This window comes from Ischnura elegans, chromosome 6 (assembly GCF_921293095.1).
Source record: "Ischnura elegans chromosome 6, ioIscEleg1.1, whole genome shotgun sequence".
NCBI classification, from domain to species: Eukaryota; Metazoa; Arthropoda; class Insecta; order Odonata; family Coenagrionidae; genus Ischnura; species Ischnura elegans.
The window spans coordinates 22718238-22862416 of NC_060251.1; the positions used below are offsets into that span (position 1 = coordinate 22718238).

At 39.5% G+C, this 144179-nt stretch overlaps 2 protein-coding genes across 3 annotated transcripts; one reads left to right on the forward strand and one right to left on the reverse strand.

Moving 5' to 3' along the window:
- Positions 1-16173: 16173 nt before the first annotated feature.
- On the forward strand, positions 16174-95705 carry LOC124160744 (T-box transcription factor T-A). Of its 2 annotated transcripts, none has more exons than XM_046536745.1 (7): positions 16174-17501; positions 81908-82003; positions 82596-82764; positions 83589-83726; positions 87593-87839; positions 89893-90186; positions 94209-95705. In XM_046536745.1, exons 1-7 carry the CDS (start codon positions 17296-17298, stop codon positions 94862-94864), a joined length of 1806 nt encoding a protein of 601 aa, XP_046392701.1. In that variant the 5' UTR covers positions 16174-17295; the 3' UTR covers positions 94865-95705. The 2 variants fall into 2 exon arrangements, with proteins under 2 accessions (XP_046392701.1, XP_046392700.1); XM_046536744.1 differs by having other exon boundaries at positions 16175-17501; positions 82596-82776.
- Positions 95706-101172: 5467 nt separating this feature from the next.
- On the reverse strand, positions 101173-107513 carry LOC124160510 (protein SEC13 homolog). The gene is made up of 4 exons (XM_046536369.1): positions 107060-107513; positions 106706-106894; positions 105855-106094; positions 101173-101714 (listed from the first exon to the last, which is right to left on the reverse strand). Exons 1-4 carry the CDS (start codon positions 107303-107305, stop codon positions 101439-101441), a joined length of 951 nt encoding a protein of 316 aa, XP_046392325.1. The 5' UTR covers positions 107306-107513; the 3' UTR covers positions 101173-101438.
- Positions 107514-144179: the final 36666 nt, after the last annotated feature.

Consider the following 144179-nt stretch of genomic DNA (forward strand, 5'->3'; position numbering starts at 1 on the left):
TTAGCGTCGTCGATTCCTACATAGGTTACCCGGGTCTGGGTTCACGGCAGTATAATTTGTAGTCTTCATTTTGATCATACGTCGACAAGTATTATATTAATTTTAATCGCAGCAAGCAAATGCATGAGAGAACTTTTTTATCGTCATAATGGAGTTTAGGTAGTTAAGTGGTGTCATTTCGAACGCGGAGATATGACGACTATACTAGCAAAGGTTGGTGTGCGTTAGAATTTTAATTTTTCTTATTGCTTATAGTGATCAGCTTCCAATTTAAAATGAAAACCACTTCTTGCGAGAAAATATGCCAGTAAGGCTCGCGGCGAGCAGCAATGTGCATGCATAAGCAACAAATAAAAACACAAAACGAATATAAATTACCATATCTCTCGAACACTTGTAATTCACATTACTCCAAAGGTAGTTTACTTAAAAAGTTTTCTGTTATTTTTTAAAAATTAAAATTCTTTGTTTGTTTGTCACCATGGCAATAAGCCCTTGTTACGCTTTGGGGACAATATCCGTCGCCACTTCCGATGTCTCACGCGCTCAGAGCATTCGCTTATTAGCATAGCAGCGCGACGACGTCACCAAAGGGTTACGCAGTAGTCGCGTCGGCGTCTGCGGACCCTTATCTAGCGCGCTTTCGCTATAAAAAAATGTGTTTATCGTTAAAATGCTTCGCAGTCGCTGAGCGAGTCGGGTAACTCAGTGTAAACAAACGAGGGGAAAACAGGTTTTTTAGGGCCATAGATTGCGGTTTGGATAATAATTTTTGGAAAGTTTGCGTGAGGGACAAAGGTCTTTAAAAAGAAGAAATTGCATCCACAAAAAAATAGCCTCATTTCGCTAAAGTGAAGGCGATTTCGCCGTGGTAAATCAAAACCACGATCGTGGAAGAAATGGTGAGCCTTTGTTATTAATATCGTGTATAACAGACTTCCGAGGGTCCTTTGTCTCCTGATCCAAGTTTTCCCGCAGCTCATGTTAGTAAGGAATCAAGGTTATAGAACCATGAAATATTTGAATTTGAATACATTTGCATAAACATATGAAAAAATCTGTGTTCTCAGGGCTGCTGGTCATACCATTAAGGAATCGTTGAGTGAGAGATAAAATAAATAGCTTAACTCACCGACAAAATTATCTGATACAAAATCTTGGTGATAGCTTAATAACATACTTAATTATCTTTCGTAGGGTAGATAATTTATTAATAGCTATTAGGTTTTTTCCCCTCATGGAAACAAAAGTTGGTGAAATTAGTGATAAATGGAAATTATAAATAAGCCATGAATATTCCTTGAAATTTTTGGCTTGATGGAGATTCATCTCAAGGAACGACGAGTATGATTCCTATATTTTCCCAGATCGCTCGTCGGTTAGTTTAGTTAGGCTAGTGTAATTTTCATGTGAAGTAGCACTATGTTTAAGATTTACTTATTTAGCCTTGAAACGCATCAATGGATTTGCAATAAGTATGAAAATACCAGTAATAACATACTCAGTTGCACTCTGAAAACTGTTATTTTCATGCTTATCGTAAATCCATTGATGCTTTTCAAGGCTCAATAAGTAAACCTTAAACATAGTGCTACTTCACATGAAAATTATACTTACTTCAAAGGATGATACCTTCCCACTCTAATGAGTGCAAAGGAAGGTAAAAGTAGATTTGACCAAATTTGAACCTTGGCATCAGCACTTCCTCTTAATGTCTACCTTTCATGTAGAACCGTTTGGTAATTTGTATTTGAATTCCCGTAGCTAACGTTGGCTCCGCCTCCGCCGAATATGCCAGTTGTAAGTTAACCTTAAGTTTTATTTTTCTGTATAAATGGGGTAAGAAAGTTGGCTGAAGCTTTATCTTTGTGCATATTCGGAAGTTATTACAATGACTTTGGCTATACTATGGAGGAACCGCTTAGCAATGGCGGCCATAGGAGTAAGGGACTCCCAGAACTGAAATGTTACTCTTTGCCCATCCAAAGAGCTCAAAGACCACACCTGTGTGTTACACATACATGTGCACATATTCTATGAAACCGTGACTTTTGATTAAAAATATTTTAGTCATTAAAAATGAAAAATCAATTATAAATAAATAGCAGGATGAGTCCAAGCAACATGTAAGTATATTTATTATAGGAAATGCACAGTTTTACGCTCTTGTAATAATTTTAGCCTCTTGTTACGATTGAGCCACCCTTGGAGTCACTATGATCTATGTAGCTTTCTGAGATGGAATCATTTTCGTGTTACGTTTATTCGTGTTTTTCCCCTATTTTATATGACGCATTTTCCTAGATGCTAGTGGAGGTAAAGAGGACACAGAAGGTGTGGATGCAGCTTGGAATAATGGGCCGTTATACCGAACTTAGGTACGATATTCGACGCGGGAGTAGTGCAAGGATAGGATAGTTAGGAGAGCTTATTACTATTTTGTAATGCTGTTTTCCATATAAAACCTCTTCAACCGCTAGGTAACTTATTTATATCTCTTAGATTTTTTGTAAAATCGATTTCCTTTCACTGACCTGCTCATTCGTGCTGGTAACAATCAAGTATCTCGTGCTCTGCGTTAGTGGTATTATTCCGAAGCGTGAGCTATTTCCTACCCTCACCCTATTTACCCCTTCCTATTGCCACCGCTGCGCGAGGGAGAGCGTCAACCCCGCACTCGCTAAATGGCCGCTCGCCTGCCGGTTCGCTCCAGAATGTGTCACCGACCCAAAGAAGAACAAAGTGGGCTCACATTTCTAGAGCTGGCCACGATAAGCTGCCCACGACCCCCTCACCACTCGAAACGTCCCTTCCAGGGGTTTCCACCTCATACCCCGTTTACACTACGATCGTATCGACGTTGATCCGTACGCGCGTTACCTCAAAACGTCGTGTAAACGCGTTGAGTTACCATTGTAGGCCTTAGTACCTAACATTGCCGAACTTACGATGGTTAGCGCTAGTGCGCCGAGAAAAAAGAGTTAAGAAATGAAGATCGATGCATATACAATTCTTTCGCGCCATTGCCATCTTGATATGATAATTGATGTTTCATAAATAACTCTAATATATCAAAGATATATGGCAACGATTGAAGACATTATTGAGCAGGTAATGGAAGGACGTAAGGGGAAAGTTTTTTTCTGATATTCTATACTACACCAGTTTTATGTATTATTTCTTTATTTACAGGTTAACCCATGGCCATGTATCCTTGTATTATACTTCACAGATGATGGAAAATAACAAACATAAACAAAATATTAACCAATTAATATCGTTGTATACAGGATTTCACTGACGCCATCATGATCATTTTCTAGTATTTCGCAAGCATCGCGAGGCATTGAAAATGAAAATATTCCTAAAGGTACCCTTTGATGTTGTTTTTGTGATAAAGTTTTGGGATTTGTATCTGCGACCATTTATTCAATTTTAATTAGGCCACTCTAACATTTTAATCGACGTTTTTCCCTTACACTGGCAGTCAATGCTGAGATTGGTTGGCTGCAGATTTAGTGATTGGCACTCCACCTTCCTCACGTCTCTCCGCCTTCCTTATCACATTCTCTCTGATCCTGCATCCGACGTCCCATATTATTTCAATAAATACTTTCTCTGGGCTATTCCGTTAACATATCCATTTAGGGTTGCCATTAGAAACCATCATATGTCATTGCATTCCCTATTATTTTGACCCATCTGTCAACGAATGATTTTCATAATTTATCCTCACCGTCATTAAAAAAATATTCTTTCATTTGATATTGTTTCTGTCCACTTAATATTTTCATGCGTCTTAAACTCCATAGGTCGAATCAGTGTAGCCTGATAGTATCCCCTTGCCCTGAGTCGATGTTTCGCAGACCATGTAATGCCACACTCCATATTTATGCTTTGAGAAACCTTTCCCTCTTGTCATTCAATTCAAAGACGTCATCTTAGGCATTTTCAATTTGCCATATTGCTTTGTTTTATTTATTATTTGGTGAAAACTTTTCGTTTTCTCCTTTTTGATATTTATCTCTTAGTACCATGTATTTTTCTTGTCATATCTATACATGTTATCTAAATTTTTCTGTCTACCTTTTCAAACGCGTATTCATAGCTTTTAGCGGAATTAATGCGAAAAGTTTGCCTAATTTCCTTTTTTTTTTGACTCTACAGTTTCGGTTATGACGTTTTTAACGTTTAGATTTTTGTATACGCTGCGTAAATTATCCTCTTTGATTTATTTGATGTCCTGATGTTTTGTGTTTGACCATGTTTTTATTTTCCGTCTGAATCAGATATCGCAGCGAAAGGTAAATTCATTGGGCGGTATTTTGACCTTTTTCGTGACTGTGCACCTGTTCCGCCGTGACTCTGTGGTTCAAAACAGCTAGCAATATTAAAATAAACGGAAATTTACGAAGCTTTCTTATCATCATCGGACATCCTAAGACTGGTCTGAAGCAGATCTCAATATCACCTTGCTATCAGATAATATACGTATTAATTCTTACGTATGTACTCTATTTTATATCCGTCGTCACCTGGTTTGTTCATCAATTACGAATATTTATTTAGCTGTTCTTCCCGTCTTTTTGTCTTTAGATGATTTTCTGTTTTTTTTCCAATCTACCATATAACCGTTGTCCTCGTCCTTTTTCTGCTATATGTTCCTATCCCTTTCTTTCCTTACCTGTGAATTTATTTGTATGTTTATGCATAAGGTGTCGTGTGAATGAATGAAGTAGTGAATCGGCCATATTAGCTTATTTCACTTGGCCTCAGCGTACCCCGAAACGCATGTTCCTGTCCCTTTCATGCTATCGTGTGAGTGCGTATCTTTCCTTTCATTCTTTTGTCCTTGTCCATTTCTTCTGTTGGTGAGTGGTGAGCTGCCCCAGTGCCATCTATTGGTTACTATCGTGGGTCAAGGCAAAGGAGTTTTCTGTGTATAAACCCCCGCCGGAATCATGGTAAATCTAATTGTAACCGTTATGGTAGCGCAAATTGGTAGAGCACCCGGCCGGCAACCGGGAGGTTCTCGGTTTGAATTCCAGTCTGGCCGCATTTTTACCCTATGATTTGCTCGCTTTTTTCCATCTACAAATGCATCGTTGTCCTCGTCTTTTTTCTTATGAGTATAACCAACTGGAAAATTGCACGTAGGTGCCTTTGCTCCAGGTTTTCCAACAACTGAAAATTCGCGATCGCAAACTCCCTGAAGGAAATATACCGCTGTCGGAATAGAACCCGCGATGTTTCTGAAGTGAAGACCTCACTTCGCCGCCACCGAAGCCGGCATAGTTGTTATTTTATTATGTAAAAGTTTATATTCAGTAAAATTTTCAGATTTCATAAAATATATACTATGATATCAATTTTTAAAAAGTCTTCAATTATGAATGTCAATCGATAACTTAGAATTAAATGTAATAGTTTTTCAGCCCCTCAAGAAGTAGACTGCAGTGGCATTTTCGTCTAACGTCTTCAGTGAAGTTTAGCATTCAGAACCAATGATTTCAGATACTCGATAAATGCCTTATCTTCCACCATATCGTTCATCTACCTGATCTACTTGACTTTCTCTTCGACATTTTATATCATCACTTCAAGTTTTTTTTAACATTCAACTTTGTAAGCAGCAGGAGTTATGAAAGCCCGGACTCCCTCCGAAAGAAGGGAACTTTGTTTTTTTCCCTGATTTTTTTAATTTTACATTTAATTCGAGGATAAAATATCGGAGGGAGGAGGGGAAGTTCTCCATTGAGTTGAAGAGAAAAATCCAGAGTTAATGTTAACATGCTTTTAATGTAAAACTTCGGTATGGACCACGGATTCACGTTTCGTCAATTGTACGATTTTTTTAATGAACTTCAACTGCCGTCAACCAATAGAAGGCCCGTTCTGGCGCTTAAAACCCTTCCCCAGCAATGCTTAGGACTGCAGTGGCCAACCAAAATGATCGTGCGGGCCACTTTGGAAATACGTCATAAATCTGCAGACCGCATATAAGATCATATATTATTGTCACTTTTTTTGATACAATTATGCACAAACAATGAATATTTAATGCAGCATACGTCACTACTTGTGGTGTTTGTGGTGTGCATGTGGGAGTTGTGCCATAATGGGCACTTTCTCAATTCCTCTGAGACTCAACCCCTCTGAGACTCGACCCCTCTGAGACTTGACCCCTCTGAGACTTGACCCCTCTGAGACTTGACCCCTCAGTCTCGCGAAGCTCCAGAGTACGTCGTGCCTGGCTGATCCACGCGGGCCGCTGATCCTCGCGTTCTGTGAACTGCTCACAATTTATAGTGAATTCACCAACGGTGTCGACCTCTTTACGGCATGTGTGAACTTCAATTACCCTCCGCCACCGTTTACCCAATTGTAAGGTGAATCGTCAGCCTGAAACCTGTTTCCCCTCCTCTGCCTACACCTCCCCTCTCACGCCTGCTTCGAGCGCCGCCGCGATCTTGCAAGCCGCCTGACTCGCTCTCTCTGCTACTAACCTCAGACAAGGAAGGAACTCGCTTTCGTGCCCGGCTTCTTCCCAACGGCAAGAGTACATTATCCTCAGGCAATTTAGTATTTTATGTATTGTGCTCCTAAAGCTTACTTCGGTCATTAAATGTATTATTACTGTTGGAAATCAACCATATTGTTTGTTAATTTTTTACTCCTAACCACCTATATTCTCGTCAATTCATTCTCGCGACGTGTGTGCGTTGCAGAGTCCAAATGCATGCTGCATGCTGGTGATTGATCACCCCCTGCCAAACACCCTAGAGGTGGCTCGCAGGGTATTATGTAGATGTAGATGTACTACTTCTGCCATTTTAAAGTTAATATATTTTATAGAAGTTTAAAGAAATGTTAAAGGTGGTTATGGTTGACCACGCGTGGCGCCATGCAAAAATTTAAGCGTTTCCCGCGCGGTACCGAAAGCCATAGTATCTCCTTCTACTGTATCCCCCTTCAAATTTTTACCTACCCCGTATGCACTCCCCAAAAGGTTTTAATTTATACGGTCCCGCTCTCTGTAACAGTAATCGAGCAAGGATCGGACAGCTTCAGTAAAATTTCCCCCATCGCCGGACTTTAACCCGGGGCCCTCGGGTTGGGAAGCCAGCATTAGCCCACACAAGTCCGGTTCCCCACCAACCTGCTACTTTTTCCTGCTGTTTTACCCTCTACTCCTTTATACCCCTTCATGCGCATTTCTCGAAGTCTTTCCTTCCCGGCAAGTACTGTCTCTTGTGACCACTGCATTATTCCGTTTCTTACATCCATCACTTACAATAAAACGGACTAGAGAATGGGACCACTACTTCTACTACAAAAGTATTTTTCACGAGACACTAGACAGATTTGCTTTCGGCGCCCTACCTTGCTGGCACGAGTAGTTGTAACGAGTTTTTTTTTACAATTTTTAGTGGTTCCCGCTGTTTTCTCCCTGAATTTCTCGTAAAAGTTAAGGAGTAAATATTTTGTACTTTCTGTCTATACAAGTACTTTCAAATTGTGCCAGCATTTATCTATGAGCTGAGTGAGTGTTTCTAATGCATGCTGATATAGGATTTTGAAAAATTAAATCTCTACCAAGAATATATTTGAGTTAATATATTAAGTTTTTCAGCCTATTTTATTTTGGAGACACCAACTTCAATAATTCTACCGCTTGTTAAGGCCGCACTAGCTGTTCTCTCAGTTGATTCTAGTATAGAAGGCAATTTATCTCTATCTTTCGCCCAATCTTAAATTAATGAGAGCTAAGGTGAGATAAACGGATGGAACGGGACTAATTACCTCAATCAAAAAACGTTGCTCGGATCAGACAGAGCAGACCCATTGACGGCGGCAAAGTATTTCACTACCCGACCCGTCAAGGCGACGACGCGACGCTGATGAGAATCTCGACTCCCTAATCGCGATTTGAGATAGCGGGGAAAGTGGTCTCCGCGATGCCCTAGTGTATTTAGTAGAGGGGGTAAGTAAGGCACTGTGGGCGTATGGAGTGTGTAACCACTGAGGGGATGAGGGAACATCGATAGTGCACTGGGGGAGAGGATGGGACATTCCTGATTGTCATGAAAGCATGAACTGAAAGTAGAGATTATCAGTGTCACGGATGCAATTGACGGCATTATTGAAGTAGCTTTTGTATAGCGAGATAATCACTCTAGATCAATTCATTTTATTGTAAGTTCTTTCGCTTGCGATGTATATTTTAAGTAAATTCAAGTAAAAATCCGTAATTTCCGTTGACTGCAATGATGACAATGCTAATAAAATCAACAATGCGGCTAAAAATTTATTGGAATATCGTTGAAAAAGGTTGATAGGTCGTGTTTCATGATATGAAATCCATGATAAGAAAATAAACCTAAGTGCCTCGTGGAAATAATTCATGAATTTATGACAAATTATGTCTTAAAGAAAAACTCAATGACAAAAGAGGGTAGTGGACGTGGATCTGATGCGCGATAAATTATTAATAGTGCCCATCCATTAAAATTCGCTTCCATCCCGGTTAACTAGAGGTGTATGGGGTAAAAAGCAGCTCAAGGAATTTATTAAGAAGATGAGCGGTAAAAGTTTTATTGTGATGAAGATACATTAATAGGAGGGAGGGATTATAATGTGAGTGTGTATGAGATAGAAATCACGAAAAAACTTGGAGAGGAGGTACATCTACGCGTTACCCCGCGAGCCACCTCTAGGTATGGTGAGTATTTTTCCCCAACAATCCCTCAGCTACATTGCAGCGGATTGATTTGGAGATGCGCACCAATATGGAATCGATACGTCACATTTGTTAGCATTGACTCAAATGATTGCCTGGTCATATAAGAAGAATGCAGCCACAAGATCTTCCTTCACAGAGTAGCACATTTTGAGTAATGCCAGTACATTAGACGTAAAATGCGGAATTTTTGTAATTAAGTTTCAGGCCCTATCTCACTACCCAGTGATCGACCACATTCTCTCTTAATTAATAGCTTTCATCATATTTCCACTTGTGCGGGCACCCTTTCATCACTGCGAAAGGATAGGTAAGACTTGATGAAAAGAATTGGAAAGACCTTATGAGAGAATTTTATGGCAAGAGCAAAAATAGGCAAGCGAATAGTCTGATCTGGTATGTAGCGCTTAGCGGTACAGAAACGTGGAAAGAGGTCGAGGAATTTCCTCAGGCACTCGACATGTGTGTAGGAGAATGGAGAAAGTGAAGTGGACGGAGAGGATATGGAGCGACTAAGTGCTGGATATGGTGGATGAGGAGAGGCAGCTTTTAAATGGGATACTGAAGATACAGAAGGTTTGGATGGAGCCTAAGCCGTCGATAAAATGGCCTTGGCTCCATCTGTGGTCTTGGGTGGAACGTTACTCAGTGAGAAAGGGATTAATAATGACTCTTTGTTTCTTCCACAAGCTTATAAATTTTTGTTATAATATTTTTTGAAAATGGAGTAATAGCCGAAACCGGTAATAAAATAGAAAAAAATATGAACTTGTGGAAGAAACGAAGTGTCTTTCATTATTAATATGGAGCTCTTACCCCACGTACGTGCTTCAAGTTTCAAGAAAGAGATATTAAAATATGTGTAAGATTGATAATGCTTGGTAAATGAGGGAGGGGTTGGAAGTGAATCGGATTTATTGAGAGAATGAAAGGATTTTGGCCTTATTGCGAATCTAAGAGGGTAGCTCTGTTTGGACGGTGTGATAGGCCAGGGTAATTTACAAAATGCTTCATTTAAACCTATCTTCACCGCTATAAAACTGCAATGTTGTAATGCCTCCATGGGCGTACCCAGCTAGGGGCAGGGAGGGCAGCTGCCCCCCCTTCCCAGAAGCAAAAATCGCAAAAGCCTTTAAGCAAAATCAACACTGAATTGAAACGAAAGTATTCGACAAATTTTCTTTAAAGCAACGAAAAATGATATGTATTTGTATAAGATATGTAACTAAAATAAAACAATTTTTTCAAGGAAATAATCTCATGAATCCCATGCCTTGCCCCCTCCCCCTAGACCATGGCTTGCCCCCCCCCCTAGTTGCCCCCCCCTGAGTACGCCCTTGGAACAAATTTCAAGTGACGAGCGCCGCACCATTATTTTTTCCAAATATGTACCTACTATATATTTTTATATTATATATTTATTATATATTACTTAGTATTTATTTATTATTATTATAAAATATTTTTATATTTTTTTTTTCAAAGAAATAATCTCATGAACTAATAAAGCGCTGTTATAATTTTCTTAAGAATGTTGGTTTCATTCATCTTTTCCATGCTAAAATGTCACCATTTGGCTTCCCCCCCCCCAAGACCATGGCATGCCCCCCCGAGACCATGTCTTGCCCCCCTTTAGTTATGATCCTGGGTACGCCCTTGCATGCTTCTACGATCATCCTATCACAATGTCCACGAAAAGACCCTTTGAGCTCACACAGAGCCTCCGTAAGCAGAAAATGGAGGAATGGAAGCTCCTTTGGAGGTGACGCGAGCCGTTGGAAGGGCAACCCGTGGACGGTTGGGGCAGGGCGCGGCCGAAGAAGAAGCGATCATATGCGAAACCAGGCAGCGCTCTCATCATTCACTCGCGTCTTTAAATAAACCCCATCCACCACACCACATTGCAACGCAAACATCTTTAACCTCACTCGCTAACCAATCGCCTCGGCCAAGAATTTCATATTTCTGCATCTTCTCCGCTATAGCGCCTCGGGCCGTGACGCGATACCTGCGGTGGGATGAGGGTGGCTTGCACTCGTAGCGACGGCGGCGTCTAATGGGAAACGCAAAGGGTTCTCTCAACGCGCGCATCGGCAGTCAAACATTCCCTCGTTCGCTCCGTGCGCTATTTGATCGCCTCGGCCGCGGGCGTGGTCGACGTCACCCAAGTATGCGTACAAGTGTACACAGATACACAAACTCGTCTCGTTCCGAGAAGTTAGATGCGAAGGTGGCGGGGGTGGTGAATCCCAATACTTGTCGACCACAGTAACAGCAGCTTCGCTGGTATTTAGTGATGAGCGCAAGAGCGTACCCTAGATCAAAACTAGGTAAGCCATGGTCGTTCAAGCTGTAATATTTTACATTTTAGCATGGAAAAGGTGACTGAAACCCACATTTTAAGACAATTATAACAGCGTAAGGTTCACTATTATTTAATTATGGGCACGACCCCGGTTTCGTAACTTGGTTACATCGTCAGGTGTAGACGAATGTAGCAGAAATAAAACTTTGTAAGGTTCACTATTATTTAATTATGGGCACGACGATTAATAACTTTAGTCTTTACTTTGTGAAACCTCTCCATATTGGAAATAAAGAAATAAAACTTTGTAAGGTTCACTATTATTTAATATTATGGGCACGACCCGGGTTTCGTAACTTGGTTACATCGTCAGGTCCACACCTGACGGATGTAACCGGTCATTTTCACGAAATTTTACAATACACTATTGTAATTTTTACTTCACAATCCCAAAATTAAGTTAAGGTTACTCAATCAAGTGTCAACATGAGTCGATAATTAGGGGATGGAAAATGTGTATAAAATTCTAGAAAAGTTCAGTCCAAGGAAAGAAGTGTATGTCATTTTCACGAAATTTTGAAAATATACTCTGGTAGATTTTACCTCACGTTCCTAAAATTAAGTTACCCCAATCAAGTTTTAACTTAAGGCGATTATTAGGGGATCTTTGATCGATGTACATAATTCTTGATAAAATTAGAACGAGGAACGGAAAGTATGTCAATTCCACGAAAATTGCTCCTGCTGCAATGTCTCCTTTAGATGCTGATAGTTCACAAATCATTCAATAGTCAATGTTGATTTTATTTTAGCGTGAACTATTTTCTTTAAATTATAAAAATTATACTCATATTACAAAAAATTCGTCAAATGATACATTAAAAAGGTGAAACCACGTATAATAAAGATTTCCTAAAGTTTTTGAATATATACCTACCTTTAGTTGTTTTTGTTGCCTAATTGTTTTCCTAACCTACTGCAAAATCAGCAAAATAACCTCGGCATTTTTAGCATAGCATCCAGAAAATCGGTTGGCCCTCAAAGGGTTAAGTTACACGAGGAAAAGGTCACATGTACTTTGCCATGGGCCGAGGGATCTGGACTTTGGCACAGGACCCTGCTGTCATGGCAATTACTGTGGCCTTTAATGCATATGACAACAACTTGTGTGATAAAAATGTATAAAATTCGCAATAAAATCAAGTATTTTGAGCCGTTGGGCTCATTCTCCGCGGTCCATTAGACTTTTGTCTCACGCAAATTATTTTGAGGCGAGCAAAAGAAAGAAGTCTCTTTGGGATTAAATTCTATTATTTTGACCTCGAGATAAAAAGGTTTTTTTTTAATGCCTTGAACTTACATTAGAATTTTTGTTTTATCGAATTGAATCAATTCTTTTTAAATTCAATATGAATGACAAAATTGACCATTTATCCTTGCGTTCGTTCATTTTTTTCAAGGTAAGAGCACCAAAATTACCAATTTTTCCTACGGGATATTAAACTGAACGTATGATAGGAATATGCTGAGGGGAATGACACCACAAAATCGAAATAAAGAAAATAAAACAAATGCTGTATTCTGAGACATTTAACGACCCGTAATATGTGCGCGAAATTATAAGGACCTTTATTGCCTCTTAACGATGCTGCAGCCAAAAATCATCATTTGATTGGCACGTATTAGCCGGCGGCTCTGTTTTCAGCCTGGTTCGCTTTCCATCCAAAATTGCCTCACCAATCAGATATGGAAGACCCGTTCGCTCTCCTGTCAGCTGTGCTGCGGAGTTCGTTCTTCGATTGCCCACTGCCCCCATTGGTCAAGAGATTTGGTCGGCTATCCGGTAGACATTTGGTCCGTTTTGCTCCCAGTTCATCGAAAGAGATTCATTCACGCGTAGAAGTGATAAGAATTAAGGGGGTGGGAAGCTATGGGGTACAAGTGATTTTATTTATAAACAAAGTTAGCTGTAGACATTCATAAAAGAAATATACAAAAACTTGGTGGCCAAGGATTACGAGTGGGTCTCTGTTCTGTGATGACATCGAGTGAAAAATCAAATGAACTTCTAAATATCCATGTCAACCCGTTTTTTTAACTTATCTAATTTTTAAAGCACTGCTGGAACAAGTGACTTTGTACGCAGCCACGCGCACGGGTGCAAACTTAAATTCATCAACGGATGAAGTTCGCAATGAAAAAATTTCATTGCGAACTTCATCACCTCATTACTTGACGCGCCGCAGGCGCGATGCAGCTGTACCGATGAACCATATTCACCCAGTTCACAATAGATTAATTATTTTGCGCCAATGAATGTGTTGTGTGTGTAGTGTCGGGTTTGTGTGAACGGACACATCCATGCCCTGGATAGGGACCACCTACCCAGGCAGGATTCGAACCCGCGACCTACGGTTTGGCAGGCGAGTACTTTACCCCGCCGCCACTGAGGCCGGCGAGGAAGGAAGTGCTCACGGGTCCTCAACCGGGTCGATAACTCAATGGTCTCCAACGTTCCAGCTCCTGACTCGGGCACCATCTTCAGGAAAATCGCTGTGTCCCTTGATTACGGGTCTTGAGTCTGGAGCCGAAGGATTGAAGAGCATTTAGTTTTTGACTCGACTAGGAATTTGAGAGCAGCCCCCGAAATTTTCATTTAATTATGAGCCTGATAGTCAACCGTTACGTTTAAAAGCTGTTCCTTAAAGAAAAGGGAAAAGCTCCAAAATTACCTGATAACTTTTGGGGGATATTTAACTGGACATATAAGAGGAGTATGACGGTGGATCGAGGGCGACTGTTGGCCATCAAAAGAATGAAATATTAAAACTTTCCGTTAACACGTCAAATTTGTTCTTCTCGTTATCATTTCTACCGTATTATGGCGCTGATTTAACGTAAACTGCCTGAAAAAATCCACTCAGAATTATATCTATACGTTCAACAATTAGCTAAATTTGGAAATCATCTGATTAGGAGGGTTTCATTATCTCTCTATATATTCCATCGCCCATTTACTAATTGTTGATCAAAATAACTCTAATTTACCATCGAATCTTTCATCGAACTTTCTGAACTAAAGGGCTCAGAAGTCAATATTTTCCGGATTGTTCAAACAACAGGTAGGTAAAGAATGAACCATGAAAACATGGTTAATTTTACTTATCAAACGTAAATTATATTTGATAGTATAATACAAAATCGCAGACCAGCCCAGTTCTTTCTCTTTTCCTTGTTATCATAGTACCTACTAAAATACCCTGAAAGCCGCCTCAAAGTTGTATTTTTACATTTTTTCTCAACACTTCGTTACTACTTTCCTATGAGCGGTGACCTCACATCAATAATTGGCTTTCAGTATCCATATGCTGCTACACGTTATCCTCATATGAAATCTGTATACATTTTTACATGCCTAATCTTCCTTAATTTATCCAATGACGATATTATTTGTGCCCAAAATTTGCTGGAGGCGACTTTAATTGTAAGTTTGTGCCGCGTGGATTCCAATTTATCGACTTTGCAGTTGATTTCCATGGATTTACGGTATAAGTATTATGCTCACGATTTAATAATCCGCGTTATGGTAGACTTTCCTATCATCTATCGTTTCCTGCCCTGCCATTGAAGTTACTTCTTGGTTCCTATGTAGCTATGTTGAACTGGAAGATTTCCATTCATTCCTGTTATTGTCTCAGAGCTAGAAATGCGACACCCAAAATATAAATACCATGCCCATACCACTTGTAACTATCCCTAAAATTTGGAAGCGAAACAAAGTAGGAGGTATGCAAGCGATAGGCGATTCTGCATAGATATCAAAAGTTCACCTTCATAGTATTCTACATCCAAGCAGTGGCGCAGCGAGGGGGGGTTTTGGGGGATGAACCCACCCCCCAGAGCTTAGAGAATTTTTTAAATTTAATACATTTCACTTGATTGGATTAATATTACTTAAAGAATAGTGTAAATATTAATAAAATATCCTTCAGAAGGCCGTAAAACTCACCATTTTGAACCATTTTTCAAAAACTTTTTCTAGGGGAGGGCCCCCGCACCATCCACTTACCCTGGCGGGTATTCTACACCCTCAGATAGCCCTGTGTTTTGCGCCTATAACCTCCCCTAGCCTTAATTCCTAAGTGCGCCCCTGCATCCAGGGGCCCAGAGGCGGCCTTTATTTTAGAAAGGGGTGGAATACATTACTTTCCGTCGCGCCGTGGTGGTATGTAATGCTGCTTCCCAGCGATAACGCTTCTAAGGCCTGATTTGGGTGGACAAATGGCCGTTAGATAATCATTGACGAGGTTAAAATTTTGTTTGTTTAGCTGTTGAAATAGAAACATCGATTGGAGAGACACCTTAAGGATAAATATTTTCATTTTTCCAGAAATTTCGGGCGGGCGTCGGTCCTCCCCCCGTAACCTGACCCTGAATGGACCGTTCATGTGGACTGCAGTGGCGCAGCGAGGGGGGGGGGAGTTTGGGGGATAAACCCCCCTCAGAGCTCAGAGAAATTTTTAAATTTAATCTGTTTTACTTAATTGCATTAATATTACTTGTAGAATAGTGTAAGGATTAATAAAATATCCCTCTGAAGGCAGTAGAACTCACCATTTATCTTAATTTTTTTGGAGAAGGGCCCCTGCACCTCCCGCTTACCCTGGCGGGTATGCAATACCTCTGGGCCCCCCAGAATTAGTTGCGCCTGGAATCCCCCCTAGTCTTAATTCCTAGCTGCGCCCCTGGTCGACTGATCGTCTATATTCTTTCCCTTGCGTGCAGCCAATGATCGATATTGCGATAGAATCGCTGCCCGCATTCGTTGGATTATGGGCCCACGAGAGTTTGAAATCAGTCGTCTTGACCACCGCCTAGATAGCATCCGGCATCGTTGGGGAGCATATCAGCCTTCTTGAGCTGACATTCAAATAGGCCACGCCCACTTTTCCCTCTTTCCCCGCCCCTTTTCGTCTTCCTGCCCCCCTCCCGGATCTCTCCTCCTCACAATCATTGGCCACGCCCACTTGGTGGAGCCTCGGCCGCACCGCTGGTATCTCCCGATCGTTGGGACGGTCTTAGTGCGTGAATAGGCGTGGCTTACAAGCAATGGGGCGTCACATTCTTTTTCCGGCCAGTGGAAGGCTTTGAAGATGCCGAACGGTAACGGCCTCCGAGCCAATTGCTGGCGAAAGGCGGGTCATGTTGGTCAGGAGGTGGGCGCACAGGTGAGCTGCACTGACCGTATCCCATGCCCCCCCCTTTCGGAAGGGGGTAAGGATATTATGCTGCGAGGGGGAGGGGCCTATGACTACCTCCAGCACCTTCCATCCCAAGGGGTCTCGCAGTTGTACTAGGTTGTTCGACAAGTACGGCTGTACGTGTGCATGACATCCGTGGACTTATTTCTTCTCGTGTCCTTCGCGTGGACGGAGGCGTCCGTAGTATTCATCCCAGAAGAACATAGTGTGTGAGCGAATCCTGACAGGACAAATGACACTGCATATCTACTAGACGACCCATCCGAAGCTGGAGCAGAAATTGCCTTTTCACGTATGGATTTGGATTTGGACCGGGTTTTTACTTGTTTAGTTTCTGTTGACTGGAACTCATCGGGAACTATCAGAATACATCTGCGAGGAATGGCTGGACCTTAAGGCAATTTAGGTACTCCTCCAAGTGGTTTTCTTTCGACTGCGGAGTTAGTTTCGAGGCGGACTTCCTTGTATTCCATCGCATAGTGCATATCATCCGCTGCTGGCTTCTTTGTGGTGGTCTCCTTGGCAAATTGCACCGTTTTGTGCACCTTTTCCATTGTTGAAGCTATGTATCGACGAATTTAAGGATTTAGTGTGCGATCGTAAGTAAAAGGACGTATTGCGCTGGGAAAGGCCCCATTAAAGTGTGGATTCCCATTAACTTCGCACTTTAATCTGTTAATCCTGGAGCAGGGCTGCAACGTGACTGTGTTTGACGCAACCCAGTGGTGGACTATCAAATGCACCCTCGTCAATGAGAGGACGTACATTGCTAAATAGATACTTTTCTGGTTGAAACCAACCTACCTAGCCTGTGGAGTGGGCTAGGAGATACGCGATTCCTTCCGTTCTGCCGGCAAGAGTTGAGCGGTTGGGCGCGGTGAGCGTTACCGGGCAACGCTTGGTCCGTCGGCCGGCGAAGGAACAGGAGGGACATCGCGGCCGCCACCATAGTGCGCAAGTGGTCGTTGTTTTCCTCGGCGGCGTCCGGGATGGCTCAGTCGCACATTCTGTCGGCGGTGGAGACGGAGCTGGGCGTCGGTGCCGGGGGCTTGAGGGGCGGCGGAGCGGGCCCCAAGGGGACTTCGGTCGCCGATGAAATCTCCGAGAGAGACCTGGAGGTGTCCTTAGACGACCGCGAGCTGTGGACCAAGTTCCAGACGCTCACCAATGAGATGATCGTCACCAAGAATGGGAGGTGAGTTCACGGACAATATCCATTTCTGCGTCGATAATTATTTTCAAATATATTGGGGGTTGCATTGGTCTGTGGACGGACATATCTGTTTTCAATATTATTTATATAATAATAATATATTTATATTGCCCTTTCGTGATATCCAAGGGGCTGGAAGACAAGCCTAATATTTGTGGGAGAGGGTGCCTTTCGGCTTGACCTATAAAGGCCGCTATACACGGTGAATGATCATGCTGAATGATCACGTGATCATTCACAGGATCATGCGAGCAAAATATAACATGTTCTAAAGGCCGTTTTACACGGTACACGGAAGGCACAATCAAAATTGCGTCATGTAAAGTGGTATATTGCTAGAACACATGCGAGAATGCGTGGATGCGAGACGGCAAAATAGCCCCTGTTCTAATTTCGTTCATGCATTCGCGTAATTCCACGCTATTTTAGAAATTAATGCAGCATCTAACCTACGCAATTCCGTGCCCCGTGTAAAACGGCCTTAATTTTCATTGAATGATCATGCGCATGAAGGTTTTCGCGAATTATTCCGTCGCACACGGTGAATGATCATGCGAATGAAATCATTCGCCTTAACAAAGGTGCCTTCTAATTAGGCTGAGCAACATGATACTGAAGGCTACTCCAGTCGAGAAAATCCATACTGATCGAGGTATCTTTTATATCTCGGATCTCCAATGGCGTCGAAAGGTTTTCGAATGAGCGACAGCTTGCATCAGTTTTTGTTATTGGCGTATGAGTAAGTGTTCGGGTAGGTAAATGTATCTAATATATAGCAATTTTATCTCTAATCTCTTAGCCGAATTCATGCATTAAATGGCAATTTAGGCTAAAGAATGAACGACCACATTTTGGGGTAGTTGAGAGGCGGTATTTTTCGTTATTATACTTCGTCATTTCTCTTTCAGAGCTATTATTTTCCGAAGCAAACGAGATATTTTTCCTACCCATGAATATTTCCCATATGCTTTTTATTTGGCCTCCCTGAATCCTTGGTTTTACGTTATTAATAAATAACTGGTTCTAGATTTTATGCAGCTAATAAGCTAATATGAATCGTGAAATACTTATTCTTTTCTTCATGCAAATGACTAGAATTATCTTAAGAATAAAAAACAATGGTAACATATTTCGAACATGTTGTTTGAGGATGCATTTTGGGCGTCAATGAAATTTTACCGTCAGTTTAAGCTGCGGTAAGGGTATCCGTTTGCAGTGGTGGCTTCAGGTAAATTAATGATCCAGCTGAAGCGTAGATATTTTTCACAGGAGAGGATAAAACTCTCTTTGCTTATTTACAGTATTGCTTTTACTCGTGTTCAGATGAAAGAAACATCTATGACCCGAAGGCTGTATCATTGTTTTTATGTAGTTATCTTGTGCAAAGATCTTTTCTTGAATTTGAGCTAGGAAGAAGTAATTTGCGCATCATATATAAATATATATGGTCAAATTCCGCTGAAAATAATTACGAAATATTTAGCCCCTTTTATTCGCCTGAATTAGAAACTAGTTTCACCGGCGGGCATCTGTTCAAGTAGTCTACCGCATACGGTAGGTTTATATGAAACATTTAGGGGATTAACGCGCCCTGTCTTTCCTCCCAATTCGATTTGCTCTCTTCAGTGTACAATTAGACCTACTCTTTATCATTCTGTCTACAAATTCTATTCTCTTTCTTCCCCTCCCTCGCTTGTCAAATATTCTTCCATCTATCACTGTTTTTTACCCTCCTTCCTCCCCAGGTTATTCGCTCCACCCAAAGCTTCTTTGTCTTCCATATCTAATCTATAAGTAGTAGCGTCCTCTCCTCACCCGTCGTCGTTTCTCTTCCTCTCCGTCCATTTCACCTTCTCCATTTACCCTTACACACATCTCGGACACCTCCGACCTTTTCTCGAAATTATTCCAAAGTCCCCACTGGTCGGAATGGGTTTCAAATTTTACATCGCTGAAATAGGCTTTGTGGGCGGTAACCTATCCGATGAATGGCCGCAGTACATGTTTCTTTAATTTCAATTGGGAAAGAATTCTTCTGGGATGCACTGTGTCGACATAACATGCAGTGGCGCAGCGAGGGAGGGGTTTTGGGGGATAAAACCCTCCCCCAGAGCTTAGAGTAATAAAAAAAATCCATTTCACTCAATTTGATTAATAGAATAGTGTAAGGATCAATAAAATATGCCTCAGAAAGCCGTAAAACTCACCATTTTGTGCCATGTATCTGAAGATTTTTCTAGGGGAGGGCCCCTACACCTCCCGCTTAACCTTACGGGTATTCCACACCTTCAGACCCCCCCGTGTTAGTCTTGACTAAACCCCACTAGCCTTGATTCGTGGCTGCGCCCTTGATAACATGCATCAAATTCGGAGCTAGTGGCGGTGTTTCAGTGCGTAGAACAGCTCCAACACCGAAATAGCGATGTGATGATATGCAGAAGTAATAGAAACAGCAACTTCTTACATTGAATATAGAATACGGCTAACGTATATTGACTTCAGTTTCTTCAATGGCTTGCTGACGTAATCGAAATTAGTTTTCTTCCTCAGTTTAAAGTATTTGGTGATTGGCCGAAGTTTTATTTTTTCATGGCTTTTGGGCAATAGGACACGCCAAGTTTCACTTTTCTCAAAATGGCATTTATTTTCTAGGTGTAATTTACATTTGGTATGCATGTAAAAAAGTACTGACTGAATAACCTATTTGAAAAAAGAGTAAAAAATGGATATTCAATGAATATAACTTATTAAGCCCAAGTTTTTGCAAGTAAAGTGGATTATATGTTTCAATTTTCGCGGAAATACTTTTATATTAGAACCTGCTGAAGGGACATGATTGTCGCCTTTGCAATCTTTTTGAATTTGCTTGCTGGGAGATGTCACTTCTAAAATTTCCGGTTTCTGATCTCCCGCATTTCTCTCCAATCACAACCCCTGCCTCAAAAACAAAATTATTGAGCCGTCCTCCTCATCTTTCACCATACATTATTATCCCTCACTGCGTCATAATTTCTACCGATTTTCACTTTTCTCTCCGTCGAAGTCTTCCCTAATGGCACAAATAGTTGTCGGTCCCCTCGTCCAAATTCCATACCATCCTATCATTGGCAAATCCAAGATAAGGACAGGGACGAGGGGTAGGGGTAACTTTCCAGCAGTAGTTCAAGTTTTATGAATTCCAAGGCGTTTAAGTACACTTTAAGGTTGTCTCATTCCTAATTTTCCAAAAAAAAAAATAGTTTTTAAAACAAACATTCATGTAAATTTTTAGTAATTTTACCTCACGACATGTTTCTATAATGCTCAATGTTTTTATTTCTCATTATAAAAAGGTCCAAAGCAGAAATGTTTTAATCAGCTTTCGCTAGTTTACAGAGGCCTACTTGGGGTTTTGGCTCTCCTGGCTTTTGGGTTGGACCCTCCTTCCCTGAATATACTTTCGACAACTGAAAAAAATTGCTATTTATCTATTGTAACTAGGATACCCCAAGGGGAGGGGTCTGTAGCCTCCCTACTCCCTCTCTGGATCCAACACTGCATCCAATGGCCGCAACCAAAATCTAGTCAGCCAGAAGATGCAGTCCATTGTGATGACTTCGACGGCCAAGTAATTAGAGTTTGTAATAGGGTTGTTTCCTATTATTTTTTATTGCCTAAATCAAAAGCTTATTACTCCTGGAATACGTATATCACGCTTTTAGATTTTTAAATGACGATATATGTATATTTTTCGCGATTAAATGAAAAGTGAAAATTTTTAAGCGCGCGAAAACGCGACGGCTAAGTATGAATGCCGGGAAATCTCCGTGTAACGTCGTTCTACTTCCCGCTGCCGCAAGTGAGGTGACCTTGGGACGAGGCTTCGAGCGCTGATACGACGCAGGATGCTAGCAGGTAGCCGAGTACCCTGCTAGCTGGTAGCGCTTGGCTCAAATAAGATTATTATTCCCCCATCAAACGAAGGAAACTTTCCGAACTTAGGTATTTTTAATGTGTGATTATTAAGAGATGTTTCCCTGAGCTCTGTGCCTCATGCATGTATTGGTAATCTCAGATGATGTAAAACTCCTATCTACTCGTATAGAAACTAGGTCCCTGTGACGTCACGGGGAGTGGCATCGCATGGGCGACAATCTAGCCTTTTTCAAATGCGGTTAAAATTTACCATTGCCGTTCGTCTAAACTGGGATTTCAAAAACCAAATAATTTGTATATTATGAATACACTAATTGTGGGTAGCGAATCGCAATCAATGCCTTTCGTTTTTTTTAATGAAGGAAACTACCCTATTGGAGGGGAAAGCTTCACTTACTTGCTGGCGCAGGACGAACGGTGCCCCAGACAGAAAGCCACAATATTGCAATTTACCGAATGGATGAGCCTTTTAATTTAAACGGTTCATGTGCTGGCGAAAGGCGCTGTGTAGACTTTCCCCGCTCCCTTCTACCCTTTATGGGTATTGTCTTAATTGATGCCATTAAAATGTAATTCCTTTAGAAGTGACTGCGGCGGGATTGTTATCGAATCCGGTTTTTTGTTGAAAAACGTCAAGGACTCTAATAAATACGCAGTAATTGACCAGAGGACAGGTTTTATGAAGGGAAGTGCACAGCAAACATTGGGCATTGACAATTAAATGCCTTCCGGCTTCAAATTTCGCAAGGTACGAGACGGAAGCCTAAGAGCGTCTGAAAAGGAATTCGATACCATGTTTCCGTGAACATTTTGTTTCGTTTATGTAGTGTTTACTTGGAGAGATAATGGAGTAGGAAGAAGTTCGTCGTGGCATTATGCGGATAAATTCTGTACTTGTTGAAATGTCTACACAGCGTTGATCATTAGAAGTAAACTGCCAAAATCAAACAGGAAATCAAAAAGAAAAATCAATAGAAATTACTAGTTTGGCATTTTTCAAATACCTTAAATAGCAAAAAAATAGTAAAAAATAAATTCTTTAATCTGTAATTCTATATATGCATCCAAATGTTTAATGCTCAATGTTAAAATTGTTAGAATTAAGTTTCCTCTTTCACACAAGCAGCCTTTTACACCGCCAAAGCAAAAACATGCGCCAAAAAATTTCACTGTATTTGTAATTTTGTATTATTAATATTATTGACAAATATTGAGAATATTTGTCAATGACATTAATGATGGCGCATTACAGAACAGTGAGTCCATTGAAAATTATTAGCAATACCGTAATAATACCTACAAACTTGCCTACATTTAATAGATAAAGGTATTCCACCGGATAATGCTGGTTTACATGGTACGTTTAGGTAGGTTGAGGCCTTTCTCCTTGCATTCATCGATCTTCATCACTAAATTCTTGACATTGCTTATACCCTTTCCATCTAGCCACGAATTTTCCTTCCCCTCGAACAAGATTTTCAGCGTGTCTTCCCGTAAGTTTGGGGTCCCTCGTCAGTACATAAATAGCTCACAGCAGTGCGATAGATATTTATTTTTTATTTTATTCATCTCAATTGCCACCGATAACAGCACAATGAGGCCTTTGCATCGGGAGGTTTAACAATCAACAACAGACGATCACACACACTCGTGTCCTGGAAGGGGCAACCTAAAATTCGCTAATTCTTGATTTACTTTGGGGCATTCCATTATAAGTTTTCCTGGATATCAGACAATTACTTATACGACTTATTTTTTATCAGAGCGCGAACCAGGTTTCAATGAATTATCATAATCTTCAGGCGCTAATTATGATTTGTTTATCTTATTGTTACCTAGTTTAAAATTCATCGAGTAACTAGGTAACAATAAGATAAACAAAGTATAATTAGCGCTTGAAGATGATGGTAATTCTTTGAAACCCGGGTCGCACTCAGATAAAAAATAAGTGGTATAAGTAATTGTCTGATATCCAGGAAAACATTTATGGGCAACCTATCCAGGCGGGACTCGAACCCGCGACCCTCGGTAACTAACTGGGTTTCAAAATGTCCACTCCTTTTCCAAGCCATTTATTTCAAGGTACGGTGTTCGGTTCGTTGTAAGTTTTTACCGGCAAGTAGGATTCAACTCGCTACTGGTTTATATCACGGTATAAAATGATGCATGACACGTGCACATGCGTAATGTGTGAGCTCACACCAAGCATACATCGTATGATGCAACGCGAGACTTCAATATAAATTCAATTGTAAAGAAAATTAAATATTCACAAAACATCACTGCTTAAAATACGTTTATTCATGCGGGATAAGCATAAAAAAATGAATGACGCGAAGAAAAAGAAGAAAAAAAAGAACGAAAATAATTTATTGGGAAGTGAAAAACATGCATTCTGCGTCCTATGTATTGCATTGATTAATTAGGTGCATCAATTTCGCAACTATTAGCATCCCTTCATTGTCGGAGATATTTACAGAATTGTATAGCCAGTTATTTATTTTTCTGGCTAATTTCTTTCTCTTTCTCATGAGTTACTCTATCATATTCTGTCACGAATTTGTAAGTCCAGCGTAATGTTATCTCTTTGCCTATAATCAATTTGCAGCTGGCAAATTTTTTATAGACCCTGAATAAAATGAGTATGCCCATAGTCGCTATACAGCCCAAGAATCCTCGCAACCTCTCGGGTGGTACAGCAGAGGGTCTTCAAAGTGTTCATGAAAACCGAGATGATCTCTGGAGGCGAAAATCGTACCTAGTCATTGCTTTTTCCGATGGACTGGCTCATCGATTATACGTGCAAACAAAGTCCTCATCTTGGAATCCCAAGCAACGTCATTAACATGTGACCTCTCTCGGCTCTGCTTGCGTGATCTCTTCCGCTATCTTCAGGCTCACCAAGTGCTGATGGGAAAAGACATTCACTAGTGTTATAGAGGCTCCATTATGCCTCATCTTCGGAGCTTGTTGCTGAAAAAACTATTAAACTAAACTAGACTATTCTAGTGAAAATGTGTGTATACAACCATCGCAGGATTGCTCAGTGTTTTTACTATTAGCTTTATCCTAAACATGTGCATGCAGATTTGTATATCATTTTGAAATTTACATTTCCCATAGTTAACTTAAATGTATTTTATTTTTTATTTACACTTTAATAAGATTTTTTTATGAACATCTCACACTCAATTCGATTTGAGTTAATTTTTGTCTCTTTTAAGAGCAAAATATTAAAATATGCACCTTTGCTGTTTTATGTGCTTTTTTTTAAACTGCTATGAGAAATTCTCAACTGACTCACTTCTCAACTGAAGTTTTTTGTCAATTTTGAAAACCAACAGAACTTTTTGATATTCTAATTGCCTGCAGTGCTTTACGAAATTAAAAAAAGCCTTTTACCCAAAGATTGCATCCTAAAAGCATGATGCTGGAGGTGGTTCACCAAAGCCGTGCGTGCTTGCATTTTTACGGCAGCCATAAGCTTACGATGCCATTTATTCCAACAATGAGTCCCACCTTAATTTGTCGCAACCCATACCCTAGCGGAGGCAAGTGATAATCTGGTCACGCACAGGGGTAGATGCCTACTTTTCGAAAGGCAGTTTTTCTTCTTCCTTGATTCTTGGGTGGTGCTATTCGTGACCACAAACGTCAACCACAGTTGAAGTTGGAGGTAAAGCGTTGTCCCTATCCTTAACTAATGAAATAAAAGTTCAGTCTTTGTTCAATCGTACCGGGCGAAATTTGGTGGAGCAGAATTTTTAACAATCATTACAACGACACGCGGTTAGTTTCCGTATAAAATCGTGGATAGCAAAATACTTCCACGTTTTACTAATTTTTGAGGCTTGCATGTTACCTTCGACATTTATTTCGTTTATGAGAGGTGCCTACGCTGATATACATCTGTCTAATGTCTGGAACTGATTTTGGAGGCCTAAATTTTTACGGACGCGATTATTCTTTTTTCAGCCCAGGGAAAGTTGAAACACACACAATTTTATTCTGTTATTATGCTGAGTTTGAATGGTGGAGTGGTAGACATTGGGAAAATATTGCCTCTAAAGCAATTCAATTCAGCGTAATGATTTCAAATGCTATCATATGAATCACTTCCAGGAAACGAGTGGGCTTCGAAGAGGTAAATTAGGGGTGCGAACGAATTTCGTGGCAGCAGCGCTTTCTTTGACTACGATCTCTTTTTCCCTGTAGTTAATTGACTGTAGTCGAAGGCTGGTCCATATTTAGATTAAAATCAAGTTAGATCATCAGATGAAAAGAAATACTTAGTTTAAGTTATTCATTATCAGTGCTTTATGAAAACTGCCTGGAATGGCACATCAAGTTATCTCATAAGTGATGTGATCCAAATTTCCCTTTGTCTGCACTTGGCAACATAAATAATAGATGGTATGCACAGTATACAAATACAGACTCCAAATTGGATTCTGTACAAAATTTTTCTTGTGAACAAAAAATACCAACTAAGATTTAACTTTGAAATTTAGGAACACATTTTAATAGATTAAGTATCTGATCTTGATAGTGAAAAAAGATGTTAACCGTGTTTCAGCAAAGCATCAACATTGGTGGCCTTATACGTGAAAATAACTTATTTGAATGTAGTATAGCTGTAGTACGAGTTAAATTTTCCATGAATATTGAGAGGATTGATTGCGTATCTTTAACACGTAAATGTCTGTTATAAATTTTAAAATGCGCTGTAATCTGTCCTTAGCATTATTAAACACATGTATCCAACAAATCTGCTAGTGCATTTAATCTGCATTGATTGATATTTATTCAGACCGAAGTGTTTCGTGCGGGATATTCTCATTGGGTAACGGTAATTTCGGAGTGAATCGTTGCCGCGTTTCACAGAGTCATTTCTGCCTTCAGAGCCGCATGCTTCTGGTTGCGGGGTGAGTCGACAACTCCGCTAGCATTATATACACTGCGGTAGGCAGGAATGGCAAGTGAAACGATACGAAAGTCAGAACCAATAAAATTTCAATATCTTCGTTTCCCTGGAGCGAAGTGTAGAAACGAAAAAGAATTAAACCCGGGGAGCTAAACTCAGGGTCGAAACGATATCGGAGTCAAAACCACTTCGGGCCGAAACTAAACTAAACCTCTACAACAAACCTTGTAGGACGAAACGAAACGCAGGTAATGCTTCGCATCGGAGGGATCACGTGCTTCACTTTCGAACGGTTTAGTTTCGGCACACACACCGAGTACGAAGTATGGTTGAATGAATTACAGGCTCGACCAACCGCCATTAGATGCATAGGGCACTCATATTTTTACCATTAACAGGAGAACGGTGAACACAAACTGGCCATTCGATTTTTAATCTCCATGATTTAACACCTCTACACGAATGTGAAACGTAATGGGTCGAAACTATTCCCTCCTGTCCCCCTCCACTCAGCTTCTGGGATCGAAACTTAACTATGAGCTGCGGTGTTTTGATTAATTTAGCTTCGTTCCTGGGAGTAAAGCTTCGTCCCGTTTCGAAACTAAACACTTTAGTGATTTTAATTTTGTGCGGGAAAGAAACTAAACCTATGCCTCGTATTTTCGTTACCCTCCGGGTCGAAACGAAATATTTTCGTTTCTTCTCATTTGCCATTCCTGGCGGTAGGTCTATGGGCTTCTACTTTCATTAATCTAAACCCACCAGTGCATGACGGAAATCTTGGTTCTGGTGATATCAACCGCATATGGAGGTTAAGTAGGGAAGTCGTTAAGACAGTCGAAGGTGCCAATTCTGGTGCCTCCGGAATATTTTTTTTTAATTTTAGAATTTTTTAAATCGAACAACAAAGTGCTGGACATGGTGGGTGAGGAGAGGCAACTTCTAGGTGAGATACGGAAGAGACAGAAGGCATTACTTGAGCGAGTACTGATCGGGAAGGAGATGCTGAAAATAATGTAAGAGGGTAGAATGTTGGGACGAAGGAGAGATTTTTAATTCGCATTAAAAGGTCTTGTGGAAAAGTGCTGCGATCTTTTATTTATTTAAATATACTTAAATAATAATCTTCTTCCTTATAGGATTAGGCTACTAAGCCTGTTCCGGCTCCACATTATCATCTTTTCTTGGTCTTCCAACACTTCTCTTGCGGATTGGTTGATATTCCGTTGATTGTTTTGGAATTCTTTCATTTGGCATTCGAAGTATATGTTCCTTCCATCTGTTGTGTTTTTATTTTTGTAATTTATCAGTAACTGTTTGGAAACCTTATTCATATCTAATTTGAGTATTTCTTAATTTATCCAATCTTGTGCCCTATTAATACCCTATCAAACGAAGGAAACTTTCCGACCATAGGAAATTATACTTAATAGGTGATTATTAAGAGATGTTTCCCTGAGCTCTTTGTTACATGCATGCATTAGTGATCTCAGACGATGTAAAACTCTAGTATTCTACAATTCGACTATTCGCATAGCATCTAAGTCCCTGTGACGTCACGTGGAGTGGTATCGCATGGGCGCCAATCTGGCCTTTTTCAAATGATGTTAAAATTGACCTTTAACATTCGTCTAAACGGGTATTTTTAAAACCAAATAATTTTAATATTATGAATACATTAAGGGTGAGTAACGAATTGCAATCAAGACCTTTCGTTTTCTTTGATGAAGGAAACTACCCTACTGCTGACTCGGTTCTTATCTGTGGAGATTAACGCCATGTAGGGATGTACAAATTCATTACACTATACTTCCTGGTTACGGATTTTTTTCCTTTACAAACACGTACATTACATACGTACGTACATAATTAATTATTGCCTCCTTTAAGTGATAGGTCTCATAACTCTGTTCGTCACATTTCTGTTTACATTAAGGAATGTCAGGGTGCTTTCAGGGAGTTCGGCGTTAGGACCAGCATGAATGAGCTATCCGTGTAGTTCCATCGTTAAACTGTTCGCTGGTGGTACTGTTTCCTATAAACTATGAATAGTAGGCTACTTTTATTGATTTTTACCATATGTGCGGTGAAATTAATGTCTGCAACATTAAATTATTTGATGCGCTCGTCCCTCAAGGCTGTCGTTAATTTAAATTTAAATACTCGTTGGTGGCAGCAGAAGAGAAGCATTTTAAAGGCATTGCTTTGGTCCAAGTTTTATGGCTATTCTTTCGCGCCAATCATGGATTCATGATTGGCGCGAAAGAATAGCTAATAAAATAGGATGGGACTTCCTCCTGCAGATGCTCAGGAATATCGTATTTATAATTTCAAATCCATATTCATACGCATATTTTGTCCAAGAATGTTGACTCTATCGATAGTGCAAAGCATTAATAGGTTCATTGTCGCGTTCGCCTTTGTTCCTCCTGAGTTACAATCACTTTGAACCAATGTAAGCACTCATTTTGGAATTATTTTGTTTTCACGACGTAACATTGAAAATTTCATTATACACACACGTTGCTAAGTTATAATTGGCCTATTTCCCGAAGAAAAGCAATGTCGCCCACGAAATATAAAGGCTTCGCTCCTTATTCCGATCCTCATGAAATTGATAATATTTGCATATTCACATCTTTATTGTTTTACTGTACCAGATGCGTACGCCGAAGGTAACAATTCAATGGCGCCGGCGTCAGGGCGTATGTACCTATAACGGCTTGCGGCGCTCAATGACGTCTAAACCTATGGTTTCTACGGAGTCAATTTATTCCGTAGCAAATAAATATTGAGCCCAGTAATTATTAACACTTTGAGTGCTGGCCGCTAATTTTAAAGCCCCACTGAAAAATCCAGCCATTTTTACTAAATTCGCAAATTTTATAAAAACATTAGCATCAAAAATATTTTCGTATCGATGTGTATTTCAATAAAAATGGACTTAGCTCTTTTTATTGACTGAGTTGAGTAAAATTTATTGTTGACTTTTAAATATATAATTTAACAATGAAAACCTACTTTTTTTGAAAAATAAAAAAGTTTCAACAAAGGATGTACAGCCATAAAATTCATATTAATTTTTTTATTACGCTCAATTTCAACTCTTTAAACCAAGGAAATCGTAAAAAAATCATTGTTGCAAGCAAATCATAATAAATCCTGGATGACAAAAAGGATCACTGCACCATCAACGAACGATTCTTTCCTCCAAAGAATTTTCTCACAAAGTAGGCTGAGATAAGGGTGCCGGTAGCTGCAGAGGACTTTTCGGCCTCAAGACATTAAAAGAACTCTTTTTCCATCGAGGAGTTGATTTTTAAAATAACAGAACCACTAAGCAGTAAACTGGAAAAGTACCACATTTAAAATAATTAAAAATATTAAATATCGAGTAAATATCCTACCTCTGAGTATGTTATCAGAGATGTACGATATTATTTTCAGCAGACTCTACGTCGGCGTTGCGGCGTGGAATAGTTTTCGGTTCTGGCTGCGAGCACCTCAGTAATGTATACTTTAGATTCAATGGAAATGTGAGGTGTTAACATTCTGTTTATCCTCTAGTCAATGTGCTGAGGACCAAAAGCTACACTTTCTAAGCTGTGATTCGAGTAGGATAGAATATATTAACAGTTTTCGGTATTTTTTTGTGACGGCTTTAGAAGATAAGATAATCAAAAAGACTTCCCGAATTATCCATCCGCACATGAACTCGCGGTCTTAATTTGAGTGCTGCTCAGCTATGGGGTTTGTTTTACTGTTAAAATGATTTTCGGTTTTGATGTCCACTTGAAGAGCATCAGCGGAGTAAAAATCGCCCAGAAGCTGATTGTGGGAGAAGACTAAGATTATGTTCGAAAAGAAAAAAATGAGCCTCTAAGCGAGTTAAACGGTTATCTAAATCTCTCAGAAGATCTTACGCGTTCATTTGGAAGCCCAAACACGCCCTCATAACATTTAACGGACAGAAGCTTATAAAAAAACTCAACCAGCGTAAATAGTCCGTATTTTTTTCCTCTTAGTCTCCCCGAGATAACAATATAATGTCGCCGCCCGTGAGACAAACCTGTATTCGGAGTGGTAAGTGTTAACCTTCTGCTACTGCTGCACAGACGAATGCTGGAACGGAATGTCTGTCTTGGCTTTTAAAATGTGGCGATGACGGGTGGGGGCATTTTACGCGCGGGGGAGTAAAATGGGGTAGATCAGTCCGAGTATTTGGGGTGAGACGGTGAGGGTCCCTCTCTTCGGAGGTGGAAAAATCTCCAGCAGTTCGCAGAGAGGTTCGGAGGAGCAGCAGGGCTTTAAAATGTATTTCTTCCGAGGCAGTAAACGTCAAAGGAGCCCGTTTCCTGTCCCGAGTGCACGCACTTTAAGGCTTGATTTAATTGCTACCCGAGACGAACTAATAAATTGTTATTTCCAAGCTGTAGGTACCTAACTACTGCGGTATTTCTTGCGAAGGTATTATTTTTTCCCGCACAAAACACATACTTGCGTCACGAGGGCGGCATTCTTGAATGAGTACAAATCAAATTTCTTGGTTTTCTACCCCCTCCTCAACAATCGATCCCAGTTTCTTCGTTCAAGACTGGCTCCTGATGTTGGGTGTAAAAAAAATCTGTCGGTCTTCTCAACCTTCTTTGTCTGGTCTGGCTCCTTCATGATAATTGTTTTTTTTTTTTACTTCGCAAGAGTGAAGTGCTCTGTGAGAAAAAAGGTGATCCAGATCTTGATTACTCCTCGATGCTCGAAATGGTACTCTAGCGGACTCCTCTGTCCCTAATCTCTACATCTGTGGAGAAAATTGTGTTCCAAATGTAGCACCATAACCTCCTGTTGAATCGAATCTCGGCTGAAATTGAATTACTTTCCCCTGATACCAACCATGGAAATGCTAATTAGGGGTTTTATTTTCCCAATTGTGGTTGGAATGCCTAGTTGCTGTGCTTGTTTGGATAGGAAATTTTCGTAGTACGAAGCAATAGTTTTACCATGGAAGGTATTGCTTCCACGCAGTCTTTGTTGTGATGTTTCTTTGGCCATAACATCTAGTTATTATAACGCATAATAATGATCGTGAAAATAATCAAACGAATGGAGGTATTTTCTTGCCTCATATATATGCTTAATAGGTGATTGTAATTTAAATCTAGCAAGAGTGACTGGACTGATGTAAGCTCGCTACTGTCTCCAAATATTGTTGTTCTTCCATCAATCGGACCATTTGATTATTGCCACAAGCACAAGGGCGTACCCAGGATCATAACTAGGGGCACAAGCCAAGTTGTGACATTTTAGCTTGGAAAAGGTGAATGAAACCAACGTAAAGAAAATTTTGACAGCACTTTATTTGTTAATGAGATTATTTCCTTGAAAAAATAGTTTTATTTTAGTTACACATCTTATACTAATACATATCATTTTTCGTGGGTTTAAAGAAAATTTGTTGAATAGTTTCGTTTCAATTTAGTACTGATATTGCCTAAAGACTTTTGCGATTTTTGCTTCTAGGGGGGTAGCTGCCCCCCCCCCTCCCTGTCCCTCGCTGGGTACGCCCATGCACAAGCGGAAGTAAGGGACGCGTGCCCTGCCCCCTTGCGGGGCCGCCAGTATTGCCAAATATTCCAGCACAGTTGTAATTTTTTTATATCATAAGATGGCATTTTCTTGTGTATGTTTACAATAATTTTAAATATAACTATTTTAAACTTTGCACGTGACTTGATTATTTCTTTATTAAGATAAAAGTAAAGGTAGCTCAAGATATATTTTGCGGCCCCCTTGAGTTTTTTCGGTATCCGCCACCTCTCCTACTACTCAATGAATGCTCAAAAATGCATTATTTCTCCACCAGAACATTGAAACCTATCGGAATGCAATATTATTCGGAAATAGAAATTCCGAAATATAAAGTACAAAACTATCAATTTCTAAAGTACAAAACTATCAATTTAATAATCTTAGAAATGAGTGGGCCATAATAGGGTATTTTACGATTTTTAACATATATTATAACGCAGTGGTGTTCTACCTACTGGAAATCATAAACCTTTTATTGTATAGCTTTAGCATTAGCAATTTTGTTAAGAATTATAGGCTTTGATTAGTAATTAGAATCTTTTATACGTGATCATCATAATGTCAAGGTGTTCCGCTAAATTACCTATCACTAAAAATGCAATTATTTTTGTGAAAGCTTAGTGCATTCTCTTATAGCTATTATGAGTGCAGTATTATGTGATCAAGATATTTCGCTAACGTTCAAGGAAGTGGCTATCAGCTTGGTTACGTGCAGGAGTTTCTTTTCATTTATTACTAAGTTGCGTCAAAATATAAAAAAAACCTAATCGGTAGCACTGGAGTCATAAAACAGGTTTTGTTTTGTTATTTCTTCTCGCGCATTGCCCGGCCGAAGACTGGTCGTTTTATTAAAGATGCATTATCAAATTGCACCATAAAACTGCATTTTTCCGCATGACATTTTTTCTCTCAGAATTCGAAGTTCACTAATTTGGTGCATTACATTTTATTTCTTTCAGTTTTCTATCGATGTCCTTATATTCTTGATTGTATACGCAAGGTAGAAAGTGCATTTACCCTCTAATTAACACAAATACCGACAAGGCCGAAGCGTTCATGGTGGTAGGGAGGTTCAAAAATCCCCCGAGAAGCTTGAAATCTCAAGTGTACCCCTCCACTGAACTCTCCACCCAATGAAATGTGCCCCTACCCTGGTGAACCTCCTCCAGAAACATATTTCTGGGTACGGCCTTGCGGAACGATATTTTATTCGACCCCCGCTATTCGTATGCGGGGGAAATTTCTGGAGGTATGGGGGGACTATTAATCCTAAGATCGAATACCGCATTTAACTGGTATGGTATGGTATTTAGAGGAGGCGACCGACAGCTGAGGTCATTTGCGCCATGAGGGAAGGGTAGGTAAGGAAAGGTGGAGAGAAACTCGGCGTCGGCATTAGCCTGCTCTTAACGAAAGGCGCCAATGGGACCACGGCTTAACGTCCCATCCGACGGACGGAGTGTTGCGCTTGAAATGTCCTCCACACAACATTCAAACAGGGATCGGGCAGTCTCTGAAAATTCTCTGCCACCGCCCGGATTTGAACCCGAGGCCGCCGGGTGGGAAGCCAACAATCTAGCCACCACACCAACCCGATCCCCCATATTTAACTGGACTCATTACAAATTTATTTCAATACAGTCTGAAAAAAATGTACATGATTTTATTTAATATTTCTTTTCTAATTCCTTAACCATGCGAATTCAGAAATGATTGCCCTGTTTACCATTTGACGAGTGCGACAGCCGCAAGAATTTACTCCTGAGGGATGAAAAATCAAGCCAGGTTTGGGAAAACGCTCACAGGTTGGATATGAACTCGCAGTCTCTATGTAAGTGGGCGAGGTCTAAAACCTGCCATCAACGAAGCCGTCTCGTAGTTCGTAATACTGAAGTTGTTATTTGAATGTGTGTATGATATCACATGTATCCTCTGTGACTATACAAAGATACGATAAAATTGTAGTTGCATAAAAATGCGATAGAATGCAGTTTTCGATGGGCTGGAATTCTATCTTAAAATTCACTAGACACCGCGAGATGATGGTCCTCCAGCAAAGCCGGTTTTCAGTACTCAGTTAATTTCCGCAACTGATAGAAGTTGCGTTTAGAATTATTTTTGCTTTGGGATTACGAGCGCTTGATAAGAGAACGAGAAGTTTTTTCATAAGGTTGGAATGAAAAATATGGAACAGAGTTTCCAAGATTTTCTCGCAAATTTTTTTCGTGCTTCTCGTTCGTAAACAGAGGAGCGGCGAAAGGCGTGTGTTTCGAGTCCAGGGGTGGGGGGCAGAAGATATGGTGTTTTTCACTCGTGAGGGCGGAATGGAAAAGAAGACAGTCGCTTTTACCAATTCTCTCTTGGGACGGACACACTCTGCCTCTGGCCTGCATGGATCCTATCCCGCGGAAATTATACTTTGTCCTCAGTGGAATTGTAGTCGACTTATTCACTTGAAGACTTTTAAAACGTGATAATTACACTTTTTGTACATTTTCAATCCTCATATATATACATGTACTTTTATAAATTCCCCATGTGGAATATTATAGGTACTTCACTTCCATTTCTACGTTTTCATAAATGGTAGATAGAATCGGTTTTAATAAACTTGGTACAATAACAATAATACTACTTGAATTTATCGTCACAGTTGAGAAACAAAAGGGCCTTTCGCTGGTATCAGATAAATTTCAGGAAATATCTATTCCGCAGTCTTCTTACGGAAATATTTGTGTCCATGGCATGACGCTTAGAGTGACTTGCTGCTGTAGTTTGTCATCGGCATTTCGCGACCAATCTTCCTTGCAGCAGTTTGAAGGGAATAGTCAGAATGAGTCGACTAGTCTAATGCTCGTTTGGCTTTGACAACTAAAGCCTTTGTTTTACCACCCACACTGTCTCTCATTCCTCACCGCACATAAAGATCGCATCGGAGTAAGGATATATTTGTTTGACTCGTGGTACTGCATGCTAATGCGATAAAATTTCATTGTGTCCTTAACAGAACGTTTATAGCCCAGATAGCATACATTATGTAGTATAGTCACCCTTTTCGGTTTATCATCTTCAAATTCTCCCTCGTTGTATATCCCGTAAGCTATGAAAACAAAATTCTTGCTTACAATCGACTTCTGTTTTGTAGCAACATCCCGCTGGGAACAATTGGAGTTTTTGTTCGTTGGCGTTGATAGTATGCAAGCACACATTGGTGCCTTTTGCCCCGCATATATTAAGTTTAAGCCTGTTCTAGCTTAATGATGTTAAATTCCCTTTTAACTGGTTTACTTTATTGCCAGGGGTTGGGAGACGGTAAAGAATTGGGTCAGGTGCATGAATAGGACCGAAGCGCCATCACTGATATTTAAAAAAACGGAGCTTTACTTTTTTACTGTACATCTAAAGCCATTATTTTCCCATGGCAAGGGGAGGTATCCGGTTCCTTCTACATAAAAGTTTACTCAAAAAGTGCTTCGCTGGATCGCTGCTTAGCGGCTCGGTTCTCTTTTGTTTACCACTTCAGGGCCGGCTTCGGAGTTTCTGTTGCCATATGGTGGGAAGTTCTCTATCATAATTCCGTCCCGTGATGGTGAAAAAACACAGGTCCAACCACATTGGACAAGGTGCAACTTCGTTTAAAATTTATTTGAGGAAAATTGGGAGAAATTTGGGATTGAGAAGTAATTTAAATGATCTTTATGAAATCATAGTGTTTTGGGGAATATGCCGTTATTAAGAGGGAGGAAAATGACAAGTAGATCCTCAATTATTTACCAGAAATATCTTTACTCTAAATTGAGAACTAAGTCAACTATATTGTTAGACATTTTACTTACGTACTTGATCAAATACTGTACTAATAACTTCGTAAGAAATTAATATTTGCAATATGCCCAAAATTATAATTCGAGACATGTACCTTTTTATTGCTGTTCATTGATATTTTCTGTGAGAAATTATTTGGATGGTAGTAATTGGATCAACATCAGTGGCGTAGCCACGGGGAAGGTCTAGGGGGTCCGGGACCCTCCCCCCGAAATATAAAAACACAATTACTTTGCTTCATAAAAGAGAACAAAATATTAAAAAATCTTGAATTTATAAAAGATTTCTTTGATAAATGAAGTTTCTTTTATTATGAAAAGTGTTAAAAATAGTTTAGAACCCTCTATTTACCCTATTTTTCAAATTTTCCCCCTGATTTCAAGCCCCCCTCAAACGAAATTCCTGGCTACTTCACTGATCAACATCGTTGGTTGGATCAATCATTTAGTCCATTCAAATCGCTTTCAATGGACGCCGCTCCAAGTTTCATTACTTGACTCACCTATTCAAGGAGTGAGTTCCAAGCAATTAGATTTTTTCTTTTCATTATTATCGTTTTTACAGTGTGAACACAGAGTTCGTTAAGTTGTTATAGATAGCTAGTGTGTCACCATTGTGATTAATTGCTCTATCTCACTTCCCCATACTAGTTGTAGTGTACGCCGTGAGACGGCCCTAATAACACCGCTTCCCTCGAAAATTAAATTTGGTTCGATTCCACTACAGCTATTTATGAAACTGACCCTGCTTCAAAAGCTTCACAACCGATATTAATGGTTGCTAACAACCTTGGAATGACTACGTAGCCGTTGTTACCTGGGCCGGTTTTTAAGTATTTTTTTGTGGTATCGTACAAATTTCATATTCTCATTGAAATGAGTATACCTAACCAATTTCTGCCTTTACTTTTTATAATCACCACCTACTTCCTCTGGTGATCAATCATTGGCTGAATTTATACCGAAGGAGGAGAAATTTACTTTGCTCGGAGAACTTTACTCGGAGACATTTTTATGGAGCTGAAGACCTCTATTTTTTCTATTCGTTTTCAAAGGAGAGGCAAGAAATAAAAAAAAACTCACAATAAGAGACGAAGAGCAATTGGTACGGGTATTACGCATCGGTTAATTTCTCTTCAACCCACCGGATGCTGGTGGTGCATGAATATTTGAATCCGTGGCAGGAAGGGCCTCCTCTTTTACCATATTTGATTCCGAGTCGAGGGGCGTACTTGGTACGAAGATTTCGGGGTGTGATAGGTATCCCAGTTCCTTCGTGATGCTAATTAACCTGGTAGGAGAAAGAACACGAGCACCGCTTGCTATCTCCACCAATCAAAAGGCTGCGCGGGCACATGAAAGCCCTTCCGTCTTTTATTTCATCTCGGCCAAGAAACTTAAAAGAGTGTGGTCGAGGTAGTTTTTCTAAATGCTTCCCGAGCGTTAATTGGTGAGTGTGGAATACGAGAATTATGTCGTGAATGGTTCGGAATTAGGTATTTTTTTAAGACTTAATGCTCACGGCTAGAACAGGGAAAGCAGTAAGTCTGCTTCGTGCATAATTACTAGCCTGTTTGCCTCCCTGCTCAATCAATTAAGGGCTTATTCCGTAAGGGTCATCACCATGGGCCAGGATAAGATCTGAGTCCTAGTAGGGCCTAAGAGACGACGTGCCTGTCTAATTAGTAATGGTTTGCCCTACCAAATTTGTGTACAACGAGCACCTTTGTGTTACAGTAAATTCAATTGAATTCGGCGGCACCTACTCTATGAAGCATGATTGATATTAATAAACTGATCATTCAATATTAATCTATTGGGACTTTACTAAAAATAAAGCTCCTTTGCGCCACGTTCAGATTACAAATTTACTTTCGTTCACACATGAAGATGTAACTCCGGAGGTCTATTTTCGTTTTGTTACTATCGATGTATCTTAAGGAAGCCTCAGTTACTTGTGAGTTGCGTTTTCTTTCTGTGAACATCAAATACATTAATTTGGCTACTGATTGAAATATTCTTGGTGATCAGAGTTCGCTCTTCGGACGGGATGTTGAAAGAAATTATTTGCGGATAAAATTTCAATATACTTTTGGAATGCTTACATCAATTTGTGCTCACAAAGTTGGTATAGATAAGTAGATTTTTTATGATCAAGTGGACCAATTTTGTGTTCTAGATAATTCCACCACCATAGATTCCATAGATATGGAGGGTCCTCTTTAGAACCTGATAATATTTTCAAATCCAAATTTAGGTTATTCACATTACTTTCCGAAAGCATCCTTTGAATGGTAAATTTATGTGAATTATCGAAGGAAAAGAGTAGTTTATTTTAACGACTGAGTCTTTATTTTCAACGATGAATAATTCTCCTTAAAATAATTTCAGTGCAGGTTTGTGTAACTCAATTTGAGTATAGTAAATATACTTTTTCGCTTTATTATGTTGAGGCTAGTCAGTTTCAAAAGAACCGCGTATAACCCCTTAGGTAAGGCACTAAACCAAAAAGTTTGTGGAACGCTTGCTCCCGAACCAAAAGTGTGGCAAAGAAGGGTTTGAATATTCAACAGCCGCGGGATCGTGTTTGTGTCTACTATGCGATCGCCGCTCCGTGTTCTTGCGCTCATCAAGGCATTCGACTGTGCGCAACGCATCGAGTTTCCCGTGTCGCACATGCTCTCGCCCGGAACGAGGCATCATTTCATTAAATTTCTAATCCCAACCATCTCGTTGTTCCAACCCCGATCAACCAATGTAATTACCGAGTTGTTTTTTCCTGCCAGGCAATGTATCGACAAGGGTTATGAATGTGTATATTATTTTCGTCAAATATGTGAGCAATAGATGCGTTCCTATCGCTTCCAGCATGGCACTATGAGTAACTCCAAATCGTTGAGAGTTTTTTTTTCAGACAAGCCGTATTACGTGCGCTTGTCACCTGGCATCGTCCTTAACCCATTATAACCCAATGTTGCTTCTAAGTAACATAAAAAATGTATAAGTTTTCTGCTCTATTTAGGAAATATCTAAACTACACATTATTTTGTGGTGTAAATTGTAATGACGAAATATTTAACCGCCACAATAATTATAATTGTGAGCAAAATTTTCAAGTTTTCAAAATGAAAAATCTTGAAATTTGATTTCTCCCAGAAGCATCTCTGGGTTAGAAAGGGTTAAAAAGTTGCATGAGCTTAAATACTTGCTATAAAGCCATGTTATACCTGGTAAATGAAGATCGAGCATTATAGAATGTTAACAAAAAGAAAGAAATGTCATTAAAGAAATATCTTCTTGATAAAAAACAGAAGTAGCTATTAAAATAAGATGATGGATGTTTATAGATAGCAACAGTGCGGATATATTTGCCTTTTGAAGCCGGCAGTCTCGATTGACGCTGATAACAATGCCTTATGGTGATTTTTTACTACACGATCTATGGATTTGTACAGGCTCTAATAGTCTTCCTCGGCTGGATTTACCCACTCTAGTGCCCACTGCCAAAAAACTAGGGATAATGCGAATAGTGGATCTCATTGTCCGCTTCCGAATTCGTCAGCTTTTAAATTCCCGAAGCGCCTTGCATTTCCTTTTTTTTTTTTTTTTGGCGGTCGTTCTCTTCGGACTTAAGGGCCACGAGCTAATCCCTGTTTTTTCGTCCCTCGAAATCCGGAGGAGAGAAGAAAGATGTGTAAGCGTTAAATTTTATTTTATTTTTAGAAGGGAGGTATCTCCCGTGGTAGTATTTTTATTGGGCCTCCAATTTGCTTTATTGCCTACGCAAGGCTAATCAAAAGTTTATTAGCTTCGAGGAATTTTTTCTCTCCTCTTCTCCTCTTACTATCGCTTCCCCTTCCTCCACTTCACCTCCCCTTTCCTCAGGTATTTTCCTCCACTGTTCGCTGACTGGATGATGTAGCGTCTTGGATCGGGATTCCTTAGTTTTTAGAAAATAGCACCTGGAAGTCAAGCGCTGTGCATAATTACCTTAATTTCGGCAACGAGACTTCAGCGTGTGTCTGAGAGGAATAGACCTCTCCAGGCAGGTGAAATACCATTTTGGTCTCCGTATTTAATTATTTTTCTTCTATTGGTTTTTGCAGGTAATTGGTTGTGGCGCAGCTGGACCTTAGGGCTCGATTTCAAATCAGCGTCCATCAAAAAGGCCCTAAAAAGTATTTAAAATCGTCTCCGCCCTAATCTGCATCAGCCTGGTAGTCTCCGTTGGGGCATAATGGCTCAAAAACATTTTCTTCTTACCATCGGCCTACCTTTGCGATATTTAAAATCATTGTTAAAAGAATAAGCATCGTCCTTCCACACAGGTTATGCCTCTCCATGTTAATACCCAGCGAGGGGCATGAGGGGGCACCTGCCCCCCAAAGCCTAGAAGCAAAAATCGCAAAAGTCTTTAAGGAGAATCAGGACTGGATTGAAATTGTATTCTTTAAACCCACGAAGAATGATATTAGTAAAATACATGTAACTAAAATATTTTTTCAATCAAATAATTTTAAAAACTAATAAACCGCTGTTATAGTTTAAAAAAACTGGTTTCGTTCACCTTTTCCATGCTTAATGTCACAACTTGAACAACTATAGCTTGCCCCCTAGTTTTGATCCTGGGTACCCCCTTGTGGCTCTCTCTTTCTTTTTAAGACGATAAAAAGTATTGGTACACCTCAGAGTAGATTTCTTACTCTAAATTATCTACCAATAGAGCACCTAAATCTTCCTCCCCATGCAGGTTAAATGTTTTCTTCCTTACCAATGATTCCAAATTTTGGAACTCATCACTCTCACGATTCGTCTCCCCTTTTATTGTCATTGGAATTCTACCGGTGAAAATAGCTTTTCATGGTACATCACGATGATGAGCCCGACCATGTCATGTTCCTTTCCTACCTAGAACATCCTTCATCAATTAGGCATGAAACACGTCATTCCATAAGCCGTACATGTCCTCTTCTACGAAAGCCTCGTAGAAGAGGACATGTTTAGCAGGTGTAAAATTGTTTTCCAAGTGTCTGAAAGTGAATTTGGAATATTTATTCTCATCGTTGAGGGGCTTACTACCGTGATATTCTTCCCGGCCTATTTTCATACGTTCATATACATCTATGTACATCTACATAATGCCCCGTAAGCCGCCTAGAAGGCGTGTGGCAGGGGGTGTTAGGACACCAGCCGTCTACTCATAGAAGATGAAGTGCTCTATGAAGTTGGGACTAGCATTTATTAAAGTCCTTTATGGTTCGGGGGGGAAACGAATTCCCATATCTATCCGTTCGGCAAAATGTCTCTCTTAATTTATCGCTTCTATCGGACCTGGAAATATAGTGTGGCTCTAATATTGTGTTCTCCGTGTCACTCTTGAAGACATCCATTCTCAATTGTTCAAGCAATCTAAGTGGTGGTTCACTCATCGTGTCGATGAGTGAACGACCGAGGCTGTGAGCTCGACCGTCCGCCGCCAAGTGGTGATTGAGGGCGAGGAGTCGTCGCGCGCCGTACATTCCACTGCCGAGTGCCTGTGGAGGGACGTCGCGTCGGAGAGCGGGTGTCGTCAGCGGATTGATGTCGGTCGATGCCACCCTCCTCCCCGGGAGAGCCGTATGAGCGATGGCGACTACGCTGCATGATCCGCAAACGCTATTTCTAAACGGGAAAGGGTGTTGCGGTCTTATCTCTTGGTATGCGGATGTGCGTGTGCCCAGAACGATTCTTGTCACAGTGAAGTGCTTCAATCGCCTCTACTTGGTCAAAAAATAATATTTAAAACGTATTGTTCGACAGAAATGCATCACGAGATGACACACTTTAACGAGAACTAGAACAAAAGGATATGAGGTATGCTGATTATTCAATTTTATTTTTTTATACATCTATACTTTTCAGAGTCTTATATGCATAGTCACAAAACTACTCAGGTACAGCATTCACGTGTTGATAACTCAATAAGTAGTTGACACCATACTTGGCTCCATAATGTTATTTATATCACATATTTTTACATAATGGAGCCAATTTTATCAGTTTTTTTATCAAAACGAGAGATGCAAAAATGTAAAAACTGTTATACTCGCTGATTAAGATACCGTAGAAATCCATATAATTTATCAAAGGTTGATGTAGGTATTACAGGATAGCAAGCTAGTCCATCTACAATGATGACGTGACATCATTTAACTATCAAATTTCTCCAAGGTTGCAACTTTCAGTTGCTCAATTACGCTGGAAGATATTTTGAGTCGCTCGTCTCTTGACCTTCCTTACCCTGCCATAACTAAACGACGGACTTACAGCGGCACTGTGTCCCTCTTATAATTTGCCCCCCTCGTCACATATGACTGCCGGCGATTTATAGGTGAAAGTGAAAGTTGTACGTCAACGGAAGTCACGGTAGTAATGGAAGAATCGGCTTTTACTTATTGATCAACTCATTGGTTCATATTAATGGAATTAAAGTTTCGCCAGCGCTGCAATCGGCTTCTCTAGGCCCGTGATGTGACTGACCTGAAGAAGCCACGACACTATCCTCCCACTCATATGTTCCAACGCGGAGACGAACGCGGAAGACCGTTATCTTCGCATTCACCCACGCCTCTCCTCCACAAGGAACTCTAGAAATTTAATGAAACTATCGTTGTGTATAGGAAAATATAATCATACTACTGAAATCAATCGATTCGGCTCTAACTTTGTGAAAATCCATGTAAAAATGAAAAATAAACAACCTCGGTAACTTTTCACTGGAAAGTTTTTTGGTACGACGCGTTTCAACGCTGAGGCGTCATTATAAAATACTTTGAAAATGTACTCATTATAATGTCATTGTACTACTGTTTGACTGAAAATGTACAATATTGTCCTCATACTACTGTTTTTCTCCTGTTTGTTTCACCTCTCCGAAACCGTAAATTTCGAAAAGTAAAAGCAGCAATAGGTTCTTTATCTTTGCATGAAAACAGCAAAATACTGCATTGATGAATATAAAGCTTTGGCATGGAACACACAGAAGCAAGTAAAGTAAAAGTAAAATATTCGAGTATTTTTCGCTAACACCGCGTCGTGAACACGCGAAAACTACTTATGGGGAAACGTAACTAATAGATGTAAAATATGATATTTTTGCTGAAAAAAGTGTTTCGAGAAGAGCTCTGTTCAATTTATTGATATTTATTAACATTAGTATCGCCTGAGACGAATTGTATGCTATCGTAATTCTATAAGCTACAACTTAAGATGCCACTTATCAATACAGTAATTGTTATTGCTATTTGGTTAATTAAAATACACCTCATATTTATTAGTATTTTGCATGATTGTACATTAACAATTTTTGATAGCAAGGTTTTATTAAAGTTTATCCCCTGGGGTAAAGTCCTCGCCTGCCAATCCGTAGGTCGTGGGTTAGAATCCCACCTGGATAGGTGGTCCCTATCCATATACATTGCTTTTCCATACTCACCTCGCGACCCTCTGAATGGAAGTCACTGCCTCATTGGAAACAAAATTCTCAAACGGAAATAGCAGCGATGAATCTTTTTAATAATAATTTGATGTTAACTTTTTTATACTTATAACTCAGTGAGTGCCAATTAAATTATTTAAACGTATGACGTTACCGTGTGAAGTATTCCTATCACTGACCCAAACATAACCTTGCATCTCAAGCAATTAAATTCAATAAATGAATCTAAAATGGAACGGATTCTAATGAGGTGCTCGTATGAGTAATTTTTTTCCGAAAAACCATAGCTCACCAAGCCACTTTATGGGACACCTCAACAGTTTGCAGCTGCCCGTTATTCTAGTCACCTTTCACTTCCAAAAAAACACTCACATTGATGGGAGTTATTTCTTTTTTCCGAAGTGACAATATTTCGTGTAGCGGCATCGAACACCGCTCGAGTCGCGGTCAGTGCGAAGGACTGACCCCCGTCGTCATGTTTCAGGCGAGAGATCTCCGTGCCGAGTAATTGCGACATTAAATCGCCCGAGAGAGTGGTCATGCGTCGTGCTTTTTATTGCACTCCGAGGCTCGCGGGCAAAGTTCAAGGGACAGCATGGCTTTCTCGAGGAGCCTCACCGACTTTGGGCGCATCCCAAAAAGCTGTAAAACTCCATCGCCGGGAAGGAGAGGTCGTGGAGTGGGAGGAGAGGGAGTGGGCCAGGGTGGAGAAAGAGGATGAAAGAGAGAAGAGAGCGAACAGGAAATATCTAGCTCTCCGTTTCCCGACTCGAATCCTCTTGCAATCGCCGGCTTCGGTGGCGGTGGGGTAAAGTCCTCGCCTGCCAATCCGTAGGTCGTGGGTTCGAATCCCACCTGGGTAGGTGGTCCCTATCCAGGGCATGGATGTTTGTGTTGTGTATTGTTTATCCTGCGTTGTAAAGGCCATAAAGTGCTGTTTACGGGGAATTTGGAAATAAATTATTAAATAAATTAATAAATTCGATTGTCTAAAGAATGACATTGCTTTTCCTTACCATCCTCTGAATGGACGTCACATTGGAAACAAAATTCTCAAATAGAAATAGCAGCGATGGATATTCTTAATAAGAAAATATCTATCTTCAGTTATCTATCTACAACTACATAATACCCTGCGAGCCACCTCTAAGGTGTTTGGTAGGGGGTGATCAATCACCAGCATGGGACATGCAATTGAACTCCCACATGCACACCACACGGGCCTAAAAAACTTCACGCATACTGAAAAATTATACTACCACATGCTATTAGGAATAATAATAAAATTACAAAACATGCATTAAGCTATACATAAGATAGTAGGCCACACCACGAGTCATTTAATCTATTTGTGAGTTCAATACTCTCTTATTGATCGTGGAAAAAAAGACATTCTTCTTCTGAATCTGTTTGTTTTACAGTCTAAGTATATCTCTTATTTTATTTATATTATCTGATCTTCCGTAGTACGTTGGCGTTCGTAAGATATGGCTAATTTCTTAAGAAAAGACACTGCTATATAATGTATCTCAAAGATTTAGTCTATTTTTCAATACACGGTCTGACAGAGACTTCCATCGGAGTTTATCTGAGAGGTCAGTTACACTAACAAGACTATCGTAGCGGCTTTTCACTCTTTCGCATCGTAACAACTTTTCACTTATAAAGCCAAACTCCGCTATAGCCAATTGGTCCCCTCCTGTCTTTTCCTCTACTAGCATACATCTCTAAAAGCATACATCAGTACCAATAAATTTTCAGTTGATTCGTTGGTTTCGAAGTTAGCAAAGATTTGCGTTGTTTACAACAAATCTATCAATTTTCGTGGTATATGCAAATTATTTTCTGCAAATTGTTAATAATAGATGCGGCCTTATCATAACAAAATTGAAAGTTACTGGAACGAAAATTACGGGAATACCAAACGCTCAAAGTTGGGCAACTTGATTTTACGCGCAAAAAACGGGTACTTTTCTTTTAGAAAAAAATAAATACAGGTAATAATAAAGCGTGGAAATTTTTTGAAGTAAATGATTCAACGTAATAAGAAATTCTCTTTCATGTGCTTTTTGTTGCATTGAAATTGATTGCCTAGTTTAGACGATTGAGCTCCTCAAACTCGGGTGTCTTGCTTTTTTTTTTACAGACAGCTAGTAGTCGCCACTCCACTATTCAATCAGTCTCCGTCATCTTCAGGAAAATATTTCAAGCCACGTTCTCTGCAGGGCACCCCATATTTATTCGCTCGATGTTTCGAACTAAATTATGATCAAGGAAGTGGTTTACTCGGTCATAATGCGTTGCTTCACTGAGGAAAATCCTGCAACTATTTGTAAACCTTATTGCAACACCAATATGTTCAATTTTCTTGGGAATTTCCATATGTTATCTTTGCGGAGAAGTTCTGCGCGATTTTTCAATTTATCAACTTGGTCATGGTATGCGTTTCAAAGAAAATTTCTCCTTTCCACAGTTATCTGTTTTTGTATGAGGTCGCATTGATTTGAGCATCTTTAATCCATGTATCAACATGAGAACCAAGTCTTTTTTGATATTTCTTGGCAGTTTTTCGGTTGTTGTAACTAACATCACTGCAGGCTACGGTTAAAAACGAATAAAATAATGTTGAAATCCCTCATGCTTTCTATGATGGCGTGTACTTGGTTTTAATCGTCAACTAGCGATAAAATTTACCATGAATGTAACCATTACCTTTTCTGCATATCTACTCATGCACCATGAAGAACTTGTTTGACTGGAGAGTGCTATTGGATGGAGATGTGAAACCGAAGGAGATATGTTTGTTGGCGGTTCTCTGTCGTTGAATGTTGCAAGCTCACCGCGGTAAGCGCTAATTGGTAAGAAAAGCAAAATCAAATGAAGGCTGCTCTGTCCGTTGTTGGTACTGGCATACTGAAACGGAAATCGTCATACGGACATATGGGAGTCCCCAAAAGATCATGGAAATACTCTCCCTTACCACTATTGCTTTTTGTCTTTGGAAATTCTCCCAAACAAATGACTTGGTGAATAATAACCATCCCAGTTATGCTATTTGGCAAAAATGGCTCTGATCACAGTAGAATGAACGGCTCTACATAATTCGGTTGGATAACGGAATTTAAAAAAACAGTGGGGAACATGCAGAATTTTTAAAAGTACTATAATAAGAAGACCCCTACCTTAAATGTACTCGCCGAAAATCTGGCATATGAATAATATTTTTTTAGCTCAGTCATGAGTCTTTAAAAAGTAATCTTCATCGGCTGCTTGAAAACACGACGTCATCGGAGCGTGACGACACGGTACGGTATCCACTGATGACAGACTGAGGAAGTATAAGATATAAAATCGGTCTATGCAGGGGCCCAAACGCAAATTTGGCGAAAATAATTGCTATTTTTACTTCGATATATTGCATTCAAGGCTCTACCGCTCCACTCTCTAAGCGAAGTGAATGGTGTACCGTCCGAAGACGTCGGAAGGCGTTTCATGTCACGTGACCTCAAGCGATATTCGAGCATTTTTAATGAAATTAATGACGTTTGTGGAATACTAGGAGAGATTTGGCTTCTATATTTGGACTCGTGAGAAAATTGTCTATTCAGTGAGATAACTAGCATGATGAAAAAATTTCATGCATATGCCCCATTGTTAGATTAAGGAAAATCGTGAAGTGGTCTCTACCTTATGGAATTTTGATCCTCATTTATTACTAAATTCAAAGAAATATTCCCATGATACAAAACTGTTAAGTGCTATCTTATTCAGGTCGAGTTATAATAATTAGTATCGTATCTTATCAACAATAATCATTTGTATTCGTGTAACATCAATATGGCAGTCGTCAAAATTACACCCTGCAAACCTTCACAGAGTGCTTCCTTCTTTAATATCTACTCTGATGTTATACTTGATCTCTGTGAGATCTCCATTGTCTGTGATTCGATGGAATTTCTTTCTTATCCGTATAAATGGCGCCCATTCTAGTGTTTTTGTGAAATATTTCATTGCATGCGTAAAAAAATGTTTGATTTGGAACACTTCATGCAAGCTTTTTATTATCTTTTAAGCTTTGAGATTTAATGAGCATGGTGGTATTTCTATGTACGGACTTTTAATTAAAGACGATTCGATAAGAGAAGAAGAGAGACATTAGTCATTAGGATGGAAATAAGTGTGGCTCCTCAATTTTGCATGGAATGCCGGCGAGGCGCACATGGCATTGTTACGACACATAGCTCACCACTTTATTATCCATTTCAAGTACCTCGGGGGATTGGAGGAAGGCCTATAAAGTGTAAATGGTGATGGAAGGGAATTCCATTCGACGCCTGACATTCTCAAGCTACGGTTGTGTCACTGACATTGAAAAATGCAGAAGCGAATTAGTTTTTACTTCGTAGATTTTGTAAGTTCAGCTCTTTTATGGGCGTTTCTCCTTTTTTCCTACTAATCATTTCAAAATATATTCATTAGGTATCCACTGAGGGAAATGCATTTAACTGAGATCGGAGAAATATCGTGAGGATATGTAAAGTTCTCTACTATTGAGGGTAAAAATCGTTTTGATATGGAATATTTTGAATTAAGAAAATCAATCTAGCCTGCGGATGAGCAGTTACTACCGTAAGTCAGCTTCTCTTCTATAAAGTGATGAATTGAAGTATAATATATAAAAATTGATTTAGTACTGCGGTAGTTAGCGGAATGAATGCTGTATGCTTGGTGAGAGCCGACCATTTCTACGTAATTTCAAAAGAAATTACGGTAGCCACTATATTCACGCCTTGCCATGCACCCTATAATTGACTCACAGGGTATAATGATATATCACGTAAATAGTGCCGTTACTATGGGGGGAATGAGAGGATAGATCCCCCCAAAGTATCTGAGATATAAAAAAATACTTAAAGCTATTGCCTATATTTGACGTATAATAACTGCATCTTATTAAGGTTAAATTTTGAAGGCCAAAATGGTGTGAAATGTTTATCCAGGCATGGCTTTTTCCAAAAAACTTCCCGGAAGCCTCGTTGCCTGTGGGGAGCTGTCCCCAAAGCCCCTCCGCCCCACAAAGCGTATTCCTAGCTACTAGGCTGGGAGCTGCATAAGGCTCGGAGGCTGCGCCCGAGGCTCAGATTTCTTGAGCAACTGAGAATACATATTTTTTTCAGAGCGACACGGAGAACATAATTTTAGAACTCCACTATACATCCAGATCCAACAGAAACGATTAATAGATAGGTATGGGAAATTCGTTTTCGCCCTAACAATAATGGAATTGAATAGATACTAGGCAGAACATTGTACAAGCATTTCCTTTTCATTTGCTGGTGCAGGGGTCTCCAATTTACTAGGCCACGAGGGCCGCATTCCAAGTTCCGAATCGCCCCGCGGGCCGGATAGAAAATTTGCCGATGACTGAATAATTCGATACCAACGTCTACTGAAGAATCCGGCGGTTTATTTCTTATTTATGAACAGTTGAAGGCGACTTTGACGTGCAGTACAGCGCTGCAATGCTCCTAGCGGCGTCTCACAGAGTTAAACGAGCGAGAATCGCGCGCTACTTGAAGCGAGTGCGCGGGCCGTATTTTGGAGACCGCTGGTGTCCAAACACCTCCCCCCACACGCCCATTAAGGCGGCTTGCGGTGCAGTATGTGGATGTAAGGCGTCCCTAGCAGTGGCTTCCGACCACTTTATGAACTCACTTTCTCGATATATGTATGGTTCGTGGGTTCACGCATAGGCCTCTGCGGCGAGAAGGTGACCTCCTTGCATGATAGTAGCGCCTAGTGAATCGCGCAGGTGCGCACCCCCGCGCTTTGCATCACGGGGTGGGCGGGGGCATTGGGGGGCGGCGTCCGGTCGATGACCCACCCCAGCCCCGCCCCCACCTGCGATCTGCCCCCACTGCGCATGCGCACCGCTGTAAAGGACTTACCTCTGTGGTTTACCGACTTGCGTTTGTACTCGGATCGTATTATGTACGGCGATTTTGCAGGGAAATATTTGGACCATCAATAGGGTAGTTTCCTTCATCAAAGAAATCGAAAGGCATTGATTACGATTCGTTACCCACCATTTGTGTATTCATAATATACAAATCATTTGGTTTTTGAAATCCCAGTTTAGACGAACGGCAATGGTGAATTTTAACCGCATTTGAAAAAGGCCAGATTGGCGCCCATGCGATGCCACTCCACGTGACGTCACAGGGACCTAGTTTCGATGACATTTGTTGTGAGTTTCTCTTCGAGACCTCTGGCAGAGAAAAATACTAGAAGGTTTGTGTTTCAACCTCTCCTCTCTCAACGTTTCCTCCGTGGTATCCGAAGACACAATTCCTCTGCTTGGATAACTGGGTTTCAATGACGACTTATTACTTTTCTAGAGTTTTGCCTCGAATTCAACAAAATTCTTATGGAAATAAAGAAATAAAAATTTCTAAGGTTCACTATTGTTTAAGGGTTTTCAGGTTTCAAAAAGTAAAGCCTGAAGTTATCAGTTATAAAATTCTTATGTTTTTTAATCCTTCGTTTTTACTATTTGTATCTCTATATGTCTATAACACTAGTATTGCCATTTGATATGTTGCTTAAAAATCTCTTAATGTTATTATGGTTAGTAGCTTGCACTTCGTTTTATAATTTAAAGATACATCTGCAGTATATTTAAGTCTAATAATCGTGTGCTTAATTCATCGTTCAAACATCGGTGCCACCTCATTTCGCTTTAAGGACATTATTTTAAACACAAATCATTTTACTGTAAGCTACTTTTGAATTTTGAATTTGAATGAAATGAATGAAAAACATTTGAATTACTAATACTCCATCATATATCATCTCTCTATCTCCCCAGAAATCCCAGTCATTCGATTTTTCCTCAAATGCTTTTAACGGTCCATGTGTTGCACTTAATGAAAATGAATGGACTCAGTGCTCTCAGCCGGGATATTTTGCCGTTGCGAAAGAGAAATTTCTGTTTCCGCGTCATCTTTCAAATACCCATGCTTGTTTACTCAGGCTTCCTCGTCCTCTTCCTGGAATGCCACCAGGCAGCCCATGGGATTGGGTATTCAATGAGAAATAATGGGTGCCTGCAGTTATTCATTCTTATTTGCATTTATCTTCCAATGGCTGGAGGTTGACGCCAAATACTGGGCTTTTCCTGATAGTGTTATGTCGCAACGATCGCAGAGAAGATTGGTAGTTGGCCCCAAATTATGATATTGTTTCGCTGACTAACGAAAGCTTCATCTTTCTGTGATAGGTCTTTTTTAAATGAACAAAAATTCAACGTCGGGAGTGAAATATTCTCTTGGAATTGAGAAAAATATTTTGCATCCTCAATCCTAGGAAGGTTTAGACTCACAATGAGCGTAGGACATTAGGATATCCACTTTTTTAAATAGTACAATATTAAAACCTTATGGTGACAATATTTTTATCCTTTTTTGTCAGCCTAACTGTTCTACTTGATGTAAGAAATTCTATTCTTCCATTAATCCTCAGCATAAGAGTCATAGCTTGCCCTCATGTGTTCCCATCACAAGTGATTAAATATAATTATTTTGAATAAGGTCATCCGATTCAGGCGTGATATAGTGACAGTTTGATATATAGAAATGAAAGGTAGTTGCACTTTTACACAAACATTCAATACTAACGGCGTATTAAATTGTTGTGGAAAACTGCTTCTACTTTCATTACAATACCAACATTTTTCAGTTGCCATTGTTCTCCTTTTTTATTGCTCTGCTCTGTATTTCCTTGATAATTTCCTTGATATTTTTAAGGCTGAACTTTTGGGTCGGTGTTGGCACAGGCGATAAGGTGGGTGATGTGGCATCCATGCACTTTTCACCAACTTCTTCCTTCGAGTGCGTTACTGAACGCGCTTTGCGGTGCCACTCACTTCCTCCTTGATTACATTGACCTCACGCGAAGAAGAGTTTACGGCGAACGTGTAGAACAAATATTAATTTATGGAGTATTTTTTTAAATCTTAGGATTAATATTCCGGCCAATGTATTTTTTGATTAAGCAGAAATTAATTTTGCACCTCTTGGTACGAATACGGTTTCAGTCTTCAACTCGTCATCATATCTTACACCTTGATGTTGGAGTAATAGGGAAATAGTTCCTTAACTATGGCCAACGGGACATGACTCGCGGCGACGCTAGTCTAAAGACTCTGGAGAGTCAAGCAGGAATATGGGTAGACATGTGGATGGCTTCAAACTTCCTCCCTTTCTCGTTTTCAGGCGAACAGGTTATTACTTGGGCCTTGGAATTTTCAAGCGACGAAGATAATGTGATTTAACGACCTTAAAAATTTCAAATGACATAAGCTCTCAATCCGCCAAAACCAAATCTTCTGGCTAAAACGAGCACATTTACGTCAAGTGCTTCATGATTACGGCCCAAAAATAGAAATGGCGATTTTTTGCTTCGGCCAGCAGTTTCGGGAGATTATATTCTTGTTTTGCAACTCGCCAAGTAACCATGGTATATCGCCAGGTTAAACAAGCGAGGATATCAACAAAACGTAACTCCCTGAATGTTACTGCGGAGATAACCTATCTGGCTCTCGATAAGAATAGGAGCGCAAGGGTCGAGCGTTGAAGTCTCCGCTTTCCTAGTGTTAACCATTGCGAACTCCTTCAAGAGCTGCAGTGAATGGAACTGCGGCTGATGGCAGGCCTATTTTTACATTAATCCACAATTCTGGTTAATCATACAAACAGCAAATCAACATTTGGCAAATATGTTCCGCACTTTTCGGCGATAAGGGTTATGAGATTTGGGAGAAGAATGGAAGTCGATGGTTGGGCGAAATGGAAGATAATTTTCATGCCGGATATTTCACATGATTAAGTGGAAACGACCCGGGAACTGAGGTTATTAAAGATGTAGAGAAATATCAATATGGTATCCAAGGCTTTTGAGAGTTGAAAATGGTAAGCCTATTACGTAAACCAGGGCCTCCTTAGGTCTGTTAGCATAGTAAGGCTAGAAATAGTAAAATGCTTAAAAATAGAGTGAGAATAACTTTTATTTGTTCATTATGCTGTAAAAAATACTAAGGAAAGAAGTTTACTAAGGCTATAATGAGATATTTGTCCTGATACTTTACCAATAAGTAAATTCATTCATCGTCTGTTTATATTTAATATATTTATGCAGGTAAATTACTTATGCTCCCTAGCGTCTTTTTATTCTTTTTCCTACATCTCAACTTAATTTCTCTTCAGTCCCTCGACGTGTACCTCTCCTCCATCCGTCGTCAAGGCTCTCATTGGATTCGAAGGTGACGTTTGTCTCCAGTGGGAGACGCAGCGTCTGCCGCCGCTGTTGCCGTGCGAAGAGGTCACGCGGTCGGTCGCATTCTTCAGCAGACATTGCACGAGAACTTTACGTGGTTAGCTCGTGTTTTGCGCTCGCGCCACGCTGCTCCACCCCCAAGGACACCCGACCGAAAATGGCAATGTGAGGAATTCACACTTTTGAATCCGTAAATTTCTTCGTGCCCTCATAGCGAATTTTCGCGAGGCGTAGAAAAAATATTTAGTTCACTTCTACAATGAAATTTATTTAGACTAAAAACGGATATTAAGTTTGTCATTGCATAGTAGTAGTAAAAATATGGCGTTTTCACTTCACCGCAGTACTTTTTAAATTATTAGTGGACTAACACTCGGCTGAAGTTAGAACTTCATTGAAAATGTTATACGGTAAATTCAAATTTCTGGAAAGGCACCGATTGAAACTTTCTGGTAGCTTGCGGTAAAGTTAAAAGTCCGCATTGATTTGTATGCTAATCATGATTATATAAATTGAAGGATGCCATTTTTGAGAGCATTGATTTTAAATCTATATTTGTATGATGCTGGAAGTATTTTAAAGGCGTGAATTGCTATGCGGTGGCGCAGTCTTCATAAGAGGGTGCATCATCCGCGATCGACGTCGAGTCCTGCATATTTTGTCATGATTTATGACAAATTACTTCGTAAAAACCTACACTAATACCTTGAAATTTTTAAGATACATAAAGGAGACCGTCATTGATCACCTTCCGTGTATATTAATGATTGCATGTGCCGTGCATGAAACTATTACGATATGAGAGGTGCTAAGATGTAATTTTCATATTGGTGATACAGATTCAGAGACGTTATTTAATTCACCTACTGCACATGCTATTGAATTTCAATGGCGAAATCGTATTCCTTCAAAAATAATCCGTAAAATAAAAATGCATGAAGAAGTAATCTGTCGTTTAGAGTGGGAGTGAGTATTCCTATAAGGATGCTTGCCTGTCTGCATGGAATGGGGAAGGACCCTGTCCACTTTGTCGCCTAAACTGATCGAAAGCGTTCGGCAACACTAGAGAGAGTTGCATGGAGGTGAAAGGAGTTTGTTTCATTATGATCTGCTGCGACAACGGGCTAGCGTTTGGGGTCGACAAATATTCGTGGAATGAGGATTTAGGTTAGGAAGGGGCACGAATAAAAAAATGATCGCTAACGCTACGAAAGTTGCCTCTTCATTTCGAAGGGCGTGAGCAAAGTTTATCTACCTTGGCGTGGCTGGGTCAGTTAGCATTGGTACCCCTCCTTGCGAAAACATAGAAAGTCATTCTTTCGTTCAGATGCTGATTTCATTGATTTAAAAGGATCTTCTCGCGAAATTGAACTCGACAAACTGTCTATCATCTGTAAAGCCTGGGAGATGTACTCGCAAAACTCTGAATTACCTTTTTTCTCTTGCGTGCAATCGCGCGTAGTATGCTTGGACAAAATTAGAAGACTGGCTATTATACTATCTCGCGTTCATGCGTTCTAGCAATTCACCGCTTTCCAGGACGCAATCTTAAATGCTCTCTCGCACATACTTAAGATTGTGCAAGTGCAAAACGGCTTAACATTTTCCTTGATACACTGTCTTACTCAGAATATAAAATCGTCAATTTTGGACTTATTGACGTTTTGAATGCCTAATGTAAAGTCCTTGCATGCCGTATATAGGGTCGCGGACTCATGTCTCGCTTGGGTAGGTTGCCCTGGGAATCCAGGGAATGGATGATCGTGTACGTTTAATTGTTAAGTTAAAAACCCAGGTGTGATGGCCAATGGTGCTCTTTTCGGTGGTACGGGAATAAAAAAAAATAATCTAAAGGCCGTTTCCGAAAACTCCAACAATTTTATCTTTACCTCGTACGCTGACTCTTAATTACTTCTGAATCTCTTCATCAATTCCAAATTCTCCTTTTTCCGATCACTACCGTGCCGATTGCTGAATATTTAAAGACAACAATTTTGCTGGCGCTCCTACCTGAGTCTTCAATTCGAAGATGAAACTGGTAATATGTATGTGTAAGCAATTTCAATGTTTATTTCTCTGAGTTACCATGTGCAATGTTGTTTGTTGATTTAAAAAAATATCAGTTTCAGTTTGTGAATCTTACGACAGAGAATATGTGTGCTTTTATGATTCAAGTTACTAATTAATTTCCATCCAGCTTGAAAACCAACCCTAAACAACATAAACTATGGAATGACCGAAAACTGGAGAATTTGGAATCAAAACTCCGCGGAAACTTTTGTTCTCACATCTCTTCATCAGCAGTAATTTCCGCAATATATTTTTCGGGACGTGGATTTGTCGGAATCTATATATTTTTTTACATGTGAAAATGATATGAATAGCCCTAATGGAGCCAATCTTTACAAGTAAATACATGACTGACCCTCGCCAGAATTAATTCTAAGTAGTTACAGTTCACGAATCGTTAACTTTTGACGTCACCTACGACATGAGCCGTTGCTCGTGAATATTCACGTATAAATATAATAAGGCTAATTGATTAGTTATTGGTAATAGTTGTTTAAAGCTGGAATTATTCCGGATTTTTTTATTTCCGCAAATAAAAGTATCAGTTGACGAAAAAATTAATCGGAAATATGTATAATAATTGTTAGCTTTCAAACAGCGACAGTACGTTTCCTCAAGAGTCCAGAGAAAATCATGGTAACTCTAAAATTAACGTTTCAAGACGCTTTTAGAAATTGACTAGCAAAAACTCTCCAGTGCAAAATCCTTCTCAACAGCTTTTACATTTTCCTTAAAACTTGAAAGCGCCTGCCATGCTTTCAGAACCGCTAGATATTATATAGGAAACATCCGCTTGGTGAACGGTACAATTACTGTCTGTGATACTGTGGACGAACTTTCGGAGCCTATTTAAAATGCACTGAATCTCTTCCTACAATTGGCTTCCCCAAGTTTGACATGGATCCTTCAGTTACGGTTATAAACCTATCACAATTTTTGGGTAAGTGGTACATACAATTGACAAATGCTTTCTATTCTGCGCAGTCTTTTATGCTTAAATTTATGGGTGTGTTTGGCGAGAGTGATTCTTCAGAAGGTTCTCTTCTCAGCAGGAATGTCAGTTTTTTTAATTAAGCCACCGAAACTTGCTTGCGTGTTTTTTTATCTCGTGGCTATTAACTTTGATGCGCTTGAGATAAGGATGACCAAGTTTGGCGCTCATCCAGTGATACTTTTTCTGTAGGCGGATGATGAGGGTCCTTGATTCATGATAAATGGGCGCTTGAGATGTAGACAGATTGCATGCTGATGGAGCCGGAGAAATGGGTTTCGTTTCGCCACTCCCGTTTTAAAAAAACGGCAATGAAACAGTTGAACGGCTTTCGACTCGATCTTTGTATGTGATGCTATAGCATACCAGTTATATAATAAGTATAACTCCATGCCACAGCGCCTTCGATTTTTCGAACAATCGATGTTTTAATCGAAATGAAAAGCTCGACTTTCAACAAAAATCGAAAGTCGAACCGAAAAATCGATTAATAGAAATGGCCGACGGTTTAAAAAAAAACATTTTGTACAAAAACATTTTTATTATGCATCCGAAAAACACTCAAAATACACATTTGAGATGCAGTTGTAATCCCAAAAAATCTTAGATTGTATGCTTCAATTTTCAGTTGGAAAATTTACAAATGCACGCACATTTTCGTTTTGGTATCACGGCGTGGAACCATTCGGCTTAACTAAAAATTTAAATAATGATCAACTGATCGAGAAGCTATCGTCATGGTCGAGGGCTTGCTATCCAATTTAACCGGCCATAGAGAGAAGTCTTTCACTCGGGAGAGATGATGTTGTCATAGGCTGGTAGTGATGCTGCTGAGATCGAAATGATCCAGTTCGATCTTTGACTGTGAAAACTCGATTTTCAATTTTAATCTAAATAGATTTTTTATCACTACTTGGGAACTACGGCGGAATATCTGCCAAATTTAGGCTAAAAAGGAAAAATTCTTTTGAAATAGTAAAGGAATTTTTAAAATAGCAAAAACGCATCCAAAAACTGTCTAAATCCAAAGAACAGATATATTAGACTGGAAAAATAATAATAATCTATACTTCGTTTTTATACCATCATTTGTTATAAAAACTTCCCCGTAAAATTTGAAATGTTATGGAAAGGATTTTAATTTTTCCCTGCCCTTAAATTAGTCAATTCTCTCTAGTAAAAATACTTCATCTGCGACTCATATTACGCCGTTATTTTAAACCATTTACAGTGCAATAAACATACCAAGTGATTTTTAACTGGTTTACTGTGGTGTTTATTCAAAATTATACTGATTTTAGAAACATTTTACCCTATTTTTCTGCTCATTTTTAAATGTGGTATATGTTGATTTTAAGTTTTAAATTCTTACACTAATGGTTTTCATTCTATCAACATTTTGTGTTCATTAATTGGTCTCATTTGCCAGTACCTATTTTCATTAGCTTTACCAATCAATTTTCACGTATTTAAGTCATCTTTAATTGTTTGGCTGTGTATAATTGGGTGGTAAATACGGGTGAATTTCAGTTGAGCGGATTAGTTGAAAATTATTTAAACGAGTTACCAAGGAAATATTTCTGCTAGTAATCTGGTTGACATTCGTAGAAGTCGAATGATGTTGCTCTCACGCAATGGTTCCACTCCCCTCATTCCCACTCCCATCAGCAGAACACCTTTCAGCAGTGCTGTAGTTGGGCCGGTACGGCGTACCCCCTAAAATCCAAACTTGTCATAAGCGTACCGGTTGAACTAACTTAAATGATTTTGTACTTGTTCAGAGTTATCTCGTGGCACAACTTTGAACTAATATAAGAGTTGTAGTTTGACATTTCAATCGCGGCCGTATGCATAATACATTTCGCTGATTCGCTGAAACGCGACGTACTTGAATAATAAATACTGTGGACATTCACAAAGTTTTTTCACTTTCATTTATAACTGCATAATACATGTTCAGCTGCTGGCAAATTCTGGTGAGTGTCGCCTAAATTTTTTTCCCAACTACAGCACTGCCTTCCAGACGAAAGCGCAGTCACGGGCGATGAGGGCGGCAAGCGATGATGGGAAGGCATTCCTGTGGAGCGAACCTGGAGAGTTAGGACGTAAAAAACCTCCTTGACCATATAACCCTCTCATCGCCCGCCTCCAGCGGCAATTGACCGCGAGGACCAGCCAGTCCACTTGACGGGGTCGCCACCCACCTTACCCGCGATTCGCTTCCACGGGAGGTGTTGGGTTTGATTCCGAGGGTCTTAATCATTATCGATGCCTCAAGGCCGTTTTACACGGGTGGTGAGGTTAGTTTCCCTCATAAAAGAAAACGAAAGGCATTGATTGCGATTCGACACCCACCATTAGTGTATTCATAATATACAAATTGTTTGGTTTTAGAAATCTCAGTTTAGACAAATGGCAATGGTCAATTTTAACCGCTCCTAGTTTCTATACGAGTAGATAGGAGTTTTACATCGTCTGAGATTACCAATGCATACATGAGGCACAGACTTCAGGGAAACATCTCTTAATAATTAGCTATTAAAACTGCCTATGGTCGGAAAGTTTCCTTCATTTGATAAGGTATTAATAATTCTTATTTAAGCCAAGCGCTACCAGCTAGCAGGGAACTCTGCTACCTGCTAGCAGCCTGCATCGCAGCGGCGCACAGATCCTCGCCCAAAGGTCACCTCACTCTCCGACAGTGGGAACCAGAATGACGTCACACGGGCTTTTCCCAGCAGTCGTACTTAGCCGTCGCGTTTTCGCGTGCTTGAAAATTTTCACGTTTCATTTAATCGCGAAAAATAGATATCGTCATTTAAAAATCTAAAAGCGTGAAATGCGTACCCCAGGAGTAATAATCTTGCAAGTTAGGCAATAAAAAAATAATAGGAAACCACCCTATTGCGCAGGTTAGAACCGCATTAATTTCTAAAATGGCGTGGAATATGCGCGAATGCATGAACGAAATCAGAACAGGGGCTCTTTTGCCATCTCACGCATCACTCTTCTCCACGCATTCTCGCATGTGTTCTAGCAATACAGCGATTTACACGACACTATTTTGACTGCGCCTTCGTACACGCGTCAGGTTTTGCGAGTACTTGCCCCGTGTAAAACGGCCTTTATACTTCGTCCACAGGACCGCGGGAAATTCAACAGAGTATTCTTCAGTCGGCCATTGCACTCGCCGTGCTAATAAATGAGTAAAAAAAATAAAATCAGAACTAAGCGTGTTGGAGTGGAATTTTTCCTTATTAAAAAAAAACATTGCAATTTTCTCGATGGTAAACTTTTTTCCGACCTAGGTTCCGATGTTGTTACATCATCTTCAAGGTACAAAATGGTCACATTTTACCTTGAAGATGATGTCGTAATATCGCAACCTAAGTCGGAAAAAAAGTTTATAAGCGTGGAAAATTACAAGTGTTTATTTCAATATGGTTTTTAAAAAAGTCGACACTCACAATGTTGGCCTCAGGGAGATACGAATTACAGGGGCGTTTGGCTTTTAAACGAATATTCATATTCAATACCGGGACGAACTCTAATTCGTTCCCACGAATTTGACCTGTATTTTGCTTCTATTCCAATAGATTCTCGGTTTAAATAAAAACTATTTGAGCATTAAAATGGATTTCAATTCTAATGCCTATGTTTTAAACCTTTTTGTTAAAAATACGGAAGTTATAAACATTGTGTGAAAATTCGGAGAGTAGATTGTAAACATTCATATTTATCACGGCCTATCCCATCTGTTCATAGCCCAACCAACGGATAAAATAGGAGAGGATACTAGCTAAGTATTTGTTTAGTTGAGAAGTAGAATGCAATAAATATAAATAAAGGTTTGCAATAAAGGTTTCCAGTACTTAAATCAATTATTTACGTAAATGTTGGGCAAATGCAACCAGCGGCTTGCCGTATTTCCTAACTAAGAGGAGAATACTCAAGTTAATTACTTAGGCTCTCATGTTGGAAATTTGACTAAATTATGTGGGTGCCTCTAACATCCAGCGGACCAAATAACCGGGACCTACTGAACATACCTACAAAAGGTAAATTACTTAAAAGTACTGCATATGACAAGTGACTATAGTCAATCAAGCACCCGGGTGTGAATTATCTTCAGGGGCGAAATTCGCCATGAGAAAAACCATTTGGCTTGGCCGGGAATCGAACCCGGATTGCCGGTCAGGTATGCTACCGGTTAAACCATAAAAACATCTTCATTCAAGAGGAATTGCAGACTGAACAAACTTTTTGTCCAGTCTGCAATCCCTCTTGAATCCACCATCTCACAAGACGAATTTCAGACTGGACAAACTTTTTGTCCAATCTGAAATTCGTCTTGTGAGATGGTGGTTTGCCCTGGTAGCCCACCTTATCGGCAGTCTGGGGATCCGGGATCGAAAACTGGCCAAGCCGAATGATTTTTCATTGCAAATTTCACCCCTGATGAAAAACTGATGGAAATCAACCGCTCGCGTGTAACGCCCTCTTTCAACACTGTTGCCGAATATCTCCAAGTCCTTGTAGCCCTGATTCTTCTACCTTCCCAAAGTCCTTCCTCAGTCTTTCTCTCGTCGGCTGTCGTAAACGCGGTCGTTCCTCGGCCAAGGCGGCGAGTGGCCTATGAGGTGGACCGGGAAAGATCTTTATCGCGCGCCAGAGAACGACCATCTGGATAACGCCGGGAGAGGGTGGTGTAAAAACGTGAGATCGCCCCTAACGCTTTAGCGGTACGTCATTTACGCTTCGCGACGAAGAGAACAGACCAGGTGCGGCCCTGGGTCATTTTAGTGACCCTTTAGAGGAGATACAATACAGCCCCTAAATACCGGTCACCCAATTCCAGCTCAGTAGTGTTGCCGGAAAACTCTACATATTTTCAGCGCCCTCCCACATCCACCAATAGTGTCCCGCATCCCTCTCAAACTCATCCCATGCTCCACTATGTCTATGTTTTTTTTACTATTTTTCAAATTAACATTCACACAAGTCGCCATAGGCGAATATACAATCATCATAACAGATAGAAATTGAAACAAAGAGACAGAAACATAAATACAGGACGATGACACAGTGTGGCATGGAGATGGAATGATGGCCGAAAACATATGGAAAAATTTCACATGAACTGTGAATCGAACCACGGACCTTCTAATATCCGGGCAGATGCTCAGACCACCAAGCTATCTTATATCCAGTGTTTACGGCGGGGGTTTATTCAACTAATTCCCCCAAGACCTAGCCCTATGAGTTGGCCATGAGATGGCTCTGGGCTTACGTCCCGCCACGAAGGAAGAAATCAACGCACACAGAAGAAGAAATGGAATAAAAGATGGTCTCAATCACGCAAACAGTACGATAAACATAGCACATGTGTTTCGGGGAACGCTGATCCCAGCAAGAAGAAACTAACCATTGAGGTTACAAATATTTCAAATTCACATTCACACAAGACGCCACAGGCATAATACAATCATAATAACACATAGAAATTGATAGATTCGTTTATGTTTCTGACTTTTTATTTCAAGTACTATCTGTAATTATGATTTTTCATTGCTTCACATTCAAGATGCATACTTCTATACTATCTTTTTAGTCTCCTACAATTGTAATTTTCTGTATAAATGCGATTAGAAAGATTGAAACGAATCGAATTAAACAAATTAGGATATTCGGAGCAACAGTTTCTGGAAAATATTTCATTTGAGCTAAATTTTAAATAATAATAATGATGCAAAAACGGCTGCGTTGGTTTAAGTGACGCAGCGGCTAGGAAATACTTGGTTTTTAATGCGATCTTCTTTCTCTGGCATTAAGATGCTGAATGAGCAGTATTCTTTTTCATTACTTCTTATACATTTCCATATAATAACTACTGGAGGGAGTAGGTAGTATAGAGAATGGCCATCTAAAGGACCATGGTTGAATGTAAATTTCAAATCCAGAGCTTTAGTTAAATGACAATCGCAGAGTAACCTAAATCTCATTTTTTTTCTCTTTTAGGAAAATTTTGGAAAAATGACATGCCCACAAATAAATTTTACATAATTTTAGCACTTATGACTTGGGTTTCATTCAAAGTTATCGTTGAAATTTACTATTTTACTTTTACGATTTTAAATTTACTACTAAGTCAAAATTAGACCATAGTTTTGAATATTATTTTTATTTCTCTGAGGCTTTGGGGGGGGAATCTATCCCCCTCACCCCCCCCCCCATAGTTACGCCCCTGGTCTAAGTTTGCTCGCAGATGGTGTCGCCGAATCAAGTGACTGCTTTCTATTGCGTTACGGAATCATTGTGGCAATGATTTACGTTGTGAGCTTGGTGTCAGTCCATCATGCTTAAAAATTTTTGGTGATGATTCAATTCATTGAATTTTAGGCTAAGTAATTTCGTAATAAATTGTAAGCCTGATCGTCAGTTTCAATTTTTTTTCAGTGCTTGAGGACTAAATAACACGTGTCTATTCATTCATATGTTTACAACCTTTCAAATATAACTGAAATTCATTTATTATACACCCTTTGCTTCGAAATGGGTAGTTGTATTTTCTTTCTGAAAGGGTATTTACGTCTTTGGAGTTTTTTTTGTGATATCTTTACGTGTCTACCTACTATTTTGAGTAGGTAGCCGTGAAATCTACTGTGTCTCAATGCACAGGAAGTAAGTGATTCATCGTGATGGAAGATAGTGAAAACCGATATCAGAAGACAGCGTTATTCAGAATAAAAATTGCAAGGTCAAAATTGCCGGCCTCAAATGTGATTTTCCACAATATTCACTTACGATTTGGCGATACGCTTCATCGTCATCAGTTTGGGGCTGATGATCGAGAGTATACACTGAAATGTATCTTTTATTTGCACAATGAAATAGGTACTATTAAATTTAATCGAGACTGTCATTAATGCTTGTAATTTTTATCATGTATTTCTATGGTTACAGAAAAGGAAAGTCAACTCGAGATGCAATAGCTGTACCTAATGAGGTCCCTGGTGTAGAGGAAGATTGAAGATAACCAGTGCGTGTATATATATTTCGTGGATTTTGAAAAAGCATTTGATAGAGTGGGCTTTATAAAGTTGATTAAAACCCTTATAAAATAGGCGTGCAATGGAGGGGAAGTTGTCTCATTTGTATCTGGCGCAGGCTGCGCAAGTGAGGGGACCGGACAGAGAATCTGGGTGGGCCAGAATTAGCCGAGGATTGAGGAAAGGCTGTCCAATATCGAGTTTAAAGAAAGGGTTAGTGAAGAGTCTGATGTGGAGCTAAGCGCTTTCCGGTGCGGAAACGTGGACTTTTAGGACGGAGGACGGTAGAAGACTGTAAACAATCGGGATGTGGGTGTGGAGAAGAATGGAGATGGAGAAGTGGACGCTGAGGAATGTCATATTGCTGAACATGTTGGGTGAGGACAGGTAGCTTCTGGTTGTGATACGCGGGAGATAGAAGGTATGCTTGGTGCGAGTGCTTATCGGGGCGAGAATGTCTAAAACAGTGTTGGAGGGTAGAATGTTGGGTGAAGGAGGGAGAGGGAGGAAGAGAATAGGAATTTTCGATAGAATGAAAGAGAGTAGGCCTGATTGTGATTTGAATGGGGAAGTCCGTAAAGGAAGAGAATTCTGCCAGTATGGTTCATAAAGACTCCATGCAAACCTACATTCATTGGTGGAATTATTTAATAATAACAGTTATTTTTTAATATTTCCACCTTAAACGTTAAATTTACAATTGCGTGAGGTGTATGGTCAATTTGTTGTCAAATAATACAAGTAGTATTAGCACTGGTTTTTTTTCATCTTCTCCATCTAAATTGGTCCCAATCATAGTAATTTTTTCCCTGATGGACTGAAGTATATCTATTCACCATAAGCGTTAGATGTTGTGACTTTAAAATTGTGAAATCAGCCCAATTATTTCTCTGTTGACTAGTAATCTTTAAAGCTATTGTTTCTGATAAACTACATCGATCGTTGTCTTTTTGCATCCCTGTATTCCTCTCCCGCTCATTATTTTTGCCACTCACATCTTTTGGAGCTCCTCCTTTCGGTTTTCTATTATGGGCAGCTGTAATGCATGACGGGAGGATTTCGAGTGTAGCCCAAGTCACGTAGGTCTGTTTTCTGCCTTTTAAAGGCTTTTTTTAAAGAATCCAAGTTACAGGATTGACAGTTTTTTTAAAATAATTTAACATTAAAATTTAAAGTTGATGGATGACGAGCGAGCCTATGGAACCATTCGAAAACAAATTTAAGACCTCCTGTCATTCAAAATTAAAATAAATTAATATGGGAGAAATGAAAGTCATTAAGTGATAAGCTGCAAAAGCGGTGTTTATTCCAACTTATATATTTTTAGCGAGATTTATTAATGCTCATAAATCTTAACTCGATTAATGCTCTTGAAACTTTGTTACGTCACCTAGAGGTCTCAGTTGTTGACTGAATACATTTTTTTCTGAGATAATTAGGTTTTTGTACGATAAAATGCTAATTATCACTGTGATAGCTGTTATATTTATTCAAATATCAGACTTTGCTTTTTGTGCTTATTCTGTTTTCGTAATATATATTTAAAGGAACTGCCTTTCAATATGGCATCCCGTTAAAAAAAAACACATAGAAGTCCGTTGATAACTTGGCAAGCATTTATTTCGGTGACCGATTAAATTTTCCGCGAAATTTCGCACCTCATAGTCTATTTAATCTGATGATGCATTAAGTGAGTAATCTCGTCTCTCTCTCTTCTTGCTAATGCACTGCTTGTTTCCTGGATCGTTTCGTGTAAAACGATTCGACGTTTTATTTTCGATTTGGATCGTTTTTATTCCGTGCTGTCGCTCTCCCGCCGCAGGACGATAATCTTTTAAATTACTTTCTCTCTCCCCTCCCACTTCCATCCTCCCAGACACCCCCTCGTTCTCCTACCTCACTCCTCCATCCCCAATCTGTGACCGCGAACGAGTACTGACCACCGTTGGTTACAGACAGAGGTGTTGTTAGAGGGCGACTCTCGCCTAATAGCCTCATAGCCTGAACCATAGAGTTTATTTAACCCTTAACCGGTGACGTGCGGTCTGAGAGACCGCACCGAGACCGATCTGAGAAATTATGAATATTTTCAAATTTGATATTACAAAATATCTATAATCCTCGTGATCGTCGTAATTTTGTATAATAAGGACGTAGCAATCTTAAAATTTAATGTTCTTATTATTTATTTCTGAAAATTTGCAACTGAATTTTAGTAGCGGTCTGTGAGACCTCAAGTCACTATATTGGAAGAACAAGAACCGAACCAAGCTAAACGTAAACCTGGTGGAAATAATTCAAAAAGTTGTTAAAAACAATTCCTAATGATTTTTCAAGAATAGTAATAATTAATAATATGTAAGGAAGCATATTTGTTGCATAACGTGGATAATTAAGTACTTTATTAAGAAAAGTACGATAATAATAACAATTCAAGTGTTTTTGATACCAGTTTATATTTCAATATAACAATTTTTACTGAAAAATTTTGTTCGTATTGGGAATGCATAATATTAAATATAAGTTTTATAACAGTAGAGAAGTCAAAGAAACATTAAACTAAACAATAAAAATGACTTTGCAACGTTTAAGAATTTTTGTTTTATTGCGGTCTCCCAGTCCGCACGTCACTGGTAGTGTAACAAGAATTGCACGTCACTGGTTAAGGGTTAAGTAAATAAAAGATCATAGCACTTTTCCACATTTTTTGTACTGCGTACATCGCGTTTCGACTCACTGAGCCATCATCTGGTACAAGACATACTCAATATAGGATTACAAAGAGGATGATGGCTCAGTGAGCCGAAACGCGTTGCACGCAGTGAAAAAAATGGTGAAAAGTGCTACGACCTTTTGTTTATTTAAATATCTCTAACTTCTACCAATTGAAGCCTGAATCTTTTGAACTTACTGAATGAGTTTATAGCCTGAACATTCAAGTTTCAAGGGTTTTTTGTTAAAATTAGTAATCGTATCTTGAGTATGTTCTTATGGAACTTTAAGTTTTGCAACCCTAGAAAAAGTTATTAGGACAGCTAATATTTGGTTTTAGCCGTTAATTTCCATTATTGTCATGATTATGAAGCAATTTCCGCAAAGTGTTTTATTTTGCGATTTTAGCGCTATTTATGCACTAAATACTCTAGTAAACCTGTCCAAAATTTTATGTTCAATTTATCTGGGTATATTTGAATTTAATTATCATTCAATAATTTTTATGATTATAAACCAATCATCACTAATAGTTCAGAAAGCGTGTTACTTTGCGATTTTAGCGAAATGTATGCGCAAAATGATCTTTTTCCAAAATTCGAATTTCATGTTCACTTTATCTGGTTATAGTTGCCTTAAATATAAATCAGTGCTCGAGTAATATGAAAACATTGGTATTTTTATTATTTTGGAAGGATCGGGAAGTACTCTTTGAAGTGTGTTTGACCAATTGGCTAAGGAATTGGCCTAATATACTTCATATTTTATTCTATTTATATGACCAAAATGCACATTTAAAAATACTTCTGCATTCCCTAATGCCAATTTAATTTAATCGAATGTGGAGTGACTTGCAATAGGCGTGTTTTACGCGAGTCTAATTATCTAGATTCATAAAAAACCGCCACGAGAGTGCCATAGGAAAGTTTATTGTGCAGTGCTTCGTGTTGCGCGTCTAAATTAAAACTGAGGCGTTAGTATTTCGGTCTGCCCATCTCAGATTATACGAGACGTTATTACACCGTGCCATTTGGCTCTCTAGTGTGCAGCTTCAAGCGGTGCTGCAAGTCCCAAGTGTCGGTACTCGCCGTGATTTTCCACCCGTGTATTTGGAGGAAGAAAGATGAAGTTGCTGTCGAGGAAATGGCTGCGACATGAATATCCCCTCTCCCCCCACCCACTCGTTGGCGCCGCAATCGTTCGAGAATCCATCAATCCACCTTCCATTTTTTTCCCGCCCCGAGGCATTATACCTTAATCCCATGTCTTGCATGCACACTCATCCGGCGATAGCAGTCCCGTTCTCCGCAGCTGCGCCGCCATCGGTATAAATAGGAATTATCCTTTATCATGGCTGCATGGTGCTGTATCTCATCATCTGGTCAGCCGCTCACGGAATTTATGTTTTATCGCTGTGTCGATACGGGAGTTTTATTTTATCGGGTAGGCTTTCATTCCGTTCTCCATGATCGCTCTTAACGTGCTCTACCCAGTATTGTCGCGGTCGCCTCACTGATGAGGCTGTTTCTCGGGAGAAGAAGAGCGATAAAATGGTACCGAACTGCAGCCATTTTCTTCAATGGAGATAATGAGTGGATAGAAATAGATCTTATCAACTTAACAGTGACTACGCCCCCTGGACCCTTCAATATTTATTGTTACAAAGTTTTTCAGTGAAGATATTTTTCCTGATTTTTTTTCAGAGATGAGAAGGACAGAATGTAATGAAGCGCATGAAAAAGATCGGATTGAATCAGCTTGGTCACGGGTGACTACGCTTATATTTATATTCAGGTCAATATCAAGAAAAGGTTTCGTCTTATTTCTTGGGGAAATCTACTAGAAATCTACTAGATATTCATTTCCCTCATAAATCGATTGAAGTGAATGTATAAGACTTGCAATAACATCTCGCATATTTAACGGGAACGTCTTAGAACCTACATATTCCTTCAGATCATTTCTTGATGTAAAAGAAAAGTTTGTAACTTATCAAGCAAGCAAAACCTTAATGATTATGTTTATGTTGGGATAATGTCAGTACCTATTGGATAAAAATACATACATTAAAGCATATGAACCTATGCGTCTTATATTTGACCGCGTAAACTTCCCAATAGAAGGAATAGCACATGTTTCATAAGAGCCAAGTATATCCAAATTATACATTCATTTAAAGTAGTAGTAGGACCTAAAACAGAGTAACATTTAACCTTCTGCATGTTGAGCATGGATTCTCCAACCAGACACCAGACAAAACGCTAGTAAGGTACCATATACATATGTTGGTGAAAATTTTGTATCATAGTCACACTACTGAACGACTCCATAAATTACGCGATGGGATCCGAGAACATTTTTGAAAATATTTTTGTCGTTGTAATAATAGTAATAATACCGTACCTAATTCGCATAATATCACTACAGCCTACACCAGCAAAATGGAAAAGTATGAAGAACTTAAAAATGAAATTAAGAGATTGTGGAAATCAGATAAAGCACACATAATACCAATCATTATCTCTGCCACAGGAGTAGTGCCTCATTCAATCCATCAAGGTCTTCAAACTATTGGACTGCCGAAAAACTTGTTTATTACAATACAAAAAGCAGTAATTTTAAATACTTGTCGGATTGTCAGAAAATTTTTCAACGCAGAGTAAAAAGACGAGAGTGCTTGGTGATACCCGTACCTCGCCTAAAACCAGCAAAAATGCTGTGAAAATATATTATAAATTATAATAATGGTAATAATAATATTCTTGCTCATCGCTGATCGGACAGCGTGAGAGAAAAGAGGGGAAGGAGGGAGTATTGATCAATGGAAAATTGCAGTCAAGGTTGAAATACGCGTGAGTCTTATGTGAAGGCCGACGTCTCTGCTGCAATTATACTCAGCTTCAAGGATTGATGGATTACCCATTTTGAATTTGAAGACCTTGGCGACGGGTTTAGCATTTTTAGACCTCTTTACCGGATGTTAGGTACATAAAATATAGTAAGTGCGCGCTTTGATTTCGTTTGGTGTGGACAACTCTGCCTCAAGTGGATGTATGAATCCCTATGTTAATAATAATAATAATAATAATAATAATAAACGTCTTTATTGGGTGAGATTGGGACTAGAAAGTCCCATCTTCCATCTAACCCTTCGTCAAACTTGAAAAATAAACAGTTAAATACATTGTCAAGTTGCTCATGAAATCACATGCAGAGAAATTACATAAAAAGAAATAGAAATTCCATTTTCAATCTACAAATAAAATTATAAGTTAACAAAGTTACCATTGACAAAGTGTAAGAAGATGTTGGTGAACGTGGGAAAAACCTAAGGATATTGATTATCGTCCTTATTGGAAAAAACCGACTGCAGGAACTACTTGTCTACCACTATGTTGTCATTTTTCGTGGTTTACTCATTGTAATCTTGAGATTTTCAGAGTACACTTAGAGAATTAATAGAGATATTGAGGTAGCCTAGTGAGGAGAGCGCTTGGTTGCTGCTAGAAGAGTCTCGAAGAGAATCCTCCGAAAAGTTTGATATCGTCTTGAAATTTTCAGGGTAAGCAGAGTAGACCCTGTTCAACACTTTCCTGTATCTCAAATATGAAAAATTTGCATATGAGGAAATAAATTTTAAACTTTGAGATACAGACAAATTTTAACTATTGTCCATTTCATATACCCTGAAAAACTTACGGTAAGTGTACCTAAGTTTTGAGCGTGTAATCCGTAACAAAAAGACCGATCGTGTAGGAGTCATGCGTCCTCTCAACTCGGAAACGCCTAGCATACGCCTACCCTCGTACCATCTGTTACCAGCTAGTTGTGCAAAACTTAATGTATCTTTATTGCTACTGATCGTAATTATTTGGCATTGCGAGTGTTTTAAATTGATAAACATGTTTTTAAATTCATGTTGCGGAAAATTTTCTTACTTATAGCAATTACGCAATTACAGCCGTTTAAAAATGGAGAATTTTCAAATAATATTATGGATTATAATGCGTTTTTTGGGAAAAAGGATAAATATTTAACGTTTTTGGCTTTACAATGTGAATTTCTAAAGCTTTATTAAATTTTGATTGTTTTACTCCTTAAACGCCTAACGATATCATATGGTGTCAGGCTGTATCACCGTAATTATTATTGCTAAAAGAATAAAATTTTCGCTTAATTACTCAGAAAGTCATTGATTGTTTAATGTAAGATTACCACAAAACTCATCAAATACTTTTATTCCAGTCGTAACCGGTTTGGTATAGCGTGTCAGTTTTCTTCTCCGGACTGTAGAAATCGAATTTTGCAACATCACTCGGTTGGGCGTTTATTTCCAACATACGCATCGTCGGAAGTTTCGATGGAACTAAGTTGCGACGTCCGTCGCGGTCTCTGATGCCTCCTCGCCCACACGTTCCAAATGAATCCATTCCCGCTATCCATCTCCGTTTTATTTCCGTTTTAGTGTTGCTCCGCCTGGAAGCGCTTAAAGGTGGCCCCGAGTCGTTCGGAATGGTCCCTCTCCTGAGGCTACTACCAGTGTTGACCGAAGAGGAATTTATTTGTGGGCGGGCAGTCAAAAAGTTAAAGAGAGAGAGGATATCCTTGAAACCGGTCTCCATATGCTCTGCGAAGAAAAAGGAGCCAGCGTCTTTTTACCTTCTCTTTTAACTTCTCGGAAGGCCAATGCAGGGTCCCTATCTACCTTTGGAATTGTTATTTCATCAATTTATTATTGGAAGCAGTGGCGCGGAAGGGCGGGGTTGGAGTAGGTATTTCGGAGAAGGTTCTGCCTATGCTAATAAAAAGGCATCGGGTTCCCCGTGCCATTCACCATGGTTTTACCGACGGAGTGCTCCTTTCACTGGGACTCACTGTTTTTCCTTCTTTCACTCCCGCAATAAAGGTATTTGGACATCGGTTCGGGCGAGATTTTTTATTTTTAATTTGAAAGTAGGACCTTACTGGAAGTCTCCTTGGATGTTTCGAAATAATCCTTGAATCTTTTAATTTCCCCGGTTGGATGCTGTCGAGCTCTCTCCCTCTCTCTAACAAAGTATTGATACCGCCGCAAAGTTTTACTAACATACAAATTCTTCTCTTAAAATTCCCTTAAGCGTGGTGTACGCAAATTTTTTAAATACAGATTGCTGATAAGAGCAGCCAAAAATTGGTGGGGCTAACTAATATTTTATGCAGTTATCACAAGGGATCATATTGAAGGAATAGGGTGGTTTCCTATTATTTTTTATTGCCTGAATCGAAAGATTATTACTCCTGTAGTACGCATTTCACGATCTTAGATTTTCGAATGAAGATATCTATTTTTCGCGATTAAACGAAAAGTGAAAATTTTCAAGCGCGCGAAAACGCGACGGCTAAGTATGAATGCTGGGAAAAGTCCGTGTGACGTATTTCTGGTTCCAGCTGTCGCCGTGTGAGGTGACCTTGGGGTGAGGCTTTGAGCGCTGATACGACGAAGGCTGCTAGCAGGTAGCAGAGAACCCTGCTTGCGCTTGGCTTAAATAAGTATTATTCCTCATGCATGCATTGGTAATCTCAGACAATGTACAGTAATACTCCTATCTACTCGTAGAGCACTAGGTCCCAGTGACGTCACGTGGAGTGGAATCGCATGGGCGCCAATCTGGCCTCTTTCAAATGAGGTTAAAATTGACCATTGCCATTCGTCTAAACTGGGATTTCTAAAACCAAATAATTTGTATATTATGAATACACTAATGGTGGGTAAGGAATCGCAATCAATGCATTCCGTTTTATTTGATGAAGGAAACTACCCAAATTGCTGGGTCCGGTGACTCGACTGACAGGTTCTCATGCCAAAAGTTCACGATTAAATAATTCCCGTGGTATTTTTATTTGAATTCGTGATACTGCCTTGGTGCAATATGGAGGGGATTTTACTTACAGTATCTTGTCGGATACTTTCACTTACATACGGATTTACTTGCAAAATATTAATGAATTTCACAGTTATGAATTTCATACTGTGGATGATTTTCGTTAAGAGCAGGCCGATGTCGTATTTTCTCATCCCTTGTTCTCCATCCCTCCGCGGCTAAAATGGTCTTATCTCGCGGTCGTCTGATAAAATATCTTGTAATAGTGGTCGAAGCAATGAAAATATTCTTCTGGTCGTCGTAAATTGAAATTAATTGAAAAAAATCAAATTTTAAGCACTATACAGGTAATTAATATTATCTGTTGACTGTTAATAAACATTAATATTTGATAACACATCGTAAATTCTTAAAAGTTAGAGTAAAAAATTACTAGGATTATCGTTCACATGAGCAAATAAAAAAATGTCTGTACCGGTGATGATTATATTTTGATAAAATAATTAGAGCCAACAATATGTGATCATTCCGTACGTTCAAATCTCCACCGAGAGGGGAGCAGGAGACTTCGACGCGTGGAATACGACGGTCAGTCAGAAATCATTACCTTCCCTGTTTTCTCTCTCGATAGTTAAGTGAATTATAAATTCTCACTTTGGTGTCATTCCGCAACTTTTTCTCTCAAATATGCTGCAATGGTAATTCCTGTGCCAAAATATAGCAGCCCGGTGTCCAGTTGTAAGATGCAGACATCGACGACATTATTTTTTAATTCTTGAATATGGAAGTTGAAGTGACCATTCGAATCCATGACAGATTGAAAAAAATGTGAATGGTAATTTAATTTTAGATGTCAACTCTGACTATAGCCCTTCGCTGCAATGAAGCTGAAGACATAACACCATGTCCTGGCGAAAAGCGAAACAGCAATCCGGCAGCTAGGATTTGAAGAGATTTTGAGAAACTCGATGGAGAGGCATGCCTCATCTCTCGTGCAGCTCTCTCCTAACACCATCAAGTTTTCATTTATTTGGGTAATTAAATGAAGCCGACGACGAATTTTTCATGTACATGTGGAGGCCATGAAAATGTCCATTCTTCAACGAGGCACCACTGTGCTTTGCACCGTACAGGGATGGGCCCTTCTTAAAAGGTAGACCGAATATAGAAATAGCTTTGGTTTTTTCTCAAAGATATAAAATGTTTCTTCAATATAATGGTGCTCACTGCTGTTACTTTCAATGACTCCTCGATTTTCGTTGATACGAGTTTTAGTTATTCAAGTGTTGATAACAGTTTTCTATTAAATAAATGACTGAAAATCACATTTATAAACAATGAAAAATTCTTGAATAAGTCACCGTCACTAACAGTCGAGTTTATGAATGTATTCTACAAATTAAAGTAGGTTTGCATGGAGTAATTAAGAAGTATTCTGTCAGTCTCTCCCCCTTAATGAACTGCCCTCTTTATTCTGAAATAAGGCCTACTCCCTTTCATTCCATTCAAAAATCCGATTCTTCTCCTTCTTCTCCCTCGTTCACCCAACATTTTTACCAACTCCCTCTAAGACTATTTTCAACATCCCATCCTATCTCAGCACTGGCTACATCCATGCCTTCTGTCTCCACCATATCTCATCAAGAAGCTGCCTCTCCTAAAACATCATTACTGGCACTTTGTTGTTCAAAAATCGAGTAGTAATAGCAAATACGTTAAACTGGCAACAAACGGCAGTCACTAAATTCAAGGAATACTATTAATTACATTGTAATTCACGAACAGATATACCCTCCCCGCCAAGTGCACGCTCCATCCATATATTCTACCTCCTCCGTATCGCATCTAGAAGCTGCCCCTCCTCACCCACCATTACTGACACTTTGTCGTTCAAAAATCGAGTAGTAACTGCAAGTAATTTTAACCCTAAGAGTGCCGGGGAGCGCTATCGCGCTCCTCCAATCTCTCGCGAAAAGTGCCAGGAGCGCGATAGCTCTCCTCCTGCAATGTCACTTTTAGATGCCGATAGTTTACTAATCATTCAATAGTCTGTATTCATTTTATTTTAATATTAACTATTTTATTTAAATTATCAAAATTAACGCATATTACCAAAAATTCGTCAAAGAATACATTAAAAAGGTGAAACCTTAAATCAGCAAAAATGCCTCGGCAATCTTAGCGTAGCACCTAGAAAATCGTTTGGCACTGAGAGGGTTAACGTGCAAAAATGACCTAAAATCAAGGAGTACTTGTAATTGCATTATAATTTCCTCACTGCTGAAAGGATCGTAAGAAGGAGAGTCAGGATTTTTTGACTGTCCCTCGTGATTGGCCTCTGTTTTCTCGCAATGTACGGCACTGTATATGGATCGTGCGGTGGGTGGGTATGTGGCAGTGCGGGGGAGTGTTGGGAGCAGGGCGCGTGATTATCGCCGAGCGGCGATGTCCTCACTGCGAGTTAGCGCCTTGGTTAGCGCGCCCGCGGCTGTTTAGAGGGCGTTCATTAAGGCGGCGTCACCGGGCAGACGGGGGCGGGGGGGCAACGCTACGTGCTCTGCGGAAAAGTCGCCGGATGAAGAGAGGCGAGCTGGCTCCTTGTTTGCCCAACCAATCACCTCCTTTCACCGTTCATTTCCTCTTCCCTATATCCCGGGATCACCCGCCGGGCGCCTCCAATCCGCTCCCGGTGCTGCGAACTGGACAGCACCGGCTAGCAACGCGTCATTCGGGAAAGCCACTGGTCCTGTAATTAAGATCTTTGGAGGTTAGACGGAGTTATACGATCTCCAAATTCTGGAGCCTTCCCAAAGAGTCCTGTAAATTTTATCGTCTACTATAATGCAGTCGGCTCTCCTTTAATGACGCAAATGCGTTCCTAAATCTTCAGGAATGACCCATGATTAACAAGCAGGCGAAATTTTCCACCCAAATTACAATAAAAATCCAGGTCTCATATTTAAATTGATGAAAAACAGGATTTTGTTTACTTAAATATTTTACCAGCTAAAATGTAAACACCTGTTTTATAGAGTTAACTTTTTAATCGCCCGGGCAGTAAGGATCTGACTTGCGCTTCGGTTGTGTTCGTTATTCTTTTTTATCACGCTTCATGATAACTTAACGTTACAATGAATTGTTGACGACGGTGAACGAATGAAATGACTAAGGGGCAATATAACTTTTGAAGAGCGAGATCATGAGAATGTGATGCAATGCTAACAAGACTTAGTTTTAATAATACCCCATCGTTTGAATAAAAACACGGTGACTTTAGTTGCTATTTTTCATAAATATTCATAATTATTTCATTCATTTATATAATCATTCATTCAACATTATAAAATGCATTTAGGTAAATGTCTATAATTATTGAAATCGTCCGAAAAATTTTGCGTCAGATTTTGTACGGCATTCAATAGAACGGTGATATAATATCGAGATTTTTTGGATTTTTACCTAACATTACTATTTTTCAAAATAGTATAATTGCTATTTTCCATAAATGTATGCATTAACACATGGAGGGAATGTAATAATGGCGTAACTTGTACTACAAAATGTAAAAAGTATGATACCACCTATTTTATTTTGGGGTGTGCATTTCTTATTCATAAATTTGGCCCTTTATATTTCAAAATTCTACGATAAATATATAATACGTAGTGTAAATTTAATGTTAAAATATATGCTCTCTTGCAAATATTATTGAGTGAATTGAGCGGCAATTTTCCTCATGCCTGACAGATCAAATGAACGAACACGACCTCTGCCGACATATCGAATGTGGCTCGACTCCGTGCGACATCTTTGTCAAATCCAATTAGCTCTGTTTGCTGTACCGTACCAAGCATCGACCGTGCTCCGACGCGTGTGTTTTCTATACAGACGGTGATTGAAATTCCCGATATGTAACCGCGTGAAGGTTTCTTTTCCATTGCCAAATCGTGACTCGTGCTAAGTTGAAGCATCACGACTCTTTTCCAGTTTTTCAGCCACCAAAACCGCGGTGCTAGTACTTTTCCGTTTCTACCTCGCGTTCTTCCTTCTAAAGCCATTGCCGTCCCACCATGCGAGAAGAAATGAGTCAATCGCCTTGCATTGCTTGCTTGTAAATAAGACTTTCCGAAGATTATTGTCAAATGTTTTGAGGGCTTAGATTCAGGTCTAATTTTTTAATGATAAAAGAGTCATTCGAAGAGCTTATGGCTGTTCACAGCAAACTAGGAGGGATTGGGGGTAACCTTCGTGCATTAAATTCTTAAGTCAATAAGATGATGGTGAAATTGTGAAAATTATAGGTAGGAAAATTGTTCCAGTTTCCCGAGCCTTGAATTTGAATGACATATTAATTAATTAGTGTTTATATTTGGTGGCAGGAAATCATCGATGCAAAAAGAGTTATAAATTCCAGAGTTGTTAAGAATAACACTCTAAACCAAACTGAACCATGATTTATGGAAGAATGGCAATTGTTTTTGCCTCTCATATTATATTTGAGTGGGTTGGAAGCCAAGGGGTACAGATGATTTCTTTTTTCTATTCACAGTTAGGCACAGAAATTAGCTATAGAAAGCAAACGAGATCGACTAGATATTTAGTAGTGTATTCGATTTTTCATTCGATGTCATCACAGAACAGAGACTCACTATTATCCCTTGGCAACCAATTTTTGTGTATTTCCTTTAGCGATTAACTTTACGTAACTCTGTTGAGAAAAAAATCACTTGTACTCCTTGGCTTCCAATCCATTCATTTAACTCCAGCAGTTAGTAACATTATGGATGATATGATTCTCAAGGTGAGCAGGGGAGTTGGAAGGATAAAAAGCTGGGATTATAAGGTTAGAAATTGGTCGGTTGCCATAAAGTGAGACCGTTTCATGAACTTGAACTAATTTTGCGCAAAATTTTTCTAAAGTAAATCCTTTTGAAAACGGGAGTAGAGATGCACTTACGAATTTAAAGCTACAGTAGGGACCAAAGTATCGCACATATTCAGTTTTTTTCACTCAGATTTCCACAATCTTAGTGGAAAAAAAGCATGGTATAATTTCTATAGTTTGTAAATGGCTTTGTTTTGTGCAAGTTTTTTGGGAAAAATAATTTCCAGAGTCATGTATTATTTTTTCCGCTCTCTTGGGAACCTATCAGCGCTAGATACTCTTCATTTCATCAAGTTCGCTGGCATATTTTCTTTTCTGCGTATTTTTCTGCGTGATGTGACTTAAGATGTGTATATCTTATGACTGTTCACAGCGAACTAGAAGGCATTGGGGGTGACCTTCGTGCATTGAATTCTTGAGTCAATAAGACAATGGTGAAATTGTGAAAATTATAGGTAGGAATGACTCTTTTATCATGAAAAAATTAGATCTTAATCTAAGCCCTCAAAATATTTGACAATAATCTACAGAAAGTTTTCGTTACTAGTATTCTGTGAAGCTTTTGCGATATGCCGCGTGTACATGATGAGACGAGAATTGATTCCGAGTGTGGCGTAATCATCCCCAATGCCCTTGATGCAGTCATCAGTGTGTGAGGCTCTGAGCCACTCGTTGAGATTCCTCCATGTTGCGATTCTTGGGGCGGCCCATGCCAGTAAATGAGTTAACCCTAAACCCTTTCTCAATCCCCCATTGCCATCAGTAAGATAAAGAGGGCACACTATCTCGTTGGAAAGCTTATTATTATTAAAGTATTCTACCTTCTGTCCGGCCGCCGAGAGTTGTACGTTGACAGCTAGGAGGGGTAGGGGGCAAGGTTGCTAGGTAAGAAACGGAAACACCCACATCACATGTAAACAAAAGGCTTCTGTGAAGAAAACAGCCAGAAGGGACGACGAGGGTGAAGGATCCAAAGGAAGAATCCTTTGTTTTGGTGATTCGCAGAAAGGGCTTGTTTTGATGGTTCAGGCTTGGTGATTATGCATATGATTTTAAGTTTACTGTTATCGATGTATTTTTTGGTACCAAGTGTAGAACCTACTGGGGAATGTCAGTTGAATTTGGAATTGCTTGGTAAAAATGGTACTGCCATTCATAATGTTTTTGATAGCTAATACCTGAAACTGGCTTAAATTCTCCCATCGTCTTATTTCATTTTCGTCTTCCTGATAGAAACTTCGTATGCAAGGAGGAGATGGTTGGGTTTTACGTTTATTCCAAAGGTGTACTTCACGGTTTTATATGGAAAGGGAATTTGCGATATGGAGGTAAATGTATTATTTAAAAGTAAAAGTATCATTTCTTGCTCCAAGAGAGCATACTTCGCCAGAAAATTACCTATCGTTGATGCATTGATTACCGTCACTTTGTTGATCGATGCATTTTCTGCAAGGGATAAAGAATCTGCTCGGTTGTGAAAGTTGCGAAAATAAAGTTTAATTCCATGTGTGGTTGCATTTTTATTTCTTGAGTATAATGCTGGAGGATCATACCAATGATTTTATGGAATGATTATGAAAATTAGAGTTTATTTGGAGAATCCGATCAAAGATTGCAACTTTCTTCTTTTGCTCTAGATGATTCCTTTACATTTAGCGTGGAGGTGCTTACTCGTTTTTTTTAGAGCATTTGTTTGGGAAATCAGGACAAAAGGTATTTAAGAGGCAATTTTTCATGTAATTGAATAAGTGTCGTTGACTCTCATTCTTGCATCTCCCTGTGCTTTTTGAGGAAGAGCCGACGAGATTTTTACATCCTTTTTTCTATTTTTGGGAGTTTCTGGTTAATGGAGACGTATAGGAAAACGACGGCGAGATAAAAAAATGGGAAAAAGGAATGTAGGAAGGCTGTGACTTCGAAACGAATGGTACTGGCGTTGGATTATAAACTCAAAAAGGCGTGATCGCGGTTATTTCGGCGAATACGGCGTTTAAGTGCTTGACTTGCGATTATCGATTTACGAAGAACAGTCAAAATTAAGTATTAAAATGCAGATAACTATTTCATTTAGGCATATGCTTTGAGAAAGAAAGTGTTAACTTAAATTGGCTTAAATCATTCATTTACTGATTGCAATTGAATTTTTATACTCGGTATAGCTTAGAACCCTTACGTTACAGTATGCGCAATCATAGATACCTACATATTATTTTGCAACCAAATTGATAATACCCTCTTTCAGAGTTTTTGTCTCTTTTTTGACTCGTTAACAAAATAATTAAATCTTTATTTATTTTTTCGACGATAGCTGCAGTACTCATTGCGTGAAAACGTATCAAATTGTCTTTTTGACACATTATACTAGTTGTACATCTATTTCAAATAATAAATAATATTTGTTCTTTTCGGTGATAACTCTACTAAGGCAGTTTTTCTAAGCGATGACATAGACGCCCGGGCAAAAATTGCCGGTTTAAGCTTAAAAAAAATACTATAATGTGGCTAATCCTGAAATCTGATAAAGCATGAAAACTAATGAAAAATGGAAAGCCAGCTGTTTATCTCGTAACTAACTCATATCAAATCTATTTGTCTAATTGTTACTATTTAATACCAGAATTTCAACGGCAATGATAATAGAAAAAACCTTCCTCAGAATATTTACTGCAGATATAAAGTCGATTGTGTGTTGCGGTGAACGATGAAGCTCTAGGAGGACCCCTCAAAATACATCAAATTGATTAAAAACAGACGTATGACATTATATTGAGGTTTCCATGGCAGCATTTTTGTAATTGATATCTCTTTATCCAAATATGAATTCTAACAGGCCGAAAAAATAACTTATAATTTTTTGCCCTACTTTTGAAAATTCGTGACAAAATTCTGGCAGAAGATGTTGATTGAGTGTCAATAAAATTAGAAGAAAAGAGGTAATTTTGATACGGATCAGAAAGATATTTTTCTGGGCGTACGCTTCAAGAAAATGTGGTGAAGCGAAACACTCTAGTAAGTTCCATCCCTGGGCGCCTTGCTCGTACTATGTAGACCTTGCTGATTTCCCTCTTCAATATGGTAGTTTCCTTCACGAAAGAAAACGAAAGGCTAAGATTGCGATTCGTTATCCACCATTAGTGTATTCATAATGAACAAATTATTTTGTTTGAGAAATCCCAGTTTAGACGCATGTGAATGGCCAATTTTAACCTCATTTGAAAAAGGCCAGATTGGCGCCCATGCGATGCCACTCTACGTGACGTCACAGGGACCTAGTTTCTATACGAGTAGATAGGAGTTTTACATCGCCTGGGATTACCAATGCATGCATGACGTACAAAGCTCAGGGAAACATATCATAATAATCACTTATTAAAATTGCCTAAGGTCGGAAAGTTTCCTTCGATTGATAGGGTATTAATAATCCTTATGCAAGCCAAGCGCTACCTGATAGCAGGGTACTCTGCTACCTGCTAGCCGCCTGAATCGTAGCGGCGCTCATAGCCTCGTACGTAGCCATAACTCATAGCCTAAAGAAAACGAAAGGCTTCGATTGCGATTCGTTACCCACTATTTGTGTATTCATAATGTACAAATCATTTTGTTTGAGAAATCCCAGTTTAGGCGAATGTTAATGGCCAATTTTAACTACTAGTAGGGTACTCTGCTACCTGCTAGCCGCCTGCATCGTAGCGGCGCTCATAGTCTAGTACCAAGATGGCCTCACACAGCGACAGCTGGAACGAGAATGCCTTCACATGGGCTTTTCCCAGCATCATACTTAGCCGTCGCGTTTTTGCGCGCTTGAAAATTTTCACTTCTCATTTAATCACGAAAAATAGATATCGTAATTTAAATATCTTAAAGCGTGAAATACGCACTCCAGGAGTCTTATTATCTTTCGATTTAGGCAATAAAAAAGGAATAGGAAAGCACCCTATTGTTCTGAGGCCAAGGGGTCGGGCCTCGACTCCTCTGTCTTGTCGCCTGATGCGCGGGAGCACGTTCGCGGGATGACTGAAATAAAGTGAGGAATGTCGCTATGTTGACGTCGCCTCTTATGACTCAGTCGCTACGGAGCGCCACTTCCAGTTCTAATTCCAAAGTGGATGCTGAAAAATTATGAGCATAGTGCTGAAAGTGGTGTTGAGGGATGAATTTTCGGCCGCACGCGCTCTTTCTCACTTCATCTGTTTGTTAACGCCGCGCCCTTTCCGTCACTCAACTCCCGCGTGGCGGGAATCTCATCCTGGCTCTATTTTGTGTAAATATGCTTTGTTATATGCCTATTATTCATTTTCTGTGCCTAGTAGTTACAATTTAACGGACTTGAACGCTCAAGTTTTTTTCCAGCAAGTGTACTTATTTGTTCACGGTTTTGCCACATATTTATAGGTATCTAATGGAGCGAGAAAAATGGGAGGGTTTTGGGGGATAAACCCCTCCCCAGAGCTCAGAGAAATTTTTAAGTTTAATCCTTTTTACTTAATTGGATTAATATTACTTATAGAATAATGTAAAAAATAATAAAATATCCCTTCGAAAGCCGTAAAACTCACCATTTTGAACCATTTATCTTAAAAAAAAATTCTGGGGGAGGGCCCCCGCCCCTGCCGCTTCCCCTGGAGAGTATTCCATACCCCCAAACTCATCAGTATTAGATGCCCCTAAATTCCCCCCTAGACTTAATTCCTAGCTGCGCCCCTGCTGCGCACTACCCAGCGATGAGAATTTACGAAGTCACCCACAAGTGCACTCGAAGTGAGGAAATTTTACAGAGGAAAAATCATTCGCAGTGACTCAGACTCGATTCAGGATTTTCCAGATGAGGAGAGGACGCTGGTAGTGAAATCGAGGATCCTGATTTTAGTAACAGTCGAAGGAAATGCAATGATAAGTAAAATGCAGAATTTTGCACTACGGTAGTAATTTCATTGAATTTGAAATGCACAAAAGATGCGTATTTAGTCTTGGCTTCTTCCTTAAAATAATGTACTGTTTTACGTATATTTTTTGTAAAATATATTTTGGGTAACATTCATTTAATTTTTATCATTTTCAGAGTAACTTTAAAGTAACTTTTTTACAGATATTTTTCGAAAAAATATATTTTGTGTGAAATTCATTTAATACTCATCATTTTCAAAGGAACTTGCGTGAAATACGCATTTTTTGTAACATTCATGTTCTTCTGGGTAAACTTCAACGTTTATACTATTTCAAATGTTTTTTTAATTGTTTCATATATATAGTAAGTTTTCCCTCACGATTATAATTCATACAAATGATGATTTAGCCGTTATTGTAATAAATTGGGTTTCGGTTCTACGATCAAGGTCCACCCAGGCAGTTGATTTGAATACCCTTTATCCCTGAGAAAATAAAAAAAATGGTAATCAGGAACCTGGTCTCCAAAAGTTTTCATTTCACCGGCTCATCTCTGAGGGGTTCGATTTCCATTATTTTACCATGGAAGATCCCTAATAATCCAGCTTCTATGACAAGCGTGTTGCATACCACCAAGGCGCACTGAGGATTAGCGGGAGAGGGGGGAAGACTCCCCAAATTAAGCACCGCTATCCTCCGTAATGCAACCAGGGGGGGACCTGAAGAAATGTTTTGTCAGGGTTTTGTTCTCCCAATCTAAGCCCAAGCTATAAGAATTGTAGTGCCATTTTTATTTCTTTTTAAACATAGTAATAATTTATAAATTAAATTTTGCTAAATGGCATAGTAAATTGCATTTCATCATTTTTTGTTCCAGACGAATGTTTCCAGTGGTGAAAGTTAGTGTGTCAGGGCTGGACCCTACTGCTATGTACACGGTTCTGCTCGAATTTGTCCAGATAGACAGTCATAGGTGAGTTTAATCCATAATTATGTCTATATAGAATGAATACAATTTGTACCACTCTGAAATGATTTCCCTATTAAGATATTTGCATATGTGTATCTCATAATTTTTATCAATCATACCTGACAGTTGTTCATATTAATAGAAGGAAAATATTTTAACTTGAAATACAAACAGCTGAAAAAACTTTAAATTTACAGGATTAGGAGGCTTCCCTTCAATTTGATGTCCAAAAAAGTCTTTTATAGTTTGAAGCAATTGTTACTCAATGTTTCCAGAGATAATCATATAAAGTGAATACATTGTGACAGAAACTTTATTTGTTATAACTCATGCTATTCTTAGTGTATTCTAGCGTTATGAAGTAGTTAAAAAAAATACTTTTTATAACCGCTTGTCTTTAGTGGCAACAACTGTACATATTAGCAGAGGCTGTATTAATATTGTAATTTTAACCATTTTATTCCCATACAGCAAATATATCAACCACTGGGTCAGCTACCTTATATTTTTGGGTACAAGTATTTATAAATACCTTGTCACCTACATTTAGTGCCTTGTTGAATCTAATTCCATAAAAAAAAATTGTGAATTTCAGGTGGAAATATGTGAATGGTGAGTGGGTGGCTGGTGGCAAGGCAGAGGTTGCGCCTCCTAATCCCATCTACATCCATCCAGAGTCACCGAATTTTGGAGCTCACTGGATGAAAGAACCTGTTTCATTTGCCAAGGTCAAACTCACCAACAAATCCAATGGAAATGGACAGGTCAGAGAACATGTGGGTGAGACTTTTTCATCTTAATGACATACATATACAACATTATTACTCATTAGCATTAATAATATTGCATGATTATTGTTTAGCTGAAGATCCTAACTTGAAGCAGTATTTGGGTAAGACCACTCAGTTAACCTTAAAATGACTAGCGTGCTGGTGCAGACACGGGAAAGAGCTCCTCCCTGTGCCTGGCATGCTACTTCAGACATGCAAATTGAAAGGGGTTGAATTTGGATGTGAAGGGCAACCATTGAGAATGTTAATCTGGGAACTAAAAGGTTAATTTAAGGCTGTCAAAGTTAAATAAATACTATTTCAAGTCCATTTGCATCAGCATAGGTGTAATTTGATTTGGAAGGGGAAATGCTGCTGGCTTATTGCAGTGCCTAACGAAGGGTGTTCACACCAACATTTTGGTTGAAATTGGCTGTTAAAAAACCATTTGGCATAGCCAGGATTCAAACCCAGATTTCCCAGTTTCTAGTAAGGTTAAGATGGCTATCATTCGCATTACTAAACCATCATCATGCACGGCAAATTTCAGGCTAGGTTTCCTGAGTATAAAATTCTAATGTCTAAATGTGCGTGCACATTAAGTATTCGACCATAATCGGCAAACTATGTGAAAAAATATAGTGGCATACTTTTATCTTGAAAACCTATCATTGAATTTGTACATGCTTTGGGTGTGTATGATACGGATGGTATTCTGGGAACAAATCTATGAAATGGATTTGCAAAATTAGCAACAATAGAAGAAGGTAACTAAATGGGCATCATTCATGCTATTATTTTGTTTCCATTTTTTCCAGATCATGCTAAATTCTTTGCATAAGTATGAACCCAGAGTACATGTGGTGAGAGTAGGAACTGAGCCCCAGCGACGAATCTTAACATATCCGTTTCCAGAGACGCAATTCATAGCTGTGACTGCATACCAAAATGAGGAGGTGAGACCTTAAATGTGTACTGATTTCAATCATTTAGTGACATTTTTTTGTGTACCCCCCCCACCCAGAATTTCCTCCAAAATCCTCCAAACATCCTCCAAACTTATCTGCAGAACTTCTCCCTCTAAGGACTTTTCGTGCTAAGGTTTTTCGGGCAAAGGATTTTTGCACAAAAGCCCTTCGACTCAAAGGCTCAGAGACTCTAAGTCTCGGAACTCTTTTCTCCGAACTCTGCCCTCTGAACCAGCCCACCTGGAGATCAAAACTTATGTAGGAAGTACGGCGGAGGAATACCTGCACCTGGCAATTGAGGGGAAGTGGGTGCTGAGGCGTAAGAATGCAGTTCAGAGTGAGAAATACTCCACTTTGTCCTATCATTACTCTCTCTCCCTCCAAGACCTCATCCTACCATGTCATTCACCTCCTTGACTTCCAATGGCTTGCCTGAACATCACATCACACCTCTTGGCTGTCTCATGCCCAGAAGATGGAGGAGAGGAAACCCGGCAGTACGCTGTTCTCCCCCAACCCATGGTTGAACGACGAGAAGTGTTCCTGAGGTTCCAGTGAACACTGGCACGTCCCAGGAAATTTGGACTGATGCAGCTGACTTGGACATTGCAGTAATAGCACTCCTTTTCTCAATTCCACCACTCCACTCTGCCACTCTTCCCAGTTCCGGCAGCTCTCTTGCTCATGGGCCTTCGTTGCGGTGACATTGGTTGACTTGAGAGAGTGATTCTCAACTCATTTTTGGTGCTGACAGGCAAAACAGCTTTGAACTTAGTTTTTCAAATTATTGGTAATGTTCATTTTTGAGATTATTAGTTATCATCCTTGATTATTATAATACCTTTGATTTGGAATTTTTCTACTTGGAATACAATTCGATTGAATATGACTTGTAATGTAGTCAAGATTGTTTCTCTGACTGCTGTTTATTCTTGTTTTGTGGAGTCTTTCCCTCATCCAGTTAGTGACAGACGATTGGAGTTCCCTGTGTCTGAGCTTATTTTACAAATCTCCAAGATTTAGACACATAATGCCACAATTGATTCAAAATAAGAAGATTTTTTTCATGAAATTACATGGAAAGTAGACAATTGGATTAACTTTTTGTTCAATCATTGGGGTTGGGTGAATCAGGCTTTATTGTTCAGTGGACTGGTTTAGATGGATTAATTTTGGCAACCTACTCTTGTCTTTTGTTAATTGTATTCTTTATATGTATTGTTATTTTTTCTGATCTCTTTCTCTCATCTCCCTGAAGATACTTTCGCACCAATTGGTTCTTTTACTTTTTGTTCATATTGAATAGCACAGCACCTCTAATACTCTTTGACCTAAATTGCATCTGTTATGACTGGAAATGAAAAGTATGTTGAAATTGGATTGGTGATAAAACTAGCTTCTTCTAAAATTTTTTGAGTAAAGTGACACATATGTATAGTATGGCTTTTTTTGAATATACATTTCCTAAAATGGTTTATTTCAAGCTATCATTGAAAGTCAAAAGGTAAAAGGGCTATGTAGCCTTTTAAGTTTTTTAAAATTTAAATCTGTTATGCATGCACTAGGAATACAGGTGCTGGTCCAAGTTATATGGACCTTCACCTTTACAATAAACGGCCTGCTGAGCTCAAGGCTAATAAAAGTATAACTGCGTTTAAGAATATCCTGCTAAGATATTTGATGTAACTAATAACTTCAGGCTTTACTTTGTGAAACCTCTCCATATTGGAAGTAAGGAAATAAAACTTTGTAAGGTTCACCGTTATTTATCAACACCCCAAAAAATTGGTGCAGTATTCCCTTCCTAGGGAAAATTTCTCATTCCGTTACCTCTTGCTTCCCGAAAGAAAAATACAGAATCTCCTATTACACCCCCTCAACTCTCAAAACATTGCTGCCCAACTGCAAAGATCGTTTCCCACCAGAAAGAAGAAGTGGAATTTACAGCCTTAAGTGCGACGATTGTGGCATGAAATACATCGGCAGAACGGAGAGAAGTGTTAATATCAGAGTGAGTGAGCATCGCAACTGCTTCAAAAAGAAGAAAGATCAATCCAACTTCGCCAATCATTTAATAGATGGCAAACACAATAGTGATTTTAAGCCGGATATCCTACACTCAGAAGGGAACAGGAGGAGACTCGATGCCCTGGAAACGTTGGAGATTATACAACATGTAAAGAACAACACCCCCCTTGCCAACGAACAAGTGCTCTCCTCCCACTCCCCTCTCTTTTCCATCCCCATCAATGAACTCCTACAGTGACAACCTTTAAATTTTCAAGTGCCTATCCACCTGTGTGCCGTTAAACTTTCCAAGAACGAATAGTAAGCAGTGCCTTTACCAAAATTCCCCCAGTGATCCATGTCCTTCGGGGAAATCATTAACCCATACCAGCACCTTCCACAGCCGGACTCAACGACCTTCCATAGACTATTGTGATTTAGAAAACTCAATGTACCCCGCTAATCCTCTCTTTCTTCCCCAAAACTGCCACCTTCTTTAGCTCTCGTCTCCTCACCCACTTTAACCCCGCCCTCCCCTGGCTGGTCAGATACCTATCCTCACAGTAAAAACCCTCGTCCCAAATCAAGGCTGCCCCTTTCCCCCACCCCCTCTCCCTATTTCAGTCCGTATTTAACCCTCACCCTCGCTCTTTCAACCAGTCCTTATCCTTTCCGATAGATGTCCTCACAGTCACTTGTGTACTTTGTGTATAAAAGTATGATGCATGCAAGATCAGTCACCTGATGATGTAACCAAGTTACAAAACCCGGGTCGTGCCCATAATTAAATAACAGTGAACCTTACAAAGTTTTATTTCCTTACTTCCTAAGATATTTGAAATTAAAATGTTCAATTGATGAGTTTTTTTAGAAATGTTTAACAAGTGACTTGCATGTTATTGACCACCAGGTGCGCAGCTAGGAATTAAGGCTGGGGGGGGGGGTTTCGGAGTAATTAATACTGGGGGATATGGATTACAGAGGTGTGAGGGCCCTCCCCCAGAAAATTTTTAAGATATCTATAGCCCAAAATGATGAGTTTTATGGCTTTCTGAGGGATATTTTATTAATCCTTACACTATTCTGTAAGTAATATTTATTCCATTAAGTAAAATAGATTAAATTTTAAAATTTCTTTGATTCGAGGAGGCTTACCCCTCAAAACCTCCAAAAGAAAAAAATAAGTTTAACCTGATGTGTCCTATATCGGTGTAATAATCGTATCCTGATCTCTGGACAATTAAAGCATTGCCATTATTATTATTATCATCATTATCATATGGGTCCTTGCTTCCAAAGTGCTCTGTGTCATTTGATAGGTACTATTTTGGCAATCAAATTTTTTTACCTTGTTGCAACATCAGCAATATGGAAGAGCTCCAGTAGGGAATCCTGCAAAAACCACTTAGGGAATCCAAAGGAAGCGACGTGTCAATTTCTTTAATAACTTGCATTTAATCTCCTTGAGAGGAAAGTTCCTTAAGGAAAAGGATCAGGAGAGGAAGTATTGGGAGTCAGTGACCTTTTATGTGCTCACTTTTACTCCATTTCATACTCAGTACAAAGCAAACTAGGTCACTTTGGGGTAAACCTGAAATTTTCCCAAGACAAGACCCTGCTGGTTGGGCCAATTGCATGATCTTCAATAAATCAACACAATGATTAGCTGGTTTATCATCTAGTGGGATATAAATGCATGGGTTGGCACTAGCCAGGGCTCAAGCCTCCATCAGTGCCTCAGCAATCGACTTTTAAGAGGGCTGAGTTGCAATCAATTCCAGTAGATTCTCCTTGATGCTGGGGGCAGGTGAAAGATTAATATCCAATATTTTCTCCCTTTGTTCCAGGTGACGTCCCTGAAGATCAAGTACAATCCGTTTGCCAAGGCATTCCTTGATGCCAAAGACAGGCCGGATGGGAATGGAGGAGGTGGGGGCAGTGGTCCACTAATGAACAGCTCATCTGGCAGCAGTTTCTTCCACCCACACCACATTCCTCAGAGACCTGACCTTCTGCCAGCAACTAACTACTCGCCCACATCCCAAGCTGCTCAGCCTTCTGCAATGACACAGCAAACACAAGCCTTTACCCAGTGTGAGTTCCATTAATTCTTTCAAATTTTAATGCTGGTCAATAGAAACCATTGTCTTTACCTCTTCTTTGGTCAAGGTATGAATTGCAATGAAGCAGTGGCAGCTTGCCCATAAGGACTCTCGGACGCCGCCCCTCCCAAAGATTTGAAAAAGGAAAAAAAATAAACACCCATTCAATTATAATTATGTATACATCATACAAACCAAAGTGTTTTTGTCAATCGCATACATCGAAAATGTGGGAAAAACACGTAAAAATAGTGCAAGAAGTTTGTATTTGTAACTGCGGGGCGCTGGTCAGAACGTCCCAATCCATCACCATGCAGTTATATGGAGAGTGGTAGTGGTGGGGGCTGCTGGTGCTATGACATGTCTAAGCTTGTGCCGTATGGAAGTCTTGGCATGTCCTTGGAAGTCCGAGCATGCGCAGAATGACATATCTATTGAGTTGGCATCGTCGCGCCGTCCGGCGGCCGTATAATCTTGGTGTTGCAGAATACCTTGTTTTGGTGACCAGTTGACTTATTATGTGTAAATTGTTTTGTATGTAATGTAAATAGGCCTAGTTATTGTCGAGTTAATCGAGTTAGTGATTATTAATGTTTTAGTGTTAGTGATTGCTTTGTGTAATAGTGAGTCATAATGGTCTCTAGATCGCCTTAAAAACTCACTAAAATACACAAAATATTAAAACATTTTTACCCCCCCAGTAGAGTGTGCCCCTCCCAGCATATAACTCACCACCACTGCAATGAAGTGGTTTTAACTTACCATTAGAGGCCTGCTTCCAAATGCAAAAAGGTTGCATTCTGCATGGGTAAAAACATGAGAGAGATAGAAAGAGATTAAGTGCCCCTTCATACCACTTTTGCTGTAAGCAAAGCATAAAAGGTGCAAAATGCTGTGGAGGTGTTCGCTCAACACTCTTTCCTTGAGTTTATGCAGGCCTCTTTTGGGAGGATATCCTTCCATCACAGTGTCAATATGCAAGGCTGGAACCTGAATGACCTGGGTGGTCCGTCACTGATCATAGTCTATGTCACATTGACAGGCATATGAACATAGGCTTGGGCAATAATCTGAGCTGATGGGAAAGCAACTGGGTTTCTGTCTGCCTGCAGACTGCTAGTTACCATATAATTTAACTCTAAGTAGCAGTGGCAAGAATCATAAAGGCAAGATAGCAATACATGGCTCACAATTTTTGGAAATATGTACTTGTAAAGAGATCCTCGTTGTGACAAATTGCATATTTTTGAACAAGATTTTATTTCTGTTTTCATTGAGCTAATCTACCTGGTAGAAATTCAGCAGTTCATTTATGGCTCATAATTTATTAACCCTTTCGCTGCTGTTCAATCGCCGAAAACCTCCTCACATGCGGCAAAAAGGTTAAAATGGGTTTTGTGGGCCCATGGAGCAGGTACTTTAATAATGGGCATGGTACACCCACCAAAGAGTCTCTAATCCGGGACCCTATCCTCGACGAGCTCACCCATGCAGGACCGTATCATCGACCCTACCAGCCTAAAAACGTGGCTGCGGACCATTGGAAAATGGCCATTTTAGCAAAGTTAACAAAATCGTTATTTTTCATTGCAGAAACACGGTTCAAAGACATACTTGATTGCTTGATTGGCAGGAGTGTGATATAGACAATCATTTTTTGATGATTGGATTGATATATTGATTTTCAAATTGCAGTCAGAGCGGTCACTTTTCGGGAGTGAGGCCTGGTAGGGTCTATGAGACGGTCCTGCAGGGATGAGCTCGTCTAGGAAAGGGTCCTGGATTAGGGACCCTTGGAAGTGCTTTTGCAAAAGTGCATGGCAGGAAGGAAGAAAAAGTATGTTCACAGCAGTCTACCATGCGAACATACTAAGTACATTCACAGCAGTGAAAGGGTTAAATTTAGACTACGAAAAATCATTTCACTGTGGATTTGGGGAGTGGATAGGAAGTTTTCCTCCTTTCCCTTTGATGGATTCCCTACTGTACTCCATTGCCCACATTGTGTTGAATTCTGTGACTGATGGTGGTTCTCTCTATTGCAGACGGCAGTTGGTTCCTTCCACACCAAGGCGTGTACTCCCCGCACCATTCTCCCTCCCCCCACCACACCCACCACCACCACCCGCACCACTCCCTGGGCCCCCCTCCCCCACCGCCCCTCTCCATGGCCACCACACCCAACTGCAGCGCCAGCCCAGGAGACCGATACTCTCCCGTCATGAGGAACAGCGTCAGTCAAGTGCACAACTCATCCCAGCTGAGGCCAGCGCCATACTCCATACACCACCACCACCAAATGCACCACCAGCAGAGGTTGAAGCAGTCGCCACCAATGAGTAAGTATGCACCAACCCCATGGTCTTTATTTATGGATACAATCTGATTTTTATTTATACTTACTGCACTGCTTATTTTGCAAATGCCTTGGCCATCCTACTGGAATTTTTTATGTGTTGTGTGAGCCAATAAGAGTGTAGTAAATATCACTGTAGTTTTATGTATGGTAAAAACTATTTAATATGGATATACCATTAAAAAGAGATGTGTTCTCTGAGATAGTACTTTTAATGTATTCAGAAATGACCATGTCCAGCAGAAATTGCAACAAAAGGGCTGCTTTAGCCATGAACCACATCTGGAGCAGGATTTTGTGTAAACATGGGAATCAGCCTGCATCATTTGGAAAGTGTTGAATATTTCTAAAAATTATATTGAAACTTCCCTTTTGGTGGGTAAACATTTCTCAGGATTCCCACCAGGTTAATTCTTTCATAATGGCTAACATTTCAAGCTCAGTCTCGGCACTTGAAACGTTGGCCGTTATGAAAGAATTAACCCGGTGGGAATCCTAAGAACTGTTTACCCACATAATTCACCGGGAAAGCACCAAATCTTATTCCCTTTTGGTGGTTATACTCCACAAAGATATGTATTGTATTGTGTGACTCAGAATTTGAATAATCATTCGATTCAATGTTTTTGTACATGATTTTTTACCAAATTCCTCATAGACCTCTGAGGTAAATCATGCCAAAGTGAAGCATCATTCCATGTTTGACCATCAAGGTATTGATTTGGAAACCTCGCTAACGGAAAGTTTTACTCCAAGAAGCTATTTTCAGGGAAGTTTCAATGAATAGCACTCATATTTACGCATATTTTCTTGGTGCCAAGAATAATCTTTTAGGTAATCCAGAGACAGTGCTAGACCACCAATAAGGCACAGCAGGCAGTTGCCTAAAGACCCCCTATGACTCTTGGGGTTCCAGAGGCACCCTAAGAGTTTTTTTTTATTTTTTAAATGGTATTTGCTTGAAAACATCAAAGATTAACAAAAGTGCTTAATTTACAGTGGCCTAATAACAAAGAAAAACTATTGAGCAATGATATAAAGCAAATACACTAAATATATCAAAGAGAATTGAAATAATCGGTTGAAAAATGTATGTGAAGTGATGCGCATCATATATAAGAGAGATGAGTTAGAGCCAAGTTTGAAAATCCATTTGGGGATGGAAAAAAGATTCAATGTGCTCAGAAAGGGGGGAAGAAGTGAGGGGAAGGCAGAAGAAAAGTGAGTGTTGAATTAGTGATTGTCTGGGAACTGGTATGTGGAACAGGGCGTGAGTGCATGTAGGGATAGAGGGTGATTGGATAGAAAAGAAGGGAGTTCAGCACAGGCAGTGATGGAGTTGATGATGTTGTAGATTTGTTTAAGGTTAGGCACTATTAAGACAGTAGATTGTGAATGGAGAGAGAAGTCAGAATGGTGATAGTGGGCATATTGTGCATATGAGGGGCTATCTAACTTTCCTTCAAAAGAAGTGGGTAATAGATTTAAAGGCAGCAAGATTAGATGGAACTGATAACACCCAAATGGGAGAGTAATGCATTATCATGGGAAGAACAATGTTATAAAAATGGTGATGAAGCACTTGCAGATATTTAATGATTAAGTATTGGCATGGTAGGCCTTAGAGGGCCATGTCTTTGGATTTAACCATTTGGATGTGCCCGGGGAAATTTATTTTACTATCCATTACTACGCAAAGATCCTTCACTGATGACTGGATGTATAGGGGTATTGCATTTAAGATTTAAATGCAATAAAATGAGACTTTTTTTAGAAAACAGACTTGGTATCGCTCTTATGTTCTGGTAGATTTAGTTCCCAGGTGAAGCACCAATGAGATGTATGTCTAAATCATTCTGCAATTTATGGGAATCTGAGCTAGGGAGTGGATGGTTTTGAATATTTTGCAGTCATCAGCATATAACAGCATGTAGGTTTGCGAGGTGGGAATTAAAGTCATCTATGAATAAAATATAGAGATGTGGTTGTAGAACACTGTCTTAGGCAACTCCTGCTGTTAAAGGAGACCAACAGAATGAGGTGCCATAAAGAATCATGTGTTGGGTTCTATCACTAAGGAAGGTACACAATATTCCATGGATATTAAATCTTTCACTGACTCTATGAAAGAGGAGGCTAAGGAGATGAGATTGAGGGAATCAAAGGAATATGAGAAGTTAAGAATTATTGGATTAATTTGTGTTTTCTTGGATATCGAGTCAACAGAGTGGTGATGGAAAATTGAAAAAAATGGTTAGGCATCACCACCCTGGGAGGAAGCTCTATTGATTGGTAGAAAAAAAGAGGATGTGAAATAATAACATGTGTTCAGAATGATTCTCTCTCAAACTGATGAGTGAATTGGGAGAAGAGAGATGGTAATTGGAGACAACTTAAGTTAAAAAAAATTTTTGATGCTGTTTTGTAAAACAAATATGACATTAATAAATGTAAACTGTGGAGAATAATGAGGAGAAATCTAACAAAGATTAAACTAAGACAAAAGAGTAAAATTCCCAGAATCAGTTTGATTTCACTATGTTACCCTAGGTGAGAGGATGGCCAGGCATTGAAGATTCCCTGATAATTGACAAATTAAAATCACCACATGGATAATTTGACTGAGATCAACAACCCTTAACCCAGAGTCAGGACAGTTATTGAGCAATTCAATATCACTCGTAGTGGTAAATAAAAATAACCTCCTAATGATTTACATAGTTAATTTTGCTCGTTTAACAGTGTGTAAAAAACACAATTTAAAAAAATCAAATATAATTGCATGAAAATCTATAACATAGGTGAATGCATCAAATTTATTAGAATTAGCTTTAAAATTAAATTAGTACAAAAGGATGAAAGTAAAATGTTACATAAAAAACGTGATTGAAGGAAAAACATGATGCTTTAAGAATGAATTAAATTGATTGAAATGTAACTTTCAGTTTAAAAATCATTACTTCACTTGCTAGGCATCGTGTAATGACTCTCAGTGGCGCAGCGAGGAGGGGGTTTTGGCGGATAAAACCCCCCCAGAGCTCAGAGAAATTTTTAAAGTTTAATCTATTTTACTTAATTGGATTAATTGTACTTAAAGTATAGTGTAAATATTAATAAAATATCCCTCCGAAAGCCGTAAAACTCACAATTTTGAACCATTTATCTGAAAAATTTTCTAAGGGAGGGCCGCCGCACCTCCCGCTTACCCTGGTGGGTATTTCACACCCTCAGACACCCCAGTGTTTTACACCCAAAACCCCCCCTAGCCTTAATTGGATGGTATTAACACAAAAGCAACAGATGAAGTGAAGTACCTGGGAGTTACGATAACCTCGATCCTCATGCGGGGAACACATACAGAATATTTGCGGCATAGTCCTGAAGAAATCAGGATTCGTCAAGCGTATTGTGGGAAGATTTTCGGATGAGAAAGTAAAAGAATAAAGGTGCTATTTCGCTCTCGTCCGACCGCACCTTAAATATGCAGCGAGGGTATGGGATCGGTGCAGAAAGACTCAATCCGTAAACTGAATAAAATACAAAGGATGGCTGCGAGTTTCGTCAAAAACTGCTACGGGCATACAGACAGTGTAACCCAGATGTTAAGCGAATTAGGCTGGGAACCGTTGGAGACTCGGAGGCTGCACGCTAGGCTTACATTGCTTGAACAATTGAGAATGGATATCTTTAAGAGTGACACAGAGAACATACTATTAGAGCCACACTATATTTCCAGGTCCGATAGAGGCGATAAATTAAGAGAGATGTTTTGCCGAACGGATAGATATGGGAACTTGTTTTTCCCCCGAACCATAAAGGACTTTAATAAACGCTAGTCCCAACCTCGTTAGAGCACTTCATTTTTTTTTAGTTGTAAACGGCTGGTGTCCTAACACCCCCTGCCACACGCCTTTTAGGAGGCTTGCGGGGTACTATGTAGATGTAGATGAATTCCTAGCTGTGCCCCTGATGGCTCTAACCATATTGATTTTTCCTCTATTACAGCATCATATGTTGACCACACCCATCAAGAAGCCTCCTATGCTTCATCGGGGCATTCGGCCTACACCCTTGGTGGTGGGGCGTGGTCCCCCTCCCCCTCTGCACCCTCGACAATCAGTTGGGTGCCTGCCTCCTCTTCCTCCTCATCCACTTCCCCCCCAGCACCATCACCCTCCTCCGCCCCCTCCCTGCACCCTGCGGCACTCTCCGCACCATCGAGTCCTTCACCACCGAGGGGAGGAGGTCCAAATCACCATGAAGGGAGTGCTGAGAGCTACCTGTGTTGGTCGTCAACAGCCGCCGCAGTCTCTGTCATCAATCCCGACACGGGAGCCGCCACCGCCTCTCCCGGCCACCATCCTGGCAGTCCGGGAACTGCCCTGCCACACCTATACCATCACTCTGTTCACCACTACCACCCACACCAAACCACGGCAGAAGAGTACGAGCATGCCCTCGCAGCTGTGCACCACCACCATCATCACCATGGTGATTCCTCGTCCCCTCCAGTGACGCAGAGGTCTCCCCTCCCGTCGACCCCACCGTACGATGCCCTCGAGAAGGCCGGTGAGGAATATGGAGAGGGTAGCGGAGGTGGGACTGAGGGAACATCACCAAATCATTCCTGGAGCCCACTGACACCACCCACAGGCATATGACGCTAGGCCAATCTGGGTCCTGGGTAGAGAGGTCTGATCTAGTTCTGAATGTACCCAAATTAAACTCTTATAGGGTGATAAAAGAAAGTATCATGGCCTATATGGTGGAATACATTGTTCCACTATGCGATTGATAAATGAAATTGCAACTTTCCTCTGCTATTTTGGTTTAATGGTGACCTTTTTTGATATACAGTATGGAAATTAGTCAACAATAAACCTACATATAGTATAGAGGAACATACCAGTTTCATCAAGCAATATTATCTCACAGGACGTATTTGGACTTTTCATAACTTATTACCCTAATGGGAAACATTTTCCTTGCCCAGATGTGCTATGTGAACTGTTGGATGAGGCCCGATCAAACTCTCAAACTGCATGCCTCATACTTGGCACGTCCCAGGGATTAATGTCGATAGAAATACAACTTCAATTTTATGGTGAAAAAAAGATTTGTATATACAAATATATGATGATTGGCTGCTAGATCTTGGTAAAGATGGTGCTACGATTGTGAATAACAATTGCATTGTCCATTGACTTATCCACTGTGCAGCTGAAGGAGTCAGTAGGTAGTGAAGTTACTAGAATAGAAGCCAAAGATGAAGGCAAATTAAGAAACATTGTATACTTGATGTCTGTTATTCTTCTTAAAATGAATATTTATGAACCTTAAACAAAGAATTTGTGCAAAGCACAGCACTGATTGTGAGTACCTAGATAATAGAAAAGTCATTGAAGTGAAGGATTTAATATGAAAAAACTTTGAAACCAACCATTTGTAACAATGTGATGATGGCACCACTCTATATGTAAATAAAAATCTTGGAAGGTAAAATTTAGAAGGTTTGATACTCTGATGGGAAACTATGTCATCACTGCTGGATTGTGACTCTACATTTATGGAATACATATGATTTCCTGGCGTGTAATGTGCATTAACCCTTTCACTGCTGTTCAATCTCCGAAAACCTTCTCCTCACATGCGGCGAAAAGGTTTAAATGTGTTTCATAGGGCCATGGAGCAGGTACTTCCAGGATGGGCATGGTATACTCTCGTAGTGTCGCAAATCCGTGACCCTTTCCTCGATGAGCTCACCCTCGCTGGCCCGTCTCTTGGACCCTCCGAAGTGACCGCTCTGACTGCAATTTGAAAATCAACCAATCAATCCGATCATCAAAAAATGAGATTGTTTGCATCACCCTCCTGCCAATCAAGCAATCAAGTACGTCTTTGAACCGTGTTTCTGCGATGAAAAATAACAATTTTATTGACTTTGCTAAAAAGAGGCTGCGGACCACTGGAAATTGGCCATTTTACCAAAGTTAACAAAATCGTTATTTCTCATCGCAGAAACACGGTTCAAAGACGCACTTGATTGCTTGATTGGCAGGAGTGCGATGCAAACAATCATTTTTTGATGATCGCATTGATTGATAGATTTTCAAAATGCAGTCACAGCGGTCACTTTTGGGGTAGTTGGGGCTCGGAGGGTCGAAGACAGGGGCCAGCGAGTGTGAGCTCGTCGACGAAAGTGTCCAGGATTAGGGACCCTTTGAAGTGCTTCGGTGAAAGTGCATGGCAGGGAGGAAGAAAAAGTATGTTCACAGAAGCCTGCTGTACGAAAGTACCAGGCTTATGTGAACGTTCACAGCAATGAAAGGGTTAAATCCTTATGGATTTCCTGCTATTTCAAATGCTCAGCCAGTGAAATATTAACCCCATCTGAGCATTTCGCATGTTGGAAAAGCAAGGAAAACTTTACCCCCATGCATTACTCCATTCTCAAATTGTTGCTTGTCCTGGCATACAAAAGATTCCGATTATGTACTTCAGTAAGCTAGGAGGTTGCTTATCTCCTTTTTCATAAAATGTGTTACTGAAGGGGTTTTGAGAATGTTCTGTGATTAACCTCTCTTCAATAATATAGATGGAAATAATTTTGACCAAGTTTATTCCTGTGGCAAACCATAGGCTGGGAGCTGCTGGAGACTCGGAGGCTGCTCGCTAGGCTTAGATTGCTTGAACGATTGAGAATGGATATCCTAAAGAGCGACACAGAGAGTATAATATTAGAGCCATAATATATTCCCAGGTCCAATAGAAGCGATTAATTTAGAGAGATGTTTTGCCGAATGGAGAGATATGGGAATTCGTTTTTCCCCTGAACCATAAAGGACTTTAATAAATGCTAGTCCTAACTTCATCAGAGCACTTCATTTTTATGTATAAACAGCCGGTGTCCTAACACCCCCTTCCACATGCCTTTTAGGCAGCTTGCGGGGCAGGGGCGGATCCAGGATTTTTTTCTGGGAGGGGCACAAGCAAGGCCGTATCCAGGATTTTGTTCTGGGTGGGGCACAAGGAGACCTCGTAATACAATACAAATGCAATGATAATGGGACCGTATTAAAAATCTTGCATATTTTTGAGGGTCTGGGGGGGGCACGTGCCCCCCCTTGGATCCGCCTATGTTGCGGGGTATTATGTAATGTAGATGTACAGATGTGTACTATTGTCTCTTGCACGTGGAAGTCCTTCTCCGTTGCCTTTCTGTGAACATCTGATTCTTGCGGTACCTTCCTGGTGCTAGCCTCCGCATACCCTGGTGGCATCGGCAGGGACCTCAGGGTCCCAAAGCAATAACCTCAGCCATGTGGCTGTCCTTTGTGGTGGATCTCGAAACCAAGACCTCCACCTCACTCACTTTGAAGGCTTCACCATGACTGTTATTTACTCCAAAAACCGAATTATTAACCTTGGATTGCTAATTCACCAGGGTCCTCCAAGGGTTGGAGAGAGCAAATCTCATTGCACAAAACCACTTTTTAGGTGGCCCTCAAATATTTTCCCTCTATTAACCCTTAACCAGTGATGTGCAAATCTTGTTACACTACCAGTGACGTGCGGTCTGGGAGACCGCAATAAATCAAAAATTCATAAAATATTGCTACCCCATTTTTATTGTTTTGTTTAATTTTTCTTTGAATGCTTAACTATTTTAAAACTTATAATAAAATTTTTACACTCCCAATACGAACCAATTTGTCATAAAAAATTGTGATTTGAAGCAGGATCAAAAAACTGATGCCAAAAACACTTGAGTTATAATTATTATATTTATATATCAATATTTTGCCAGATTCAAAAAAGGCCTTAAATGTTAAAGTTGGAAGGCTAAGTAGTAAGTAGCCATGAAATTTATCTTGCTTATTCCTTTTCTTGATGCATTCTTAGTAAGTGACGTGCGGTCTCACAGACCGCTAATCGAGTTCAATTGCAAATTTACAGAAATTAATAAAAGGAACGTTAAATTTTAAGAGTGGGATGTCCTTGTTATGCAAAAATATGAAGCTAACGAGAATTATAGATAGTACATATTTTGAAATCTTAATTTTGAAAATATTCATCATTTTAGGAACGCAGCAGTCTCTCAGACCGCACGTCACCGGTTAAGGGTTAATAAAGGTGGTGAGGATTGGGTGATCATTGTGGCAGTGCTGGCTTCTTACCTCCAGAGTCTAGGTTCAAATTTTGGCGGTGGCAGTGATTTTTCAGAGAATGCCCAATCTCTGCACAAGCGCTGAGGGAGGGCACTTCAACTACAACACTCTGTCTGTCATAGGACATACCTTTCATTATGATCAAGATAACCCTGATGCTGGGTTTCTCTCCAACCTTCCTTCTCTCCCCTTCCCTCATAGCTCACATGACCTTAGCTGTTAGTTGCCTTTCCCAATTCCATGAATTAAAGGTGGAGGTACCTATTGGTGAAGGAAAGAGCTCCCTAAAAAACATATTCCGAGGTTTCCTTATATATTAGCGAATTAAATGTTAAGAGAAGTTTTCCACAGTTACCTCACGACTGGTATATTTGCATATATGTAGTATAATCTCCAGGTGACATCTTCTCAAAGCATTTTAACCCTCTTAGTGATATCCTTCTTCCTGGGGTACTAGTGAGAAATGGGGAGGGTATTTTAATTAAACATGTAGCGACCATGAAAAAAAAACAATACAAAGCTATTGTATTACATATCTGTATGCATTTTTTTTTAATTGATGAGGATTAACTGGTTAATATTGACAAAATATTTTTACCTTTACTGAAATAAGTTATAGCAATATGATAAGTTTTCGCAAATTAAATAATGGACTACGTAAGAGCTGTTGTATCGGCCTGCTGCACTAAAAGCATTATATACCTTGTATAAAAAACAAGTAGGGGAGAGACTGAGCGAGAAGAGGAGGGAGGAAGATGGATATATTCATTTATGTCTCTGAGCGGATTTCCATTACACTTTTTCCCAACTGTTCCATGGTTTCAGTATCTCATTGAGCATTTCCTTTGGAGCATAGCTCTTGCATAAGAAGCTGGCTCATTCCTGAGCAATAAAGAGGTAATCCTGAGGATTAACATACATGCGACAACAATGCATAGGAATGCAACGATGTAGGTAGTAACGGGAGATAGTGATTGGCCAAATCTATCACCCTATCTTCTATCATGAGACAACTCTGAATGGCTTGACTGAACTTTCTGGCTAAAAGTTTTGAGGGAGAGCTTCATTTTATCTGATTGTGTGAGGCAAAACAAAACCGGAAGGTAGGTTGTGCTGAATCCACCTCTTTTTCAAAGTACGAGAGCTATCAGCAGTTAGAATGGGTTTCTAATTGACTCTTTGCTCCAAACAACCTTGCTGTCTTACTCAGCAGTATTTTGGAAAGTTCTTCAATATCATCCATTGTACTACATATAACTAGCACTACTAGGCATCTTATGTGAGAGACAAAAGTTATGTATGTTACAAAAGAAAACTTCGAAATGTACGACTTAGAAATAAAATCCGAATGGATAATGACTTCTGCATTGCTACATCTGCAGAACAAGTTGAACTGGGAAGCTGTGCACCTGAATGTATAGGTGTGGTCTTTTGCCAGCTGTGGAACATGTCGATTACTGTAAATCTGAAAATGTAAGTTTAAGGGTATTCAAATAATAGTAGGAATAGTGCAGAGGTTTGACACATAAGTAGAAATCTACCGGTCAGCACACTCGGGGTAGGCCAAATAAACAACCAATCCTTCCCATATCTTTCTGTTGCATTAAAAAAACCAGGTCAATTGATTTAGTACTCTCTTCCAATGAGTTTTTACTTTCCCCATTTGATATATCCCTGTAATAGTTGGATGAAAGTATACATGAGGTAGCTTTAGTTTTACATGAAAAACTGGGAAAGAGAGTAAAATGCAGGCATCAGGTAAATAGGTATGTATAAGGATTTTAGCGGTGGAAATTGAACCATATCCCTCTAAACGTATGATGTGATGGCTACTTCTCCACTAGAGATTTTACGAAGGAGAAATTAAATATGGCACATGAATGGAAATATGAAATAAGCACGGAAATCCAAGGTAATTGAGTATCCACACAGGACTGTAACACCCCAGTAAGAGAAGGGATTGATGGAAATAAACTTGGTACACTTGGAAAATTAATGAGAAATGAATGGGGTGGGAAAAAAGAAGAATTCTGGAGAAGGTAAAGGCTACTTATGATAAGCACACATGGTTCAAACATCATTATGGGTTGAAGTGTTCATGCAAGAGGATATCAGATAGATTGCATTATCATACATTTAGGAACACAGTGAAAAATCACACAGGTCTGGTTCTCAGTGGCAGATGTGACCTCAAGCAACAACTGAGCTATAAGGTTAGTTTTAAAAAGCTTATAAAGGCAGCATTATAGTAAATGGGCAGATGAAGATGGTAGCAAATGAATTGTGAAGAAAATAATTTTCAATTTAGGAAGGAAAAGTCATCCTGCATAGTGATAGCTATGATATGGACCCTATTAAGGAGGATTCCTGAACATGTACACGAGAAGAATTCTTGCTTAGTGATTTTTAAGTAAAACCTTTTGATGGAGAATACTGGAGTCAGCTAATGAGCATTCCTGAGAACATGAGTGTAAGATAGAACTGGTGACTCATTCATTATCTCCATATAGCTCAGAATTCACAAGTGAGAGTAGGCAATGAAAAACAAAGGTAGACACGAATGGATGGGGTGCTACAAAAGTCTGTCGACCCTGTCATCTTTGTTGCATAAATTGTTTCAAAAGAAAATTGTGAGAGACACATGGAAAGAGTAAAATGTAAGCGATACAATGAAAGAGTGGGATTGATCGTGATGCAAGTAGATTATGGGATGATCCTTGCAGGTCGATTAAAGTCTAAGTCCTAGAAGGGAGATTCAGCTCTGCAAAAAATGTTTTTAATGAATTGGATTACAAGTAACATATTTTTTCCAAGAATTTATTGTAACGATATGTCATTAAGTAATTGAACAAACAAAATCACACGATGGGAATGTGGAGGTGAAATGCATATCTACAAATCTCCAACAAGAAAACACCCGAATATGAATAATTAGGTATTAAGAATTAAAACATCACAAAACATGCATCAAAATCATTTTTACAACCATAACACACTGGTAATTGCAGTTTTTTCATTTACGGCCACACCGTCATGACCTCTCGGGATATTCCTTAGGGTAATCACATCACGTCACAATCTCTTCACTATTTGTCAACTTATTTGATGAACTAACGGTAGTTAGTTTTCCATTGTGGTTTGTAATGTCACTCAAGCACTTCCACTTTCCTTCCAAGTCTCTCTTCCAAATCATAACCTTTCCATCGCCAGCAGAAGCTGCCAACACCAAGCCTATCTGGGACCAACTTACATCCCACACAGGTTCTTGAAATTCATGCACCACAGTTGACGTCCAAGATGAGAGGGACAAACCATTGCTTGTCCACACCATTACCTGCTTGTCCTATCAGAAAGAGAGGGATGAGAATTATTAACCAACAAATACTTTGGAAAATTCACAGTTGTAACAAGATTCCAGAATTTCAAATAGGTACTTTTCAAACCTGCAAAAATCTATGTTTCCTCCAATTATAATGAGACCATTGACTTTTGAATTAATACCACTATTAATAATGTGAAAGATAAATTGTAGTGTCTGTATCTTGCAAAAAAAGATTGCTGTTGATGATTTTCTACGACCAGGAGTATTTAAAAAATTGAAAAGAGATAGGTTAAACACAGAACTCAAGAGGATTTGAAAGCTATGAAAATTGGAGATACACATCATAAATTATTCAATAAATCAATAGGTTTCACACAGCCCCCGGCGTCCGCGGCTCCACATACGTTCCCTTACTGTCCGATTAGTTCCCATACCGGCCGTCAAGCGCTAGCAGTACACTCGTCCGGTCGTTCCGGGCGTATTACATGGGTTGATATGGCTGTGAGGTAACTTGATGGACTATATTTATAAAATTTTGTAAGCCGTGCTTCGGGCATGTACTCACTCTTACGCGCTTCAGTTTTAAAGAATATAAAATCGCTTTATTCGTAAAAACTGGTGCAGTAGCTTCCGTAAACGGTCATGCAATAGTCTACGAAATTGGGTGTTCGAATGCTTAATCCCACGGGGATAAATAATATAGGTGTGTTTTTTGTAGATCCCATTTCCGCGAGCCATTTAAGACAAATAGGACGATGGTGTGAAGATAATATACCCACCTGAAAAGGACATCGGTCGAAATTACCTTGCAATGGAAGCAAAACTGCGAAGTGTTAACGGAGAATATCGGTAAGGTACTCAATAGCATGGACAGAAGTATTAGGCTGAAAACTTAGTAAATGAAGCGGCAATAAAGAAGCAATGGCAATCTCCCTTAACTATTCCTAGATAGTCGAGGAGAAACGAGTGCCGACCTAGCCAAAAAGCTTTCGTGTAACTTTGCCGCTACAGCTTTCACATTGATTATTTGTAACAAGCGTAACTGCTAAGTAAGTCCTCTCAACAGTAAAACTTAAGACCGAATATTTACCTCTCGAGTTCCATAGCTCAGGCCAATTAATTTTCTTTTCCAATACCCACCGAAAATCATCTTTTTTTCTACTTTTCATTAATTTTTTTCCTATCTATCTCCTCACGCCTCCCCCATTGTTTCGCCACTGCTGTATTAGCTGCTCCATTCCTTGGATAGATACCAATATGAATTCCTATAAACTGAAAATATTAATCCTTATGATAACTGTAATTGTAGATTCAGCATCTGGAAAGCAACACACGGCATACTGATACTTACAAGCACTACAAGCAAAGGAATGGTTAAACAATATAATGGTGTGAACGATCAAAAAAGATATTTCTACAAGGCTAAAATGAATAGCATTTATTTTTTCAAAAACTTTAAGTTTCTCCTTCTGGAGGCATACTCTCAGCCAACTTCGGCATTCTCCACCCGTGCAGCTTGCCTCATCCTTAAATTCAAAAACTGGAAAATGATGGCAGCAAGCATCATTTCTCGATGCTCACTGCACGGGAAGGAAAGGTCGTTCCTTTCGAGGATATCACTAAGAATAAGTTCGCTGGCATTCCAGCATTTGCCATATTTTTTAAATCGCACTTGAAGCGGAATTGCACTTGGTTGGACAAAATTGTTGATTTTCCTGATATTGCATTTCGCAACCTTCAAAGCACCTCAGGTTCGTATTTTCCTTGTATTCTAATGGTGATAAGGGGTCCCCTGGGATATTGTCCTAGTAGTCTTATTTTTTAATTGGTACCTACGAATTTAAAAAGAGAATGGGCCTTTTAGTTGATATGCCGAAGCCAAAATATGGTACATCCAGTGATGAAAACTCAGCTTGGGGCTTTTTCAAAAATTCTCGCCTATCGGCTGAGCCTACTGGCGAGGGTCAATATTTTTGAATGCTTTCTTTTCATTGTTGCAATATAACATCTTTTTATTATTGCTTTATGCAGTATTTTTCACATGATATAACATAGTTAATTAATTTTCAGGAGTAGAGGAAGAGTTAATCTTTCACTTCTCAACAATTTTAAGGTCTTTGTCTTGCGGATTTTTGATTGATTCAGTAAAATTTAAAAAGTTCTGTATGGATACAGCGGAAAATTTTGTGAGACATTATGGTTGGTTTTACATGCCACCCACTGTGCACAAAGTGGTGCAGATGACATCGAGTCGGCTCTTCTTCGTATTGGAGAACTGTCGGAGGAGGCCCAGGAATCTCGCAATAAAGACATTAGAATATATCGCGAGCATCACGCGATAAAAATATCTCGACTTCAAGCTAATGAGGATATTTTCCGGAGACTGATCCTAATATCGGATCCTTTTATTAGCACATTAGGCACTGAACTAAACAAATGCCGGGGCCTTAAATATCTTCCGCAGGAGGTTCGTGATCTCTTGGTCTTGCAAGAGTCTCAAAATTCTTCGAGTGAATGAGAAGAGGAGGATGGGTGGGATTCAGAAGAATCTGATGCTGAACAATTATAATACATAATTGTAAATTTATGAGGAATTAACCATGCTTTTATGAGAATAAAAGAGTCACTTAAATACTATTTTGACACTAATTTATTAATTACTTTTTAGTCCATACAGAAGAATCTCTCGAAATCTGGAAATCGTACCTCTTTAACGTAAGTCAATGCACCAAAAAACCCTACTTTTAGCCGTTTTTTTGTTTATTGACTAATTTGAAAGAATATTAACTCATTCTATACAACTAATTATCATTTATTTTCATATTTTATCATGATTACCGTTTATCTATGCAGTCAGCGTTACAATTAGCCAGTTAATAAGTTAAAGTTCCACGATATCGCATGAAATAATAGTTTTTTCGTAAAAATAACTGCAGAAATGAAAATAGCTCGCCAAATAACATGTAGAGAGCAATTTTTCAAGACATCCAACGAAAATCTGATTTTTGTCTGACTTTTTCGCGATCCGGACCACTGTGCGACGTTTCCCTCGTTGTCCGTGATAATCTTCTCACGAAGAATATCGGATTCAATAAAGTGTTTTTCACAAACAACTTGCGGATACTTGACGATAAAATTATCACGAGGAATGCACCTCTGCCACTCAGCTCGTAGTCTTTCTTCCCTTGACACCAAAAAGATATGCACCTTTTCTAAGTTAGAGTCATACCCAGAGGTACATACAACCTGGCACGATACATCTTTTGCCCACCATTTTCCTTTTAAACCGAAATAGAGAGTTTTTCCAACTCCTAAACACTCGATCAACGATATACCATAAGTAAAACTGGCCTCCGTTGCAGGAAAAGACTGTAAAAAAACGTGGTTTATCGCAATGAATCACCAAGACGCATTACTTCCCATGCAATCGCAAGGCTGACGTCGGACGATTGCACAAGTAGCGCCAGCGGTGAAAATGACGAACTAATCGGACAGTAAGGGTCGCATGAGCCAGCAGGGGAGAGGTAGGGAGAAGCCGGGGGCTGGTTTCACACAAATGACAAAGATTAAAAAGCCACAAGTACCCTAAGAAAAATCTATGCATATTCATTCACAAAACCTAAACCAGTGCCTACAAGACATGTTTCAACACTATTAAAACTTTAGAAGGATTTGAAATGTTACATAGTCATTTTTTAGTGCATAGAATGATTTTTTGAGAGGAACCTGCAAAACCTCTTTCATTTATAAATCATTTTCACTTGATTATTTATCATGAATTCTATCTTTTCTTCAGCAGGACAATGAACTACTTTTTCAGGTTTCAGATCTTAACAATCAAAATTGCTTTACATATATCAGTCACAAGAATCACATTTGGTAATAAATCAATAAATGGAAAGTAACAAAAAAAAAAATTAAAAATTTTTTGTAACATCATCTCCACCAAGCAGTGGGATGAGCACAGCTCAGACTCCCTTGCAACTCCCATGAATTAGAGAATTAGAAGTGATAAGAAAATGGGTCATGAAAAGGAGTCACAAATTTTAAAAATTACCTACTAACAAAAACAAAGTATGATTGAGCAGAACGTTGATGCTGCCTACTTCATGGTAATACTTTCTATAACTTTGTGAGAACGAAGTTTGAACAATAATTTACCTGTGAGCACGATGCTATGCGATGAACTTTGTCACCTGAGATTGGAGCCCAAGCAACACCCTGTATCCAATCAGCATGACCCTCCAAGCTGGCCATGAGGATCCATCCACCCCCCTGATTAATATCAGCTTCCTTCCATACCTTGACAAAATGGTCACAACCTCCACTAACAAGGCATTTTTCAGGACCTTCAGGACACCAGCTGACAGAATTACAGCCAACACTATGAGCATTGTGGATCTGCAAAATACAAGAGCATATAATAATTTCATTTACAAGATCTTGAAGACAGCTGAAATTAACTATACAAAACTTCTTTCTCTCGTGGAATTTTGCAACTGCCAGCATCTCTAATGAAAAGCACTCATGAAACAATTTCAGTGGTGCATTCAACCTACACTCACAGAAAGGTTTACACTAATATTTCTAACAAATCTTTAAAACCCATGAGTCAAGATCTTTAAGATTCCTCAAGACAGAAAGTAGTCTCTAAAAAAAAAATTCTAGCACTAAGTATTTTTCATTGAGTAGTGACTAAATCCTTCTTGAATTGATTGTTTCAATTATGGGCATTCCTAACTCTACATGGATGATACTAAAACGCGAAAATATCACAACAGGAAAATCCCACCACAACAACGTATATGTGATGTAATTTGTTATTCAGCAAACGTCACAAAATAGCATCACGAATTAATGACGGTAGTATTTAGCTGGAGTTGTATAACTCTAGCCCCGGCCGCAAGTTGATATGAGTTATTAATTTCCCAAAACTACAGAAAAGAAACTTACAATAATCAAAGGATACCGAACGCTGGAATTTTTATGGCTGTTCTGCAGGATTATTTTACCTTTCGCGCTTCCCAGCCACCTCCTTCAGTATATGAAACAACCGAAATGGTTCCGTCAGAACTTCCACAGGCAAAGGCTAGCCCGCATTCCGGTGGAGCCCAGTCAACTGAATTAACAGACGACGAGTGGTTGGCATATTCATAATGTTTAATCCATTCGCCAGGTTGCGTTTCTTGCCACACAATCACCTGTAATATTTAAATAGACTTATAATACACAACATGGTATCTATTAATACATAACAAGGACTCAACAACATTGCTTGAACACAATGAAATAAACTTCCGATGAAATTGATTTTACCTTGAGAAATTTGCCCGAAAACTAAGAGAGGTTTTCTTAAATAAAATTACCTTTCTGTCGTAAGAGCATGATGCCAAAAGGTTTCCAAATTTTGGATTTGCCCAAGATACCTCCCATACAGCAGCTTCGTGGCCGATTAATTTTGCGATCGGAATCTGCCTTCCATTTTCCACGTGAAATAAACGGACGGATTTGTCTGAAGAAGCTGTGGCCATTCTAGTTCCGTAGTAATCCAATTTAGCATCGTGTATCATGTCCTCATGATAGGTATCCACAGTATTCAACAACGACACCATATTGACAGTCAAAATCTAGCACCACACTAACAACTAAAATTATTTAAATATGGTATAATCAGTAGCATACACTTTTAGCCTAGCTTCACCATTCAGCACAAGTTAGATAAAAAAACATCAAATGGGCAAACGAAATCCTCTGACACCTCCCAGCCCTAAACACTATTTTCAAAATCCAGACTTCCTCCTTTTTTTCTTCCTCCAGTAGCGCGCAACGTAACTCAATTTGTTCCAACCAGCTCCAACGGATCGAAATAAATATGTAGAGCGAGAAATGAGTACTGACCGATAACTTTTGTGATAAAATAAATATTTTTTTAATAAAATCATAACATGTGTTTTTGTATCGTGTATTGATATATTTTTTTCTTCTAAAGATAGACTTTGACTCAAAATGAACCGGATGTTGTTAGCAGGTGAAGACAAAGCATTGGAGGGAACTTCGAATTAAAGTAAATGTTGTTGTGTGGTGCCTTGTTTCAACTTTACATTTGCGCTTGGGAAGTTATACCTCAGGTAAATTTAGTCCTGAATACGAATTATGCAAAAATAATAGTGAGAATTTCTCACTTTAGTTGGCGGGTGCGATGGATTTATTTCTAGCTAGCAGTCAATAGAAATTTATTTTATATGCTTAAAATATGCTTAAGTCTATGCTCTTGTATCAATTTTCCTCTACTCTGCATAAAGTTTCTCCTTGCTTCATGGATTTTTATAAAGTATCAGATAGCGTGGACTGTGTAAAATAAAGGGCATTATAAAGAATATAGACTGGAGGGATAGGGGACTCATCAGTTACCTTTACATGTCTCAGCTCAGTTTAGGGTAGCGAATGTAGAGCCAGGGTGGGCAAAGATTAGCTGAGATGCAAGACAGGGATGTCCGCTTTTCCCTTCGCTTTTCTATTCATACGCAGAAGAATTATAGTGTAGGAGGCATAGAGTAAGTTAGAAATAGTTAATGACAGGAGTTAAAATGGGGGATAAGATGTTTATATCCGGGCAGATAATGGATGACCAGCCATTGATTACCCAGTCGGAAAAAGGGTTGCAGGATCTGGTGGATGTGTTTGACAAGTATTGGAAGACATATAGAATGAAGATAAATCACAAGAAAGCCAAAGTTATTGGGTTTGTGAAGCATTACAAGTAATGTTTGTGAAGTTCAAGATAAAAGTAGACTGTCATAAACTTGAGCAGGTAGATCATTCCATTTTCTTCACTATTCCCTCCTTGATACTTACTATTTCCATTTTTATCGTCTCCCACCTCTCCTGTACAGTCTGCACATCACCCCTCTTCCAAATACTATTATCCACTAGTTCCAGGTATTCCCTCTTCTCAGCTCCATTAAGAGCTTATCTACTTTCCATTTCCACATTATCTTGTGTTGCATCTCATTGGCACTAGTTTGAGGTCTGAATCTACATCCCCTTCTGGGAAGCTGCACAAGTTTTTGTGTGAGTGACGAACTATTCATAAACGTCTGCAGGACCATAATGTGATCTTTCTGTGTTCCCTGAACTCTTCAATGTGTACTTCCAACGATAAACGTGCTTACATCGTGTGTTTGTGATGAGATAACTTATGATGGAATAACTTGTTCCTACTGCAAAATTCTACTGCTTTCTCTCCACGGTCATTACACATTCCCAGTCCAAATTCTCCTATTTCATTTCCGTCCCTCCCTTCCCTGACAGAAGCATTCCAGTCCCCCATCATTAGTTCTTACTCTTATTTTCTCAAGCTGTTTGTGCAATGCATCAACTTCCTCTTAATGGGCATACCCAGTGGGGGGCAGGAGGGGTCAGCTGCCTCCCCCCCCTAGAAGCAAAAATAATTTTAGTCCAAATGAAAGTTTTGATGAAAAATGATGTATGTTTAAGACAGGGATATAAAATAAAAATCATTATTTATCCAAGCGAATGATAATGAAAACTAATAATTTGCTTTCATTAACCTTTCCTTTGTAAATTGTTACAACTTGAACGATCACGGCTTGCTCCCCCCCCCCTCCCTAGTTTTGATCCTGGGTACACCCTTGTTCCTCTTCATTATGGTTGCCAGTGGGGATGTAAACTTGAACCATGCCAAGGTTTGTGGGTCGTCCATCAAGTTTTATTACCAGAATCTTATCGCTTACTTGCTCCATTGTTACTTCCCACTACAATCTAGTACTAGCTTCCTTTTTTATACCAAAGGTACCCTTCGCTGCAGTGACATGTCATGACTTTTCCCCTTGCCACTGCATAAACATACCCCTAAAACTCTATTAGTCCCCTCCATCCAGGTGCGGATCCAGGATTTCTTCCTGAGGGGGCACAAGCAAGGCTGTATCCAGGATTTTGTTCTGGGAGGGTACAAGGATACCTCGTAATACAAAACGAATGCAGTGATAATGGGACCGTATCAAAAACCTTGCATATTTTTTAAGGGTCTGGGGGGGGGGGGGGGGGGCACGTGCCCCCTTGCCCTCCCGCTAGATCCACCTATGCCTTCATCCATCCATTACACCTCACTCAGGGTCAAAATATAATTATATCATCCCTTTTTTCATTTCTATTTTGGCATTTCCAAGCTTACCCATCCTCATTATTGTTCTAATATTCCATGTCCCTGCATTCATTACTTCCTTCAAACCTATATATTTTTATCTTCTTTTATGAATGATGTTGATATGTTCTTGGAAAGATTTTATGTGATAGAGACCATGCAGTTGAAATATATTTCAATAGATAAGGTTAGCAATTCATTCGGAGATAAGAATTGTGAAAGTTGATTATAGCTGATAAGTTATTTAAATTTGGACACTTTCGATGAGTGATTCTGACAGCGCCAATGAGGATCCTTGTGAAGGATCGGGAGGCCCTTACCTAAAATATAGTCCAGTCCGTCTGATTTTGTACGAAGCTCTTAATAGGCTGAAAAATCAAGCCCGTTTGGAGTCCTCATTGCCTTTGGGTCTCGGTGCAGCAGCTACTAGATAAGGAAAAAATGCTAGATCGAGGCATTTAGATTTTTTAACAGATTCCAAGAGTATTTGAATTTTTTCTGCTATTCAATTTGCGAGAAGAAATCAGGATTAAAGTCTACAACAATAACAAAATACTTGAGTTTTCAAGGCTGCTTTTGTAATTGTGGGAGAATGCTCAAGGCTGGCCTAATCTAGTGTCAACTTGACCCCTTTCGGTTCAGGTGAAGTGGATATATAAAGCATTGCATTTCGTCTGTTAATCGGTTCAGTTGCATAGACCTTTCACACACATGTTCTCTACCTTTAAACTTTATTTATGTTTAATTTCCATCTGAGGCATCATGTCTTTACTCTGATTTTCATTCCTTTATGGGAAACACAATTTGGTGGGATCCATTGCAGCAATATAAAAGGAGTTTTTTTTGGCGTGGCATCAGTCTAGTTCCAGTTCTAGTTCGAGAGGAAGTTTTAAATCTACTGGTAGGATCAAATAGGATGATTGCTGGCTTACTCATTATTTATAAAATTAGCTAAAGAGTAATCATAAGTGATATCACTTTAGTGTCAGACTGTCTCTAGCTTACTGTCTTAACCACGCATCTCTGTCTACATCTCATGTCCAGTTTTCAGGTGTCCGATTTTCCATAAAAAAAAACTTTATATAAAACTTTGGCACTATGTATTAATAATAATAACAATGCCTTACCCAGGGAATATGTCAACCATCTTTTAAGGCTATGTAAAATAATTACAGTAATAATGTAATATTTCTAATCCTGCCGCGTGAACGGCGGTGAAATATACAAGAATTGCCATAAGGAAACATTCCACTGGACCGGGAATCGAACCACGGGCCTTTGGCTTTCCGGGCCACTGCGCAGACCCTATAGTACCATGAACCTCGGTATAACTGCCAAGAGAAGAAATTGGAATGAGTAGTGATCTGCGTAGTGGCCCGGAAAGCTGTCAATGGTTCGATTCCCGGTCCTGGGGAATTTTTTCTCCTGACAATAGTAATAATATTTAGAAATCATGTCTAGCACCAGAAGAAAATGAAAAGTCATAAAATAATGCATAAATATTCATAGTTCCTATCACTTGAGCGATTTGAAATTCAATAGCGAGGCAATCATGAAGTTTCATGAACCTCGACAGGTAGCAGCACTTTCAGCAAACGATGTCGAAGACCACGGCTAGTCCTCAGGAAATTCAATAGGTGGCTCGGCGATAGCCAGACTGCCATCTTGACAGATGTAGTATCTTTATCAAGTGTGTGATAGTGAATTCATGTGGTTAAGTGATAATTATTACTCAACATAGTTATTGTTTTTCTTCTGAAATGGGGTAAACGGTGAGTGGAGCGTTTCATGTTGTTCATTGCCATTCTATCTGTTGCTGATATTGCTTCAATGTGCGAAATACCTGCCTTACTGGAGCGTTTACCTTTCGAATGTTTTGAATAGATTTTTTATTTACTCCTGAAGAGGTGATGTAATTCTTGTAATTTTAACTGATAGAAGTATTGAAATAAGCGTAGGATATGCACTACTTTCAAATTTTCTCATCTCCAAGAATTTATAACCGCTGTCGAGTTGAAATTAAAATACTGTCATCGTCTGCTTGATGAACTGTGTTATTGTTTTATTAGGGCTTTTTTATTGAGTTTTTCAGGAATTGGCGTTGATATTACCGAATAATGAATTTATTGAAGTGTAATTTCTGTTAAATTTTGGCGATAAGTATTTGAGTTAACGAGCCTTCTTAGAGAATTCCATTGTGTTGACTCTTTGGTTTTGTGTTGAATAATTGTCATTTTACTAAAGCGGATGATATTTATGGCATTCAATTTTAATTGAAATTAAATTAGATTGCACCGACGTATGTGTGGGTTAGTGATTTCCATGCTATAACTGCTTTAATCACGTAAACATGACGAAGTTGCACGATTTGGCATTACATTTTGCCGGTGCTTTTTCTTCCTTTATCGCATTATGATGTCTATATTGATCGGGATTAAGGCTAAAAAGAAACATACTGCTTTATTTAAACCGACTGGCAGTTATGGATGTCTGGAAATATATTCAATCAATCGCGGTATTGCAGTTGGTGAAGTGGTTAATGTGATTATTGATATCCCAATGATGAGTTATTGAGCGCATGTGGTGCATGTGCATGTATAAATTCAAAATTTTGTGAATTGTGCGTTAAAGGATCCATAGGTTTTGTTCGAGGTAGCATTTTTAGGGATATTTATTGATTTTGTGAATTGGCAAGGATGTGTGTGTTTTTAATAGCCACAAAGTTATTTTTCCACGTTGGGAATTTATTTTTTTAAACCTGTTTTATTTCTATTAGGGTTCCCTTTTATTTTTCCATGTGAATATTTTATTGTTGACGCATATGTTCTCCCATAGATTTCGGAATCTATCGCGATATTTATTAGGAGTTGGAGCATCCGAGCAACGCCCAACGTTAATCATTTGTTTTCACCGGGGCATTCGTGAAAGCGGTCGATTCAAGTGGTGGGCACTAAAGATACCCTATACGCAGGTGCTGTTTTACTCACTGCAACATCACAAGAACCAAGAGATATATATGTATAACTTTAAGGAAAGTTAATAGCACACTTCAGTTGTTATTCGAAAAAATATTTTGCGTTTTTTTGCGTCGACGAATTTTTATTTTCTTTCATTATTATGGCCAAATATTTCAGTCCATGATCTTTGTGTAATAACGTAAATTAACCTGTTGGTAAAGTTTAAGTCTATGAGGTTTGCAAATGATCTGGTGTTGATTAGCTGGTCAACCTAAGGCTCGGAGGTACTGGTTGATGACTTCGTAATCAGCGCGAGCAATACGAGAAAAAGATCATTCATTAAAAAACTAAAGCCAGGCGTTTTCTCTAAACTCTCGAGAATAAAGGCCTGGTTACAAGTACATTGACACGTTCGAGTCAATGTCTGATAGTATGAATGATTTTATTGGACCGGATCCATCATTACGAATGCATGAACCAAATTAGAACATGTTTTCTGAATATGCGTTTGCACAAGTTGGGTGGTTACACGGTGGATTTCGGCGTTCATTTTCGCGTTCATACCATTAGATGTTAACTCGCACGTGTTAATGTACCGAGTATTCAAGTCTTAAGTCGATGGCGAAAAATTGAGCGGATTTTGACTTTTTGAGCAGCTCATTGGAAAGAAACGGAATCAGCGCGTTAATAGGATGGTTTCCTATTTTTTAATTGCTTAAATTGAAAGATTATTACTCCTGGAGTACGTATTTCACATTTTTATATTTTTAAATGACAATATCTATTTTTCGAAATTAAATGAAAAGTGAAAATTTTCTTTTTTTTTCGCGCGAAAACGCGACGGCTAAGTATGAATGCTGGAAAAAGTGTGTCGTCATTATGTTTCCCGCTGTCGCCGTGTGAGGCCACCTTGGTGCGGGGCTATCAGCGCTGCTACGATGCAGGGTGCTAGCAGGTAGCAGAGTACCCTGCTAGCAGGTAGCGCTTGGCTTGTATAAGGATTATTAATTCCTTATCAAACGAAGGAAACTTTCCGACTATAAGTAATATTAATAGGTGCTGTGCCTCCTTGGTAATCTCTGACGATGTAAAACTCCTGACTACTCGTATAGAATCTAGGTCTCTGTAACGTTAACGTGGAGTGGCATCGCATGAGCGCCTGTCTGGCCTTTCATATGAGGTTAAAATTGACCGTTAACATTCGTCTGAACTGGGATTTCCAAAACCAAATAATTTGTACATTATGAATACACTAATGTTGGGTAACGAATCGCGATCAATACCTTTCGTTTTATTTGATGAAGGAAACTACCCTATTGTGTTGACAAAGGAAATTAAATGTTTGGGAAAGTTAATGATTAGGAATGGAATCATAAGTTTAAAGAGAGGACTGGCGAAGAGTCTCACATGGCATTATACGAGGCAGAAAATTGAACACTGACGATGGAGGATGTGATTGAGGTGGAAGCGTTCGAGAAGTGGAGTATGTGGGCGATTGCAGTGGCGCAGCGAGGGGTTTTTTTTTGGGGGTTAAGCCCCCCCCCCCAGAGCTCAGAGAAATGCTTAAGTTTAATCCATTTTACTTAATTAGATTGATATTACTAATAGAATAGTGTAAGGATCAATAATATATTCCTCAGAAAGCCGTAAAACTCACCATTTTGAACCATTTATTTTAAAATTCCGCTCAAAATATCAATCTCGCTCCTACCGCTTATTCTGGTGGGTATTCCACACCCCCAAACACCCCGATATTAGTTGCACCTAACCCCCCCTAGCCTTAATTCCTGGCTGCGCCCCTGGGCAATTGAAGGTGGGATGGATGGGATGGAAAAGGAGTGAGTTGATTATTTGAATGGTAGATGATAGGAAAAAAATGGTTGAGGAGATATGAGGGGGTGAGAAGCCAAGGGGTACAAGTGATTTTTTTTCTCAACGGAGTTCATTGTTGGTGAAGTTCATTGTTAGAAGAAATACACAAAAAATGGTTATCAAGGGATGCGAGTGATTCTATGCTGACATCGAGTGAAAAATAAATCCACTACTAAATATATAGTCGATCTCGTTTGTTTTCAATACCTAATTTCTGTACCTAACTCTGCATAGAAAAAAATATATCACTTGTACCCCTTGGCTTCCAACCCACTCATATGAAATCGTCAGGGGTATGAATGGAACATGCGGCAAAAGGCGAATAGTACGCTGCTAATCGTGATTTTGGGAAAACGGGTGTCGGGGAGAAAGAGAATAGGTTTCCTAGATAAATGTTAGGGTCACTATTCATATTATTATTAAAGTATTCTACCAATTAACGTATGTATCCATGGAGTACTTAAAAAGTATGCTGCTAGCCTCCCCTTCATTCAAGTACATTCAATTCACAGTAAGGCCTATTCCCTATAATTTTATCTAATAATCCTATTATCTTCCTTCCTCTTCTTCGTTTGCCTAGCATTCTACCTCCTAACCCTGTTTTCAACATTCCCTCCCCGCTCAGCACCCGGTCCATCCATACCTTATGTCCCTTTCGTATCTCATCTAAAAGCTGTTTAGCCTCACCCTCCATGTCCAGAACTTCGTCGTTCCTCCTTTCCGCCCTCTTCACCTTCTCCATTCTTCGCCACACCCACATCTCAAATGCCTACAGTCTTCTCTCGTCCTTCATTCTTAGTGCCCACGTTTCCTCGCCATAAAGCGATACACTCCAGATCAGAAACTCACTAACTTTCTTGAAACTCTTACATAAAACTGGGCGTATACGAAACGAAAGATTACATTTTTACTTATTATAAAATTTTTGAATATTTCATCCATTATATTTATATGAAATATTTTGCGAAACCTAGGCTTTAATTGCATCTCCTAAACGTTGGGTTGAATTTGATTGGAATATCGATTGTGCATTGTTTGTGTAATAACTGAGTACCTTATTAAGTGTTGGGTGTATAAAGACGCTGAAATGAGGTCTGGTGGAATGTATCCAATATACTTGTCAATGAAATTCAGAGATCCTTGCACAACATTTCATATTCTTAATTTACGCATCAATGCAGCTTTGAAATGTTTCTTCATTTCTTTAGAGATATCCATGTTGCTCTTTTGCCTAAAAAAATTCAAGGGAAATACGTTATTGATGACCTGGTGGTGTAACTCCTTTAATAATTGAGATTCGACTTGTCCTGCCTGGTTATTTTTTCATTTTCCAATACCCTCACGCTCCTGGTATGACTTCATTTCTCGTTGAACTTGTTTACGCTTTATCTAGTATATTTTTTCATCACTCAGGAATTGTAAACTCCCTCTCCGCTGTAACCAAGTATCGCGTGATATTGACGAAAAATATTCACATGTGAAAATGCATTTCTATCTTTACGGTGTTATTTCCATGACCTTCTTTCCCCACGTAATATCTTCGCAGAACTTTTCATCACGCTGCAGCGCATTGAGGTCCTATCAAGTAAAAAAAAAGCAAGGAATCAGTTCCTGTTCGTATGCTGCCAGCCAATTCCCTCGTCTCATCATCTTGGCTTGCTTGTCGAAATAGGTTTCCCTCGAAGGGAGGAGAGTGAAGAGCGACCCCTATGTTATCTACCTCGTGAATGAGTCTTCTCTCTTCGAATTTTTTTTCGACGTCTCATAAAGTTCGCCATGACATTAGAGTTCCCCCTCGAAAGGCTTTATATCGTTGCCATGGTAAATACCTTTTCAATTGCTCGCTTTGTGTACTGGACTGGCTGATGGAATTACGAGTTTCACAGCCTACATGCCTCAGATTACCAGCGAGATTTATGCTAAAGCGTATTTTTTGCGAGCGGATGAGATAGTGATTTTGCCGCTAATTTTTTGCCTTGTTTTTTTTCGATGCTGTTTTTTTTTACTTGGAGCCCATGTGAAGCGCTTCAGTCAGCGGTTATGAGTTCAACCCCGGCAGTCCCGTGAATCCGAAAATCGAAGTGGCGGGGTGAAAATGTCTCCTTCAATCTCTGGTGTCTCATGGGAATTTTTGCCTGTCATGAAAACAAAAAAAGCACTCATAGAAGTCATCTCAGTTTGTAATCTCCACGGCCAACCCATCTTCACTCTACATCCTTATTGACAGCTCATTCGACGGCTGATCGAATTTTCAAGCCATTTTTGTCTTGAATGATGTGGTAGAACTTCTATGAGAACCATCCAATTACCCAACTCTTTTGTTTTATTTTACTTCAGCCAATCTTGACTATATCTTTAACCTTAGTACCTCGGAGATTCTTTAGTCACTAGGTGACAAGTAGTAACCAATATTTTATATCAATTGGAAAGAAAAATATCCTTCAAACACTTGGCCTAAGCAAATCAAAAAAATTGATTTTTCATGAAACTTCTGTCGTCATGGGTCGAAGGAGTTTTGCAGTTGGACGCCCGTATGCTGTTCTACTTCGCATTTTTTTTCGCTGTTCATTGTTTTTTTAACTAGCTTAAAGGTTTATAATAAAATATATACAAAGATAGATAATTATTTGAGCGGATATATAATCAGGTGTGAGATTTGGATTGGGATTGGCTATATGCTACCAGTTATCAAGGAGAAAATTCTGTAGGATGAGACTGTAATGACGCATTTTGTATGAATTTTTGTATTAAAATAAATGTGAGGAAATGAATGATTATCTTCCTTTATGTTTTTTACCGAAAATATATATTTTAGCAAATGATGGGGTACGTTTTTCCTCTCGCATTGATTTACTCGTGGAATCAGAAGAGATATTAAAAATTTTTCATGAGAATGTGAAATGAATTTTGACAGAAGTAAAATACAAAAGGAGGAAAATCTTTTTTTTGTTGCTATATTTCCGAGCTGATTTTGGTTTTGGGGTACGTATTCTATTTATTTTATTTCGATATTGTGGAAAAAAATGGATAAGTATGTATGTGAGAATATATTCTGCCCTATTTTATACAGATCCCCGCCAAAAATATTTCCCACTGATATTTTAGAAATTCACATGCACCACGATTACTAATGGATTGGCGTAATAATTTTTGTTTATAATTGATGCCATCAGGGTACTCGAGGAGGAAAGTTCTAAAGGCGCGTAGACACTACTGCATTAAAGAAATATCCATATACACATACCATTGCGTAATATTTTTGATGCTATATGGCGATAAGAAGTTCGTTTATTGAAGCGTAATTATTTGTGGAGAATACGACTCGGCAGGAAACCCGAAAGCTCTACTCCTTGCCTTTTCTTGGTGGAAGACCGGGGTTGGGCAGGTTTCCATACCGGAGGCCCTGTTTTAAATTCAGGAGGTGACAGAGATTTTCAGTTGTATGTACCTCGATCCCTACTTCAGTGCCTTATGAATTGCACTTACAGTTAACCCTTAGATTGCCAACCAATTTTCTAGGTACTACGCTAAAAGTGCCGAGCCATTTTTTGCTGATTTTTCAGTGGGTTAGGAAAAAAATTAGGTATAAAAAACAACTAAAGGTATATATTAAAAAACTTTAGGAAATCTTTATTATACGTCGTTTCACCTTTTTAATGTATTATTTGATGAATTTTTTGGTTATACGAGTAAATTTTTATAATTCAAAGAAGATAGTTAATGTTAAAATAAAATGAGTGTTGACTATAGAATATTAGTGAACTATCAGCTAATAAGAGTGACATTGCAGGAGGAGCGCTATCTCGCTCGCAACACTTTTCGCGAGAGATAGGTGGAGCGCGATAGCGCTCTCCGGTAGTCTTAAGGGTTAAAGTCATTCTGTAGTACGGGACATTGTTCCTTCGGCGTCTTTCTGCTGATTGATTTTGTCTCCTGTTTTATGACCTCCATCCTTTTCCCGTCCTTCGCTAATTACGCAAATAACTTAGCTGTCACTTATCTTCTAATACCTTACTTCTTCACTTAGTTGGCCAAAAAATTAAATTTACTATCAACTCTTGAAGTATTATAGATGAGTAGGTGTTTTTTTCAGGTCTTATGCCAATTAAAAGGGCCTCTTAGGCAGTTTAATATATGGGTATATTATTTTCTAAATTCCTACTTAATAATTCCAGATGACCTCCCATGTTAACACTGGAAGCGCTGTCTTTTCCCCATCTCGAATAGCGCCGACAGCGGTCATTTTGACCGGTTAAGTGTTTCCTCTCGTTGTTGTGGTGTGCGTAAATAATTTATTTCGCGTATTTTATTTTGAAGTGCAATTATTTTATTTTTAACTCAAATCTACAATATTTTCAAATGATGGATTTTTTTAGCAATTTTGTTTCTCAACTTGCACCCAAACTTTGGTAGATAAGCTCTGATAAGTATAGTCTTTGCAATGATCCTGTTATACCAAGTGTTTCTAAATGAATATCGGGGTTTTCACGCTTTATAATATTTATTACGCTAGACTTACAGCTATAAATGATACGTCAAATAAAAGGTCAACTCAAACAGTTTTGTTTGTTGGCAACAATGTGTATGTGCACTCTTTTTTTCTGCCGCCATCTGTTAGAAAGCGCTAGTAGCGAAGATGGCGACTTATGAATAGTAAGGTTTTTGTGTTTTACCGTTTGCAAAAACGGAAACTGTAGTTATTGTGTAACGTGTGTTCCATACTAAGTGCGGATGTGATTCTCCAGGTGATAATAAAATCCGTGCCTCCACTGCAAGCTGACCTTTCCGAATATATTTCGTCTCGAAGTGTGCCATATGACGGATAGAGCGCCCATTGAACATTTTTAGGCTATCATAGAAAACTGTTTGAGTAGCTCTTTCGTTTTATGTATGATTAATAGCCGTAAATTAAGTGTAATAAATGTTAAAAACGTTGAAAACTCCGATATTCTTTTAGAAACACCCGGTATAACTGCATAGCGTTAAAAGATTAGAAACTTTAAAGAAACACGCAGAAAATCAGTTGCGTACTCAATCTGCTAACAAGACTGCTGCTCCTAACGCAAGAAAAAAATCTGATTTTAAATGACACATGTAATAAGCAGAATGTTAATGAAACCGGTTAAATTGACCTCCCTGACGCTTTCAGGTGTAATAGCAATTATTTTATAATTCATGCAGCTGATATCAAAAATCTTTGGCGTGTGGTCGAAGGACAAAAATTCATTAAAAGTTACGAAATGTCAAGAATTTTTAACCATCGTGAAGGAAGAGGAGACCATTTGAAATTCAAAAACTGTCACAAACACCGCTCCGGCGCTTCTAGTGTTGAATGAATTAGGTTGTTTATGATTTCATCGTATTACAAGCTTTGTTCGCGTCGCGTGCTCCATCTACGACTCCTGCACCCGCGGCGGCAAGAGCGAACAGACGAGGGCGGAGAGGATCAACTCACGCGACGCGAACGCTTTTGAGGAAAAGATGGCGCGTAATATGATTGCGAGAAATCTGTTCCAAGGACTGATATTTTCCATTTGGGTGTTGTTGTCCAAAGATGAGTTATACTTTTTATTAAATCTTGAATCGAGAGAAGATTGGAGGCATTCGAGATGTGGGTATGGAGAAGGATGGAGAGGGTGAAATTGACGGAGAGGGTGAAATAGACGGAGAGGAAAAGGAACGACGAAGTGCTGGATATGGTTGGCGAGGAGAGGCAGATTTTAGATGAGATACGGAGGAGACAGAATGTATGGATGGAGCGAATACTTAGCGGGGAGGAGATGTTGAAAATGGTGTTAGAGGGTAGAATGTTAGGGAAACGAGGGAGGGGAAGGAAAAGAATAGGAATGTTAGATGTATTGAAAGAGAGTAGGCCTTACAGTTCATTGAAGAAGACAGTGCTTGACGGAAAGGGAGGCTCCCAGATTACTTCTTTAGTACTCCATGGAAACCTACCCTAATCGGTAGAATACTATAGTAATAATAATCTATTATAATATTTATGGCATGTGTTTATTACAAAAAAACTAGCTGACAGTTTAATTTAACGTCCCTTAGTTCGTTATTAGTAAAGTTCATCATATAAACTTGCATCTGAGTAGCGAGGATCAAAACTAAAACGTTACTTTGGTTAACAAAAACTTTTGGCCCAGGTGAGTTAGGATTTAATAAGTCGGACGAGGGTAGGGGTTTATAAATATTTCTTGACGTTCGGTCCCACCCATCGCGTATTCTAAACGTGATGCTATGAATATATAATTCTTTCAAACATCTGGAGGCGATAGGTTTAAATCAGAAGGCATTAATGAATATGAATGTCTTCTCATTTATACCTGTGAATGATTCTTCATGAATATGAATACGATGCATCGTCAATGTTGTTGGTAGTGCGACAGGCAAAATTCCTCTTTTAAGAAGTAATTATTTACACAGCGATAGATATTGAAATGCCGTGTAACTCGGTAACTCGGTGATATTTTTTCCTTAGATAATGAAGTTCAGTCAGAATTATATTCTGTGGAAGTATATATTCGCCGGGGATGCCGACTTTCAAAAAATATTGGGGGGGGGGGGCAAGCTGGGGATCTTGCCCCGGGAAACTTTATAAGTAGCGATTTTTAAGTTTCTTAAGCATTTTAGAAGGGTCATATGATCAACATTAGAACCCTGATAAGTCGAAACCCGATATCTGGACACTCCTGAGAAAATCGACAAACCTGATAAATTTTTTCCTCACGCCCGTAACGAATTTTTGAGGGGGATCGGGTCCCCTCAGGCCCCATGGAGTCGGCGCCACTGATATTCGCCTTTGTTACGCTGAAACAGCATATGAAAATGTTGAGATCGTCTTCTTCTTCAGTTCAGCTCGTCTGATTTTTCCCATAATTCTCTCTGCTGGCCTCCGTGCCACTTCTGCCCTACCATCGACGAGGGTGCAATAGGGGCAGGCGGGAGTTGCAACTTTTGAACCCGAACCTGCGACGCGAACAGCGTTCCTCACTTGCGCATTCTGCGACGCGAACGGAAAGGGTCAAGACGTCGCAAAGAAGTGCAGAAGTCGCAGCGACGCGAACAAAGCTACGGTTTCGTTCTGGTTCCACTCAAATTTTTAATCAATGACTTAATCTTGACATTTTCAAGGCTTTTACAGTTCATGGAATTAATGCGTTAGATTATTGAATAGGGTAGTTCCCTTCGTCAAAGAAAACGAAAGGCATTGATTGCGATTGTTACCTATCATCAGTGTATTCGTAATATATAAATTATTTGGTTTTAGAAATCCCAATTTAGACGAGTGGCAATGGTCAATTTTAACCGCATTCGAAATAGGCCAGATTGGCGCCCATGCGATTCCACTCCACGTGACGTTACAGGGACCTAGTTTCTATACGAGTAGATAGGAGTTTTACATCGTCTGAGGTTACCAATGCATGCATGAGGCACAGAGCTCAGGGAAACATGTCTTAATAATCACCTATTTAAACTGCCTATGGTCGAAAAGTTTCCTTCTTTTGATAGCGTATTAATAATCCTTCTTTAAGCCAAGCGCTAGCTGGTAGCAGCCTGCATCGTATCAATGCTCAAAGCCTCGCCCCAAGGTCACCTCGCACGGCGACAGCGCGAACCAGAATGACCTCACACGGGGTTTTCCCAGCATTCATACTTAGCCGTCGCGTTTTCGCGCGCTTTAAAATTTTCACTTTAATTTAATCGCGGAAAATAGATGTCGTCATTTAAAAATAAAAGCGTGAAATACGTACTCCAGGAGTAATAATCTTTCGATTTAGGCAATATAAAAATAATAGGAAACCACTCTATCGAGTTGTATAAATCAGGGATAGTTACGTCTGGCAATCGTGTCCATGGCTTCAGGGACTCTGTTCCCTAGCGTGTGGGAAAATTTATGGTATGACATGCGGGGAAAAAAAACCACCTCGCCGTCGGCTGGCTGGGGACTTGCGTCTTTCATAAGGAAAGATGCGGTAAATTTGTTCTTGGAAATAATTTTATTATTAATAACGTGAAATAATTGAACAATTTTACTCCTTTTTTTTTTTGAGGAAATTAAAGTTCTGGTAACATCACTTTGCATTGCATAGTTAACATTGATTGTCTCTTTAATATATTTTGAATGTTTTCCTCCAGCTTATTCTAGAAGCTGACTCCCTTACCCCACGCTCAGCTTTTCCAGAAAATTTGTCCGCAATGCAAGATATTCCAAGTAACCCAAAGGACTTTTTTGTTTGATTTCAATTTAAATTTGCTGACATATATTGTTTATGATTTGGCTGGAATTTATTTTATAAGTTACTGTTTTTTATGTTAATTGCTAATGAATACGTTGTATAAAGAATTCAAATAAATTTTTAAATGAATTTTGTTCTTTTTTATTATTACTCTTTAAAAAAATCAGTGGTGAAGAAGTCAGGGGAACTGAAGATTTTTTTTAAAGGAAAAGCCGCAGAATTTGATTTCGAAAATTTTGCATCAACCCTGTACCTACCTCTTTTCCTCATAATATTATCTTTATTCCTCCAACTATGGTTATGGTTGATGAAAAAGTTGGTTAATCTTATACTGAAAAATATTATTAATTCTTTTCATTAAAATCTGCCCCTGAAATGTAATAGGTATAGAAAGATATATGCTTTCTAGGTTAACGCCGCATTGATTTATTTGGTGGAAAATAAAAACAAATCTTGTAGTCGAAAATTATATAGATATTGTAGTCGAAGTCTTAACCCGGAAAACATTGATCCATTTGATAAAATCTTCCCGGGTTTGGCACCGGGTTAGGCTATTTAAAGCCTGAATCACACGATCATTTGTTTTGTCCCTCTTGGTGATCAATCGAGCGATCGCTTTTTGGGACCGCAACACAGCTCTATGTCGTTACCTACGTCGTTCCCATGATTGTTAAACGTTACGCCGCAATCGCTCCATATGGCCATGCGTTCTGATTGGCTGATATGGGGTTTCAGTGACGGTTTCAGCGACGGTTTCAGCGACGGACGGCGAGTCATGAAAAAAACTGATGGGAATCCTCATCATTGGAGTGATCGCATAAAACAATTGCGCGCGACGATCATTTCCGAGTGATCACTCGAGTGAACGCTGGAGTGATCACTCGAGAATGACGAAAAAAATGATCGTGTGAATCGGGATTAAGGCTAACTTTTCGTCGGGAGTCAGTCTTATGCCTGAATCAAACTGTCATTTTATCCGCCATTTCCTAGTGATCACTATCGCCATAATTAGAGTGATCACTCGCAAATGATCGTCGCCGGCAATTGTTTTTCGCGATCGCGATGAGGATGCATATCACTATTTTTCATCACTCGTCCGGTCGCTTTTTCCGTCGCTAAAACCGTCACTAAAACCCGATATCAGCCAATCGGAACGCATGCCCGTATGGAGCGGTTGCAGCGCAACGTTTGACAATCGTGGGAACGACATAGATAAACAAACAAGCTGTATATTTTCGTTATGCGGGTCCCATGACAACGATCTGTGATATTGAAAGTGATGCGAAAGTCGACGGCGGGAGGGACCGTGTGATTCAGAAAAATGATCACTTGAGCGATCACTTTTCCCGTCGCGAAAATCGATCGCTCTAGTGGTCACTTTTCGCGAAGAAAGTAAATGATCTTGTGATTCAGGGTTTAGTCGTGATGACGATGAGGGGGTTTCTCATCGAAACGTTGGCCTTAAACAACCTTACCCGGTGCCAAACCCGAGAAGAATTTATCAATAGTATTCGCCGGGAAAGTTTACGACCTTTTATTTATCCATTTAAAAACCGCGGAATGCTCTGCACCAATGTACTTTAGCTAACATTTTTACCCTAAATAAACAAATTCACGTATAAATTTAAACAATTCTTTCGATGCGACGGTATCAGCGAGCCACTGGGCCTTCATTTTGCCTAAAGATTCTTTGGTCGGGGGTAGGTCACGTGAGTAAAGCGTTTCCAATCTTGGCCGAATGCGCTGAAGCCAAGAATCACTCTTTCTTATTCCTTACTCCTTTGAGAGCCGAACGCTCGCCTTTCCTATCCACCGCGGAAGTCGTTCCCCTTTGAATATACCCCCCTCCCATCATCCTTTGATTTCCTGTTTCCATGGCAAAGCATAAATATTCCTTTCGCGGAAAACTTCCTCGCGAAATACTTCTCGACCTCAACCCTTCATTCCGAGTGAGTTTTCGGTACTTGGGAAACTCACGCTGCTGATCCCTTGATACTGCTTCCATTCTGTGGCTTCTTGCGAGTCGAAGTGCTTTTCGCGAGCCTTTCCTCAGCAAAACTTCGAGACTCCGTTCAGTGCCGGAAAGGAGAAACCCCGGCTAAACGTCATATACGCTTTCTCGTGCTCAAGGAAATGCCTTGTGATGTGTCGCTCTCCGATAAGCGAATCAAAGTAGGCATAGTTTTCATGAATTACGCCTCTGTTTTAAGGTTTATACCGAATGAAATTCGTGTCACGACAGCCCAGCCAGAAATGTACATAGTTGTTTCAAGCGGCACGCCCTTGAGCTGTGAAGTGTCCATTTTCGACGTGTTAACGTCCGTTGATGTTTGTGTACATTTTTACTCCTTGCACACACAAAAATATTCCCAACTATTCACATCCTCGGCGGTGTATATTTCCTGAATGATAATGCCTTATTGATGAACGAAAATTATGTAACACACCACTCTGGTCTGTCACATAATTTTCGTTTCTGACCCTCTTCCAAATAATTCTACCCAGGTTTCCTCTTTTTCTCTTTCCCACAACTTTCATTGAAGGAAATTAGTGAAGCATGCGTTGTTACTGGTGAAATGTCCAAAATGTTTCTCTCCTTCACATTTTTGCAAGTGCGTAATCCATGCATATATTTTCACAAAGAATTTTCTGTTTTCTGTGTTGATGAATTTGCTTGTGTTGCTTTTTTATTAGTCATCTATGCGTGCTTTGCCAAAGAAATTCGTTTCTTCTACTCCATCTACCAATGTGTTACACTTTCAAGATAAAATGTTCCTCCGTGGTGTATGCTACACTTAATCCGTTTCATCCTCATCATCCTTTTATGCTTTTATTGACTGTTTCCTTCGTCTGTGCCATTAAAACGATTGATGGAGCTTAATTAGTCTATCTAGAGAAAAGGGTTCTGGAATTTCACCAGCGTATGAGTAGCATTGAAATTATATAGAGTAAAAGAATTCCTCGCCTATGCCTTAAATGTGGTCATCGTTTTGGGTAGCTCACTCACCGAGCACATGGAGTTCGTTACGTATTTTAATTCCGCTGTACGCGGATTTTTTATGTCAATATGGTGTCATAAATTGGTGTAGAGGGAAAATATCGTGGGAGTGCAAGAATTATGGGCGAGGAGAGAAAACGTCTTGAAGAGATTAAGGAACGTGCAGAAAATAGTTCGAGTACTTAGAGAACAGGTGATATTGAAAACTCATTCAGAGGGAAGATTGTTAGGTAAGTGGAGAGGATAGTGGAGTTCAGTGATAGAATGGTAAAATAATAATATTACTATGTATAATTTTTTTATTATATAATATTAAATCAAGTTTTATCGAAAAGAAGGAAATGGCGGCCTAAAGCCCTTTAAATTATTGATAATTTTAAATATATTTAATGAGAAAGTTAAAATAAGTTTTGGAAGAATATTTCGTAAGTTAAAAACGAAATACGTCTTGCGAATTTAAGATTATAAAATTAAATGCTCGCTGGTCAATAGATATCACCCTTGTCTCTTAGCAAAATCTTATAGAATCTTATTCGCATCTCGTTTTTCATTTTTGATATCTGAAATGTTCTTCTAAAACTTATTGTAAATTTCTCATCAAACATATGAACATTTAAAAAATTTAAGGGGTCTTAGGCTGTTATTTTCTTCTTTTCAAGAAAACTTTTTTTCATAAATACTGCTACTTTCGATGTTGCAATATTTTTTCTCTTTTAGTTCATGGAAAAAGCGTTGTTTTATAAAAGTATTTTTTATGCTGTAATTATAGCTTTATTTTTCTGCTGTCACTAACACTGGCAAAAATATAGACGTGGAATCAACGAGGAGTCGATCCGAGTGTGATAAAAGAGTTGCTGGGGAAAAAGTGGGGAGGGATGGGTGAATGTGGACAGCCTTGTCTTAGTGGTAACCTTATGCGAACCACTTCGTATTGTTCTTCATTTCCTAACGCATTAATTATTAAATACTTAAGCAATCGCCTTGAAATCTTTAGGTTATACAGAACAAGCCCTAACCAGTAATTATATCAAATCAGAAAATAAAAGATCAGTAATCATAAAGTAATATAAAGGTGCTATTTCGCACTCGTCCGACCGCACCTTGAGTATGCAGTGAGCGTATAGGATCCGGTGCAGAAAGACTTAATCCGCGAACTGAATAAAATACAAAGGAAGGCTGCGCGTTTCGTCAAAAACTGCTACGGGCATACAGATAGTGTTACCCAGAAGTTGAGCGAATTAGGCTGGGAGCCGCTGGAGACTCGGAGGCTGCGCGCTAGGCTTAGATTGATTGAACAATTGAGAATGGATGTATTTAAGAGCGACGCAGAGGACATAATATTAGAGCCACGCTATATTTCCAGGTCCGATAGAAGCGATAAATTAAGAGAGATGTTTTGCCGAACGGATAGATATGGGAATTCGTTTTTCCTCCGAACCATAAAAGACTTTTTACAAATGCTAGTCCTAACTTCGTTAGAGCACTTCATTTTTTTAGCTCTAAATGGCTGGTGTCCTAACACCCCCTGCTACACGCCTTTTAGGCGGCTTGCGGGGTATTATGTAGTTGTAGATGTATATTTGCGTACAATGAAAAGCTATATCTGGTTACTTATACTAAGGTAAATATTTTTAGATTTGAGATACAGAAGACAATTGGCTAGGGTCTGCTGTCTGCATCCTGAAAACTTCGAGATGGTGGCTTATATTTTTAGTAAAAAAAGTAAGCGAGAAGGATGCGTTTTCTTTATCTGTAGGATACCTCTCATAAAGGCGTCACCCTACATTGAGTTCACATTGAGCGTGAGATCACTCCACCGTGTTCCTGTCTTCATTTAGACAGATACAGTCCTTCGCCACGACACCTCGCCCCGTCCCTGGAGCGAATTAAGCGGCGCGTGATGCTCATGCCTCTTATCTGCCCTTCCCGTCATGCACTGTCTCCCTCTACGAAACTTCCGACGACTCGTCGCGACGACTGATTGAATCTGAAATATTATTATCCGCGTGCTCTTTTCTTATTCACCGTTCTTGGTGTCGGGAATGAGTCAAAGTGACGTGCAGGAAACAATTTTGTTTGTTGTCTTGAGGAAAGGTATCGCGATTTTCACTGGTAGTAAGTGGAGAGCTCAATATTTTCGGCTGGTAATTGGAAAGAAAAACATATAATTCATGGCGAAGCGCCACATTGGTGTGAGGCCAACGTGGATGATGTGCAGGGACGTATTACAAGGGAGGTTCTGTGGGCCTTGCCCTTCCCATAAATATTTAAATGTGGAAAAAAAGAAACAATCAATCATGGTAATAGATTAATTAGTTTAGTGAGTAAATTCCGAGGGCAAGGCCGTGGCATGCGATAGTAATTCGTCGTATTATTCATACATAATCTGAAGGAGTGTCCTTATAAAAACGAGTTAAACTAAAGTACGGCGATCAATATTATTATTGGTATATCATTATGCTTAATCTTTTTGTGTTTTTTTCCTTCTCATCTGTTATTTTCGTAAAAACCCTCGGTGACAGCTGTGTCGAGAATACCTCTTTTTCATCTCTGTCGGCTGAGGCGGTAATCTGTATTATCTCATTGCGTATTCAAGTTTTTACTAGCGACTTGTGCTATTTTTATGTGCGTTTAGCGTGGGAATACGTGGTTCTAATTTCAGTCTCTTTTCCCATGCCCAATGCTCCCCGGGTTATCATCTATTTGAATGGGCACTGTCCCACTCATTTGGTTTACACTCATAGCTTTCACCTACAAAATTTCAAAAGTTGAACACTGTTTTTGCAAGAATTAAAAATTAAATGCGCAGATGGTTTCAGACTCCATTCAGGCGTTAATGCAGCATTCTCAGCTGATACATGCATCTTTGTGGAGAGGATCCATCATTCCCGCTCGTACGATCATTTCTCGATCAATTTTTTTGGACGCATTACTTTTTTCAACATTTATCTACCATCTTGAAATTTTAATGGCACATAAAGTAATCCCTTGTCAATATTTATCGGTATTTCAAATATGAAAATTTCTTATTTGCAAAAAATTATGAGCTTAAATTTTAAATTTATTGGAAAATAGAGTATTCACCGACGTTCAATTTGATGTCGTATTTTAAATATTTCGATTATATTAGTATAAGTTTAAAATTAATAATACGTCACGAGTAAAGATTGTTCGAAGAAAGAGTGATTATGGAATCGAATAATTCAAGTTTATATCCCGGAGAAGTCAGTCCCGCCGGATTACTTGCTTCGGGATAAAACAAATGAGGAATTAAGGGAGTTTGGTGGATTTGGATATTTCGCCCGTGTCCTGATTTCGGATGCGGGATTCTCGTTTCTCAGAGCCATCTCTTGGAACCCGTTCCTATTCTCCTGCCATTGTCTCCTCTTGCGATCTTGGGCCTTGGGGCCTTCAGGCCAGGCAACACAAGGCCCTTATTATTCTCTTCTCGAGAAGGTGAAGAGGCATCTGCTCTCTCAATGCTTTATTTCTCTCACTCATTAGTATTGGAAAACTCAGCGATGCACGTACATGATCCAGTGGTTTGAGGCGCTTGTCAAATTAATGAAGCGTCTTCATTGCGCCGTTCCAGCTCTCTTTTCTTCACTACGTGTTTGCCCTCCTTCTACGTAGCAATCTTCTTGGGCTGTTTTTCCCAATGATTCTCTTTCCATTTCTTCCCGAAGCGTAAGCTCGCCATTTTTGTAATATTGCGACGAATCTTGAGGATCGCTGGAGTTCAGACAAGACATTCATGTAGCCCCCTCCTTAACGGAATGCGTGCGCGAATGTTCCGTATTCTTGTCGATCGTCTTTTATCTTTATTTTCCCTCGTTACCGTCATGGCGACTCCCGCAGGCGTTTAGTGTTTATCCGTCTTCGATGGATTTTGTCTTCCTTTCGATTCTTCCTTTTCTCGAATTATATGTTTTTTCCGTTGCTTCGTCCTCCTTAACATCTCGTGCCATATGAAGAAAATGCAGGGGTCAATAGCACCATTTGTTTCTACTTTAGTCTCCAGAAATGGTTAAGTATGTCCATGTAATATTTACTCCTGTCTGGTTTTGTTGATATATTATGATTGTGGCATAATGTCAAAAACATAATGAATGCCCTTAACTAATTCTTTGGAAATTGTAATTACAAATTATATTTAATGAATGGATGGGAATTATTTACTATTGTCTTATTTTATTAGCATAATACGTTACATCTAGAGAGAAGGATAATCCTTGTCTTGCGTCAGTTCTTTCAAAGAGTATTGCAAATGAGTGTGATATGAGTAAAAACCAATGAATTTCATTAATTGCTCCAACTTCCTTGCGCACAAAGCGGTGGCAAAGATTAATCCGTTAATTTACCGGTTAATTATGCCGTTAGCAGGAAGGTAGTCTGGTTGCTGGAGATAAATAGAGAAGCCATTATTTTTTTCCATGGAAAGAATGCAGATGATTTTCCAATTTTCAGGAACGGAATATATAATTTTATCTGTCAATATTGATAAACATATTTCGATTTTTAGAATATCGATGATGAATTTAGTAATTAAAATTTAAGATGAAAGTCCCATAAGTGGCATAATTATTTTATGCGTGACTTTGTTTTTTTAGACCTTTTGCCATCGTGTGTTTAGCTTTTGTGTTGATTCATGTGTGTGGGATTCTAGACTATTGTGATGCTAAAAATATCTCGTGAAGGGTTTTCTTGACGATTTCCGTCTTTCCGTCTCCACGAATCCAGCAAAGTTTTGATGCTGTAGCAGATTGATCGCAGGATCAGGTGCTGCGATTCGGCGGCGGCAGCTGACCCAAAGCGTTTGGCCAAAGCGTTGCTTGAATATTCGCCGCCTTTTCCGCCCAAGTTCTTTTCTCATCAGCTCCACGGTTGCATATGAAGTTTTCAGTTAGATACAGGTCTCACGGATTCCGACCTGTTTGTGTAGGCGAGTACTCTAAAAAAAGTCCCGAGGTACAATATTTTCCGCTAGAGGCGAAACCTGTCATGTGCAGGCGTTTCAACGTCAAACGTTTTGCATTCTCGTGCGGAAAAAATTCTTGCAAAACTTAGTTCTTGCGGTTGTGGGGAAAAAAATTGAATACATAAGAAGATTAGGGAGATAAATACACAAACTGCTTCATCCGGGAATTGGCATAAACGAGGGAAATGCATTTCTTTTACCGGCCACTTCTTATTTCTTTGCAAATGAGACAGCTACTGAGGATCTTGTGAAGTGAATTATTCTTGGCAAATACCTTTGCGTATTTTTACCTTCTTCTCAGCAGGTAGTAAAATAATCCCCATTTTAGCCAGCCATCAAGTTATTTTTTTTAACAGTTGCACAATAATGGTGTCATATAACATTTAGAACAATTCTCTTGATTTGACAGTATTCTTAATGCGAATTAATTCGCAATGTTTCCATTTACAGTCTGTCAATCGTTTTAATCAACTATATAGGGAAACAAATTATTCATCCTTCTCGATTGACAAGTGTGCTTGCAAAATTAACTGTGATCAGGGAGAAATAAGGCCGGAGAGATTTGTGTGAAGCAAGGTTACCATGAGGTTTTATTCGTGCAGTTTTCTTTATTCTCGTATTTCCGCATATATGGTGTGTCAATAAGAGCCTCTATGGGTTCTTAGCCCTACCTGTGGGCATCGTAGCATAACCCATTAATCGTTGGCGAATAGGGTTGTTTCCTTCATCAAAGAAAACGAAATGCATTGATTGCTATTCGTTACCCACCATTAGGGTTTTCATAATATACAAATTATTTGGTTTCAGAAATCCCAGTTTAAACGAATGGCAATGGTCAATTTTAACCTCATTTGAAAAAGGCCAGATTGGCGCCTGCCACTGCCACCATGCGATGCCACTCCACGTGACGTCACAGGGACCTAGTTTCTACACGAGAGGATAGGAGTTTTACATCGTCTGAGATTACCAATGCATGCATGAGTCACAGAGCTCAGGGAAACATCTCTTAATAATCACTTATTACAATTGTCTAAGGTCGGAAAGTTTCCTTCGTTTGATAAGGTAGTAATAATCCATATTTAAGCCAAGCGCTACCAGCTAGCAGGGTACTCTGCTACCAGCTAGCAGCCTGCGTCGTATCAGCGCTCAAGCCTCGCCTCCAGGTCACCTCACAGGGCGGCAGCGGGAACCAGAATTACGTCACACGGACTTTTCCCATCATTCCTTCTTAGCCGTCGCGTTTTGAAAATTTTCACTTATCGTATAATCACGAAAAATAAATATCGTCATTCGAAAATCTAAGAGCGTGAAATACGTACTCCAGGAGTAGTAATCTTTCGATTTATGCAATAAAAAATAATAGGAAACCACCCTATTCTGACAAACTCGTTAAATTTCTTTTATCAAGGTAGTCTTTCGTTTGAAATGCCTTTTAAGGATCTCAACCTTTGAGCATTGCTCTATCTTTTCATCGTCGCACGAATAAAATTATTTGCTAAGTTTAACAGTTTTATATCATATTCCACCTATTTCGTCGCATTTTCTGCGTCATCTGCTCAAAACTCTTGCTGGTGCTGATGACTCCAAACTGGTCGAGCGTGATTAGAAACGGTGAAATGTAGCTAGATTTTTATTCAGGCGGCAGTAGTTTCCACCTGAGGGAGCTTTATCTTATATCGTTTCGTATATTTATACCGTTTTCACATGCTTTGACTGGTTCTCCGAAATGAGAAAATTCTTATTTCCTTTTAATTTTACTAGAATACTACTAGTCCCGTTTCATATAAATTTAAAAGAAGAAAGCAAATGCTAAACCGATGAATCGTTTGATCCTAAGGGGTTGTGGATTGTTTTGATAGATGGAATTTTGGCTTCATACCCTTTGGGATCGGGTTCGAATCCCTGCTCCGGCGGAGATTTGTCAGACGACGCGAACCCTACTTATGTGGCAGTGAAGATTTCTTGGGTCCCACACCGGTTTAGGTCGTGCATATCTCCCTCCTTCCGACGTTTCGATGTGCATTGGAATCCTGAATCCCTGAGGACGATGGACGAGTTGCATATCGAAACGTCGAGAGGAGATGTGGAGGACCGTAATCGGTGTGAGACCCGAAAAATCTTCCATACAATTTTTCGACGGGAAAAAACCAGACATTGCACCTGATAAAGTGATTTGCGGACAACACTTCAAGTATAGCTTTCCTTCCGTGGGATGGCAAGTTCAGCCGTGATGTCATTGGCGTCTTTAGTTGAGAGCAGACTGATTCTGAAGGCCGTTTTAAACGGGGTACGGAATTGCGCAGGTTAGAACTGCATTAATTTCTAAAATGGCGTGGAATTGCGCGAATGCATGAACAAAATAAGAACAGGGGCTATTTTGCCATCTCACGTCCACGCATTCTCGCATGTGTTCTAACAATTCACCGCTTTACACGACGAAATTTTGGCTGCGCCTTCGTAAACACGTCAGATTGTGCATTTGCGTGCCCCGTGTAAAACGGCATTGACGCCAGGTTTCTCTCTACCTTTCCTACCCTTCCCATTGGCGCAAATGACCCAAGGTATCGGTCGTCTCCTCCAAATACCTACCTTTTTTGAGTGATAAATTTTATAATATGACATCAAAAGCTGACCCCTGAAAATATTTTGATTTTTTTCTTGTATCTTTTAAGCCTCCAGTTGCCGAGTCATCGGAAAAGTTGCTGTAAAAATATCGTGTCCCTCTCTTTTGCTTACCTTTTTCAAGCGGAGACCGCTAATGTGATTGAAATTTCTGATTCATCCTGGCCTTTTTGGTCAGGTCTGGTCTGGCATTGACCACAAACGGAGACAAGTAAGTACTAGGTACATCTTTAGTAGCGAAATGGAGGAAATGGCGTGTGTCAGGGGAGAAATTAATTATTCTGTCCCTTTGCGGGCGGAGGGACGAGACTTGTGTGGGTGGAAAAAAAAAAGATGAAGAGGGGCTAATAGTTGGGCCACCTGCCCTCGAGGAAAAACTTTTGAAAAATATGTCGCTTGCCCAGGAGGGAGAAAAAAGCGAGCGTCGTCGGCGACATTTCTGTTTGTCCCGCCGAAGCCATCAAAAGTTCGTCTTCGGAGTTCCGTAAACCTTATACCGGGGCATCCCCCTGGCGGTGGAAGCAAAAAGTACGCGATGGAAGTGGTGAAAAAAAAACAAACAAACATACCCACACAGACTAGTGTGTCTGTCTGCTCTTCTCTCTACTCCATATCATCTCTTCCTCCGCTTTTCTCTTTTTCGTTTCGGGCCTTCGGTCGCGTCCGCAGGGATAGACGCAATAAGTTGTAATAGGACGAGACCCACCCCCATTCCCTTCTCTAATACCTTCGTTTGTTTCTTTCGTCTGGTCGGTAAAGGGGCTCGTGAACTTATGACTTTGAAGTGGGGATCTGGAGAATATTCTCAATCTGGAAAGCCTTTAAATTGAAAAAAAAGAGAAAATGATACACTTTCTCTCTTTCCTTCTGTTACTATTACCCGTGGGGCGAAGGGAGACTTCATCTCTGCGTCCCCGCGAAACTTTAAAGCCCTGCCGTAATTAAGTACCCTTTTTTAAGGGTGCAGTTTAAGGGAACGGGTTTAATATGAAATTTCCATTCCTTGCAGATGATATTTTTTTCGTCATCTTCCCAATTTTCTTCCTAGAAAAACCGGCCAACTTTGCTCTTCTTCTGATTTTCAGGAATTTACTTTCATTGCGCATTTGAATTTTTATATTCGATTAGGCTTTTGTATCTTTTCTTTTTTAAATCCGAATTTCATTTCTCTCCTGCAATCGTTATATGTTTTTGGCTATGAAAAAAAGTCATAATTGTGGAATTGGATAAGGAGGCGGGTTCCATTTCTGCTTCACTGAGGAGTTTTGCTCATGCAAAGTTCTTTGAGATCGCTTCGATTTATGCGACCGCTTAAAAATTTTACGCCCGAGCTGAAAGTTTTTAATCCTTCGCTCAAGTGCTCCACGACTATACCTTTAAGTGCGGTCGTTGCAGAAAGCTACGATACTGTTCCATATTTCTTGCGATGTAATTTCTATTCAATGGGTATCTTTCCATTCCCCTGAACGCCCATGTACCTTCCAGGTTTTTGTGTCTGGTAAAAAATTTGCTTACGAATCGCTAGTTTATTCAGCCTCTGCATTCGCAATATGAGTTCTAGGCTGGGCACTTACTATTCTTCGCAGAATTTCTATTATGTTGAAAAATGAATGCATTAGGAGGCCCTAAAGATGAATTCCATTTTGATATATTTTCACATATTACTTACTGTCAATATAAATATGTGGGGTCGTTAAAACTATCTATTTTCTTTCTCTTGTGAAAACTTATTCTTTTAAACAGATTGTTCTGTATTATTAATCCCTCTCCCTCAGTTTTTCGATCCATAATGTTTTTCACGTTACTACTGTGTTTCATTTACGTGACCAGTCCACCGTGTTCTTCTTTGGCGTACAGTGATCCATACTGTCCTTTCTTCTTCTATTAATTAATATACATCATTTTCACCTTATCCCCCCATTTTATCTTCAGTATTCTCCTCCAGCACCAAGTCTTGAAGTCCACTATTCTTTTCTGATCACTTTTTCCGTTAGTTCAACCTTCTGAACTCTTGAGTACAGTGGCGCAGCGAGGGGCGGGTTTTGGGGGTTAAACCCCCCCCCCCCCAGAGCTCAGAGAAATTTTTAAGTTTAATCCATTTTACTTAACTGGATTAATATTACTTATAGAATACTGTAAGGATTAATGAAATATCCCTCAGAAAGCCGTAAAAACTCACCATTTTGAAGCATTTATCTTAAAATGCCGCAAGTTATTTATCTTTCACCAACCGCTTATCCTGGTGTTTATTCCATACCCCCACACACCCCGGTATTAGTTTCACCTAAACCCCCCCAGACTGAATTCCTAGCTGCGCCCCTGGTTGAGTGTAACTGCCGATCTCCAATGTTTCCTAGCCTCCAGTCTTATGATATTCGAAGATAGAATCAGTACCTTGGCCCTTAAAGTCTCCTTGTATTTGGCTATCCCACGCTTGATGTCATTCGCACTTCTGCTATCCCAGGTAACGCTGCTCCCTTGATAGGTGGATGACTCCGCGTTGTGAAGTCAGCTCATTACGTCATTGGATCTAGTTCCTAAAACAAAGGGACCGATAAAATTTTCTAACTCCTCTGGGCGCTCATTATTGTCCTGAGTTATTATGGTTATCCTCGTTGGCAATGCGATCGATGCATTTGATGTTTGACTTTACATTTTTAATTCCCTTTTTCATTTTTGATTTCTGTGGTTTCCTCGTAACGCAATTTCTAGGATATAAAAGTAAGGCGTAATTTGGTGAAAGCGATTCATTATTAAAATTAAAAAGAAGAACTTTGTGCTTTCACATTAATATTTATTCACAAATTTACTAGGGCAAATGAACATATGAAGTGTTGGGTAAGAGGCGATTCAACCTCTAACTTTGCTGAACATTTTTTAGACTGCAACCATAGCAGTGATTTCAATGTCAAGGTTCTCCACAATCTTTGTAAAGGTAAAAAGTTTGATTTTCTTGAGCAGTGAGAAATTTTAAGAGCATGTCGAAACAATAAGGTACGGGTGGTAAACGACCTTTTGTACCCCTCCCACTCCCCCCCTTTATTATCAATTCTGCTGGACTCGGCAAGTAAACCCACTGACCTTGAGGAAACTATTCCTCGTTAGCTTTTCCCCTCCCACCATCACCACCTCCTCCCTGTCTTAACCCCCCTCTCCCTAAGGTATATATAAGCTCGCAAAATTTTTGTATATTCAATTTGATAATGACAGTGTGTACTGCCGAAACCTGGGTCGGTATTAAAAACTCTTGTGGAACATACAAAAGTGTATCTTCATTACGTTTCTTGTCAACAAGTTCCACCAAATATCGCCTTCCAACCTTAAGCTGATGGTTAGACCTGATGATGAGGTCTAACGTTGAAACCATGGTCGTAAATTTGTGAATAAATATTAATGTGAAAGCACAAAGTTCTTCTTTTTAATTTTAATAAGGCGTAATTCCTTTTGAGATTTCTGTATCTTGTCCTAGTTAAGTTCCATCGTTAGGGCAAACACGTGTCTAAGCTCATGCAGCCGACGGCAGCGCTGTGTGCCTTTGTTTCCTCTATTCTGTGCAAATGGCTGAGGGTAGTTCTTGTGGAAATTGAGATCAAAATTCTTTCATTCCCAGGAAATGATAAAGAAGTTCATCTGTTACGGAAAAAATTAACTTATGGAATTGTCTATCAGTTAATCTACATAATTTTTGTTTTAATGTTTTTCTCAGGTATGAAATAAGTATTCTGTAAGTTTTATCTTTTATTGTTATCGTATATGAGTAATAGATTGAGATGGTATTCTTTTACACGTGTGTAGTTCGAGTACATCCTCCTCCATCTCATTAGGGGATTGTCACAAAACTTGGTCTCAGATTTCACACACACATGTGTTCTGTGACACGCACACATGTATGTGTCACAGAGCATGTGTATTGCGAAAACGCTTTGTGTTTTCACACCGAAATAACATAATTTAAAGTAGCAATCCGTGTAAAAAAAGGAAAAACAACAGCTGCCGCATTGCCGAAAAAGTTTTCCACGCAGAAAAACAAGATTTTCAGTGAAAATCATGGAAATAATATAATTTTTTTTCTTCCCGGCGAGCATTTGCAGTAAAGTTCACTCGGGTTTCCCACCGGGGCAGGTCCTCCATATCTCCTTCCAACGTTTCGATAAACAACTCGCCCATCGTCATCAGGGTTTCAGGAATCCAACCTGTAGGTTGGTTGGGTAGAATCCAAGTTGGTTGGATTCCTGAATCCCTATGACGGTGGGCGAGTTGTTCATCGGAACGTTGGAAGGAGATATGGAGGATCTGACCCGGTGCAAAACCCGTGAAAACTTTACTGCCATGGGAATAATGATGAACAGCAGGCTTCTGTAGAATGAAAAGAAAAAAACAAATTATGAAAAAAACGTATCGATTCCGATAATTAATCGATCCTGGGCCCTTTGGTCAACAGTCGTATACCCTAATCTCTGGGCTACTTTTCATTCTTGCTAAAGGGCGTGTTTCTTAGGGGATATATTATGCTTGTAAATGTTTATCCGCGTTTTTTGTTTAAACTATTTGTTATATAATCCCATATGGGGGATGAATTGTGGACAGCTCCCGATGGATTACAATATTACAAAGGTTTATTGAAATCTGAGACCCAGTTTTGTGACTCTACCCTTGTCAGTATATGATTTATTTATAGCTTCCCACTCGGCTTGGATGTTGTAAATATCCATTTTATCTTTGCTATCTAGCATTAATCCTTAGTAGCTTTTATATTTTCCTGACTAAATAGCCGCCTTTGAGAAAACGGTCTTGGTAATTTCCGCGCTGAATGGGGTCCAACTTAATGCCGACAAATAATCTCGAATGCGGGAAAAATACCTTATTGGTGCGCATCTTACACTTCTTTTTTTCTTCAGCACGTTCTCCGCGCGGTTCCCAGACGGAAAGTGGCCTAAGGGCCTGATACAAAGAATCGGAAAATACGGCGAACAACTTTGACTGGAAATAATTATCCTTCGTCGGAAAATGTTTTGCTCCTGGTAACGCGGTCCCTCGGTTTGAATGCGAGCCCGCTAGATGGCAGCACAACCTACGGCGCAAGTTTTAATAAGCGCTCCTTCTCCCCGTTGTATTTCCCCCTCCTCCCGTAGCCGTTATGTAAGGAGGAGGAGGAGCGGATGAATGTAAAAGGCCTTTGTGCACGGCGGAGGCACGACCCCCGGGGGCGTATAATGATCCAAGTTTCTCCTTGCTTCCTTGCTCTGCGGAGCGAAAAATATATAACATGTTCGTCTGGAAAAGTTATTATTCGATATCCGTTGCACAAAATATTACTGTACTCTTCGCTGACCTATTTTGTTTGTGATATCAGCTTCTGAACTTTGGGGTCTTGTCCACGTCTTATACCGTGAGCTATGCTGCTAGTTCCCATGCACATTATTACTCTGCGTTGTGTCATCATCAATTACCATTAATGGCAGATAACATCATCCGTAACAATTGCACGGTTAGATAGTACTTGAAGCTTTCCTAAGGAATGCTGAATTGTTTCCATGGTTATTTTATTCGTTCGATCTCTCGTATGCCTTTTCCTGTTCTCACAGTCGTATTCACCGAGCTTGTGAATGCAAGGTTCCACAATGATGCGTAATTTATCATGCTGCCAATTTCATTCTGGTGTCATCACCCAAAGAATAATTCATCATCGTGTCTTGAAACTCGTTCCAAATTGCTGTTAATCCAATCCTCGTTTCGCTGCTTCGGTATTCTATGATAGTGCTCCTATGTTGGGAACGTCCACTATATATATGCTGCTTGATTAATTACTCTGTTGTTTATCGGCGATTTTTTTATTAATACCTTCATTGCTCTGTCAGTAGTGACATAAGGATCTGTTGACTCGTTACGTTTCTTTGCCCTTGCTCATTAATCATACCATCGGGTCTGTGCTATTGCCTTATATTTCCTCTCAGTCCATTTAAGATATCGTCAAAAAGGGCTTTTCTGGAAAGTTTTGGGATAGTTTTTCCTACCCCTTTCATGTTTTTGGGGAAGCTGAATCCGAATTTGAGGTTCGTTAACAGAATTTTCTCGATGCAGTATTGAAAAAATGGCAAAAGGCCATAAATTGTTACTTTTTAGCTTTGTATTTATAACTCGGAATCTATTAACTTTAAGAGGTAAATTTTCTTTCAAAATAAAGGTGTATAAATTTTCATTCAAACTTTATATTTTTTCTTTGACGAGCCATTTAGAGTCCAGCGCTCGTCTCCGCAAAAAATCAAATTTTCCGTGATTAATTGAACAAGCCAACGATGGTTGTACTTTTTGATCGAAATGAATTTATTCCTACGTTTTATTGGCGTTGAGTCTGGATATAATCTTAATTTTCTTCTGGCATGTAAAATATTATGCAAATTGCAAAATTAAAAATTTGCAATAAGTTGAAAAGTTAATGACTATGCAACTTTGAAAAGGGCTTGAAATTGTTTTTCGTTTAACAAGTTATTCGTATGTTGCCTAATTCGTGCCCGCTTATCGCCAAATGTTTGAAAATGCTGAAGAAACGGGAGGGGGTAGCTCATTGAAACTTTAATTGCGAATAAATTCAGAAAGAATTAAAGAGAAAGATAGTTGTCCTTCATTGGAATTTGAAATATAATGATTTTAGAAATTATTTTGAGAATTATGATAACTTATGCTGTCAACTTACACACGTTATCATCATTTCTTTTCGTAGCTGATTATTGCCGATTTTTATTTTGTATCCCATTGTCCTGTTTTTGTGAATGTGACCGTAACAAAATGAATAGTGTCGCGATAATACTGTAAGTATCTGTTCGATTACCTGTTTACAAAGGGAAGCTGCGCGATTCATTAAAAACTGCTACGGGCGTGCCGGAAGCGTTACAAAAATGTTAAACGAATCATGCTAGGAGCCGCTAGAGACTCGAGGCCTTGCGCCAAGCTTAGATTGATTGAGAAATTCATAGTTAATAGATATATTTCAGAGCGACACGGAAAACATCATTTTGGAACCCAACTATATTTCCAGGTGCGACAAAAACGATAAATTATGAGAAATATTTTGCCGAGCGGATAGGTATGAGAATTCGTTTTTCCCCGAACAATAAAAGACTTCAATAAATGCTAAGTAGTACTTTTTTTGGAGCATTTCCTCTTTATTTGTTAACGGCTATTAGCCTAACAGCCCCGTCACGCGCGTATTTAAGCTTCTGGCGGGGTAGTAGGTATGTAGATGTTGGTATTTATAGGGACTGGGCTCCCTTTTCATAAATTGAAAACTTATTTCGAGTTGGTCGATACTTAATTGACATTTTTCTCTGGACTAAGATTTTCAATTCTGTCCTTACGCTTAAAATGTGTTCTAACTATACATTGCTTGCTTTCGGTTATTTTCATCCATATATTTTATTACCTTGCTCTTCAAAAGGCCAAAAATTATGCTTATAATAAAAATATGGCTGATCACTCTACGTGGGAATTTAATTAGATCGTAGAATCAATCAAAGATACTGTTGACGGCCTCAAATTGCTCTGGAGCTAAGTTTTCTCGTCTTTATATTGCAATTTTCCCGCTCTTGCTTCGTTCATTGGCGAGATTTTGGGGGTTTTGAATTAAATCTTTTATTTCAAAGGATAGCGTAGGATTAAACCGTTGGCAGTGTGCCTCTGAACTCTGCTTCATCAATTAAGCCGTGTGCGTTGCGTCTGCTTTGAAAGCTTCATCCCTGATCTCGTGTGGACTGAAGGATGTTTAATTATCGCTCATGAACGTTTGGCGAGTACGCATTCATTAGAAGCTGATGAACCTATCAAGGTTATATTAAATTCATATTACATACGTGTTTAGTTTGGACGATATTATCCCCACTGTGGGTAGTTTGACGGAATTAAATAATTTTCGAAAATTGAGTGAAGGTGTGATTTTTTTTCATCCCTCGTCCCGCTAAGTGGTTCGAATTGCGTCACCCATCACATCCTCATCCTTCTTTTCCGACCGATGACGGATTATTGCTGACAGCGCCCGTTCCGCGGCGTTGATTTAATCATTCGGTTGTTGCGTTCGATGCGACATCTATTGGGAAAGAGGGGTTGTAAGCGTAGCGCTGCCGCTGCGCTAATGTTTTCCTGCTCTCGATTGCATTTGACTCGCGGATTCCTACCCATCGAACTGATTTCGCGTGGCACTCTTAACCATTTTCTTTCCTCCTTGTCAATCGCGTTGCATTCGAAGCTCCGATACGCTACTGCATTTTTCTTTTAATGGTGTGCATGTTGCTGCGCTAGATGCTTCCCGTAACCTATTTTCCTGTATTGGAGCTTTCAGAATATGTGGATTTTATCGATTTTATCTTATCCTCAATCCTATATCAGTTTTGTTACTATATAAGTTTGCGTGTTGAATGCGGAAAATTGATAGGAATATCGTTATTTATTCATTTTACTTGAATTTCCACCATTTTTAATCACCAAATTTAATTTAATTTATCTTGCTTTTCAAATGCTTGACTATTATGATATCTATATCTGTTTTATATTGTATTTTGTGTAATTTATTATGAACTCCTTACGTAGTGATGAGGGCGGGGTGGGAAAGAAGGGGTTATCCGTCCAAAGTTTTAGTGATAGGGAAACGAGCCCAGCTTGGATGGTGAGGGTTTTCCGGGATACATAACTTTCGTTGAAAAATTCGACAACTACATTTTGTGACTGTTTATTTTACGTAGAATATACGCTGAAAATTATAGTGCGGAATTTTAAATTTTACCCGATTTTGTCGCGGATATATTTTTTTTACCTCGTATTAATCACATACGGGCGGTCGAAGCTTCGGAGCAGGAAGCGCTCCTCTATTGAAAAAGGAAATAGTCAACCACCGTGGAAAATTGTAAAGAAAAGAATGGTCAGTGGTCTCAAATGGAGCGTGATATTTTCTCTGTTGAAAGATTGACCCAGGAGAAATATGATGAGATTAGGTGTAAATTATTCGTATTTTCGACGCACATAAGACCTAAGGAAAGTGGGTGGGTAGTTATGAAAATTAGCAGGGAGTAACTAAACGTGGCTTGAGGAGAAATAATTATTTCGGAAGAAACGAGTTGTGGTTGTGTAAATAGATTTTAGGCGATATTGCGGTGCAGGTGAGAAGATAAGTTTTCGGGAAGCAAGACGTTTTATAAGGCCGGGAAGGAATGAAATGGACTTCAAAGATATTATGATGTGCCTTTTCTATTTCACTTTTTTGTCGTGTACCGTGGTGAAGAATACTTCGTGTAAAATGACGAATGCTTCCTCTATGACAGAACCTTGCTTCCTTAAGATACTTTCCTAAAAACTGTGGATTACATCTAAAGAACTGCGGACTCCTTGCTAGTTTAATCATTTGACAAACTCACCAGTGCAGTTTCCGTCGGAGATCCAGGCATTTGGCCATAAATTTGCTTCGGGAAAGCTTTGGCGGTATGCGGGTTGCCTATAGAGATGTTTTGTTTTCATACACACCCGTCGGAAAACCATAAATATCATTTAATTAACTACATGATTAGTTTATATATTATTGAAAGTTAAATTCGTTTTTCCTTATTGGTTAACATTATGAAATGTACTTCAATGGTTTACGGGTCTCCACCTCGTTGTTTCATTCTTGATGACGACAGTTCAGCCGGAAAACCCACCAATATCCATTTTGCAGGAATGTGAGACTCAAGATAGAAGTAGGTGAGCAAATCCTTGAGCAGGTAGAGCAGTTTAACTATTTAGCATAATATGAGAAAACGGATACATTAGGAAGGACATAGGGAAGAGAATTGCGTTATAAAAAGAGGCGTCCGTGAAAAGGAGGAGCTTCTGAAAGGATCGCTATGTAAGAGTTTAAAGAAAAGGCTAGTCTTTTCTGGAGTGTATCGTTTACGGTGCAGAAACAAGGGCACTTAGGAAGGAGGATGAGAAAAGACTGGAACCGTTCGAGATGTGTATATGGAGAAGAATGGAGTAGATGAAGTGCGCGGGAAGGAGGAGGAACGACGAAATACTAGACATGGTGGGTGAGGAAAGGCAGCTTCTAGGTGAGAATCGGAGGACACAGAAGGTATGGATGAAGCGATTGCTGAGCGGTGTGAGAATGTTGAAAACAGCGTTAGAGGGTCGAATGTTGGGTAAACGAGGGAGAGGAAGGAAGAGAAAAGGATTTTTAGGCAGGATGAAAGGGAAGTTGATGCGTAGTTTTCCGCGGCGTTGTCTAGATGATGTCTCCATGCTTCTGGGGTTCACCGCGTGGATTTTCTTTGCGACGACAGTTTTTCCGGTATTCAGGTTTATATAAGGTGCCTTGTTCATTTGGCAAAGACTACATAGGAGAGACGTGTAGATGAATGAAAGTGCGCGTCAAGGAACACAGAAGAGCCATAAGAAATAAGCAATTTCAGCTCTCCGCCATTGCGGAGCATGCTTGGAGTGAACATGGACACCAGATACTGTTTGACGAAGCAACAGTCGTTGCAAAAGAAAATGGATATTATCCCAGGCTGATAAAGGAGGCTATCGGAATATTCAGGACACCTGAAAACATGAATAGAGAAGACGGCTACCCTCTCCACAACTCGTGGAAGAGGATCATACGAGAAAAAAGGAGGTGGACCAATCAG

Excerpts from the sequence above, each read along its gene's own strand:
- LOC124160744 (XM_046536744.1), top strand. The coding sequence starts at position 17,296 with ATGGCTCAGTCGCACATTCTGTCGGCGGTGGAGACGGAGCTGGGCGTC. Across the intron at positions 82,777-83,588 it reads ATGGACAGGTCAGAGAACAT|ATCATGCTAAATTCTTTGCA; the intron begins GTGGGTGAGACT and ends CATTTTTTCCAG. Across the intron at positions 87,840-89,892 it reads AACACAAGCCTTTACCCAGT|ACGGCAGTTGGTTCCTTCCA; the intron begins GTGAGTTCCATT and ends TCTCTATTGCAG.
- LOC124160510 (XM_046536369.1), bottom strand. The coding sequence starts at position 107,305 with ATGGTGTCGTTGTTGAATACTGTGGATACCTATCATGAGGACATGATA. Across the intron at positions 106,895-107,059 it reads CATGCTCTTACGACAGAAAG|GTGATTGTGTGGCAAGAAAC; the intron begins GTAATTTTATTT and ends TAAATATTACAG. Across the intron at positions 101,715-105,854 it reads GCATAGCATCGTGCTCACAG|GACAAGCAGGTAATGGTGTG; the intron begins GTAAATTATTGT and ends TCTTTCTGATAG.